The sequence below is a fragment of the Podarcis liolepis genome (genome assembly GCF_965112155.1).
Source record: "Podarcis liolepis genome assembly, chromosome: 4".
NCBI lineage: Eukaryota > Metazoa > Chordata > Lepidosauria > Squamata > Lacertidae > Podarcis > Podarcis liolepis.
In genome coordinates this window covers 92,551,541-92,676,954 of record NC_139558.1, presented here as the reverse complement: position 1 = coordinate 92,676,954, position 125,414 = coordinate 92,551,541, and the positions used below count along the sequence as shown (strand labels likewise).

The 125,414-nt window shown below is 46.4% G+C and overlaps 2 protein-coding genes and 1 long non-coding RNA gene across 4 annotated transcripts; 1 reads left to right on the top strand and 2 right to left on the bottom strand.

Annotated features, from left to right (window-relative positions):
- Positions 1-5,111: 5,111 nt before the first annotated feature.
- Positions 5,112-22,563, top strand: PRSS23 (serine protease 23). Its single transcript, XM_083499849.1, has 2 exons — positions 5,112-5,551; positions 21,116-22,563. Exons 1-2 carry the CDS (start codon positions 5,544-5,546, stop codon positions 22,245-22,247), a joined length of 1,140 nt encoding a protein of 379 aa, XP_083355975.1. The 5' UTR covers positions 5,112-5,543; the 3' UTR covers positions 22,248-22,563.
- Positions 22,564-23,341: 778 nt separating this feature from the next.
- On the bottom strand, positions 23,342-30,880 carry LOC310705446. 2 transcript variants are annotated; one of them, XR_014525290.1, is made up of 2 exons: positions 24,893-30,880; positions 23,342-24,013 (listed from the first exon to the last, which is right to left on the bottom strand). It is a non-coding gene; the product is annotated as an uncharacterized lncRNA (long non-coding RNA). The 2 variants fall into 2 exon arrangements; XR_014525291.1 differs by having other exon boundaries at positions 24,898-30,880.
- Positions 30,881-52,059: 21,179 nt separating this feature from the next.
- Positions 52,060-110,579, bottom strand: LOC310705780 (uncharacterized protein; the record flags this gene model as incomplete). The annotated part of the gene is made up of 4 exons (XM_083500603.1): positions 52,060-55,004; positions 94,686-95,238; positions 99,101-99,159; positions 110,498-110,579. The coding sequence occupies 4 exons, from the start codon at positions 110,577-110,579 to the stop codon at positions 54,775-54,777; spliced, it is 924 nt and encodes a 307-aa protein (XP_083356729.1). The 3' UTR covers positions 52,060-54,774.
- Between the last annotated feature and the right edge of the window lie 14,835 nt (positions 110,580-125,414).

Here is a 125,414-nt window from a genome sequence, read left to right as displayed (position 1 = left end):
CATGACCCTTTCAACTCAGTTGTTGCAGGAACTCTGTGTCCATTAGTAGATCTGTTGCTGGGAGAAAGGAGAGAATACTATTTTCTTAGTACAGTGGTACCTCGGGTTACATATGCTTCAGGTTACAGACTCTGCTAACCCAGAAATAGTACCTCGGGTTAAGAACCTTGCTTCAGGATGAGAACAGAAATCGCGCGGCAGAGGCATGGAGGCCCCATTAGCTAAAGTGGTGCTTCAGGTTAAGAACAGTTTCAGGTTAAGAACGGACCTCCGGAACGAATTAAGTATGTAATCAGAGGTACCACTGTACTAAATTGCATTATATATATTATTATTATTTAAATTTTTGATGGAGCAAAGCAATTCTCACCTTTCTCTCAGCTAGCATATCCATTATAGTTTGGACCAGTAACACGCTGTAGTTGCACAGAAGTCAAGCACCTATTGGCCAGTGTCTGTGACAACATTGACAATGAATTCTGCATTTCTCCTTTTCCATGTTGAAACTATATTGAGAACATGTTCTGGGTGCCACATTTTAGGAAGGACATTAAAAACTGGGAAGTGTCCAGGATGGTGTGTTGTCTGGAAACCAAATCCTTTGAGGAACAATTAAAAGAGTTGGGTATGGTTAGCCTAGAGAAAGAAGATTAAAGGTTTTCAAATATCTGAAGGGCAGGCAAAGAGAAAATGGAGCAGGCTGTTTTTTTCATTGATTCACAGGACATGAAGCATAGAAATTGCAAAGAATCCTATTTTGATTAAACACCAGGAGAAACTCCCTAAGGAGCTGTTTGACTTCAGACCCCCTCCAGACAACCTGTTTATTGAGTGTTTGCTCTGGTTTGCTTGCACAAAGCTTACACGGAGGTTAGATTATATCCAGGACTTTATTGAGCATTTATTCTGATTTGCTTGAGGGGCAGTTATAAAGCTCTGAGCCTTTGTCCTGCTTCCCTCTTAATTTGCTTGCACATCTTCCTGTTAGTCATTCCTTCATCACACACTTTTCCATGCATTTCCCCAGCAATTTTTTAACTGCAAAAAAGTCTGATTCCTTTTCAAAGTGGATTTGTTGCACCTGGGCAACCAAGCCCTTTAATCCACTTAAACTGCACAAACCTAAAGTTCTGCTGCTGTGCTTGAATTCCTTATGCAAAATAGTGACAGCCTGCAGGCACCCTTTTCTGCAGGTTGGACTCGATAGCTGTCCATCAGAGATGTTGCCTCAAATTTGTTCCAATTCTGTCATTCATCTATCATATTTTCTGGAAAGTTGCTAATACAGAAGATAGAATGGTTGGATCTTAATGAGTGAATACTATATTTAGCGGCAGGACAGAGAACCAGAATTCTTTTTTAAAAAAATTTAAATCTTTATTCTTCTTCCTTCCTTCTTCCTTCTTTTTGCCTCTGTTCTTTTTTAAGATTAAGTAGTTATTTTATTTCAGTGTTTTATAAAAAGATACTTAGTAATGGGTATGAACTTTTTTGTATCTTTGAATAAGTATCAAAAAATACTTTTTAAAAAAAGTTCTTAGTTCACTATGCAGTTGGACACCTCTTAGGATACTGTAAAAAAAATTGCATAATAGTTTTTTTGTCCATCTCTGAACGCAAAATTGGGTGTCTTTTGTTACTAGTTGTCAAGCTGAACCTTTTAAAATGATACTGATTTTAACCAAATGTTACTGAGATAAGGAAGCTATTTTCCACCTATGTTTGGATGCTGTTTGGAATCAGAATGGAAGACAGAATCTTTCAGAACTGGGCTGACTTTAACCCCTTATTTCAAAACTGCAACAATTTTTGGGTTTCTTAGAATGGCTCCTAGTCATGCATGCCTAGTGTCAGATTTACGTATAAGCTAAACAAGCTATAGCTTAGGGCCCCACTCTCTTGGGGGCCCCCCAAAAATGTAAAGGGGGGGAACACTGGATGTACATTTCCAAAATATAAGATGAAAAACAAATAAAATAAAACCTACATACAGCAACAGTGTTTTGTGTTGTGTAGACTTCTATTTGTTATGCGCAAATAGCTTTAGATACATATTAGGTCCATAAACTACCATATAGCAGTGGTTCTCAAACTGTGGATCCCCAGATGTTGTTGGACTACAACTCCCATCATCCCTGAGCTCTGGCCTTGCTAGCTAGGGGTGATGCGAGTTGTAGTTCAACAACATCTGGAGTCCCACAGGTTGAGAAAGGCTGCCATATAGCATATATTCAACACAAAACACAGCGACAATTTGTTGTTGACAATGGACAGCTGGACATATCAAGGGCCCCATTGCCTTCAGTAGCTTAGGGCCTCATCAAACCTAAATCCGGTTCTGTACATGCCTACACATGATCCAAAGTTAAAATGCTTTCAGATCCTATTGATTTCCAAGCAAAGGAAATTTCTGTGAGTGTGTTCTGTTAGACTTTGCAATGATGAATTTTGCGTGTGTGCTCTCATTTTTAAAAAGACGCTGACAGCTTGCCACTGCTCCACTCCCAGCAGACCGATTACTGTGCCCCGAAAACACAAAACCTTGGTGAGCACCAGCAAAACTGTTCCCTTCCTCTTGAACTGGTGTCTGAATGCTGTTGAAGGAATGGCATCCTAACAGCACTCCCAGTGGAACCAGTGACGTCAGCCTTTGGCCCTGCAGCCAGCAGTATAACTTGCCCAGACAGCACAGCATTGAGAGCTCAAACTCCCCAGTAAGGAGGGAGGGAGGGAGTGGAAGCTACAGGCAGCCAAGAGCAATAGCTGCATTCGTAAGGACCAAAGCTACACCATTCTATGCAAACATGGGAAAGTGTGATGTCCTTGTGACTGAGAAAAGATAATTTTGGGTTAGGGTTAGGGTACTGCCCCACCCATCGGAGTGCCATGGATCACAGAGGAATGGTGGGAGGACCCAGCTAGGGCAGGGGTCAGCGACCTAAGGCCCATGGGCCACAAGCAGCCCATGGGGGTCGTTTAACCGGCCCAGGAGCCGCCCCCGAACTGAGCCGCCCGCTCGGCGAGTCCCCGCGTGCTGAGCTAAACCAGCATGGCACAGCGCAGGGACTTGTTTCCGTGGTGCCGGAAATTTTGTCTGCGCATGCTCAGATGCCGGGAATCATGTCTGTGCAGATGCACAAAGCTGGTGCTGACCTTTAAAGCCCTAAACGGCCTCGGTCCAGTATACCTGAAGGAGCGTCTCCACCTCCATCGTTCTGCCCGGACACTGAGGTCCAGCGCTGAGGGCCTTCTGGCAGTTCCCTCATTGCGAGAAGTGAGGTTACGGGGAACCAGGCAGAGGGCCTTCTCGGTAGTGGCGCCCACCCTGTGGAACGCCCTCCCACTGGGTGTCAAAGAGAAAAAGAACTACCAAACTTTTAGAAGATATCTGAAGGCAGCCCTGTTTAGGGAAGCTTTTAATGTTTAATAGGTTATTGTATTTTAGTGTTTTGTTGGAAGCCGCCCAGAGTGGCTGGGGAAACCCAGCCAGATGGGCGGGGTATAAATAATAAATTATTAGTATTATATGCTGGAAATTGTGGTCACTCAAGCTCATGTGTGATCCGGCCCACGGAGGGAACTCCACTGGAGTGAACCAGCCCAGGAGAGGTAATCTTTGCCGACCTCTGAGTTAGGGAACCTGCAAGGAAAGAAGACTCTGAGCCAGAGGATTGGTGGTGGGATGACGATGAGTGGTCAGAGGAAGACGAGGGAGAAGATCGGGAAGAGGAGGTGTCAGAAGCTGATGAAGTCACAGGGCTTAGTGAGCTGGGAGAGTCTGTGGCAGAGAGAAATCCAGAATCAGAGGCAGAAGCTGAAGGAGGCAGTGGGAGGGAGGTCAAGAGGCAGAGATGAGTCAGGCTGGTGAAGAGTCATGGGTGGACCAGCTCTCCTCCCCCTCATCTCCCAGAACCAGAAGAGACATGAAAAGGACAGAGGAGGTGACGTGCAGGCGCACCCTTAATAAGCTACAGTTCCCAGGATTCTTTCTGCAAAGGCATGACTGTTGGTGTCCCATGTCCTAGTCCAAAGCTTCCTGTTATAAAAGAAACATCCTGGAAGTTTCAAATATTCATCCCCAGCCCTGAGGGTCTTGTTACTGAATGGCTGCTTGGCTAACAGTGCAACGCTCTGCTGGTCTGCTCAGAACACAGCCCCATTGAGCTCCTAAGTAAGCCTCCCCTGGCCAGGCACCCTCCAGAAGTTCCAGACTACAACTCCCATCAACCCCAGTGAATACGCACAATGGTCATGGATGATGGGAGCTGTAGTCCAAAACATCTGGAGAATTATTATTATGCTTGTAACTCAGCACGTGAGGCGCTTAATCTCAGGGTGGCAGGTTCGAGTCCCACCATGGGCAAAAGAGTCCTGCGTTGCAGGGGGCTGGACTAGATGACCCTTGGGGTCCCTTCCAGTTCTATGATTCTGCCTGCCTACCTCTGGGTCCTCCAGCGTGAAGGGAGGCACTTCAGTGGCAGGGCGTCTAATATCCCAGGCTCATTCCCCGGCAGCTCCAGGCGGGGCTGGGAATGTCTGGAATGCTGGTGAGCAGCTGCCAGTCAGTGCCGACAGTATGGAGAGAGATGGGGGAATGGACCGCCTCGGTACATGGCGCAGAAGCCGAGCCATTCTTCCAAAGGCCATTCATTTTCTCCCGCGCGCGTCTGCCAACTCTCGCATCCTTCACTTGCAGCCAGTTTCTGCCTCCCTCTCTCTTTCTCTGGGCAAACTTTTGAGAAACTTGGGCGCGCTCTTTCGTCTGAACGCGTCTCTCTCTCCCCCTCGAGGGAACAAAAAACCCCATGGGGTGGGGGCGGACTATTTTTTTAAAGTCCCTTTTGGCATGGGAAAACGGGAGAGAGAGGGCTCCTTTCTTTCCTCCGCCCCTCTCCCCAATTCACTGCTTCTGAGGAAGGGGAAATGCCTTGCCCCCTTTTGCAAATCCTGCCCCCGCCCCGCGCGCGCTGGAGCTGCGCGGAGGCAGCCTCTGTTTGCGCAAGGAGGGGCGTGGGCACAGGGGGGCAGCGCAGGCGGAGGGGGGGGTGCGCGTCGTGGGGAGGGGCGGCTCCTCGGCTGCAGCCAGAAGGGGGTGGCTTGAGTCGCAGGGCGCCTGCGCCGAAGTACCGGCTTGCCTCCTCCTTGGGTAGGACTTTTTCCCCGCCTGCCCCCCTCGCCGCCAGCCCCATCGCGCCGAGGGGTGAGAGCAGCAGCTGGGCAGGAGGGGGCTCCGCGGTGACACCTGCAGGGAGCTCTCGGCTGCGCTCCTCTCCGGGTGCCAGGCTTTGCAAGAGAGAGGAGGGCAGGGTGGGGAGGACATCTATCTGCAAATCTCGTTTTGTGTGGGTGCGAGGAAGGGGTTGCATCGATTTGGGGGAGAAGGAAGGCAACGTCCGAGCTAGCAGGGAAGAAGTCTTCCTCCCCTGCGGCGCCGTGAACCTGGGAGTGATGGGACTTCAGTCTTCATCTGTCTGAGTTGTGTGTTAAAAAAACTTTGCTCCCAGGACCCTTGAGAACTCTTAAATCAGCGTGCTGGTACAGCCATGAAGAGGTAAGTTGATCAAGAGTTCTAGAGAACTGTAGAGATCTTAAGCAAGGAAGCAGCCCTGGTATCCACAAGTAAAGTCGATCTGGGACCCAACTTCCAAGTCGTTTTAGCCCAGAAGGGAGAGCATCAGCTAGAAGCCCGGCTGATCTGAAAGATGATTTGGCCACACACCTGATAGGTGATGTTGATTTGAACAATTCAATAAGATAGGGTCCTTTCCTCTTTAGTGGATTATTACAGGCGTTGGGATGGCTACTCTTCCAGGGAGCCATGTGAAATGTTTGGGACTTGGGCAAGTCGAAGAGATGAAACAAAAACCTATTGTTTTTTTAAATTTAAACTCTTTGGGGTGGTACCTGTCTCCTTTACCTTTTTCTTGTCTACCTGAGCTTTGATTCCGTATCCCTATTCTGATTCCCTATCTGTACTTAACATATTGTGGAGAGGGGCTGTAACTCAAGGGTAGAGCATCTGACTTGTATACGGAAGCTTCCAAGTTCAACACCTAATGCTAACCCTGGTCTTATCTTATTGGAGAAACCCTGGCTTAAAACTGCTGCCAGTCCGTGTAGACAATACTGAGCTAGATAGACCAATGGTATGACTCTTGTGTTTCCTCTATTCCTACATAACCATACAAAGCACAGACCAAGGACAAGTGATCTTGATTCTAACTAACTCTTCTTGGAAGATTTGAAAACTTTATCCTACTTGCTGTTTGTCTAATCTCTTTAGACCCTCCCAAATTCCCACGGACCAGCCGTCTCGTTAAATTGTTTTGCATCCACCGCTGTTGCAACACCACCCTAAGAGGCACACTCCGGGGCTTAGCAATTCCCCCCTCGGTCCCTGCATACCGAATTATTGAATTATGGGGTCTATCATGTTCTGTCCTCTCTACTAACACAGAATTGTAGAGTTGCAAGGGACCCCAAAGGATCATCTAGTCCAACCCCAAAGGAATCTCAGCTAAAGCATCCATGACCATCCAACCTCTGCTTAAAAGCCTCCGAGGAAGGAGAGTCCACCACGTCCCAAGGATGACTATTCCATATGTGCCAGATATCGCTGGACTGGGACTTCTGCCTTCCCTGACCATGGGCTATGCTTCTTGCAGGGGAAGCGTGTGGAAGTTGGATGACACTGCCTGGCGACAGTTATCCAGAGTTCCAGGCAAACGTCTTTTCCAGCCTTATTCGGAGATCCTGGGGATTGAGCCTGGAACCTTCTGGATGCTGAGCCCATGTGCTCTGCCGCTAAGCCACAGTCCCCCCCCCCCCATAGTTGTGGTTATCCTCCGGTGGTCTAGTTGTGGTTATTCTGCGGTGAGACCTAAGTGCTTCTTACGTACGGTTGCTAAGTCACATTGTGGATACTCCCCTTGTACTTTTTAATTTGGCAGTGAATTGGGAGTGGAGGCAGGAGCTACAGCTACTCCTCTCTCTCTCCCCCCCTGCCCCCCCCAATTGCCCATCCTTTCATCTGCAGTTCTTCCTTCTGTGCAAAATCCCTGTAGCCCTACTTGCTTAAGCGGTCTCATGTAATTCCACAACAGTCCTGCAAGGAAGGCTAGAAGAGGGACTGAGAAAACAAAAGAGGTTAGATAAGGCAGCAGCAAATTAAACCATGCCAACTTTGTGCTGTGGGCACAGCGTAGCTTCTCCAGGTTATTTTATATCGACCAACTTGGCACCTTTTGCAGTGCCTGCTGTAAATGTGGTTTTGGGGTGCTGTGTGCTGTGTGTTTTATGAGAAGTACATTTTTCTCCAGTTTAGAGATAAGGTCTGTTAAGAGAAAAATATGCAGGCCACGTGGGGAAGTTTTGCAAGGACCTCTTTCGACATGATTACACTGAGCCACTATAACTCAGCAAAAGAAGACATTTGTGCAAGTGTTACATGGGATGGTGTCCTTTCTCGACTTGGTGCTTTCCAGATGTTTTGTACGGCAGCCAACACGACTGGGACTGGTGGAAGTTGCACTCTGGAGGGCATCAGCTTGGGCAGAACAAATGTGCATGTTGTGTTCCTACTGCACAAAGGTGGCATTGGCATCCAACATTCCCTCCGCCTGTGCTTTTGCCCACCATGGGCATGTGGCTCTCATAAGGTTGCCTGGAGGGGAATGCGTCTCTCTGTAAAAGGTTCCACACCCCTCAGCTAGAGCCGCTCCCAAGTGTTCCATTTTGGAAAAGGCCAAGAGAGGCAAAGAAACAGAAAGCACCGGAGAGTTTGTGCTTCCTGTCCCCCTCTGTGTCATTGTCACTTCTGAAGCAGCTCTTAGGCCGGAGATTTCACTGGTGGCTGGTGGGGAAGTAAGTCCTTCGGAGTTCAGATTGCAGACACGGCCATTCTCCTAGAGACCAGGGAGAAGGGGTCTAGCTCAGCTGCCTTTGACAACTGGATTTCTATGTGCAGGGAATTCTATACCCCTCTCTCTTTTGCAGGAACATTCATGTGCAGTCCAGAAGCTGATCTAACACCTCATTTGCCGTTTGTGAGAACAAGACCAAAGGGTCCAACGTGTAAATAAATTTGGGTGGCGATGGGCATGTGTTTATTATGTGTGCCTGTGAAACTGAGCCAGTTTGCCCTTTTAGTATAATAAACACTAACATTCCCTGGCACGCAGTTATCAGAAAGAAACTTTGTGCGTGTGTGTGGTTTGAGGAATTCCAAGAACACGCATGGACTTCATTTTGCTCGCCCTTGCCTTGGTTTTATTTGGATACTTTCAAAGAGTATTCTATCAAGCTATGCCTTTGGAAAGCAATTAATGTTTAACTTCTTATCTACATGCATGCGAGCACACCCAATCTGGGCTGCCCCTGCATTTTCTCAATTCAGCCTGGCTGAAAACAGACGGCAAATAGACCGGCTTCTCTTTGTTCTTGGATTCTGATTGATGATTACAGAAGCAACACTGATTGGAAGCAAATGTCCAGCTATTGTAATCCATGCTTTAACGAGGTAATGAAAGTCATGCCCTAGTTGGACATTACAGTCAATGCATATTTTTGGAAACTCCAGCACAGAATGCCTATGTGCACACACACAGGCTCACGCGAAAACAGCTGATTAATATCATGCTTGCTTTCTTGGGTGACACCCAGGAGATACTCGCTTATTTCCACCAGCTGTAAAAAGTTTCCCTTTGTTGCGAAATAGTTGGGCTTCAGTATCCTGGAACGACTTCCAAAGTCTCTTGGAATCCATATAAATACAGTACAATGGTGGGGAAGGATTTCTCTAGCTTGCACATGCAACGTCATGAGATTGCAGTCTCAGCTGCATAAATCTGCTGTGTGAAAGCCTATAAAAACCCATGCTATTCCCAGAGTGGCTGGCACCCAGAGTCGTGTGGGCATTGTTTTGGCATGATGTGATCCTGGGCTATTGGCGAGTGTGTCTTGATGAAACAACCGCATGAGCCGTATCCCCCTTTTAGCTTACAGTTAGCGAAAGGCTGACATTTCAAGAAAGGAGAGTGAAGTTGTCCTGCAGACCTGACCAGTCCCACCCCTCTCGCCTCTGCATTTTTGGCACTCTGAAAGAGAGCTGGCTGCAGTCATAGGGTGCATGCATTTAAAGGACCCTTAAAGCACATTGCTTCCCCTGAAAGACTCCTGGGAAGGACAGTTTACCCCACACAGAGCCACCATTTCCAGCACCTTTGTTAAACTACAATTCCCAGACTCCTTTGCGCAACAGGGAGTCTTGCATGACCAGGGCTCCAAAGCAAATGTAGAAGCCTGTCTGAAAGCTCTTCATTCATCTCCTGCAGTGGTTCCCAACCTTTTCCAGGCCACTGACCCCTTGGTTCCATAAACTTACCCTTGGTGCCCCCTACCCTATAAAAAGTATTATTCGGAATAGTGGTTTGCACTATGAAGGATAATAGCACAATAAAATCATAGAATTATAGAGTCATAGAATAGTAGAGTTGGAAGGGACACAAGGGTCAACTAACCCAAATCTCTGCAATGTAGGAATCTTTTGCCCAATGTGGGGCTCAGACCCACAACTCTGGGATCAAGAGCATCTTGCTCTGTCAACTGAGTTGCCCCCCCCCCATGAATTCTGAATAAAAATTCAACAAATGAAATTTGCTTTGAAATTCAAAACAGTAACAATGAAGTGCACATGCACTCAAAATCCACTTAAAACTATTTAGTTTAATTCATTCCAGAAATGAATCTTCATCCAGTGATACCAGCTTTACAAAGTCTGATGGTCGTTTACTCCTCCAGCAACTTCACTCTTGCCTCTTAGCATCCACCTAGGTAATACCACCGCGCCCCCCCAGGGGGTAATACTATCCCCCTTGGGAACCACTGATCTAATGCACAGACATCAGATGGGTGTTGGCAAAGTGCTGGGAGGGACAGGAGAGGTGATCTCCCTGTGCCAGGTAGCAGAAGGGAGATCCCCAATGTCTTTGGGGACACATTTTTGAAAATCTAAGAAAACGTCGTAGGCAGCCCAAAGAGCCATTCCAGGCTTGCTTTGTATTGAACGTTCGTGATGATTTGTGCTCATGATGGGGCAGCTAGGTATAAAGCCTCTTTCTTTTCTTTTCTTCAATACTTTTATTTTGCTTTAAACATTTACAGATAAATATAAACAACCAAAATTACAAAAGAAAAATCCTTAATTATAATAATGGAAAAAGCTAAAAAAAACTACAAAAAAAATCAAAGTACATGGCATGGAACATAAGCCATTATGGGAAAGAAAAAGGAAAAAAGAAAGAAGGGGGGGGGAGAGAAAAAAGAAAAAGAGAGGAAAATGAGCCAAAGCACAAGAAGGCGCGTCTATTCTACGCTTCTGTCAAGGTCACAACAGATCACTATTCTTTTCAGTTCTCTCTATCTGCATTCCACAGAATCCCTCATCTTGGTATCAGGGACCATTTCCCTATGCGGTATCATTCTAAACGTAACCAGGTCTTTATTGATGAACCCTTATTATCCCCTAGATGATTATTTAAACATTCCCGCATGAAGCCTCTTTCAATACTGTTTGCCCCTCCCCGCTTCCCACAGTGCAGGGGAGCCACTAAGTTCTCTCCTGCCAGTCCAGCACTCGTTTCACTGTGCTTCGTTGGCTTTCTGCTACTGTTCTGCCGTTGGATAATGGTACCCATGTTGGGCAAAAGATCCCTGCATGGCCAGGGGGTTGGATTAGATGAGCCTCGTAGGTCCCTTCCAAAACCCACCATTCTGTGCTGCCACTGGTATATAGCTCCATCCCAGCAGGGAACTCTCCCTGCCGTAACTGGAGACGCTGGGGATTGAACCTGAGGACCTCCTGCATGCCGGCAGATGCTCTGCGGCTGCATTGGAACCTTTCCCCAAAAGGAATTTGGGAATGAGAGAACAGGGGCCGGGAGGACAGCTCCGTGGGCTGCATAGCATAGTCAAGAAATCCAAATTCCTTTTTTAAGTGTGTGTGTGTGTGTGTGTGTGTGTGTGCAGAGTGGGGATGTAGGCGTGCCAGACCCAGTAATTCTTAAACTAACTTTGCCAGCTGGTAACCCAGTCACACAATGATCCTATTACTTTGGCGCGGGGCTGCACTCCGGCCAGCTTGCCAGCGTACCTGCTGTGTCTACTGTATGCGTTGGCAGGTACCCTGGCGCTGGGCGCTCTGGCGACCTGGTTCAGATTTTCCAGCGTGTCTCCTCTCGTAACCCTCAAATTAGCAGGGATTTGGGAAGGAACAGGCTCAAGAAGCACAGCATCGCCAACAGGCTGTGTCTCAACATACATAGCTTGTGTGTGTGTGTTTGTGTGTGAAAATGTGCTTCTGTAATCCTTAAAGTGCCTTGCTTGTGTTTTTAACAACCTGCGCGGCCAAGAAAAGCTGTTTGAATGCTTTGCCAGGAGTGGGAACTGTTGCTGGATTCTCATTCTGTACAGTGGTACCTCGGGTTACAGATGCTTCAGGTTACAGACTCCGCTAACCCAGAAATAGTACCTTGGGTTAAGAACTTTGCTTCGGGATGAGAACAGAAATCACGGCGTGGCAGCAGCGGGAGGCCCCATTAGCTAAAGTGGTACCTCAGGTTAAGAACTTTGCTTCAGAATGAGAACAGAAATTGCACGGTGGCAGCGGGAGGCCCCATTAGATAAAGTGGTACCTCGGGTTAAAGAACAGTTTCAGGTTAAGAACAGACCTCCAGAACGAATTAAGTTCTTAACCCGAGGTACCACTGTATAATAATTTGTTTAAAGACACTCTTTGCTCTGCGTTCCCGCCTCCTCCCCCTGTACTGCCCCCCCCCTCCTTATTAATCATTCTGGCTCCTTGCCCTGTGGAAAAAACTATCTTCATTGCAAAATGTAATGGAGACTATTCTTCTCGCAGTTTCCCCCCCTCCTCTCCCCCCCCTCAAAACTGTACATTGCAGGAACAAATTCTAATTAGCAGGACTGAAGAAACACCTCCTAAATAGTGACCTTCATTAAAAAAACAAACCAAAACAAACCGTAGGCATTTAGAAAGGATGTCCTTACTGCAAAGGTGATTCATGCCATAGAGAGTTTGTAGGTATGGAAAAAAAGAGGCCATGCGCTTTCCATGCCATATTCCTGAGAGGTGAAAAAGGCTGCTTGTATCTCATCCAGATGTAAGTCAAGTATTCCATGTGGTCAAAGAACACCCAAATTGCCTGCCACAAGAAATAAAGTAAATTATCCAACTGAAGTCTCCCGTGAGCAGGAGAAAGAGCTTTCCACATACAGGAGGCCTTCTCTCTCCAGCTCTGTGGGATGGGAAGGCTGCCCTACTGTATCTGCTAGAAGGAAGACCCAGTTAACTCAACGGAATCGGCGTCTCTCAGCAGGCATGTTTAGGTTTGCACAGTAATTGCTACAGGTAGGATATCGGTGCATGTTTCAATTTCTTTTTTATTGGTTGCTGGTTTTAAATTTTTTCAACGTAGCTGTTTTTAGTGGTCATTTTATTGGGCTTTCTCTAAGCAGATGTGTTCAGGTTTGCACAATAATTGCTGTAGCTGGATCGGTAGAATGTTGGTGTGTGTCCCCCCCCCCTTTCTTTTTATAAAATTTATTTATTTGGTTTTTCAGATTAAAATTTTACAGTCACATATCCAACATACAACATAAAAATAAGATTCCAAGGAATCTCTTGGAATTCCCTCCTCCCCTTTGCGGGTCCTATTATTAATCGTTTCCTCCTGCATCTTTTATGATAATCTAAATCTTTTACCTCTCCATTATGTCCAAAATTCACCATTCAACTACAAGTGATATTCCAATCCTACTAAAGATTTTTTTGTAATTAATGTGGCTGCCTGTGCTTTCCTAAGGTTCCAGTACACCTGTGCCTTAATGACTTGACCCAAAGTTGATGGTTGTTGACCTCTCAATTGACCAAAGTATTTTTTGACCCATCTAAGGCCACCTCTGATCCAGCCTTCAGTAACACTAATGCACTAGAACTATAGCTATCTACGTTTCCCTTTTTAAAAGGGAAATTCCCTTATTCCGAATAGGATTCCTTGCAAGAAAAGGGAAAAGTTGACATAGTTTGATTTATGGCGGGAAGGTGGGTGGGATGGAGATGTGGCCATTAGACACCCTGCATAGGCTGTGTGCCTTTGTCTAAGCTTGCCGTCATGCTCAGGTGTGTAATTATAGGGATGACAAAAGACAGGCAACTCCCAGCTTTAAAAGCAGGAGAGAAGGAAACCTCCTGTATTTTGGAGTCCAGGGCCGTAGCTAAGTGGGGGGAGCCAGCTGGGGTCTCAGCCCTGGGTGAAGCCTTTATATGGGCACCACTGAGGCTCCCAACTTGCCAGCGGCTTCCTCCAACCGCAGCCCCTCCTTGGGCTCCAGAGTCTAAAAGGGTCCCTGATATAGGAGAAGCAGGAAAACCAGGAAAACGATCCTCCTTCCCCCCCCTGCCCCCCATCTGTTTATGGTATCAGAACATCACCTCCTGTCCTTTTTGGAAACAAGCACTATGGAGTATTGCTTGCTTATGTGTTCTCTCTCTGTGTGTGTGTTTGGATCTAAATGACAACATACATGTTTACACTATGTGAATATATAAAGAGGGCACTGCTGCATACAATCTGCTACAACCACTGAGTCCTCTTTATACTGAAAATAAAATACCTGCAATGAAAGAAATGTGATGCTGACATGCGGAGCACTTTGTATTTATCCCTTCCTGTAATTTGGAATGAAAATGTAGCCAATCCACTTTAAATTCCTTAATTGCAATGGTTCAGCAGCCAGCAATTTTTAAAGGAAACTTGTGGAGTATTTATTCTTTTACAGTGGTGCCCTGCAAGACGAATGCCTCGCAAGACGGAAAACTCGCTAGACGAAAGAGTTTTCCGTTTTGGAGGTGCTTCGCAAAACGAATCTCCTATGGGCTTGCTTCGCAAGACGAAAATGTCTTGCGAGTTCCTGCGGGTTTTTCCCCTCCCCCCCTTTTTCTAAGCCGCTAAGCCGCTTATCAGCTGATCCGATAAGCCGATAAGCCGCTAAATGCTGCTAAAAGCCGCTAATAGCGCTAATAGCGCTAATCCGCTAATCCGTCAATGGGCTTGCTTCACAAGACGAAAAAACCGCTAGTCGAAGAGAATCACAGAACGGATTCTTTTCATCTTGCGAGGCACCACTGTATTTTATTCTTTAGAGCATGGGTAGGCAAACTAAGGCCTGGGGGCCGGATCCGGCCCAATCGCCTTCTAAATTGGACCCATGGACGGTCTGGGAATCTGCATGTTTTTACATGAGTAGAATGTGTCCTTTTATTTAAAATGCATCTCTGGGTTATTTGTGGGGCATAGGAATTCGTTCTCCCCACCTCAATATAGTCTGGCCCCCCCACAAGGTCTGAGGGACAGTGGACTGATCCCCTGCTGAAAAGGTTTGCTGACTCTTGCTTTAGAGCCTTAAACTGCAAGTCTTTAGTGCTCAGAAGTAAGTACCATGAATGCAATGGAGCTTACTCCCAGATAACTGTAAAAATGCTGTAGTCTTATACTGCAATCTTAAGCATTTTTACTCAGTAGTAAGTCCCACTGAGGGACGTGGGTGGCGCTGTGGGTAAAACCTCAGCGCCTAGGACTTGCCGATTGCCGGTTCGAACCCCGCGACAGGGTGCGCTCCCATTGCTCTGTCCCAGCGCCTGCCAACCTAGCAGTTCGAAAGCACCCCCGGGTGCAAGTAGATAAATAGGGACTGCTTACTAGCGGGAAGGTAAACGGCGTTTCCGTGTGCTGCGCTGGCTCACCAGATGCAGCTTGTCACGCTGGCCACGTGACCCGGAAGTGTCTTAAGTGAGATGGGCGCACAACCCTAGAGTCTGTCAAGACTGGCCCGTACGGGCAGGGGTACCTTTACCTTTACGTCCCACTGAGTTCAATAGGGCTTACTCTCTGTATGTGCCTGATCATTAACACAGTTTCCGTTGTTGTTGTTCTTATATCATACAGTCATAATACTTCTTAAAAAGGTAAAGGGATCCCTGACCATTAGATCCAGTTGTGGTCGACTCTGGGGTTGTGGCGCTCACCTCGCTTTATTGGCCGAGGGAGCCGGCATACAGCTTCCGGGTCATGTGGCCAGCATGACTAAGTCGCTTCTGGCGAACCAGAGCAGCGCATGGAAACGCCGTTTACCTTCCTGCCGGAGCGGTACCTATTTATCTGCTTGCACTTTGACGTGCTTTCAAACTGCTAGGTTGGCAGGAGCTGGGACTGAGCAACGGGAGCTCACCCCATCACGGGGATTCGAACCACCGACCTTCTGATCAGCAAGTCCTAGGCTCTGTGGTTTAACCCACAGTGCCACCCGCGTCCATAATACTTCTTAGAATTCCTCAAATGATCTATTACTTTCTGATGAGATCTACTTAAGGTTGAATGAAAGCCAGATACACACAGAGACAATTTTACTCTTTGGAGAGACTTATCTCTTCTCCAGCCTCTTTCAAACTCCTTTTTAGGCCCTTTCTGAACAATTGTTTTGAGGTGTGTGTGTGTGTGTGTGTACACATGCAAACACACATGGGGTGTGTGTGACAAACTGGGTCTTTGCCCCAGGTGACAGAAACCCTGGCTTCGGCCCTGTGAAGCCTACTAAACATAAGCTCACCAAAAAGTGATGGAGGAGTTGAAGACAGCAATGTTGCCTTGCTGTTGGTGGCTATTAGCTATGATGGCAGTGCTTGGCCCCCATAGCTGGAGGAAGCAATGCTTTTGAATGGCGGCTGCTGGAAACCACGGGAGCTTAAAGTGCTCTTGTGCTCAATCCTGCTTGCAGGTTTTCCACGAGCATCAAGTTGGCTACTGTGAGAACAGGATTCTGCTCCCCTTGCAGGCTATTCTAATGGCCTTGCTGGATTCTACAGGACTCATGCAGTCAAAGGACTGTTTCTGATCCTTTTCCAAGGAATAAAATCAGGAGCGGTGGTTGTTTTAAATAAGAGTTTACCCAGTGCAATTTTAGGTTATTTTTTAGAGATCAAGATTTAATATATATTTTTAACTGCCGCTATATCTGAATTGTCTCTGTTATACCCAATTGCCATTCAATGTATTCCTGTTGTGTTTTATAATTTTCCTGATATTGTAAGTGACCATAATACAGTGGTTACGTACTTAATTTGTTCCGGAGGTCCGTTCTTAACCTGAAACTGTTCTTAACCTGAAGCACCACTTTAGCTAATGGGGCCTCCCGCTGCTGCCGTGCCACCGCTGTGCGATTTCTGTTCTCATCCTGAAGCAAAGTTCTTAACCCGAGGTACTATTTCTGGGTTAGCAGAGTCTGTAACCTGAAGCGGATGTAACCCAAGGTACCACTGTAATAAAATTTGTTTACCCAGTGCGTGCTTCAAAAAGAAAGTAAGATGGAACTTAATCATTAAGTAGAATGAGGTAATGGTACCAATAGAGAAATATGAAAAAGATGAGGAAATGAATTATTATTATTATTATTAATACATGCATATCCCATCTTCCAAAGAAGCCCAATGTGGAATATATGGGTCGTCGTTTCCCCCCCCCCCCATTGCCATCCTCACAACCATTCTGTGGGGTAGAAAAGGTTGAGGGAAGTGACTGACCCAAGGTCATCCAGGGAGCTTCTTGGCTGTAGTGGGAATTTGAACCCTGATCTCCCAGGTCCTAGTCCAGCCCTCTCATCACTGCACCACTCCTGCTGTTGCCCCACTGTTCATCCCAGCACCTGGAATGCAAAGACTCCCTGTTCCTGAACATCAGCGCTCCATGGATGCAGCAAATAGTCGTTGATAAGCAATCCTCCACGAATCTGTCTGTCCCATTTTAAGCACGCCATCCAAGTCAACATAGATAGGTGGGCTGTAAATTCCACATTCCAAATTCCATTATGGGACACCCAAAGAAGTGTGTTCCTATGCCTTGTCCTTAACTTATAGCACATCAGTTTGTTGGAAGCCACCCAGAGTGGCTGGGGAAACCCAGCCAGATGGGTGGGGTATAAATATTAAATTGTTGTTGTTGTCGTCATCGTCACCACCATCATCATCATGGAACCCTTATTGCTATGCGAGGAGGAGGAGACTGTCCAACGTGCCCATAATTTTTATGTAAGATGATGTTCCTCTATACACCTTCAATATACAGTATTCCTCCTTTTGGTTTCCCTAAACCCCCAAATCACCATTCATCTATCTCTGCAATAAGGCCTGTAGAGAAAAATATGCCAGATGTACCAGCTGATACAGAGCGTTCCCTAGTCAGTTCCCTTGATGCCGTCGTGTTTTCCAGCGACAGTGACATCTTCTGGACATGACAGTGCCTAGAGGCAAAAAAAGGGAAGATGAATATTCTTCGTTCCTCTCCCTTTCTTTTAATTCAGCTGAGCTAGCTAAGCCAGCAGGCAAGTTTGCAGCAAACTTAGCAAGCCAGGTAAAACAACAGTATTGGAGCACTTGAAAACGCACACCTACAAATCACTCCCATTGGTAGGCACAGTTCTTGAAGCACATTTTCTTGCAAGTTTCCGTTGTTTTTGATTTGACGGAGCAGCTGATGGAGAAAAGCAATTGCAGCTGTAATAGGCTCACCTAGTGATCTGCCCCGAATGACTGCTGCATAGTCAGTTGGATGCAATGTACCACGGGCATGCTTTGAGTGTTGCTTCTGTTTTTCGAAAGAGAGCTCCTTCACTGCCGTCCTGCCACCTGGATCAGGGAAAAGAAGCGCATGAACACACCAGCTGTTGCCTTCTGAAGTTTTGCTATTCATTAAAAAAATACCAGTGCGGCATTCAAGAATTTTATCTAAAGCCATACAGTACCAAACCACGTAGAAAGGTAAAATCAGAAATGGCTAACTGTTATGGAAAGATGTGTTAATTGCCTGCATAAGCCTGATGTTTTCAGCAGGCGTTTAAAAGTTGGCACAGAAGGCGCCCGCTTAATCTCTGCTGGCAGAGCCATTCCGCAAGAGGAGGCTGGTGGCGCTTAGGGCTCGGTTCCTTGTGGTTGTCAAACTAGCCTCGCCAACTCAGGAAACAACCAACGACCTAGAAACCAGGATATCGGGCTTCAGGCAGTCTCTGAGGTACCCTGGACTTAAGCTGCCCAGGGCTTTGTAAATTCCTCCAAGGACCTTGAACTTGGCTCAATAGTAGATAGGCAGCCAGTGCAGATGTTTTAACAATGGCATCACATGTTCTTGGCCACATGCCCCCGTCATCAATCTGGCTGCCGTCCTCTGCACCAGCTGGAGCATCTAAACCAGCTCTTGAGATATCTGAAGATGTCCATCATACCTCCTCTCAGTCTCCTCTTTTCCAGGCTAAGCATATCCAGCTCCTTCAACCACTATTCATAAGGCTTGGTTTCCAGGCCATTGATCATTTTGGTTGCCCTCCTCTGCACTTTCCAGCTTGTCAACATCCTTCTTAAACTGTGGTGCCCAGAACCGGAAATAGAATTCCAGATGTGGTATGATCAAGGCAGAATAAAGTGGTAGTATTACTACCCTTGATCTGGACACTAGGCTTTTGTTGATGGAGTCTAGAAGAACATAGGAGTGCCTGGCGTGCTCTGGTCCATGGGGTCACGAAGAGTCAGACACGACTAAACGACTAAACAACAACAAGAAGAACATTAGCTTTTTTGCTGCTGCATCACACTGTTGACTCATGTTAAGCTTGTAGTCCACCAGGATCCCTAGATCCTTTTCACATGTTCTACTGACAAGCCAGGTGTCCCCCATCTTATATTTGTGCACCTGCTTCTTCCTGTTTTTAAGTGCAGAACCTTACATTTGTCCCTGTTGAAATTCATTCTGTTAGCTTGAGCCCAGTTCTCCAATCTGTTAAGGTCTTTTTTGAATCCTGATTCTGTCTTCTGTGCCATTAGCTACACCTCCCATCCCTCCAGGTTGTTACCTGGATCAAATAATTTGTGTGGATTTGTGCTGCGCAGCATGCAAAACAGATCGATATTCCGCCAGGGCTCAAATAATAACACTTAGTGACCTCATCTCTTGACTTTAGTTAGTCATCACCTCTTGGTCCAGCCTTCCTCACAGGGTTGTTTTGAGGAATAATTGGAGGTGAATACTGAGCTCCTTGCAGCAGCAGGAGGAGGAGGAAATAAATGTGGTACAGAAAACAAACCAGAGAAGCGGGCATGCACCCACTCGGCCTCCATCTGGAGAAGTTTTGAGGACTGGCAGTAGCAGAGCTGTGGCCTAACTCTGGCCAGGTACAGCAGGTAACCTGATTATCCACAGACTGAAGGCAGCGTGGGGTGGAATTGTGGGTTGCAGCACACAGGGCTGCTTTGTGAATGCTAGGAGGGACCATTCCTCCCTCGCACAGCTGCGGACACCTTCTCTAAGAGCCGGTTGTATTCTGTTCCTTTGAGGCATTTCAAGAATGATGCTAAGCTGCTCCGGCCATTATTGGTTTAACCCCAGCCGGGTTTAAATATGCATAAGCTGCGTCTAATAGCTGTGATTTGTTTGAGTAATCCCTTATCGGGAATGGGCAGGCCTTCCCTCCTCCTCTCTCGCAAGGGAGCACTTGGGCTCCTGCAGAGATTCAGCTGCCTGGCTAATTTTCAAATAAGCCAAAGTCCTGCATATTTCCTCGCCACAGTTGTGGTACCTGCGGCTCTTCGCTACTGGAGACCTCACTTAATCTGCCTGTCATCTACAAATACACCATACAATGTGGGTTTTATCATTCGAGCCGAGGAAGAACGCTCCCCTGGGTTTCCTGGGGGATTTAATTTAACGTGGAAAACGGTGGCTTCTATTAGTCTACAATTCTCACCCACACACACTATCCAATTTAGCTGCACCAGTAGATCCACTCTGCTTCCCCCAATGCAAATCTGAAAGGGAGCGCCTACGCTATTTAATTGGACTTCTTCACTGCTTGCGACTGTGAAGGAAAGGAGCCCCTAGACCTCAAGAGCAGAATAAACAAGATCATGTATCTCTCGTCTCAGGTCTGTTTGTTTCAGCTGTGGGATGCTTCTTGCTAACAAGTTAGAACCAGTGTGGAATTGTGGACTGCAGAAGAGCCGTAGCTCAGTCACAGAACATCTGCTTTGCATGCAGAAGGTCACAGGTTCCATCCCTGCCATCTCCAGTTCTGTCAGTACTTACTGGCAACAGCTTTCCAGGCAGGGTTGACCTCTTCAGCCCTATCTGGAGATAGTGGGGATTTCAGTTATGAACTCCTTTGGGCTAGTCACTGGGAATGGAGTTTCATAGAATCGGGCCCACAATACTGCTGGAAATGAGTGGAACATCAGAGCCATGCGGGACCACAAAACAGTGACTCCCCTGAAGACCCCAGTGATCCGGCAGGGATTAGGTGAGCCTTGAGGTAGCCACACAAATCATTAAGGGCCTAGTAAATTAATTACAAGAACCATGAATCTGGCCTGGTAGTATCTGGACAGGCAGTGTAGACTTTTGAACACTGGAGTTATGTGTTGGAGGTAATTTGTTCCACTCAGGAATCTCGCCCCAGCGTTTTGCACCAGCTGGAGTCTCCACAGGAGGCCCAAGAGAAGCTCCATCTCAAGAACCATCTTGCAGTAACCCAAGTCTTGAGGTTCCCAATGCATGGATCTCGGTGGTTGAGGGAGCTGGGTATGTTTAGCCAGGAAAAGGGGAGACTAAGGGGAGGTATGATAATCACCTTCAAATATCTCAAGGGCTGTTACGTGGAACACGCTTGATTTCTCCTGCTCTGGAGGGCAGGACTCGAACCACTGGCTTCAAGTTACAAGAAAGGAGATTCCGACTTTCTGACAGTAAGAGCTATTCAACAGTAGAATGATCTCCCTTAGGAGATGGTGGACTCTCCTTCTCTGGAGGTTTTTAAGCAGAGATTGGGTGGCCATCTGTCTTGGATGTTTAGTTGAGAATCCTGCATTGCAAGGGATTGGACTTAGAAGACCCTCAGGGTCCCTTCCAGCTCTATAGTTCTATGATCTACTTTGATGTTCTGTAATAAATCGCAATATGATATATAAATGATAAATAAGTAACATCTTCCTTCCTTTTCACAGCTCAGGGTTCACCATGGCTAGCCTACCATGCCTTCTCTTACTCCTGTGGACCATCAACGGTGTTCTACCTTCCAGTTCCCATTGGAGGCCCACCTGGCCGGCCTACAGAGTCCCCGTCGTTCTGCCACAATCAACTACTTATTTGGACAAACCACAGTTTGATGCCGAAGCTAAGCTGGAAGTGGTCTCGTCTTGCAGCCCGTCTTGCCATAAGAGTTCCCCGCTACCTACTTACGAGGAGGTGAAGGATTACTTGTCCTACGAAACTTTGTACTCCAACGGCTCCCGAACCGAGACGGAAGTCGGCATCTACGTTCTGACCGGCGGGAGCGCCGGGACGCAGAGCAAATCTCGGGCCAAGAGGCAGATCTACGGATACGACACGAGGTTCAGCATTTTCGGCAAGGACTTCTTGCTCAACTACCCCTTTTCGACTTCTGTGAAGTTGTCCACAGGCTGCACCGGGACTTTGGTGGCCGAGAAGCATGTCCTGACGGCCGCCCACTGCATCCACGATGGCAAAAGCTACGTCAAAGGGGCCAGGAAACTGCGTGTGGGGTTTCTGCGGCCGAAGCTGAAAGATGGCAGCAAGGGGGCGAACATCAGTAGCTCCCCGGAGCCAGAAAGGATGAAATTCCAGTGGATCCGAGTGAAACGGACTCACGTCCCCAAAGGGTGGATCAAAGGGAATGCCAACGACATTGGCATGGATTACGACTATGCCCTCTTGGAGCTCAAGAAACCCCACAAACGGAAGTTCATGAAGATTGGCGTGAGCCCGGCCGCAAAGCAACTGCCTGGCGGGAGAATCCACTTCTCGGGGTATGACAACGACCGGCCAGGGAACCTGGTCTACCGCTTCTGCGACGTCAAAGACGAAACGTACGACCTCTTGTACCAGCAGTGTGACGCCCAGCCGGGCGCCAGCGGCTCGGGAGTTTACGTACGGATGTGGAAGAGGCAGAGCCGCAAGTGGGAGCGCAAGATCATTGGGATATTTTCCGGGCACCAGTGGGTGGACACAAACGGCTCCCCGCAGGATTTCAATGTGGCCGTTCGCATCACTCCCCTCAAATACGCGCAGATTTGCTACTGGATTACAGGCAACTATCAGCACTGCAGGGACGGCTAAAGACAATGGGCATCCTTTTTTTTAAAAAAAGAAAGAAAATAAACGGCCTCGGTTGCTGAATCGGGGGCAGGGTGGGAGGGGGAAAGGGGAAGCGAAACTCTTCTATATTGCCGGTGCTATGGGGTGAAGTTCTGTTTTTCTTTTTTATAAATACCTGGATGCAGGAATCAATAGGGAAGTCTGTCTTGTTTGTAAAGGTGCTTTGTGTTACATACTATGCACAGCCAAGCTGGCCTTAGATACTGGGGCATCCTGGGGCGCACATCTGGCCCTGCCCTTCTTCCCCAACTCCCCTTCCTGGTGCCCATGTCATGGCTGGGAGGCTCTGCAACTTGTGCGCTTTGCATTTGATTTTTGCAAACTGTTCCTCCTGGGACTCCTGGCCCTCAAGTCAAGTCAGAGAGCAAGGCATTGATAGGAGCTGAACCAGGGCTGGTGGCCAATTTAAAGTTGAAGTGAGACAGGGGTAGGCGTGAGTGTGGCTGTTTTGTTTTTTGTTGCACTGCCGTGGCTGCTTTCTCCAGGCAAGCAAGAGAAGGAAAACACTCAGCTTTGATGCTCCCATGCAGATAGATGATACACTTTGCATCAGTCAAGTTGTCCCTGAAAGTTGCCGATCAGAAGGTTGGCGGTTCGAATCCCCGCGACAGGGTGAGCTCCAGTTGCTCTGTCCCAGCTCCTGCCAACCTAGCAGTTTGAAAGCATGCCAGTGCAAGTAGATAAATAGGTACCACTGAGGTGGGAAGGTAAATGGCGTTTCCATGTGCTCCGGCATTCATCACAGTCCTCCGTGCGCCAGAAATGGTTTAGCCATGCTGGCCACATAACCCAGAAAACTGTCTGTGGACAAACGCCGGCTCCCTCAGCCTGAAAGCGAGATGAGCGCCGCAACCCCATAGTTGCCTTTGACTGGACTTAACCGTCCAGGGGTCCTTTACCTTGACCTTTACCCAGAGAACAGCTGAAGGAGAGGAGAGGCACCTCCCAATAGCATCAAATTTCAACTGCCCCGAGTCTGTTCAAGCCAGGAGCAAAGTTTCCTTCTAGCTAGAGGGACTGGCAAGGCTAAGTGGGCTTTGCAGCAGAAGCAGCTGCTTTCTTTCTTTCTTTCTTTCTTTCTTTCTTTCTTTCTTTCTTTCTTTCTTTCTTTCGCTAGGTAGCCCATGCCAATGCGGAGTTCAGAAGTAAATTTACTGAGTGCTTCTTGCTGTGTGGGATCTGTTACCTTTATTTATGCCTCGTCTTTCTTTTTTCTCCTGTGGTTTTAGCTTTCCTCTTGTTTCCCCCCAAATTCTCCAGCGATTCTCAGCAACTGGAGAGCAGGCAAGTTTTAGTGAGGTCCCCCTCCCACTTTTTTCCCTTTTAACTGCACTGCTATCCCTCAGCATAATGGATGCAAACTGAGAAGGGCATTCGAGCCTTCGCACACCAAGATTGCCAAACACAATCTCTCCAGGGTTCAGTTGTTTTTCCAGAGCACAGTGCAGTCTCGGAAGCCGGGCTGGTGCCTCGCAATTAGGGACAGGAGAAGATGTCCGTTTCAGTTTATCGCAATCTCTCGTTTTCCCCATCTTGAGTTCTGTTCTCCACATTTCCGCATCATTTTGCAATTTTCTTTTAACAGAATTCCTGTGAAAATTTGTCAGCCTTTTAATGCAAACTTCCTCCATGCACATTTTTGTAAGTTGGAGTTCTTGTTATTAAATATACCAAGAAAAAAGCACACCAAGAACTCAGGCCAATGTAGATTTCAATAGTGGGAGTTTCTAGTCCATACAGTGGTACCTCGCAAGACGAACGTCTCGCAAGACGGAAAACCCGCTAGACGAAAGGGTTTTCCGTTTTGGAGGCGCTTCGCAAGACGAATTTCCCTATGGGCTTGCTTCGCAAGACGACAGCCCATAGGGAAATATCCGGGACAGCGGGGAAGCGCAGCGCGTCTTCCCCACTGTCCTCGGACCTCCTCCGAAGCCGGGCGGTGGGGCGGGAACGCCTCCTCCCGCCGCCGCCGGGCTTCGGAACGATGCTCCGAAGCCGGGCGGCGGGGCGGGAACGCCTCCTCCCGCCGCCGCCGGGCTTCGGAATGATGCTCCGAAGCCGGGCGGCGGGGCGGGAACGCCTCCTCCCGCCGCCGCCGGGCTTCGGAACAATGCTCCGAAGCCGGGCGGCGGGGAGGGAACACCTGCCCCCGCCGCTGGGCTTCGGAACAATGCTCCGAAGCCGGGCGGCGGGGAGGGAACACCTTCTGAAGGCGGACGGGGGGCGAAAGTCTTTGTCCCCCCTGCTTGCCTTCCCAGGGGCTTTTAAATCGCCCCGGACAGCGGAGAAGTCCTCCGCTGTCCCGGGGCGATTTTAAAATGCCGCCCGCCAGCATTTTAAGATCGCCCCGGACAGCAGAGAAGTCCTCCGCTGTCCCGGGGTTTTTTAAAATGCTGGGGGTGGGAAGAAAAGCCCTTGTCGTCCCCCCCCCCAGCCTTCAGAAGAGGTCCGGGGACAGACTGTCCCCGGACCTGGTCTGAAGGCGGTTTCCCTAGGAACGCATTAATTGATTTTCAATGCATTCCTATGGGAAACCGTGCATCGCAAGACGAAAAACTCGCAAGACGAAGAGACTTGTGGAACGAATTAATTTCGTCTTGCGAGACACCACTGTAATTGACTTCTGACTTCTGCTCTAAAGACCTCCACATTGAATCTGACCGTGGACTAACATGAACTTATCTCTACTCATAAACTCTTATCTCTAATTCTGTAACGAATTTCTGTGTTATACATATCTTGATGAGTTTGAGTTGGTAATCTCTGTTAGAGTTTGTAATCTCTATCTGAGTTTGTAATCCTTGTCAGAATACATACTTTTGAATAGATTAGTTTTTGTTACTATTGACTATTGATTTGCGAGTAGGGACCACTCCCACTATTGAAACTTACATTGGCCGGAGTTCTTGCTGTGCACATTTTTGTATGCAGTCTTCCCTGTCAACCACATTTTTTGCAATGCAATTTCCATTAATATAATGCATTTTCCCGCAATTAAATGTCACCTGGCCAGAGAACCACACTTGCAAGATCCTTCAAAATGTGAATTTTGAAGGGCAGCTGTGTTTTGGTTCGCCCATTGATGCTGAAAATGCAAATTAGGAAAGTTCACATTTAAATGCAAACCGAATTGAGATTCTCCTCCATCCCATCTGGAATATAAAGGACTGAGCTGCTGTGGACTCACCGGCCTCAGTGCCCTCTTCAGGCCCAAAAGAGAACTGCAGCAAGCACCACTGCCCCCTGCAGTTGATAGGTAAGACTCTGGGTTGGTTGGTGTCAAAACGACAGAAAAGCTCTGAAACTGTCGGCTGTTCCAAGGTAGCATCTCATCAACTTATGATTCATTGCGTCTTCAGCTTTGTGCCTTTCCCCCAGGCCTTTACACACAGACAGTTGCTCAAACGGATTCTCCCCATTTAAGCAGCCCAGTTCAGACATTGCCCCCAAACCATGGTTAGCAGGAGCAGATTTCACTTCATTTCCCATCTGCTCAGTATTCCCATTTAGGTGGTGCAGCAACCTCCAGGGTGCAGGGATGGTTATAACAATGGTATGTCGGCGCAGTTATCACATCTAGCGATGTTTGGTACAAACCATGGTTTCGCAAACAATATATTTTCCTTTTTTTAAAAAAAACTTTTATCTAGATAAAAACACAAAAAAGGGAGGGGGGAGAGAGTTATAGAAAAAGAAAGACATAACAAGAGTAGGAAAGAGGTTAAAAGAGAAAGATAGAAAATCCAGAAAATAAAGTACTTCTAATTCCTCACCTGTCCACTATAAAAAAGCCTATCAAATGAGACCCATCCCTTTTGTTTATCAAATTTATTTATTGCTTCACAACAAATAGGGAGTCTCGAAGTGATATACAGGTAAAGTAAAATACAAAAGTACATAATAATACCATTTGGTAGGAGAGGGTCTCATGCAGATACCATCTCACCAGGATGTCTGTCCCATCTGTGTCTGAATCAGGCCATTGGTGTGGCAGCATCTGTGCTTTGAAACTCTTATTACATGTTAAGACAGGCATCTTCTCTATTGTCTTTTTTGGCACCTGTTGAAGACCTTCCATTTCCAAATCTTTTAAGCAGAGATCTGTATCCCAGTACACATCTGGATTGGACTTGGGAAATGTTCTTCGGTATGTTTTTATCATTAAATCAGTTGGGGATAGTTCAGGCTTTGTATGTGACAGAGACATTCAACCAAACAGACAGAGAAAAAACTCCCTCAGAAAGACACAGCCAATCAGAGCACATGCTACCTCAGTGAGGGTCATGTTGCTGTGATTAGTTGCCAAGGAAAACGTACACACACACACACTCACACACACACACACACACACACACACACACACTCGGTTAGCTGACTTACTGTTAAAGAATTAACTCTTTAGTCACACACAGAATGATCCCTGCTGTTCTGCCAAGCCATTCATTAATTAAACTATAGTTAGCACCAGGCAGGCATCTCCAGAAATATCAATCCTTTAACCTTGCATCAGACCTCCCTGCAAATGTCCACTTTGCAGATGTTCAGCAGAGACTGAGATCTGCTGATGAATGTTTACAAACCAGAGCAATCAAACTGAGCAGCACATTATCATCAGGGTAAAGCCTTTCAACAGGGAGCCTGCTAGCGCATTTGCAAAGCTAAGCAGGGTCCGGTGTGGTTTCAAACTGGATGGGAGACCGTGTGTTGAGATTCCTCCATTGCAGGGGGGTTGGACTAGATGACCCTCGGAGTCCCTTCCAACTCTACAATTCTCTGATTCTACAAATTAGAATGTGTCAGGTGAGAACTTCCCCCCATGTATGTATCTCCTTTTATTTCCACTCCACCCAACTGTTGTCAAGGGTGCAAATGGTGCTTAATTTTTTTCAGTTATTGTGGTCCCTCTTTGGAATGCCAAAATTGCTTCTCGACACGTTCACATACCAGGTGTAGCTTTCGCACATAATGCTAGGACTCTTCTTCTCTGGCACAGACAGTCGCGGATGTTTTAAAATGAAATCTGGCAGTGGGGTGGGGGGGGGAGAGAAGAGAACCTTTTTGCATTTGGCAAAACCTCACCCACCTCCTTTCTCTGTAGACACCTGACTCCTGTGACTGTTTTAATGCCAGTTCTTTTGATGAATGTATCGCAGAAAACCAAGAGGAAAGAGACAGAGGATTTTGTACCTATTTATATGTTATCTGCCAGAAATGAAAAGCGCTCATTGTAATTACACTTCATTTGTAAGGATGTTCAAATACAGCACAGTTTTTATCGACCTCTGCAGGAATAATATGCTTGTTCATTTTCTTGTCATTTTTTTTTAAATGCTTGCAGAAAACTGGATGTTGCTTTGCATGCTTCCTAGCCACATGAGATTGTGATGGGTGCAGCTCCAGAGCATAGCTGTCAACTTTTCCCTTTTCTTGAGAGGAATCCTATTCGGAATAAGGGAATTTCCCTTAAAAAAAGGGAAACGTTGACAGCTGTGCTCCAGAAAGTGGCAAGCCTGAGCTTCAAAACCATTGTATGGTCCACCACCCTAACCAGTGCTACTGTATTTTGTAAAACACTTTTGAAAACAACAGCAATAAAATGGTGTATAAATTTTAATAAATAAAATAGAAATAACATTGCTGCTTTGAGCAGAGAATCCAAGGAAATCAGCTGCACTTTAAGACAATTCCTTGCTTCCAGGCTGCCCTGTGCAAAAGGACCCGTCCTCACCCAAATCCTGATACCAGCAGTATTGCATCTTTTCCACCCAGGAGTACAACATCCCAGAAACAGCTCTTTTCTACAGGAAAAATGAATACTCAGAATACACATGAATACTCCCTGAAGCAAGGGCTAGGCAAGGGATTGTTGTTTTCCATTTCATTCCTACAATTCATATTTTTAAGGGGATTGGAATCTCAAAGTAGTTTGCAACCTATATTAAAACATCAAAGGAAGCAATTACAGAAGAAAGTCAGAGATATACATTCAAAGAAACGTAATTCACAGGAAACCATTATTATTATTATTATTATTATTATTATTATTATTATTATTATTATTATTAAAATGTACTTAGTTACATTTGTATACAGCCCTATACCCATAGGTCTCAGGGTGGTTCACAGCACAAAGTTACAGCATACAAAGCACAGAATACATAATGAAAATAATGAAAACGTAAAGACAGTAAAACGTGGCTTTTCACTCAGCGAGCTAACTCCTTCTCCAAAGCAAATAAAACACCACACTGGAGGTCAAATACAGAATGCACATTTAACACAGCAAAGTTAACAATTTTTTATCTTAAACATTTGAAATTAAAGCATAACCAAAGGCAGTCAAATATGAAATGCGTATTTAAAACAGCATAATTATCAAGAGAATAAAAAAGTATCTATCATAAAAACATAGAACATATCTTCTGCCGCTGCTGCCAATGGTGGTTCATGGTGGACGGCGAAAGCTCAGGCTCGATGACCTGGGTCTGCACTAAGAGGCCTGCAAAAGTCTCTGGCCTCTTCCTCAGTCTCACCTTTTGTAGCTGGAGTCAGTCTGGCAACATAATCTCTGGCCTCTTCCCCAGTCTCAGCTTTTGTAGCTGGAGTCAGTCCGGCAAAATAATCTCTGGCCTCTTCCTCAGTCTCAGCTTTTGTAGCTGTAGTCAGTCCTGGCCCTGCCCTCCCAGGTCAGGTGGGGAGAAGCCTGCAAGGCAGGGAGCGGGTCTATCAGGACCCACAGCCAAGATGGGGATCATTACCCTCTTTCTCTGATTGTCAGTTGGTCTCTCACTATGGAAGACTCTTCATGTTCTGTGAAGCAATGAGGACACATCCACACAATACAAAATACATTTACTGAATGTGGGTTTTCCCTAAAGAATTCTGGGAACTGCCATTTGTTAAGGGTGCTGGGAATTGTAGCTCTGTGGGTGGGTGGGCAAGACAACTGCACAGAATTGACTGTTAAACAAGCCCACGTTTCCTTATCAGCCTGTGCCGCCACATCGCCTTGACTCTCAAAGCAGCCTTGCAAAGCCCCAGCTGGAAGTTGCCTTGCACAAGCAAATACGACACATACTTGAGATTCTTCTCTGCATTGCCTCTTGTTAGGACCTCTTGTGGGGAGAGCCAACTTCAGGTACACATATCCTGTCCTTGATATGGAACCTGGTCCCTTTAGCTTCTGTTAGGCAGTACTAAGAGAAAATGTGACATTAGATCTTTATTCTCATTGAGAAGGGAAGCTCTCAAGAAACAGGGCAGTAGAAAAGAAAGGAGCTGGGGTTTTGTTTTGTTTTTTGCTTTTGGAACAGTTACTATTTCCCTTCTCTCTGTGTTTGTTTGGGGTTTTTTTGGGAGCGGTGCATTAATTTTAATGCATCTGTACTGCACCACTTTTCCTAAAACAAAAGCGCAACATCTTCCAACTGCACTGTGCAGAAATGCAACTTGTTCAAATGCATCAGACCAATCGCAACCCACAAATGAAACCCCATTGGCCAAATGCTAAGGCTGTTTGGGGGGAAGAAATGTGTACTAACCTCTTAGCGGGGGGGAGGGGCATTGCAAAGCATAGGGGCCACTACCGAGAAGGCCCCGCTTCTTGTGGCGGCTAATGCAACTCCTGTAACTTTCTAAGGCTGTCTAGAGGATGAGAGTTCAACAGGTGTAGCTGGCACAATTCCCTCGCAGGGTCATACCTGTCAACGTTTCCCTTTTTTAAAGGGAAATTTCCTTATTCCGAATAGGATTCCTCGCAAGAAAAGGGAAAAGTTGACAGCTATGTGCAGGGTACAGCTTGGATAACAGCTGTGTGGCTTGCATAACATGACCCTGAAATCTGAGCACGTTTTACATGTGCTCTTTTGCATCTGCAAAACTTATATCCATTTGCCAAGTGCAGAAATTCCTTCCATATTGAAGGCTTAGGAAGTTGCTTTATGTGGGATGTAATCCACTGAGAGTAGTCAAGTACAGTGGTACCTCAGGTTACAGACGCTTCAGGTTACAGACTCCGCTAACCCAGAAATAGTACCTCAGGTTAAGATCTTTGCTTCAGGATGAGAACAGAAATTGTGCTCTGGCAGCGTGGCGGCAGCAGGAGGCCCCATTAGCTAAAGTGGTGCTTCAGGTTAAGAACAGTTTCAGGTTAAGAGCAGACCTCCAGAACGAATTAATTTCTTAACCCGAGATACCACTGTAGAACATTCCTTGTTTTCCTAGAGTGGACATGCAAGGGAATGTTTGGTCCAGCCAGTCGAAACTTCCTCCTGGCCTGGAGCATCCTTCCTTGCATGTGACTAGTCGGTGGATGTGACCTTTCCAGACCTGGCAAAAGGACAAGGCATCCTGCTCCTCTCCTTTTTTTCCCCATCTCCTTTTCATCCTGCGAATTTCCTGGAATGAACTGCTGGCTGCCAGCCAAGCAGTCCCCCAGGCCATCTTCCTTATGGGATAAACCTGTTAGTATAAGTTTGTAGCTTTAAGCTCTAAGCCTGCCTTCAGTGATCACACTGTGCTCTGCCTGATCGTGAGTAAACTTTCTTTTTATTGCTTATGAATAAGACTGTGGTGTCTTTATTCTTTTAGGATGGATTCAAATTGTGTATTGTCTTAAGACCTAGCAGGGCAGCAGTTGAAGAAGGAGCAAAAAAGGTTTTCTTGTGTGTGTGTGTTTCTTTGTGGCTGATTAGCTGTTCTCCCTGTGCAAAGGTCAGAGGGGGCAGGGTTTCTGTTGAGGCAGGGGATTAGCTGTGGGAGGAGCTTATGAGACCTAGCAGGGCAGCGGCGCGCGCCTAGCGGCGCGCGCACTTTCATCCATCTTTTAGATTTAGGGGAGCTAGTCTCAAACGTTTGTTGGGGGAGACCTAGGTTTTTTTCTTGTGGGGGGAGTTATTTGTCCTGTCTTCACGCTTTTTATGATGGAGGACCGCTGTAGCCACCCCCAGCGACACGTTCTCAGGATGGAGGGGGAGGGAACAGCTGCAGTCGCCTGCAGTTCCTGCGCAATGTTTGCCATCTTGCCAAAGGTTGCAAGCAGCTTTACCTGCAGCAATTGCATGTTGATTGCCCTCTTAAAAGACAAAGTCCAGCAACTGGAGGAACGTGTAGCTACGCTCCAAAGAATTAGAGAGCTAGAGCTCTTCTTGGAAGCAACAGAGCACACCGTCTCCACCAAGGAGGAGACAGGGGACTCCCCTGAGAAGGAGGCTAATTCACCAACACAGGAGCCAGATATATGGAGAAACGTGACTCAAAGAAGTAGGAGGCCCAGGGTTCGCTCTGATTGTTTAGAAATACACAATCGCTTTGAGGTCCTCTCCCCTAGCATGGAAGACGAAGAGCAGACTCCATTTGAGAATCTCTCCCTCATTTCAGTTGATCAGGTATATGAAGACGAGCAGCAAAGTCAGTCCTCAGGGAATGTGCAGGCGACCTTGGAACGGACAGCTCACGGAAGAACCCCGACCAAACCTAAGAGGAGGCGTGTAGTGGTGATAGGGGATTCCCTACTGAGGGGAACAGAAGCAGTGATCTGTGGGCCTGACAAGATGTCTCGGGAAGTGTGCTGTCTCCCCGGGGCTAAGATCCAAGATGTAACTGAACGACTGCAAGGAATCATAAAACCCACTGACGAATACCCCTTCCTCTTGGTTCATGTGGGAACCAATGACACTGCAAGCAATAGCCTCCAGAAGATCAAAAGAGACTACGAGGCTCTCGGCAGGAAATTGAAGCAACTAAATGCACAAATTGTCATCTCATCTGTCCTCCCAGTTGAACGACATGGCCCAGGGAGAGAGGGAAAAATCGTGGAAGTGAACAGCTGGCTTCGCAAATGGTGTAAACAGGAACGGTTTGGATTCTTAGATCACGGACTGCAGTTTCTTGAAGATGGACTTCTGGCAAGCGATGGGCTGCACCTCACAACGGTTGGGAGAAATGTTTTTGCCAAAAATCTCAGAAACCTCATCAGGAGGGCTTTAAACTGACTAATGTGGGGGAGGGAGACAGTGCTCCTGAAGGTAGGAGTCTATCAGTAGATGAAGATGATCATCCAAATGTCATAGACCAAAGGGAGCAAACAGCACGCAGACCTAGTGATGGGAGGAAAAAATCCTTAAATAAGAGACACGGGGGAATGATTAATGGACTTCAATGTCTGTACACTAATGCGCAAAGCATGGGAAATAAACAAGATGAGCTTGAGCTCTTGGTACAGCAAACTAAATATGACATAATAGGCATCACTGAAACCTGGTGGGATAAGTCCCACGATTGGAATGTAATAATGGGGGGATACAATCTATTTCAGAGAAACAGACCAGACAAGAAAGGAGGAGGAGTGGCGTTATATGTCAGGGATGTGTATACCTGTGAAGAGATCCAAGATTTAGAACCTCAAAGCCAATGTGAGAGCATTTGGGTCAAAATTAAGGGAGAGAAGAATAACAGAGATCTTATTGTGGGAGTTTACTATAGATCCCCAAGCCAAACGGAGGACATAGATGATGCCTTCCTGGAACAGATGGCCAAGCATGCAAAAGGAAGGGAGATAGTAGTAATGGGGGACTTCAATTACCCGGATATATGTTGGATGTCAAACTCAGCCAAGAGCATAAGGTCAAACAGATTCCTCACTGGCCTTGCAGACAACTTCATTGTCCAGAAAGTGGGAGAAGCAACAAGAGGAACAGCCATTTTAGATCTGGTCCTAACCAATGTTGATGACCTGGTTAGTGGGGTAGAAGTGGAAGGATCATTAGGCGCGAGTGATCATGCTCTTCTGAAGTTTACTATACAGCGGAAAGGAGCAGCCAAGCATACTAGGACTCAATTTCTTGACTTTAAGAAAGCCAACTTCATAAAACTTAGGGAAGTGCTGGGTGAGATCCCATGGACAGTAATACTAAAAGGAAAGGGAGTTCATGATGGCTGGGAGTTTGTTAAGAGGGAGATAGTAAAAGCACAACGTCAGGCAATACCAATGAGACGGAAACATGGAAGGTGCTTAAAGAAGCCAGGGTGGCTATCTAAAGAACTTTTAACTGAGTTAAGATTAAAAAAGGATGTGTACAAAAAATGGAAAGGGGGGAAACCACCAAAGAGGAATTCAAACAAATAGCCAGCACGTGTAGACACAAAGTCAGAAAAGCTAAAGCACAGAATGAACTCAGGCTGGCTAGAGAGGTTAAAAGCAACAAAAAAGGCTTTTATGGGTATGTTCGTAGCAAAAGGAAGAACAAAGAAACAGTGGGGTTACTCAGAGGAGAAGATGGTGAAATGCAAACAGGGGACACAGAAAGGGCTGAACTCCTCAATGCCTTCTTTGCCTCAGTCTTCTCCGATAAAGAAAACAATGCCCGACCTGAAGAATTTGGAGCAAATGATTCAGCAAAGGAAACACAGCCCAGAATAACTAAGGAGATAGTACAAGAATACTTGGCTAGTTTAGATGTATTCAAGTCTCCAGGGCCAGATGAACTGCATCCAAGAGTATTAAAAGAACTGGCAGATGTGATCTCAGAACCACTGGCAGTCATCTTTGAGAATTCCTGGAGAACAGGCGAAGTCCCGGCAGACTGGAGGAGGGCAAATGTTGCCCCTATTTTCAAAAAGGGGAAAATAAAGGACCCAAATAATTACCGCCCAGTCAGTCTGACATCAATTACCAGGGAAGATTCTGGAGCAGATCATTAAGAAAACAGTCTGTGAGCACCTAGAAAGGAATGCTGTGATCACCAATAGTCAGCATGGATTTCTGAAAAATAAGTCATGTCAGACTAACCTGATCTCGTTTTTTGACAGAATTACAAGCCTGGTAGATGAAGGGAACGCAGTGGATGTAGCCTACCTTGATTTCAGTAAGGCATTTGACAAGGTGCCCCATGATATTCTTGTAAAGAAGCTGGTAAAATGCGGTCTTGACTATGCTACCACTCAGTGGATTTGTAACTGGCTGACTGACCGAACCCAAAGGGTGCTCATCAATGGTTCCTCTTCATCCTGGAGAAGAGTGACTAGTGGGGTGCCACAGGGTTCTGTCTTGGGCCCGGTCTTATTCAACATCTTTATCAACGACTTGGATGATGGACTCAAGGGCATCCTGATCAAATTTGCAGATGACACCAAACTGGGAGGGGTGGCTAACACCCCAGAGGACAGGATCACACTTCAAAACGACCTTGACAGATTAGAGAACTGGGCCAAAACAAACAAGATGAATTTTAACAGGGAGAAATGTAAAGTATTGCACTTGGGCAAAAAAAATGAGAGGCACAAATACAAGATGGGGGACATCTGGCTTGAGAGCAGTACATGTGAAAAGGATCTAGGAGTCTTGGTTGACCACAAACTTGACATGAGCCAACAGTGTGACGCGGCAGCTAAAAAAGCCAATGCAATTCTGGGCTGCATCAATAGGAGTATAGCATCTAGATCAAGGGAAGTAATAGTGCCACTGTATTCTGCTCTGGTCAGACCTCACCTGGAGTACTGCGTCCAGTTCTGGGCACCACAATTCAAGAAGGACACTGACAAACTGGAACGTGTCCAGAGGAGGGCAACCAAAATGGTCAAAGGCCTGGAAACGATGCCTTATGAGGAACGGCTAAGGGAGCTGGGCATGTTTAGCCTGGAGAAGAGGAGGTTACGGGGTGATATGATAGCCATGCTCAAATATATAAAAGGATGTCACATAGAGGAGGGAGAAAGGTTGTTTTCTGCTGCTCCAGAGAAGCGGACACGGAGCAATGGATCCAAACTACAAGAAAGAAGATTCCACCTAAACATTAGGAAGAACTTCCTGACAGTAAGAGCTGTTTGACAGTGGAATTTGCTGCCAAGGAGTGTGGTGGAGTCTCCTTCTCTGGAGGTCTTTAAGCAGAGGCATTACAACCATATGTCAGGAGTGCTCTGATGGTGTTTCCTGCTTGGCAGGGGGTTGGACTCGATGGCCCTTGTGGTCTCTTCCAACTCTATGATTCTATGATTCTATGATTCTATGATTCCACGATTCTATGAAACTCACACGAGTTTGCAACTAGTTTTCTGCTGTGTAAACAGGAATGCACTCTGCCAAGTAAAGAAATTTGCTAATGCAAGTTAGGAAGGATATTAATAAACAATATATCCTCTCCTGCCACCCTGAACATTCCCACACCTTATACTGAGTCAGACCACTGGTCCACCCAGTTTAGTATTGCTGACACTGGCTGGCAGCAACCCTCCAGGGTTTCAGGCAATGGGGACATTTCCAGCCTTACCTGGAGATACCGGGAATCAAACCGGGAACCTTCTGTTATGCAACGCAGCCCTTCCCCCACTAAGGCTGAGCTGCAAGCATGGAGCCTTTCATGTGAGCGGAGGGAGAGAACTGGCTGCTCACCAGGAATGATCAAAATCTGGCTCAACACTGTTCTTTTCAGACGAATTAGCAAAAAACAAAGGACCCTTTTGCCTGGCTTGTGCACACACAGCAGACATTTCCATCAGCGAGAAAATGGGGGTGGCAGAGAGAAAATGTCAAAGGTGGGCCTCGTCTGGCACCTTCAGCTCCGGGCCACATGCATGAGATCAAGAAGTCACGTGACCTGCAGAATGTCACCGCCAAAGGGTCATGTGGGATTGTGTTTCTCCTTGCCGGTGTCTGTCCTTTCTGTATATAAGCTATACTAGCCATTGAAGCAAAGAATATACTAGCTGATGAGGTCACACATTGTGTGTGTGTGTGTGTGTGTGTGTGTGTGTGTGTGTGTGTGTGTGTGTGTGTTGTGTGGCTACTCTGATAACCAAAGAGGAGAGGGGTCCCTGTGCCTTTAATAATTATGTAGAAGAATGAATTTTGGAAGGTCAATTTAAGATTTTTCATCACATTTTGGAGAGTTGATTCATTGCCTTATCAAAACAACAAGCCTGCAAGGCAGATCAGGATCATGGCCCCTCTATATCTGCAACAAAACAGGAGTTGGGTGGAGGCTGAAGGAGACAGTGAATTCTCTGAAGCTACCCAGTGAGAGGTGAGATTTGAACCCAGTGCTTTTCGATTCATAGCCGAGGCTGCCATCCAAATTCCTCCGCTTGCTTCTGATTCAGCTGGCCTCCCACGGAAGTGTCATTCCACCAGCCCAGATCTCTTCCTTCCTCCTGCTGAATGTACGGGCAGGTGGAAGTCTCACCAGCAGGAATTCCACCAGCAGAAAGTGCTGAAATGAGATACCCTAAGGGGAAGGGCTGAGCCATGGATCCTGAGCTGCTCTCACAGCTGGCACCAGCCACAATTGGGCCTGATTGCTGTGCCACCCTGAAGCTGACCCACCTTCTGTTGCCGCCACCATGATTAGTCGTGCTGTGGAAGCAGTGGCTGTGTAGTGGTTAAGAGCGGTGGCCTCGTAATCTGGGGAACCGGGTTCGCTTCCCCGCTCCTCCACATGCAGCTGCTGGGTGATCTTGGGCTAGTCGTACTTCCTTGAAGTCTCTCAGCCTCACTCACCTCACAGAGTGTTTGTTGTGGGGGAGGAAGGGAAAGGAGAATGTTAGCCGCTTTGAGACTCCTTCGGGTAGTGATAAAGCAGGATATCAAATCCAAACTACTACTACTACTACTACTACTACTACTACTCTTCTTCTTCTTCTTCTTCTTCTTCTTCTTCTTCTTCTTCTTCTTCTTCTTCTTCTTCTTCTTCTTCTTCTTCTTCTTCTTCTTCTTCACAGCCATCACAGCCAAAATCTGCAGCAGTAGCAGCAGACAATGCACTCCTTGGAGGGCAGATCTGTTGCCCCAGTGCAGTGGCAGACATTGGGCTCTCAAATTTCGGCGGTGCTTAGCGTGACACTAAAATTAAGGCCCCCCTGCCTCTAGTGCTCCTTTCTGACAGCATTGTTTTGCCACCCCCTGCAACACAGCACCTAGTGCAGCCAAACCGCTCACGCTATCCTAAAACCGCCTCTGCCCGGTGGGTCCTGCCACCCGAGGCAGCTGCCTCACCTTGCCTCATGATTGGGCCGGCCCTGCAGGCATGCAATACAGGTGCAGAGGCAGGGTGGGTGGGGAGCAGTGTGCCCCACAGAAAAACTTAGTTTGGGGCTGCTGGGAATCACAGTCCAAAACATTTGGAGGGCACCAGATGCGTGTGGAAATATACCATATTTTTCGCTCTGTAAGACGCACCAGACCACAAGACGCACCTAGTTTTTGGAGGAGGAAAACAAGAAAAAAAATATTCTGAATCTCAGAAGCCAGAACAGCAAGAGGGATCGCTATGCAGTGAAAGCAGCAATCCCTCTTGCTGTTCTGGCTTCTGGGATAGCAGCGCAGCCTGCATTCGCTCCATAAGACGCACACACATTTCCCCTTACTTTTTAGGAGGGAAAAAGTGAGTCTTATAGAGCAAAAAATACGGTATGTAGAAAAATGGCAAGGACAATGCAGGTGCCAGAGACGGCAGCAGTATTTCGGAGACCAATGCTCCGCTGGCTGAATTCTGGCAAAGGAATCCTTTGTGATACCATCAGAGGACTCCCATTCAGTCTCTAAGTGCACGGGACTTTCTTTTGGAGATCGTGGGACAGTTCCGGTTGCAAGTGTGAAAGAACAGCATGTGCCGATCTTTGTCGGCGGGACATTAAAGAGCTTCTCACCTCCAAGGTCCATGGGGCTTGCTTGTTTTAACAGGAAGAATAGGAACAAAAAACAGGGGTTTTTTATTTTTATTTAATCATCCGGAATCCTGCCCTTGGCAATAGATGGAAAAGGAATGAATGGTTTTTGGAGAAAACCTAACCTTTAACAATTCAGGAGAGGCCCCAGCAGCTAAGGGGGCAGGAAGTTTGAATAAGGATGGATTCACCAGCCCGGTTCAGTTTTTCTGAATTTTTCGTTACTCCAGTCTTGAGCTCAGCTTGCCACAATTCCAGAGTTTGCAACCACCACCACCTTCTGGGGAAATCTGCCAGCATTTTGGTGTGCTGTTCTCCTAACATACAATTTTTGCATGTGATTTCATAGAATCATAGAATCATAGAGTTGGAAGAGACCACAAGGGCCATCGAGTCCAACCCCCTGCCAAGCAGGAAACACCATCAGAGCACTCCTGACATATGGTTGTCAAGCCTCTGCTTAAAGACCTCCAAAGAAGGAGACTCCACCACACTCCTTGATTTGAACCCTCCCTGGCAAGGCTTAACAGAGCACTAGGACCACCCGCTCAGACCGGAAGCAGCAGCAGCAGCGCCACATGGAGGGTCTGGCTAGAGCGCGCAATACTTGCCTTAGGAGCACAACACTTTCCTTGTCCTGGGTGCCGGCATCCCAAGCTAGTGGTGATGACACAACACCACGGCTTCACGTTGCACAATCAGTGTTTTACATCACTTCAGTGTTCAAATAAATGGGCAGCAATCTTTCGCAGAGCAGCTTATTGACATCTAAGCAGACAGCAGCTCTGCCAATATGCCAATATGGTCCGAGGCCACCATCTGATTGCAGCCCATCTTGTCCGGAATGGCAAGGAAAGTGGTCGATTCAACATCCTCTTTATTGTCTGCCACACTCTCTCAGTGGGATTCAGCTGGAACTTCTCCAAACTGATAGAGCAATCGTAGACTGCAGAGTTAACTGCAGAGTTAGAACGGACCCTGGGAGTCATGTAAACAGCTATATAACTTTTTGTAGACATCTGAAGGGAGCCCTGTTTTGGGAAGCTTTTAATGCTTGGGTCCCCCCTTCTCCCCCTTTCCCCCTCTGTATTTTTGTTGGAAGCTGCCCAAAGTGGCTGGGGCATAAGAAATTATTGTTATCACATACCCTCCAGCAGTTCTCCGATGAAAATAGGGAAGGAAAAGTGAGACATTCTGGGATCAAATCAGAAACCGGGACGGTAAATCTGGGACTGTCCCTGGAAAATAGGGACACTTGGAGGGTCAGATCATCATCATCATCATGTAGTCCAACCCCCTGCAATGCAGGAATCCCAGCTAAGGAAGAGGGATTATGTCTCTGTAGGTAATCACTACCTGACGGAGTCTCAAAGCAGCTAACATTCTCCTTTCCCTTCCTCCCCCACAAGAAACACTCTGTGAGGTGAGTGAGGCTGAGAGACTTCAAAGAAGTGTGAGTAGCCCAAGGTCACCCAGCAGCTGCATGTGGAGGAGCAGGGAAGCGAACCAGGTTCACCAGATTATGAGTCTACCACTCTTAACCACTACACCACGTTGGCTCTCAATAAATCCTTGGCGGAAGGAAGAACTGGTGTCTCGTCCAATGCCAGTGAGTGCTCCTGTTCTAGAAAGCCTGAGGGATACATGTGGCCCTCGGCCTCATTTCATGTACCCTCAGTCTAATTTTAGGTAGGGGGAAGGATGGGAGAAAATGGAATGGCAGGGGAAGGGGAAGGGGATGGCAGAAAGAGTGGTCCCACCCACCACTGGCTGTGGCCCCTCCCACTGTTGGCTTGTGGTTGGGGAAGCTCAGCTCCAGGAGCCAAATCTGGCCCTCTCCATCTGGCCCTTTCCCTGCAGGCAGCACACCTTTCCGAGCCACACACCACACCCTGTTTTGCATTTTCCTGCAGCGTTTTTCCCGGGCAGGAATGCAAACTTGTACTCTGATAACACAGAGAGGTGTGTTTTGAGTGTGTAGCCTAGTAAATCTTTCGATATCTCCAGTTTCGCCTCTGGCCCCCTGGAGATCACCCAGAATGGATTGTGGCCCTCGGATGGAAAGAGGCATTGCAGCCTATACTTCTTACTTCAGATATTGCTGCTCTATATTCCTATTACCAGGCATGATAAACCGAGATGAGTATTTCAGGAGGCGGCAAATTCGACCTCACATTTTCCTCTTGATCTTTTGGATATTGCTCTGCAATTAATAGGTATCTTAGGTTTAGGGCAGCACCCCCCCCCCACCTCTACTAATATATACCTTTGATTTTTGTCCCTTCAAGTTATTTCAGCTCATTACGGTGGCTGGAACTTCATGGCTTATAAAAGGTGAAATCAGTGCCTCATCAAATTGTCTAGTTAAGAGAAACGACAAAGGGTATGTCTGATTTATTTTTATTTTTATTTTTTTTAAAAAAAAGCTCTTTGAAGTTCTGGCATTTTGTGATCTTTGAAAGCTTTAGGGAAACAGTAGCTTTGTGCGGGAGAAGAGAAGGAACGAAAAATGATCATTATTATCAGAAAGTCGAAAAATTCTCAGGAAAAAACAGCAACGAACAGTATCAAGCCACTTAACCAGGGATGTTTTTAAGGGGTAGCCCAGTGTAGAAATATGTGTGTGTAAAACCTCAGATCATTTGCACCGGGGGGGGGGGGATCTGCAGTCCCTTCCCCCTTTTTTGTTTAACCCCCGTCACTTGCAGAGCAGCTTAATCCTTTGAAAGCCAGTCTAAATTTGCCCCGTGCGTATAATTTAGCACATGCAAAGTGTATACAAATTCATGTCCTCGGTCTGTGGCCTGAGATTTTTAAGGATCTAGCGGTATCCTTGCATTGAAGCCTATTTAAGCGAAGAAAGGTCAGGCACTGCATTGATTTAGCACGGAAACAGTGGCGGCACAAGATTTTTGCTGCCTGATGCGGAGGTCAAACGTTGACATACACACACCCAGTGCTTCTGATGCAAACACTTTGAAGAGTCTTGTTGACACCAGTTTCTGCCTTTTATCTATTTCTGTTCCTGATCCACAAGATTAAAGACCAATGCTGGAGGAGACAATAGACTATGATTTCTTTTCTTACATTCCCGGCAGAGGATGTAGCCTCCCACACCCCACATTTCCTCTGAGAAGTCTAAGCTAGCCTGCTGCCCCCAGGTAGAGGACACTCCTTGCCCCCTGACCAGCGATGAAGTAAGACTCCACTGCCACTCCCTTTGGTTTCTGCATGGGGAATGGGCAGGGATGTCCTTTTGTCCTTGGCCTCAGGCATCAGAAAATATTGGGCTGCCTCTTCCTCCTCGCTCGCCTCCTCATGGGGCAGACGTTGGAGCCCTGTTTGCTCCAGTCAATTGAGTCTTAGGCAAGAGACTTGGAGGGTGAACAATGCACATTTTTAAATCATAATTGTTATAAACACTGATTTATAATCCCATGGCCATGTCGTTTTGAAAAGCAGATTCAAGATGCAATTTAGCAGCGTTACCCATGTGCTGATGGAATTAAAGTTCACATTTATTCTTAAGATAACCTTTTCTAAGAAAACAGAACCTTTTCTTTTGGGAATAATAGGATTTAAGATACCCAAACAACATAAAACTTATTGATTGATTGATTGAGAAGCAAAGCCTGATCTTTATTTTTTAAATATATATTTTTATTGAAGATTTCTTGGTTTACAAAAGTATCTGCAATGTCTCTTTTTTCAAATTACGTTTTCTACAGGTCAGTTTCATTTGCTGAGACATTAGTGTTACATTAGGGACACGGGTGGCACTGTGGGTAAAACCTCAGCGCCTAGGACTTACCAATCGTCAGGTCGGCGGTTCGAATCCCCGCGACGGGGTGCGCTCCTGTTGCTTGGTCCCAGCGCCTGCCAACCTAGCAGTTCGAAAGCACCCTTAAGTGCAAGTAGATAAATAGGGACCGCTTAATAGTGGGAAGGTAAACGGCATTTCCGTGTGCTGCGCTGGCTTGCCAGATGCAGCTTGTCACGCTGGCCACGTGACCTGGAAGTGTCTTCGGACAGCGCTGGCCCCCGGCCTCTTAAGCGAGATGGGCGCGCAACCCCAGAGTCGGACACGACTGGCCCGTACGGGCAGGGGTACCTTTACCTTTACCTAACTGCAGAAAGGGAGGGAGGTTGAAATGGGGTATTGAAATTCAGTGCAAAATTAGTTTGTTTGGTGTGAAATGTAAAATAAAAAATAAATTATAACAAGAAACAGAAAATAAGTTGGTATTTCTTTATGCAGTACCAGACATAGCCCACAGTTTCTCCAACTTCCAGGTTTTTTTTGCTTTAGGTTTTGTTTGTACTATTGCCTCGTTTGCATCTCAGCGATATTATTTTCTAATTCAGACAGACTTCCTCACCCACCCAATTTCTTAACTGTGATCTTCTGTTGGTTCGATAAGGGGATGTGGAATGTTTTAAAAGAACGAAACAGGAAAACCCCACTTGGCTCTCTCATCATTTCCCTCTTTACCCTTATCTCTGCCAGTTTCCATCCCTCTGCATTCTACCTCCTCTTACTCTGAGCACTTCAGCATTTAATAGCTCTTGATAAAGATGTCAGCCTTGAATGTATTTATATAACGGTTCAGACTCAATCACCTTAAATGGTCATTAGTATTCTATCAGCCTCCATTTCCTGTTGATGCGTCTCTTTGTCTTCAGTTAACAATTATTTCTTTGGCAGGATATAAGAGGATGTTTCCAGCATCAACCCAGACGCTATTAAAACACTTATAAAAGTCAAGTGGGGCTGCCTCTCCCCCCCCCCTTGCGAGGTTCCTTTGTTTTTTTATGCCTGCAAGGCAGGCAAAATCCAGCAGTTTTCTTCTGACATGGAGAAAGGGAAATGCACTGCCTGCTGGATTTCTGCTTTTTCGGGAGAAAAGGGAAACACGTGTAAGGTAATAATAATAATTTATTATTTATACCCCGCCCATCTAGCTGGGTTTCCCCAGACACTCTGGGCGGCTTCCAACCAAACACTAAAATACAAAACCTATTAAATATTAAAAGCTTCCCTAAACAGGGCTGCCTTCAGATGTCTTCTAAAAGTTTGGTAGTTACTTTTCTCTTTGACATCTGATGGGAGGGTGTTCCACAGGGTGGGTGCCACCACTGAGAAGGCCCTCCGCCTGGTTCCCTGTAACTTGACTTCTCGTAATGAGGGAACCACCAGAAGGCCCTTGGCACTGGACCTCAGTGTCCGGGCAGAACGATGGAGGTGGAGACGCTCCTTCGTAACTGCAGAAAGGGACGGAGGTTGGATCACGCAGGCAGAAGATAACCATGTTCTCCTTATACAGGCAAGTACAGGGGTTGGTCTTTCCCAGACTTGTCTAGAGATGCCAAACATTGAACCTTGAACTTTTTGTGGGCAAAGCACCTGCCCTACCATTGAACTATGTTCCCACCCTCGAAGGTTAACCATAGGCGCCTGCAGAAGACCTATTGCAATAATTAATAATAATAATTTATTATTTATGCCCCGCCCATCTGGCTGGGTTTCCCCAGCCACTCTGGGCGGCTTCCAACAAAATATTAAAAATACATTAAGCTTTGCTTCAACAAAGCTTACGCAGAAGTCAAATTGTATCTGGTCTTTATTGAGCATTTGTTCCATCTGCCGAGCAGTTAAATGGCAAGGGGAATTCATCCTGGTGGGGTCTTTCCATTGGTGATTTGTTCACCCCATGCATTTCCTCGTCACATTTCAGAAAGCCAAAACAGGCACGGGTTTGTTCGGTCTGTTGTTTTTGTTCATAGAGTCAGAGTTGGGTGCTAGGGTCATCTAGTCCAACCCCCTGCAATGCAGGAAGGTCAGCTAAAGCATCCATGACAGAGGGCCACCCAACCTCTGTTGTGCTAGGTTGCCAGAGAACTGCAATTCACTTCAGCTGCACAAACTTAAATCTTCCTTCCTGCAAAATAGTGGCAGTCTGGAAGTGCCCTATAACTACAGTGGTACCTCGGGTTAAGTACTTAATTCGTTCCGGAGGTCCGTTCTTAACCTGAAACTGTTCTTAACCTGAGGTACCACTTTAGCTAATGGGGCCTCCTGCTGCTGCTGCGCCACCGGAGCACAATTTCTGTTCTCATCCTGAAGCAAAGTTCTTAACCTGAAGCACTATTTCTGGGTTAGCGGAGTCTGTAACCTGAAGCGTATGTAACCTGAGGAACCACTGTATTAGAAATAAAGGCTCCATCTTCAGGTGTGATATGCAGAACAGTCGAAGCTCATCCCCATATGAACTGACCTGGAGCCTGCGGTCATCATCTGAGGCCCTTCTTCAGGTGCCTCCTTCCACAGGAAGTCCCAAAGGTGGCAACACAAGAACGGGCCTTCTCCGCGGTTGCTCAACATTTGCAGAATGCTCTTCCCAGAGAAGCTTGTCTGGTGCCCTCACTATGTAGCTTTGCACACCAGGCGAATAACATTCTATGGCCTTTTAAATGTGTTTCTGGGAGGGGTTTGTTGTCTTGTTTTTGTCTTCGTGTTATTACACATTTTGTGTTTTCATTTTGTATTTTTATGTTGCGAACCGCCCTGCGATCTTTGATTGGAAGGTGGGATACAAATTTAAATGATACAAATTTATATTTTAACAACAATCTCCCAGCCCTAGGGGGATTGAACCTGCAACCTTTTGCATGACGAGCACATTCTCTTCCAGAGTTATAGCCTTTCCCAAGTTTCCTTGCATTAAAAAAAAAACCTGTCTTCTTTCATAGTGTGGAATTTTGAAACCACCGTTCAGGGGTTGTTTGGGGTGGTTTTTGTTTGGTTGCATTTTGTTCATAATCACAGACTAAGGCTGTGTGCAGTGCTGGATTTACATATAAGCTAAACAAGCTATTGCTTAGGGCCCCACTCTCTGGGGGGCCCCCAAAAAATGTAAAGGGGGAAAACCTGGATGTACAGTTCCAAATTATAAGATAGAAAACAAATAAAATAAAACCTACATAGAGCAACAGTGTTTTGTTTTGTGTAGGATCCTATGATGTAAGTAATGAGCCCCGCCTGCTAGCCTGCTCCCTAAAATATATTGCTCATTTCTATATCAGTTACTTTGATAAAATACATATTTTGTTATGTGCAAATGGCTTTAGATACCTATTAGGCCCATAAATTACCACATAGCATATATTCAATACAAAAAACAGTGACAATTGGTTGTTGACAAAGGACAGCTGGACATATAAAGGGCCCCATTCCCTTCAGTAGCTTAGGGCCTCATCAAACCTAGATCCGGCCCTGGCTGTGTGCACTCAACATTATATTCTACATGCAATGCACATCGAGGTCTTGTTTCTCCTGCCTAGTCCACACACAACCCAGACCCATGGCGTATTTTATGAAGAGCGTTTTCTCCAACCCGTTTCCTTCGAAAAATAAAAGCTCAGTGCAGACTGATCCTGCGTTACCACACAGTGTGTTCATCTGAAAATGGATGGAGGTGGACTCAGCACTGTGGGGTGTATCCACACCTGCCCAGTTGTGGGAAAATGATTGCTTGTACATGAGAGCATGAGCAAAGTTTTTATTGTTACAGGGTGATCTCATAGCTAGAAGCATCCTTGGAGCATGAATAGCGCGTGAACAGCTCGTGCTGTCCCATATGATTGGCTAACGTAGCATGGCCTGATCGCTCGCATGGTCTAGTACCAAGGTCTTTATCTGCTGGCTAGAACAAATTGCTTGACTTGTATTTTTTGTATCTTTCTATTTCACACAATAAAAGCTGTGCTGCATTAGCCCTAGGAGCAGCCATATTTCGGAACCTATCATGGTGTGAGACTGATTTTTCTTTGGATGCCGAGCTGTAACTCGACAATTGGTGCCCCGTGTGAGGCCTTCGGACTTCACGTTGTTTTTCATTATTCAGCACTCACCTACACGTCGTTCATCCACGTAGTGGATCCCTGGTGAGTGCTCCCGTGTGACTGCCTGTTTTTCATTATTCAGCACTCACCAACACGTCGTTCATCCACGTAGTGGATCCCTGGTGAGTGCTCCCGTGTGTACAACGTTCAGCTCTCACCTCGCCCCGCAAGGGCTGCAGACGCGTCGTTCATCCACGTAGTGGATCCCCGGTGAGAGCTCCCGTGTGAATGTGATTCTGGACTACGTTACGGACTTATCAGCACTTATCTCCGCCCGGACAGGGCAAAAAGGCGCCTCTCTCTCATCCTCCTACGGATCCCTCCGGTAAGTGCTCCCTGCTCTTTTTGCAACTCTTGCAATCAAAGAAAAATCAGTCTCACACCACCTCCTCCGCCCAAGGCCTCTGGCACCGCTCCTACTACTCCTCTCCAAGAATCTCTCCGTGCCGCCGCTCCGTTGTTGCCTTTTGATTCTGATACTCCAAATCACTTTCCTGTGATTGCTCCTGCACCCCCAGCCCCCGTCATGCTGACCCAAACTGATGTTCTTGATGGGCTGACGGGAGGAGGCAATTTTCTTACTATTGCCCAACAGCTAACTCTCGATCCTCAATATTGGGAGGCCACCACGGCTGCTGCCCAAGAGGCTTTGGCCTCTGTCCCTGATGACAAGACTGAGCGCAATGGCCGGTGGGGGAGCATCAGACAGGGTCCTGCAAAGCCCTATGGACTATTTGTTGATCGCTTGTACAATACCTTCAAGCGGCAAGTTCAGGACCTGGCAGCACAAGAACTGATTGTACGCCAGCTTGCAAATGAGGACCGTAAGCAAGCGCTGCGCCTTCTAATGGCAACATCAAATATAGCCATTGCTGATATGCTTAAAGCCTGCCAGTCAGTGGGCACTGCTAGCCACGGCCTGCTAGCCACGGCCTGGTCCTCCTCCGTGTCCCAAAATCCTGCAAAGGCTACAACCTGTTGGATTGACAGTGGCTAAAGAAAAATCCAGCGGACCTTACCTATTACGTGCCTGGGACACAAGCTGACAGCATCTGCAGCCATTCCAGTCACGCCTCAACTACAGTTTCCTGATTTTAAACTGGTGGATTTACAACAAATTCTTGGACAGCTGAATTGGATAAAGAGTTATTTGGACCTGCCCACCTCCACTCTGTCTCCACTGTTTTCTGCCCTTAAAGGACATAAGGATCCAGCAGACAAGATCACAGTCACCTCTGCAATGGAAGAGGCTCTTCCACAGCTGTTCCAGTGTTTCCTGGCATGCTGAAAGGCCATCTTCATCCCTACTGCATTGGCCCCCCTTTTCCCTGGGAAGCCACTTCAACCACCAAACATCATTACAGTTTTGCTGCCTCCCAATAGCGACCATCCCATCTGTGTCACCACGTTTCGTTGGGTTTGGATTTTTGGCTCAGCAGTACAAGGAGCAATACATCAGACTTATTTACAGCAAATGGGCTCCTGTATCTGCAGAAATGGCTGTGTGACTTCTTCTGGATTGTGGTTTTTACATGCCAATAATCGAGCCACGAAATATCACACAGGTTGCTCGGAAGTAGCCATTGGACTAATTTACCATTCTCATCCTTATTGACATCACTTGGATTTTACCCCCCCATATTTTTTTTTTCTCCTCCCTCAGGAGTCCTGCCTTATGATGTGTTCCTCTGAGCATGTACAGAGGGCTGTCTTGGAACTATTGTGGACTCTTGGCAAGGGAGGGGGTGAGGGATTTCAGTGTGTTCCAGTTGTTTCATTTTTGTGCTTTGGCATGGTTCCCGGACAGAAAGAAGGTTGCAATATGGTTCTTTAGCAAGGCCCGCGAATACAATGGCCTCTGTTCTCGACCTTGTTGCAATCTTTTTAGTTACAGCAAGTGGAATATGCTTGAAGCGAAATATGCTTGGCTAGTGCCTTTTTAGCTGCTGAGAAAAATGATTTTAAAAAGTTTTGAGAAGTTTTGAGCTTTTTTTGGTGATGGTATTCTAGTATTCCAGTAAATGCTTCATTTAAGATTAGCAATAATATGAAGGACAATCGTATAAGTTTATCACCTGTGTTTTGTTGCTTGCAGAAATAGTGTCTTATTGTTTTCGTTTTAATCATAATAGCAGTATATTTTTAGGTCATTATCCATATTGTAATTGGACATATGAATACATTAATGGATCTTCTTGTTTTCTTAATGTTATAACCATGAGTGGTAGGCCAAAGGTCTTAATTAATAATGTCACAACCTACATGACCTATGAACAACAAGCTGCGTGTAGAGACTTTTATGTTTGGTTCGACTGGATGAGAAAGAGCAGCAGAACTACATGTTTGCTTCAATCTGACTTATGGTTATTTTGTGGCACACATGCCTACAAAGAAATCCCCTCTGCTTTTTCTGGTACCTGCACGTTAGGTATAGTAGTACCCTTGGTGTATAAAATAGATAAGCTCCCAGCAGTCCGTTTGCGTAACAGAAGGGAAGTACAATCACCTATTTCTCAATATACAGGGACAGCCATTTCTAGGTCTCTTCTGCCTTCTTTAGGTGCAGCCATGAATTACCGTGATTTGCATAAATTGGCAAACTGGACAGAAAATTTGTTTAATTCCACCATTTTGGCTTTAAAAATGATTAACAAAGAAATATCAGAAATAAGAAATGTAGTTCTTCAACATCATTATGCTTTAGATGTGATCCTTGCTTCTAAAGGTGGAATTTGTGCCTTAATTCATTCTCATTGCTGCATGTATATAACTGATCAATCGACCAATATCTCTGCTACTATTGATCATATGGAACAAATGATAGCCCATAATCCTTTGAATCCACCTGAAGGTTTTGATCCATGGGAGTGGTTGTCTTCTTGGTTACCCAATGGAGTATGGTTAAGAAAAATATTATTGATTGTAATTGCATGTATTGTTGGTTTTATTATGGTGTGTTGTTGCATTCAATGCATACCCTCTTTGATTTCCCAATGCACTGCATGGTGGTACCGACCACGGCCCACCACAGGGGTTACAAGAGGAATTTATGTTGCAAAGTGTAGACGCTTAGGCAATGAAGTGTACGATTTGGACTAATGGTCCCTCTTTTCCTCTAAATAATATAAACAAGAAAAGGGGACATGTGGGAAAATGATTGCTTGTACATGAGAGCATGAGCAAAGTTTTTATTGTTACAGGGTGATCTCATAGCTAGAAGCATCCTTGGAGCATGAATAGCGCGTGAACAGCTCGTGCTGTCCCATATGATTGGCTAACGTAGCATGGCCTGATCGCTCGCATGGTCTAGTACCAAGGTCTTTATCTGCTGGCTAGAACAAATTGCTTGACTTGTATTTTTTGTATCTTTCTATTTCACACAATAAAAGCTGTGCTGCATTAGCCCTAGGAGCAGCCATATTTCGGAACCTATCATGGTGTGAGACTGATTTTTCTTTGGATGCCGAGCTGTAACTCGACACCCAGTGATGTTGTGGGTGGGCATACATCAAGATCACAATCACCACTCCCTTCCTTATTCACTGGGGCATGGGTGGTAAGCGAAAGGTATGGATAAGCTAATCAAGGGAAGGGTTTTCAAATATCTATCAGGTTATCATATCCATCTTGGCAGATGGCATGAACTGGAATTAAACTAGCTTGAAAGCAACAGGTGAGGGATGAGCATGAACAGTCCTGAGAAAAACTAATTATTTGCATTGTAAACTGACACAGCCCAGAGGCTACAATTCTGTACTTACCTACTTGAGAGCAATCCCCCCACTAAACTCCACGGGTCTTACTTCTGAGTAGACACGTCTAGGATTGTGCTGACAATATCTGGGCTGTGAGAAATTTTTTTGTTGGGGGTTAGTGGTGAAAAGGGACCTGCATATGTTGAGATCAGCCATGAAGGTCTTGGCTCCTGGTTGATTTTCCTACAGAGAACCAGCTGATTCCTCCAGGAACCATTATCCTTTTGAGACGTTCCTGGGGCTCCCTCTGGCGGCCACTTCAACTTGACTTTTGTGCAACCCGGCGAACTGTCCCATGAAGGGCGCACCCACCCATTTAAAGAAATAAACACTGCATTTATTTAACGGGGAATATATTGCTTCTCTGGCAGCTTCCCGTTGACATCTGGACCCAATTCAAAACGCTGGTTGTTGAGGACACGTGAAAGTTCACAGAGCAAAGAGTGCGGGGAGGGGAGCACACCCACCAAATCCCAATTCCACTGTCCATATCCTTTAAGAACATAAGAAGAGACCCGCTGGATCAGGCCAATGGCCTGCCTAGCTCAGCATCCTGTTCTCACAGGAGCCAACCAGATGCCCCAATGGGAAACCTGTAAGCAGAACCCCAACACAAGAGCCCTGCGATTCCCAGAAACTGGTATTCAGTGGAACGATCCCTCTGACGGTGGAGGCAGAACGCGGCCCAGCAGGTGAGAGAACCTTCTTGGTGAGACAGCTTTGCATTCCAGGATCCCTCATAGAATCGCAGAATTGGAAGGGACCGTGAGGGCCATCTTGAGAGTCCCATGGACAGCAAGAAGATGAAACCTCTCCATTCTGTAGGAAATCAGCCCTGAGTGCTCACTGGAAGGACAGATTCTGAAGCTGAGGCTCCAGTACTTTGGCCACCTCATGAGAAGAGAAGACTCCCTGGAAAAGACCCTGATGTTGGAAAAGATGGAGGGCAGAAGGAGAAGGGGACGACAGAGGACGAGATGGTTGGACAGTGTTCTCGAAGCTACCAGCATGAGTTTGACCAAACTGCGGGAGGCAGTGGAAGACAGAAGTGCCTGGCGTGCTCTGGTCCATGGGGTCATGAAGAGTCGGACATGACTAAACGACTAAACAACAACAACAATGAGGGCCATCTAGTCCAACCATCCTGCAGGTCAGGAATCTTTCGCCCAACGTGGGGCTCAAACCCACAACCCTGAGATGAAGAGTCTCATGCTATCCATCTCAGTTGGGATGGCCTCCCCAGGGTCTGTCCACCTGAGGGCTCCATGTGTTGGTAGAAGGGAAGCAAGGTGTTCCACAACACTGTTCACAGAAACCTGCTTTAGCAGTTTCTAAAGCTCTGAAGACCCAGCATATGCTTAGAGAGGGTTATCTCTTATTATTTATTAGTTCGGTGGTGTCTCATGATACAAGTGTGCAATTCTGTGCAAACCTACTCAAATATGGAACCATACTGAGTTCAGTGGCACTTACTCCTAGGTAAGGGTGTCGATTGAACTCTTAAGCCTTGTTTTTATCTACAATGTGCATTTTTAGTTCTTCACTTTGCTGCTTTCATCAAGAGTGTAGTGTTTTCATTATTTCGCTCCCAGATAACTGGTTTCATCTAAGGGTTTGGTTCTGAATTTGCTTATATTCTATTGGACTATTTTAAATCGCTCAGATATTTGGAGAAAATATCTAATGAATCCCACTGAAAAACATAGCACACCCCTTTTGATTGACCTGCCTTCCAAAATGTGATGAGCTGCGGTAATAAACAGATTCTGGGAATTTTATTTATTCATTTGTTCACAACCTTTCATCAGTTTTGATCCCAGGGCAACTTATAACTCAAGCATTTAATTACAGTGGTGCCTCGCAAGACGAACGCCTCGCAAAACGAAAAACTCGCAAGACGAAAGAGTTTTCCGTTTTTGAGTCGTTCCGCAAGACGAATTTCCCTATGGGCTTGCTTCGCAAGAAGAAAGCCCATAGGGAAATCTCCGGGGACCTCTTTTAAAATGCTGGCGGTCGGGAGCAAAGACTTTCGCCCACAGCCGGCCTTCAGAAGAGGTCCTGGACCTCTTCTGAAGGCTGGCGGGGGGCAAAAGTCTTTGCTCCCCCCCGCCTGCCTTCCCGGGACAGCGGAGACTTCTCTGCTGTCCCGGGCGATCTTAAGAAGAAGAAGAAGAAGAGTTTGGATTTGATATCCCGCCTTTCACTCCCCTTCAGGAGTCTCAAAGCGGCTAACAATCTCCTTTCCCTTCCTCCCCCACAACAAACACTCTGTGAGGTGAGTGGGGCTGAGAGACTTCACAGAAGTGTGACTGGCCCAAGGTCACCCAGCAGCTGCATGTGGAGGAGCGGAGACGCGAACCCGGTTACCCAGATTACGTGACTACCGCTCTTAACCACTACACCACACTGGCTCTCGAAGCCTTCGCTGCCGCCCGCCAGCATTTTTAAATCGCCCCAGGACAGCGGAGGCTTCGCTGCCGCCCGCCAGCATTTTAAAATCGCCCCGGCACAGCGGAGGCTTCGCTGCCGCCTGCCAGCATTTTAAAATCGCCCCGGGACAGCGGGGGCTTTTAAAATGCTGGCGGTCGGCAGCAAAGCCCTCCTGTCCCTGGAGCTTGCGGGGCAGGAGGTGGGGAGAAGGGCTTTTCTTCCCACCGCCAGCCTTCAGAACAGCCTTCTGAAGGCTGGTGGTGGGAAGAAAAGCCCTTCTCCCCCCCCCAGCTTTCAGAAGAGGTCGGGGGACAGACTGTCCCCGGACCTGGTCTGAAGGCGGTTTCCATAGGAACGCATTGATTGATTTTCAATGCATTCCTATGGGAAACGTGCTTCGCAAGACGAAAAACTCGCAAGAAGAAAAAACTTGCGGAACGAATTAATTTCATCTTGCGAGGCACCACTGTAAATGAAAATTAGGCCACTGATTTTAAACAAGCTTAAAACAAACCCATTTAACCAGAGCAGCAGACAGCACCTATCCATTTACTTCTGCTTTTGTCAAATCAACTTTCTTCTAATGGGTGAAGAGATAAGATTTTCAACAGGTGCTAAAAAACCCACCATCACACAACTTGCACCTCTGGGGGGAGCAATAGGCTTACCTCCTGTTGAAAAAAAATAGCAGACGGACATCTTACATTTATTTATTTATTTATTTATTTATTACATTTATATACAGTGCCACCTGTTCCACCAAGGAGTTCAAGTGCAGGATTCTTCCCTCCCCATTTTATCTGCACAACAACCCTCCGAGGTAGCTTATGCTGAGAGACAGTGACCTTATGCATGCTTCCTCAAAGTCCAGTCAAACCCAATAATGGGTTGCAGCCTCAGAAATCCTGGAAAATCATAGAGTTGTAGAGTTTCAAGGTACTCCAAGGATCATCTAATCCAACCCCCTGCAATGCAAGAATCATCCCTGGGTGGGCTTCTTGAACCACCAACCTTCTGGCTGACAGCCAGACACACTGACCCACTGCACCACAGAAATAAGAACAATTGAATTTAGTGGGATTCACTTCTGAGTTAGACATAATACAGTGATACCTCGGGTTACAAACTTAATTCATTCTGGAGGTCCGTTCTTAACCCGAAACCATTCTTAACCCGAGGCGCACTTTCGCTAATGGGGCCTCCCGCTGCCGCCACACCACAATTTCCGTTCTCATCCTGGGGCAAAGTCTGCAACCCGAGGTACTACTTCTGGGATAGCAGAGTTTGTAACCTGAAGCATTTGTAACCCGAGGTACCACTGTATAGGATTGCATTGTAAGCCAGCAAGGTTTTTTACAGCATGTGTAGCAGTTTGTGTAACTGATTTCCTGTTTGAAGGGAGGGAAGGCTCTGATAACACAGAAATAGCAAAGGCCAATTGCACACAAGTATGCTTAAATAGACGGGATGCGGGTGGCGCTGTGGGTTAAACCACAGAGCCTAGGGCTTGCTGATCAGAAGGTCAGCCGTTCAAATCCCTGTGACAGGGTGAGCTCCCGTTGCTCGGTCCCTGCTCCTGCCAACCTAGCAGTTCGAAAGCACATCAAAGTGCAAGTAGATAAATAGGTACCGCTCCGGCGGGAAGGTAAATGGCGTTTCCGTGCGCTGCTCTGGTTCACCAGAAGCGGCTTAGCCATGCTGGCCACATGACCCAGAAGCTGTACGCCGGCTCCCTCGGCCAATAAAGCGAGATGAGCACCGCAACCCCAGAGTCAGCCACGACTGGACCTAATGGTCAGGGGTCCCTTTACATTTTATGCTTAAATAAGTGGCACTGACGGATGCAGATAAGAGTAGGAGAAAATACAGTCGGAGAAGATACAGAGCAACCTCTTTAGAGGCAAACTGACTCTTTTCAACACAGGAGGAGTGGGCTGCTTGTCTTAGAAGCATCCAAAGTTCAAAAGAGCAAGTCCTTGATGGACCAACTTTTCCATCAGGCGAATTGGACCATGATGACTTTAGCATTAAAGACCTAGGAATGGCCCAGTGAGGTTGCTAGGTGCTTACAATACTTTGGGGCACAGGCCCTTGACACAATTTGCCAATGCACTAATTTATATAGCTGCCTCTGGACAAATTAAGGTGGCGGGTTCCTGGGATCTTCACCAGCACTGCAATTTGTAGGCGAAGTAAAAACAGGAACAAAGTCATTCTAAGAAGGGAGGGAGAGGTACAGGAAATCAAGGGCTCAGCCCCAGAGACCTGATCCACCCCATAACCACGTCGGACCCATTCTTCTCACAGCAGGTGTTGCAAAGGGAGACCCCCCCTAGTGACAGGCAGTGGAGGGGTATTTCAAATCTTGTATGTGGGACAGGAAGAAGCAATGCCCAAATATTCCATCTCCTACCCACAAGAATGGAATTCGGCTTCCAGGGAGTGGAACCAGGCATTTGACTCAGAGTAGCCCTGCAGGCTGTGACTTGCTGGACTTTGGCCCGTCCACGTCAATCAGTTATCCAGTGGAGATAAACCATATGTAGATAACCAGATTTTAAGCCACAAAGTTTCACAAGTGTTTTCTGGTTGACCAAATTCCCTGGGCAGGCTATCTTCTCCTTTTAGACATCTCCCAACATTTATTTGCACCATCAGGAACAGGCTGGTCTTTTCGTTCTCATTCACAGGTAGACATGAGTTCTTCTTGGCTGAGCCATCAACAGCTGACTGAGAACCAAGACTTACACTTGCTCTTCCGATCTGCTGGGGTCCAGTCTCCTCACAGGCACCACCTGTGTGGATTTGCAGCACCCGGCGCAGATGTATTTCAAGAAACACAGGTAAGCACTCCCGGAGATGATGACTGTGACGATGATGATAACGGTGGCACTGAACGCGGGCGACACCGAGTCCTCCAGTACAGAGTGGAGCCCCGCAGTGGCAGAGAAGGTCGGCAGTTCTGTGTTCTCCCCTAAGAACGGAAGAGAAACGCGAGACAGGGTTCGGTCATTCTCTTTAGAATACACTAGGAGTAGAAAACACTCTGGCAAAATTGAATGCAAAGAAGCGGACGCTCAGGTTGCGAACATGATCTGTGCGGGATGCACATTTGCAACCCGCAGTGTTCGCAACCCGCATCTGCACACACACGGGTTGCGATTCAGCGCTTCTGCGCATGCGCGACTGCCGAAACCTGGAAGTAACCCGTTCCAGTACTTCGGGGTTTCGGCAGTCCGCAACCCGAAATAACACAATCTGAAGTGTCTGTAACTCGAGGTATGACTGTATTCCCAACCCTTTGTGGACAACAGGACAGGCAGGTGAGGATCAGGATGGTCCCAAGTCCTTAATGCAAGATTGGGGAACCTCCACATCTTTCTGGACTACAACTCCCATCATCCCTGGTCACTGGCCATGCTGGCTGGGGTTGGTGATGCTGTAACTTCTGGCCACAGGTTCCCCATCCCTGTGCTAAGGCTTAACAAGAGGATGAGGAACCAGAAGTTGTTTGACAGCCAGCATGTGGATGATGGGAGTTGTAGTCCAACAACATCGGGGTGGGGGCACAGGTTTCAAGTCCTTTCCTTAACAGGGTTGCTTAATAAGCAGCCTGTGTTGGGAGGAAATTAAAGCAGAAGTCAGAACAGAATTCCTCTATTGAGATAGCAGAGCCAGCTGCTCCCAGGATTGTAATAAAGTTCAGGAAGGTGTGGCATTGACACCTACTGCTCATTTCTAATATATTGGGTGAGACGAATTTAATACACTAGGCGAGAAGAATCACGGGCTCGCTGATATTTGCCAGCGATGGATGAGCTAGAGAGTCGGCAGCTTTCAGAGTGACCTTAAGAGGTTTCTAATTATCGGTATGCAAACAGAAAAACAGAAACAAGAGGCAGAGAACATAGGTACAGAAGCAGAGCAGGTGAAATTAATCAGTAAACAGGGTCATAATGAGCTCACTGTAGATAAAACATGCCATCCTCTAAACTCCCCTCCGAATACTGTGGTGAACCTCTAAGGTGTTTGCTCTATGTGAGCCTGCTGCCTGGAAAGTAATATTATTATTCATTCAATTTCCAACTCATCCTTCCTCCGAGACGAGCCCAGGGTGGCAGAGTATTAAAATATTGCAGTTAAGTCTCTCCAAGCCCTGCCGTGGAGATCTCTGGGATTGAACCTGGGACCTTGCACATGCATGCAAAGCAGACTCCCTATGACTCAGCTACGGCGCTTCTCCTAAATGCACATAAAGGAAATGGACATGTTCTGTAGCCCCACACTAATTTATGGCCTCAAAATGTCACCTTCAGAGGGGCACGCTCAGCCTGCTTTCCCTTGCAGATGAAGAATTAAATGCTAGTGGGTCTGCTCTCCCCTCCATCTCTCTCCTGACCTGTATTCACACATCATTGCTCAAGCACAACTTCACCTTGAAAGTTCTGTTCCTAACTTGGTGTTATTGAAAATGAAAACGTCGAAGTGACGAACGCAAACTCCAAGCAGAAGTGGGATTAGGAGAACCAGCAGATGAAGGAGAGTCACCGCACAATGGAAATCAGCAAGCGTTATAATTTATATCCCAGCCACTCTGGGCAGCTCCCAACAGAATTAAAAGCACAATAAAACATCAACCATTAAAAACCTCCCTAAACAGGGTTGCCTTCAGATGTCTTCTAAAAGTCAGGTAGTTGTTTATTTCCTTGACATCTGATGGGAGGGTGTCACTACCGAGAAGGCCCTCTGTCTGGTTCCCTGTAACCTCACTTGTCGCAGTGAGGGAACCGCCAGAAGGCCCTCGGAGCTGGAACGATGGGGGTGGAGACGCTCCTTCAGGTATACAGGACCGAGGCCTTTCAAGGTCAGCACCAACACTTTGAATTGTGCTCGGAAACGTACTGGGAGCCAATTTAGGTCTTTTAGGACTGCTCTTATATGGTCTCGGCGGCCGCTCCCAGTCACCAGTCTAGCTGCCGCATTCTGGATTAGCTGCGGTTTCTGGAAATGGAGCATGTGGATCAGAGATGGGGACCTTTCGGGTTCAAAGGCCATATGTCCCCATCCCGGGCTTCTTTATCTGGCCCCTGGGACCTTCAGCAGGCTACACCCCTTACCAGTTCTGTTTCATACCCTCCTTGAACAAAGGTGCCTTTGAACTCTGATCATGTTGGGTGGAAGATAGAGAGAGGAGGTGTGTTAGCACAAAGAAACAAGCCTATGATACAAAGGTGAAGTTGCTTTGCCCCTTTTTGCCTCTGGTTCCGCCTGCTTTAGCCTCTGTCCCTGCCTGCCACTGGCAGGTGGCCCCTGGAAGACTTCCCAGAATGGAATGTGGCCCTTGGGCTGAAGAATCGTGGAACTGGAAGGGACCACAAGGGTCATCTAGTCCAACCCCCTGCAATTCAGGAATCTTTTGCCCAATGTGGGCTCAAACCCACGACCCTGAGATGAAGAGTCTCATGCTCTGCCAACGGAGCTGTGGTTCCCTGCCCACAGCAAAGGGGGCTGCTATGCAAGGTGTTGAGGGTCCTGACCTGGAGCAAAAAAATGGCAGGCAGCATGAGGATGCAAGGGGCTTAATGCGGCCATGCACGGTTCTCCTCTTCCCCCATTTTATCCTCACAACAACTCTGTGAGGTAGGTGAGGTTGAGAGACTGTGACTGACCCCAGGTCACCCAGTAAGCAGGGATTTGAACTCTGGTGTCCTAGGTCCTAATCCAATGCTTTAACCGCACGGCCTCTGAAAGCCAACTCAGAGAACAAACATGGGCACATTCTGCAACACGCCATTGTGCAATAGTAGCGTGTTAGTGGCAGATTTGTAATGGACCTTCTCACACACCTCTTTCCGCTTTATGGGCTGTTCTTGCATTCCTCCCCCCCCCCTGGTTTCACTGCATTACTGCCACCTTGAGGGGCCTGTTCTTGCATTACAATGCAACAAAAGCGCAACCAAAAATAAGGCAGAATGTCTGTGGTACAGTGGTACCTCTGGATGCAAACGGGATCCATTCCGGAGCCCCATTCACATCCAGAAGCGAATGCAACCCACGTCCGTGGGTCACAATTTGCCACTTCTGTGCATGCGTGTGACGTCATTTTGACCGTCTGCGCATGTGTGAGCGGCGAAACCTGGAAGTAACGTGCTCCATTACTTCCGGGTCGCCGCAGTGCGCAACCCAAAAATACTTATCCCGAAGCTACTTCAACCTGAGGTATGACTGTATATAAAAAGTTACAGGATTTCAGAAGGGAGTTGTAGGGCATCAACTGACTGAAGACAATGCAGTATGCGCTGCCCCCCAAAATATCTGCTGGTTTGTGTAGAGTTGGAAGGGACCCCCGAGAAGAGTCCAACCCTGAAAGCAAAAGTCTCATGCTCTGCCAACTGAGAACTACTGTTGCATTTTTTTAGTCCCAGTTCCTGTTGTATATACACTATTCTGTTCTGCACTCCACTGACCCAAACTCTCAACTCCCAAGGCTGATGAGCAGTCAGTGCACGAGCACCCCTAAAAGGCCAGCCTTTCAAACCATTTTTCCCCCTCACCTCTGCAGTTCACTCACAGCTTGGTCGCTACCACAGTTGAGCTATGCTCCTTTCCCTTCTAAATTTTTCAGTGCTGTGGGCTGAAACTGCCACTGTTTGCTTAAATTGCTGTGCTGGTGTCAGTTACCTGGATCCATCCCTGAGGACTATGTCATTACCCATGAGGTGGATGGAAGTAGTAGAAAAGCAAATGCCTCCAAACCAATGCTTACTGAATTTCTTTCCAGGAGCAATCCCTAAGGGTGCCAACTTGGGTTGAAGCAACAAACACACACACACACACACACACACACACACACAAACACACACTGTATTTTCCCCTCTATAAGACACCCCCATGTATAAGATGCCCCCTGTTTTTGGGGACTCCAGTTTAAGAAAATGCGGGGAGATGCTATCCGTGTATACGACGAGCCCAGATTTTGAACATTATTTTAGAGTAAAAAAACATAGTCATACATGGAAAAGTACAGTATATATATATATCCTGGTACCTATTAAACTTACAAAATCATTACAGTGGTACCTCAGGTTAAGTACTTAATTCGTTCCAGAGGTCCGTTCTTAACCTGAAACTGTTCTTAACCTGAAGCACCACTTTAGCTAATGGGGCCTCCTGCCGCTGCTGCCGTGCCGCCGGAGCCCGATTCTTGTTCTTATCCTGAAGCAAAGTTCTTAACCTGAAGCACTATTTCTGGGTTAGTGGAGTGTGCAAACTGAAGTGTATGTAACCTGAAGCGTATGTAACCCGAGGTACCACTGTAGTCCATCTGCCAGCAATTCTTTAGCTGCGATTCCTGCACTGGAGGGGCTTGGACTGTATGAACCTTTGAGTCCCTTCCAATTCTACAGTTCTGTTGACATCAGACAGGCACCTTAACTATACTGCCTACTGAAAACTTTTCAAGACCCACGGTGTAGTTACACTTCTTTTCAAATTTGTTTTAAAATGTTTTATGGGCTTTATGTCAATGTTTTTAAATGGCTGTTATGTTTTAGTCGTGCTTTATGTATCATCGAGCCCGTACAATGCTTGGAGGTTGTTGTTCTTTAAGTGATTAATAATTTTATTTTTAAAAAGATCAATCAATCTGCTTCATCACGCCTCCTCTCACCAGCTGACCAGAACTTACTCACCAGGGCAGGACTCGAACCAATGGCTTCAAGTTACGAGAAAGGAGATTCTGACTAAACATCAGGAAGAACTTTCTGACAGTAAGAGCTGTTCGACAGAGGAAAGGTTGTAGACCTCCTTGGAGGCTTCTAAGCAGAGGTTGGATGGCCATCTGTCAAGGATGCTTTAAGAGGGTCGCTCATTAAAGATTTCCCCTGACCTACTTCCAGTTATCGTAGGAGGATGAAATTGCACATGTACCGTATTTCCCCCCCTATAGGACGCACTTTTCCCCCTCCAAAAATGAAGGGGAAATCTGGGTGCGTCCTATGGGATGAATGCAGGCTTTTGCTGAAGCTTGGAGAGCGAGAGGGGTCGGTGCGCACCGACCCCTCTCACTCTCCAGGCTTCAGGAACACATCCGCAACCTAGGTAGCCCTGTGGGAGTTCCCGCAAGGCTGTCTAGGCTGCGGATAGCAGCTTGCTTCCCGGAGCGCCGGGCGCGCTGAAAGCAAAGCGCCCGGCGCTTCGGGAACACATCCGCAGCCTAGGCAGCCCTGCAGGAGTTCCTGCAGGGCTCCCTACGCTGCGGATAGCAGCCTGCTTCCCGGAGCGCCTGGCGCACTGAAAGTAGAACGCCCGGCGCTTCGGGAACACATCCGCAGCCTAGGCAGCCCTGCGGGAGTTCCCGCAGGGCTCCCTAGGCTGCGGATAGCAGCCTGCTGCCCGGCGCAAGGGGCGCGCTGAAGCAGAGCGCCCCGCATGCTGGACAGACATCCGTAGTGTGTTGGAGCCCTGCGGGAGTTCCCCGCAGGGCTCCCCACGCTGCTGGTAGCAGCCTGCCACCTGGCGCGAGGAGCGCCCTGAAGCAGAGCGCCCCGCCTGCCAGGCAGACATCCGCAGCATGTTGGAGCCCTGCGGGAGTTCCCCGCAGGGCTCCCCACGCTGCGGATAGCAGCCTGCCGCCCCGCGCGCCGGACAGACATCAGCCAGCCCCACAAGCTCGGGGGACAGCAAGGAGGCACAGCGCCGCCATCCCGCTGTTCCTCGACCTGGTTCGGTTTCCCCGACCTGGTTTTTTGGGGAAAAACTAGGTGCGTCCTATTGGACGGAGCGTCCTATGGGACGAGAAATACGGTATATACATCTCTCCATAGGTAACGTGGTAATTTGTAGCTCTGAACTCCTAACAGTTTCTCTGTTACGGGTGCTAACATTGAGCAACGTCTGATAATGGAACCAGTTGAATGCAGTGTTATTTTTGAAGGGCAAGCTTTTTCCAGACAATGAAATGCTGATTTCTAAGGTCAAGTTGTTTCTTCTGAGGCAACCTGCCGACTTCTACAGATGAGGTCTTGCTGGTAGCTATGTAGAGAATTGAGGCTTTTGAATTATGGTGCTGGAGGAGACTCTTGAGAGTCCCATGGACTGCAAGAAGATCAAACCTATCCATTCTTAAGGAAATCAGCCCTGAGTGCTCACTGGAAGGGCAGATCCTGAAGCTGAGGCTCCACTATTTTGGCCACCTCATGAGAAGAGAAGAATCCCTGGAAAAGACCCTGATGTTGGGAAAGATGGAGGGCACAAGGAGAAGGGGACGACAGAGGGAGAGATGGCTGGACAGTGTTCTCGAAGCTACCAGCATGAGTTTGACCAAACTGCGGGAGGCAGTGGAAGACAGGAGTGCCTGGCGTGCTCTGGTCCATGGGGTCACGGACACTACTAAATGACTAAACAACAACAACATGTAGAGAAGGACTAATAACTGTGCCCAGTTTCGTTTGTCTCCGTCCACGGAAAGTATGTCAGGGGAAATCTTTAATGAATGCTGAGATTCCTGAATTGCAGGGGGTTGGACTAGATGACCCTTGGCCCCCTTCCAACACTACAATCATATGATTCTCTGATTCTGACCATAGTTACAAATCCAGAAGCTGAGCAGCTGGGCTTGGAGATGAGATGAGCATCAGGTCCCCATTGCACAGATCTTGCTTTCCAGATGTGTCTCTGCCCGGGAGAAACTTCTTTCTTCCCCGTAAGACAAAGTGACAACCAGCAACTAGTAAAATAAATTATTGCCATCTTACTGATGAATAATGCAATGCTGATTTTTAAAGGCCTTTATTTTGACTGGAGGGGAAAGGGAAACTGCTTCAAATACATGTTTTTGAAGAGGACCCATCTATGCCAGACTGACACCTCCTGAATGGAATCAAAGAACATTGTTTCGTGGCTTGCTCTTAAAATAAATGTTTTCTTTGGAACACATCTTTGTTTAAGAGTCAACAGGGAAAAGAATAAAAGGGAGGAACCTGTGCACATCAGCGGTTCAGACACCTAGATAAAATAATAATAATTCTCTGCTACAGGCAGTTTTCTATGTTCAATATTAAAAGCAGAATAAAATTAAAATGTCAGGAAAGAAGGGAGGGGGAATGTAACCAGTGAAGTATTTTTGCCAGCCAGCCAGCAAGGTTTTGTTTTGTTTTTAAATTTCATTTTTTCTTTTTACAATTATTTTAATGAAAAGGAAAGAAAAAACCTTTATACAATGGCTCTACAATGCCAAATCCTCCTCAACGCCCCGACCCCACTTTCCGCAGTGACTTATTTTGTATTTTTTACCTATTTACTAATTTCCCTTTCGTATCCCCTTTAAAGCCAGCAAGGGGTGGTTTTTTTGTGTGTTGTTGTTTTTAAATGGCATTCAGCCAGCCAGCAAGGTTTCGAATGCCATTTTTAAAAAGCCTTTTTAAAAAACCCGTCAACCATGAAACCTAACAAACCAAAGCGATTAGAAGCTTTCATTCCCGTTATGTGCTTCTACCCTAAAAGCTATCTAATGGCTTGCTTATTGAGGTGTGCTACGTGAATTTTATTTATTTAGTTAGTTTTTAATTTAATCAGGGTGTGCTACATGCATTTAATTTGGGGTTGTATATATATATTGTTGATGTTTCTCCATTTGGAGCTTGCTTAAGCTACTCTCCCCATACATTGCAGCTCTCCGAAGCTTTTCAATTGTGTCATCTGGCTGCTGGGTGGAGATTCAGGATAAGCAGCATATCATCATCAGGTGTACCCCGCCCCCTGCATTACTGCAATTGGGTTCTATCCCAGCTAATGCTAGAATGATAACACTGCAATTCCATACAACTTACGCTAATGCCTGCCCAAATCTGCCATGCTAAATTGCAGAATGGTGTCTTTATCCGAGCTGTTATAAGCGGTTTTGTCAGAATATATTATTTATATATACACGCAGCAGGCGACACCAGTCTTTTTTAGGACTGTGGGCACATGAGCCCGGCCTTGGCTGGGGAGGGTGGGGTATAAATAAATTATTATTATTATTATTATTATTATTATTATTATTATTATTATTATTATTATTATTATTATTTCTCTTCTCCACACCGCACCCACAAGGGACAGTGTGTGTGTGTGCATGCACTTCACTTTTCTGAGGGATATGGGCAAAAGTGAGATCCAACAGAATGAACCTGAGCCTTGAAGAAGAAGAGGAGTTTGGATTTGATATCCCGCTTTATCACTACCCTAAGGAGTCTCAAAGGGGCTAACATTCTCCTTTCCCTTCCTCCCCCACAACAAACACTCTGTGAGGTGAGTGGGGCTGAGAGATTTCAGAGAAGTGTGACTAGCCCAAGGTCACCCAGCAGCTGCATGTGGAGGGGCGGGGAAGCGAACCCGGTTCACCAGATTACGAGTCCCCCGCTCTTAACCACTACACCGCTCTGGCTCTCCTAACAAAACACCATAGAGCTGAAAGAGGAAGTGGGGAAGAGCGTCACTCTTCCAACTTCCTCCTTAAGCTCTTAAATCCATTTTAATGGAGAAAAAGGAAGCAAGCTCACCACTTCACAACCAAGGGGAAGCAGGAGGGTGAGGGGGCTCAGGGTTTTTGAGGGAACCACAGATAGACTTAATGATAATAATAATTTTATTATTTATACCCCGCTCATCCGGCTGGGTTGCCCCAGTCATTCTGGGTGGCTAAAATGTTTTGTGGCCTCTTTTAATGAAAACCAGATGGCTGTATTTCAGAGTGTGTCAGGAACGATGCAAACTAGTAACAACTGGAACTAACGCTGCAATGCAAACCTGCCCATGAACACAAACCATTTGGGTTTTGACATATATCCAGAATGGACCAATGGTGGGAGTTGGGAGCAGCCTCACCAATGCAAATATGCGTAAAGAGGGTTTTAGACTCACTGAACTGAAGGAACATGAATAACTCAGTGGTAGAGAATCTGTTTTGCAAACAGAAATTCCCAGGTTCAACCTCTAGCTGGGCTGGAAGAAACTCCATGGAAGAAACCATGGAGAGCCATTGCCAGTCAACCAAGGGTGTCGGAAGCCCAGCCAGATGGGTGGGGTATTATTATTATTATTATTATTATTATTATTATTATTATTACTACTACTACTACTACTACTACAATGGTACCTCGGGTTACATACGCTTCAGGTTACAGACGCTTCAGGTTACAGACTCCGCTAGCCCAGAAATAGTACCTCGGGTTAAGAACTTTGCTTCACGATGAGAACAGAAATCGTGCTCTGGCGGCGCGGTAGCAGCGAGAGGCCCCATTAGCTAAAGTGGTGTTTCAGGTTAAGAACAGTTTCAGGTTAAGAACGGACCTCCAGTACGAATTAAGTACTTAACCAGAGGTACCACTGTATTATTACTGCTGCTGCTACTCAGTTTAAGGTAGCCCTATGTTCTTATGAATTGAGACGGACTTCTGTGCAAATCAATACCATATTGCATGCCTGTCCACGTGGCTTCTCTGAAAGGTGTTATCTCATCCTAGCCCCACTACCACAAATACCCTGACCATAGGTGGGCTTAAAAAAACAACCCCAAAAAACATGAGACCAGGCCTTGGGCAACCTAGTCAGATGGGCAGGGTACAAATAATAACATTATTATTATTGCATTCAAGATTTTATATTATTGCACATCTCGGAGTAGTGCAAGATTCCAAGGGTTCCAAGCGCTAACTCTGGGTTCATGTTTCCTTTGCAATGAGAGGCAGCAAATACTGTGGGTGTGTTTATGATATACAGCTTATTTACACATATATACAACCTGAGCCTATGTAGGGCTTCACAGCATTAACACCCCAATGAGGATTTTTTTAAAAATAATTTTTATTAAGTTTCATATTACCAAATTAAACACATCAAATCAATTAGTCCAAATTATAACAATACATATCATGTAGTCCAATTATTTTCCAAATTATAAATTTTTGTGGGGGGTACCCATGCTTCTTGATCGGCAGGAGTCCAATCCTCAACTGTTTTCTGCTACTTTCATATTAAGAATGATATTTCCAGACCCCTCTTCTCAATGCTTGTCATTCCTCATTTTCCTTTCCCCTCCGAATTGCTCCGCAAGTGGGTTGAAAAAACCAGTCTTGTTTGTATTTCTTTGTGGACTTTGTACTGCTCTCTCTTAAATCCCAATAGTCCGAACAGTTCCGCTCGAGCAAGCCATCGCCATCTTGTCTTCCGATGAAATACAGTCCAAAAGCTCGCTCTTTAGCCTTCCCGACCTGTTGCATCGTAAATTAGTCTTTTTCCAGGATGGCTGCCCCTTCCAGATCGCAATCTCATCGAAAATAATAAATCTTCGGCTCGCCCTCCCCAAGACCAAACCTTCCTGCAACCCAGGTCTCGTATCAAGTCTCCATTTTAACTGCGTCACAGAGAGAGCCCTTCTTCTTTCCAAGCCCTTTACAGAGTAAAACCTTTATCTTATTATTCCCACACAGTTTGTTTTCAGTCCCATTTGCCAATTAGTTGCTGTGACGGATCTTCTAAGAGGGAGGGTTATTAATTAATCACATAGAGGGGAAAAAGATAAAAAGTCATCCCCCCCCTTTCAGTTCCGTTGCACTCCAATCCACATACCAGCTTGTCTGTAGTAACTGATGTAATCTTCTGTCTCAGTCTTCTTCATTTCGGCGGTACGATTGTTAGTAGATCAAAGCCTCTTGCCTCTCTTGCGTTATCTTTTACCAATTTTTTCCCCTTTTAAGTAACGCAACTAGTTTCGCTCCTGGAAGTAGCTTCAGAGGAGTTCCGAGATCCGCCAAGGGTTGTGTACCCAGTGCCTCTCACTCCCTCCTTCTTCCAAACTCGGGGGTGATTTATGGCAACCACGGGTGAAAACTACATCTCTCCCCCCTGGAAAGATGTTAGGGAGACTGATTTACTCCCCATAATCAGCCTCTAATTACCTCGTGCGGGCTGGATAGATGTTAATATCCGCCATCTTCCAAGGCGCCCCTAGCGGCCCCACCCCAAGGAGGATCTTGCTTCTCCCATAGCCACAGTCTTGGATTCCAACAGAAATCGGGCATGGCTCTGTCTCTGACTTCCCAGCCTGTTGCTCTGCCTCCAGCTTCTACTTCTAGATCCCCTAACTCAAAACTCCCAAATCTGGCCTTTATTTTTCTAAGTACGAGTGAGTCACTGTCTGGCACAGAGCCACTTCCTTAGTTACCTTAGCGGTCCATACTTAAAGAGCCATTAATATGGAAAAAGAGCCCTCAAATGATTCTTGCGTAAGGAGAATAAGATGCGAAGTGATGGAGAGGGAGAGGCGAATGCATCTCAGAGGATGATTACATGATTGTAATAAGTGCGAAGGAGGGAGGGGAGGCCACGCAATAGAAGATGACCGGGGCGACAGGGTCAGGCAGCCTTTTCTTCCGCCAATTACATAGGAGAGCACTGTATTTTAAAACCACCTACACAGAAGGGAGCCAGGGAAACAAGCCACCAGCCTGTGAATAAAGTGTCTGAAGGTCTGAAAAGTATATGTATGAATGCATCGGGAAGGAAGGAGAGAAAAAAGAAAGAAAAATAGCAGCTATTTCAAACTTATTCCTGCTTTAAAAACAAGGTGTATAAAGCAAAACTGAAGTTGAAAGTAGACCGGAAAAGTAATCGTATATCATTCTGACACAAAGCCAAAAGAAGAATGCATTAAGCACAGTAGGAGAACGGACTCGCTGAATCCAGCAAAATGGTCTAATTCTGCACAGCTGCTCACCAGCAGCCAGCTAAAGCAGTCACTGCTGGAGACTCAGATGTCTGGAGGCAGAAATCCAGAATTTATGTGCCCACCAATACGCGGCATTGCCGTCATTTAAAAAACAAATTACAGTGGTACCTCAGGTTACATACGCTTCAGGTTAAATATGCTTCAGGTTACAGCCTCCGCTAACTCAGAAATAGTGCTTCAGGTTAAAAACTTTGCTTCAGGATGAGAACAGAAATCGTGCTCTGGCAGCGCGGCAGCAGCAGGATGCCCCATTAGCTAAAGTGGTGCTTCAGGTTAAGAACAGCTTCAGGTTAAGTACAGACCTCCGGAACGAATTAAGTACTTAACCTGAGGTACTACTGTAATGAAATTGTTGTTGTTCCCAACCTAAAAAAATATATAACAAAACCTAATGCTGTTTGTTACAGTCTCACAGATTAACAAAATACTATCTCTGGTGCAAATTCAGAGCGACGAATGGGGAAAAGAGTGAAGAGCCAGCTAATCAAAGCTTTTCCTTAGATTATCAAGTAACAGCTGACATAGTACATGTTTATGCAGAATTTTCAAATCCAAAAATGTTATAAAAATGACCCCTGACTCCATATATTAGTTCTCTGGCTGACTAGATTTCATTAAGGGCACGACACCCATGATCAGAAAATGACCAGTTTGGCAGTAAACAATCCATTATTAGTGGAACATTCTTTTTCTAGGCGTAAGTTGTAGAAGTTCTCACGGCAGCGAGAAGGTGCATTTAAAAAAAAAATTCCTTTCCTAATCTGTTAACAGAACTATTGTGACTCAGATGGTGAAGTCAACATGGTGCTAACACACAGGTGTAGCCAAACCACCACTACTACTAGTAGTAGTACTGGCAGGTTTGTGCCTTGGAGATTGCCCTGTTGCCTCAACTTTGCCCTTCCTGGTATGCAGCAATGACTCAGCTTTCAGGAGGTCAGGTGAACCCACCACCCAATGTGCTTTTGGAAGCCACTCATTATCTAGTTCAGTGGTGGCCAAATTCAGCCCTTCAGCTGTTTTGGGACTACATTTCCCATCATCCCTGACCACTGGTCCTGTTAGCTAGGGATGATGGGAGTTGTAGTCCCAAAACAGCTGGAGGGCTGAGTTTGGCCACCACTGATCTAGTTGATGGCTAGTCTATTGATGGCTACCAGCAATGATGGTTATGCTTTGACTCCACAGTTGGAGCTAGCAAGGCTTCTGAGACCACAGGAGGGGAGTGCGTTATTTTGCTGGGGGTCCAGGAGTGCTGGACTATAGATGGGTCATTGGTCTGATCTAGCAGGCTCTTCTTATGTTCTTAGCCTAGGAACACAAAGGTTTAAGAGGCAGACAAGAGATTTTTGACGGAAGGAATATGCAGAGCAGGCCGTGCCAGAGGATTGAGTCAGGCAAGGCAGGTTGAGAGGACCTGGTTGTAGAGTCAGGAAAAAGGGGTTCGGCTACCGTTCTACCAGGCTACAACAGACAGAAAGGTCCACTTCACCAGCTTATGGGATATGGAAGCCACCATTTGGAACCTCCCCTCCCAGAACCATCTGCAGCTGGTCACAATGAATGCATTTTACCTCTTCACTCCTTGTTCCTTTTCCTTCTCCATTCCGTCTCCTAGCTCGCAAGCAATTCATGAAAAATGCAAGTTGTCTCGAGTGCTTTTGCAGAGCAATGTGAACAATCAGAGTAGGAGATATTGATTGGTGCTGGAGTGATCGGGTGGGTGAGTGTTTGCAAGTACTGTTGGAAGAACTGGGTGAGTGACATTGAAATAACAAGTGTTGTGTGATCTCTGCAGAACTGGGTAAGGCAGAACTGGGAGTGTGATGTGTATGTCTTAGTGGGGTGATTGTTGTATTTAGTGAATCAGGATGTGCCTTCGCAGGAGAGAAACTGAAGAGGGAGGGTTCTCTGGCTCTAAAGATGTTTCACAAATATGCTGCTGTGCTTTTGTTGTGGTAGTTTTATTGCATTGCATTGTGTCATGCTGTACTCAGTTTCATTGTTTGTTATATATACCAAGAATCATAGAATTGTAGAGTTGGAAGTTGAGAGTCCCATGGACTGCAAGAAGATCAAACCTCTCCATTCTTAAGGAAATCAGCCCTGAGTGCTCACTGGAAGGACAGATCGTGAAGCTGAGGCTCCAATACTTTGGCCACCTCATGAGAAGAGAAGACTCCCTGGAAAAGACCCTGATGCTGGGAAAGATGGAGGGCAGAAGGAGAAGGGGACGACAGAGAACGAGATGGTTGGACAGTGTTCTCGAAGCTACCAGCATGAGTTTGACCAAACTGCGGGAGGCAGTGGAAGATAGAAGTGCCTGGCGTGCTTTGGTCCATGGGGTCACAAAGAGTCGGACACGACTAAACGACTAAATAACAACAACAAAAGAGTTGGAAGGGACCTCGGGGGTCATCTAGTCCAACCCCCTCAATGCACGAATCTTAACTAAAGCATCCATGACAGATGGCCTTCCAACCTCTGCTTAAAAACTTCCAAGGAAGGAGAGCCCACAACCTCCCAAGGGAGTCCATTCCACTGTTGAACAGCTGTTACTCTCAGAAAGCTTTCCCCAGTGCTTAGTCAGAATCTACTTTCTTGTAACTTGAAGCTGTTGGTTTGAGTTCTACCCGCAGAGCAGGAGAAAACAAGCTTGTTCCATCTTCCATGTGACAGTCCTTGAGATATTGGAAGGTGGCTATCATAGCTCTTCTCAGTCTAACATACATACAATTTGTGTTCATTATCCTTCAAACCGCTTAGAGACTGTATATAAATATATGAAATAAAAATATCAATCTCTGAATGAGGTAAGTAAAGAAGTATTGCAAGCTTCCTTCTTTGACTTCCAGACAGGTTGACAGTGAAGTGAGGACAGGCTACATGCACTGTTTTCAGCTTGGCTGCAACAAGACTAGGCGTGGTCTAAACCACTGAGCCTCTTGGGCTTGCCAATCAGAAGGTTGGCGGTTCGAAACCTCATGATGGGGTGAGCTCCTGTTGCTCGGTCCCAGCTCCTGCCAACCGAGTAGTTCAAAAGCATCATCAATGAGAGCCAGTCTGGAGTAGTGGTTAAGAGCGGTGGACTCGTAATCTGGTGAACCGGGTTCGCTTCCCCGCTCCTCCACATGCAGCTGCTGGGTGACCTTGGGCCAGTCACACTTCTTTGAAGGCTCTCAGCCCCATTCACCTCAAAGAGTGTTTGTTGTGGGGGAGGAAGGGAAAAGGAGATTGTTAGCCGCTTTGAGACTCCTTTGGGTAGTGATAAAGCAGGAGATCAAAGCCAAACTACTACTACTACTACTACTACTACTACTACTCCTCCTCCTCTTCTTCTTCTTCTTCTTCTTCTTCTGTGCTCTGAAGAAGCACAAAGCATCTCAATGCACGATAATGCAGAGGGTTTCGGCTTTGACTTTCCCGCTTTGTTTTGTTTTGTTTTGTTTTTGCAGAGGCAGGTTACACCCAGGGTTTTCTGATCTTTCATGTTGCGCTACAAATTGGGCTTATTGGTGGGTGGAATACCCAGGGCGGTGGTTTGAATCTGACTTTAGTGGATTTTGCACTGTGAACCGCTGACAGGCTTTCTGCCTACTAATTACTGATTGCTTTTGAGCTCCTTAAGTCTGGGCAGTATTGGGGATTCCTTTTGCTGGTTTATCAGGATGATTTCTGTGGGTGGGGGTGGCCTAATTCTTTTTTTGGCTTTCATTTATCTTAGGTCTTTTGGGGGGGCAGACCTTTGGGGTTGTCTGTTGTTCCAAGTAGCATTTGCTACTCATGCCTGCTGGCTTAGAAAAATGATAAACAAATAATAAATATAAATAGAACCAAATCAAATAAATTGTTTACATGAATAGCTTAATTTCCAGGCATTGGGGATTTCATTGACGTATACAACTGAAAGCCCTCATTTCATACATAAGAATGTACTACATTGGTGGCAATTAAAGTTTTCATTTCGTTCTTCCGGGGATTGCCTCAGTTGAGTTCACTTGGAAATAATTAAATTTGTATTTCGTCCAATTTGATGGATCAGTTGGGTTGCTGATTATTGGGTATATTGGGGAAATAAATGAATGAATTCATAATTATAAAATTTCTTTCATAACTTTTGAATTATCTAATGGATTGGGGAAATAAATGAATTTATATTTAACACCTTTTGGAATTAATTACTTGGGTCATCGATTATTTATACATAAGTAAATTAAATTTTGCTGCCTTCTTTGATTTTGGCACATTTGCAAATTCATTTAAACACTTCTATTTTCTTGATTAGCAGAGCCTATAATTACAACCATTAGCATGTATTTTTTTAAAAAATGAAGTTTAAAAGAGGCTCATCGCACTTGTAAAGGTTGGGAACCACCGATTAAGTCTATTTATTATTATTTCTTACCTGCTCCTCTACCGTAATGTTCCAGGGTGGGTTACAACAAGTATAAGCATACAACTGAAAGCAATTAAAACATCTCCCAGGCCCAGGGGCTGGATGTGGCCCAATCGCCTTCTCAATCCAGCCCGTGGACAGTCCAGGAATCAGCGTGTTTTTACATGAGTACTTTTATTTAAAATGCATCTCTGGGTTATTTGTGGGGCCTGCCTGGTGTTTTTACATGAGTAGAATGTGTGCTTTTATTTAAAATGCATCTCTGGGTTATTTGTGGGGCATAGGAATTCGTTCATTTCCCCGCCGCCCCCCCAAAATAGTTTGACCCACCACATGGTCTGAGGGACAGTGGACCGGCCCATGGCTGAAAAAGGTTGCTGACCCCTGGGTTAAACAAAGGAGAAGAGGAGGGTCCCACACAAAAAATAACCAGCCAGCATCTTTTTTTAAATTTTGGCACTTTTGGTCCCTGTACTAATGAATCTTTTTTGTTTCTCAGAATGCATGTCCTCCTTCCAATTTTGTAACCTCAGTGCTCCTTAGCTTTTCTGAAACAACACAGAATTTTACAAACAGCAGCCCTTTTGCTTGCCAATGAATTTGACTCAGAATGTTGAACTACGAGAAGGAAATGCGGCTACATTAAGCCTCAAGAATCAGCATGGATTCCTGGCCAAAGGATTTATTCAGCAGAACAAATTAGCAAGATGCATGGGGTGAATGGGCGCACAGGTACAATAGAACAAAATAAGCACCAAAAATAATGAGTGGTGATGATTGCAGAGGTGGGGGCACAACGTCTGTGAAAGGCAACATGTTGACTTTCATTTCGGTTGGCTGCTGGAAGGTTTGCAGTGTGTCTCTTCAGCGACGTCACAAGCTTTTGTTCAACCCACACCCAAAGAGGGAAGACACTGAGGGGCAAAACGCATGCCCAACTTCAGCCCCAACCCTGCACTCAGCTCTTACAAGTGGTTGCTAGACTTGGGTTGCCAGATGTCCCTGTTTCCCGGGGACAGTCCCCAGATTTGTGAATAAGTCCCCGGACAAATTCCATCTCCGGAATGTCCCCGGATTTCATCTAATGTCCCTGGGAAACGCAGCAGCGACTGTCTCAGCAGCCCGGAGCAGTTGGCTCTGGCTGGCTGCTCAGAAGTCCCCATATGATGGTGGTGCAGGGGCTCAAAGATGCACCTTATGGGCTGCCTCTACCTTCCCTGACCCCAGCAACTAAGCTGTGAAGGGAGGCTTCATGCTGCCTATCCCAGCAGCCTCCCAACTCCTACTTGCGTGCAAGTGGAGTGGGGGGAGGGATCTCTCAGTTAGGCAACGGGAAGCCTCCCTCCCCAGCTGAGGGATCCCCGCCCCCTCCTCCTTGCACGCAGGTTGGAAAAGGTTTGGGGCTGCTCCGATAAGAAGGGAGGCATTGTGCTGCCCAAACCTCGCTGCTGCTCTTGGCCCTCCTTCTCTGTCTTCCATGCCTGACCACACACTGCTTCCCCACCACCACCACCACCACCACCACCACCACCACCGAAGAACCAACAATTCAGGTGCTGCCCAGGCTCATGGAGAAAGGAGATAGAAGCCTCGGAAGAAGGGGAAATGTGGCGGTTGAGGTCAAGGCAGCAGCCGCCCCTCTGCCACCGCCATCACTGCAGCACCAACATCCCGAACGTACTTTTATTTATTTATAGTGTCCCCGGATTCACTGGGAAAAAAATCTGGTAACCTTATGCTAGATGCTGTCAGCGCATGACAGTGCCCACACCCCAGGTAAGGCTTAGACTGGCTGCCTAAACCAGGTAAGGGTAGTCGATGGTTCTCAAACCCTCAGTGAGTTAGGGACATCACCTGCGTGCGAAGACAGGCTCTGGCAGACTGAGTGGACAGGATGAAGAATGGATCCAAAGGTCAAGAAGGCGGTTTCTTCACGTGTTGTAGAGGGAAGTGAGAGGCAGATGCGGCTCGTTGCATCTAGGAAGGTAGCTCATCTAGGAGAAGGAAAACTCTGGTCCACCTTCTTCAAGAGAAGAAGGAGGCTAAAGAGTAAGACTAAACCCTACACAAATGTGGAGTGGATTCCCAAGACGGTTGGATGGTACTTTGTATGCCTCCTTCTGGCAACTCCTGGACCTAAGCTGATGCCAAACATATTGCTTTGCTTTGCTTTGCTTTGAACCACATCAGCAAGGCCAAGAATAACAAATGGTACCAAATAGTATGGGAAACAGCCTTACTAGAAAAAATTAACCAATAAACTAAAACTGACAAGGGGACAAATAGAAGACGACGCCCCAGTATGGCTCCCCTTTATCACATACACAGTCCAACAAGACAATGACAAGAATCCATCAACAGCATACGAATCAATATGGCTAACCAAGGGGGCACAGTACATTTTATACTACACAACCCCTCCATTCTCTAACCCAGTGTTTTTCAACCTTTTTTGGGCAAAGGCACACTTGTTTCATGAAAAAAATCACGAGGCACACCACCATTAGAAAATGTTAAAAAATTTAACTCTGTGCCTATATTGACTATATATAAAGTAATTCTCTTGAATAGGAATCAAATAAACACAAAGAAGCATGGTTTAACACTCAAGCATGGTTTAATATTTTTTTCTTTAATGGCAAACAAAAACATTGCGGACCGTTCTCTGCTCAGTGGGGATCGATCCGCTGATCCCCGCTGAGCTGGCGGATGACAGCTCCGTCTCTGCACTGTGTGCGGAGAGGGAGATGTCAGAGCCCCGCTGCTCTCTATAGGGAATCAGATGAGAGAGGACCGCCTGTCTGCTCTCATCCGATCCCATCCGATCTGATCCCCACCCAGGACGGATGGAAAATAGGGTGGACACAATCCGGCGCCCGCCTAGTGGGCAAAAATTTGACTTTTTTAAAAAAACATCTTTTGAATTTTTCAATTTTTCCCACGGCACACCAGGCAACATCTCGCAGCACACTAGTGTGCCACGGAACAGTGGTTGAAAAACACTGCTCTAACCCCTTCCCATAAGAGGAATGCACAGCTCACTAAAAAGAAATTCGTATCTACCACACTCATGGAAAGCCTGCAGTTTCAACAACGTCTTAAGAAATTGTGGCTGTTTAAATATAACTTCTCCATTCCCAGTCTCCGGGCCCCTATTTTAGTTATAGCATCGATAAGAATTTCTTGTTTTAAGGCATATACTTTCGCCCGCCTTAGGAGCGTTCTTTGTGACGGATAGGTTTACTGAGGTTATCTGCAATGTTCAGATAAGCAATCTTTGAAGCTCATCTTTGGAACACAAACTTCTGAAAAGATATGCTTTAAGAAGGACAAGAAAGAAAAAAGAGAGAACTGCCAGTGGACTTTCTAGAGGGGAAAACTTCAGCCAATGTAGCTCCTCATTCCTGCTGTAGCAGCTTCTAGAAAAGGGCCAGCAACAACGCTTGAGCTTGCATAGGCACCGATTAACAGATTCCCTCTAAACTCACGAAAACTTAGTTCTCAAAGGACTTTGAGTCTCATCAGAAATCCCACTGCCTTGGTTGAGAATGTCAGGTTTGTTCCTTGGGTCACCACAAATGTCAAGCTCTTGGCAGAGTTCAATGGAATTATGGCTATGATGATGCCCACAAAAATCACATTAATAAAGGAAAAGTCGGGGGGGGAACACTATGCAAACTCCCTTACTCCTCAGCACAATTAGATAGCTCATGGCTATGGCCAGCCAGAAAGCCTGTAATTGCCCATTAATACACAATTCTCCCTCCTCCTCCCCCCTTTGGGTCCTTCTTTTTAATATTGGAGGAATTATTATTTTTTAATAATGTGTTAGGCATAGCAAAGGCTTCTCTGACAGTCAGCTTTATTTTCTGACAGCACATTTCATATTTAAGAAGGCATGTGGCAGGCTTAAGTTTTAAAATTTTAATCTCACTGCAGATGGCAAGAAAATGAATGGTGGAATTTCAGTCATGCTTTGGACGAAAAGGGGGGGGGGAGAGAAACCCCACCTCCAAGATGCTCCAGATTTTGTTGGTCTTTTACTTCACACCCTGTATCTCCCCTTCTAATTATAAGGATCTAGCAGCACACAGTTTGTTTGTTTTTGGGTAGTGTTGTGTTATCATTTATTATGGTCATCGTACCCGCCTTTAATTGCTCAGGAATGGCTTACAACAACATAAAAATGCAAAATCAATTACAGCAATTTACAGTTAGAAGAAAAGGTTGGATCTATAAAAGGGACAATGTGGTTTCTCCAAGCTTTGTTTGTGTGACATTTGAGAAGAATACTCCAAAAATATAAACAGCAAGTTCAGCGGTGCAAGAGGAATGGGAGAGAAAGAAACATGATCTAGGTTTCTGGACAGCTTATCCCACTGTGCTGATAGATATCTGAAACAGTACTGATTTTCTATGGTTTTGCATGATTTTAAACTCTCTTGTAAGCTTATGAATTAGCTGAATGAATTACGAGGAGCTTGTAGCTTGGGACAGATAGGGACAGCCCAGGACCTCCAAACACACATGCCAGTCTTGTGCCTCAGTGCTGCAAATGCAGCAAACTTTGGGCTCACAGGTTCATCTGGCATTGGCACTGACGCATGGCAGGGCCTTCTCGGTGGAGGCTCCCTTTTTGTGGAATGTTCTCCCTGGTGAGGCACAACTGTTGATTACACCCCACCTGGGGGGGGGAGCATGTCTATGGGTTTCTTTGTCATAATTTTTTAAAGATAAATATGGATGGTCATTTCTGATACAAGAGGAGGAGCCTTGAAAAGTTTGATTAATAAGGATGGAATAAACTATATTACTTAGCTATTGATTTTGCCTACATCTCCAATGCATACTAAAAAAAAAAAACCTTTCTGGTGGTGAGGAAACATATTGGATTTTGTTCCTCACAGGAGCAGAAGATTTAGTCTATTCCTGGCTCCTACAGTACAAACAGAAGTTTGCTGTATTGTTTGAGCTTTTGGGAACACAGGGAGCATAAATATGAATAGGAGTTACCTTGGCATTTCTGTAAGGCAGAATATAAACACAATGTAGTCTATATATTGCCTCATCAGATCACTGTTTGCCAGTTCTTATTGCTCATTTCTGAGCAAGAATTTGAACACAAGGGCTTCTCCCTCCATGACATCAAAGCCATGACAGACTGGGTGTCTGTCTCATCCAGCAGCAAGCACAATGCAACACATGCATAAATGACAACAAATCCTCAGCAACCCAGAATTGTAGACCCTGACGGTCATCTAGCCCAACAACTTGCAATGCAGGAATCTCAGCTAAAGCTTCCATGACTGATGGCCACCCAACCTCTGCTTAGAAACCTCCAAGGAAGGAGAGACCACCACCTTCGAAGGGAGTCTGTTTCACTTTTAAGCTGGAAAGGGAAGCACTCTGCTGAACTCACAAACGTGATTATGGAAGGATAATTAACACTGTGCCTCTGAAGAATACAGTAGTACCTCAGGTTACAGACGCTTCAGGTTACAGACACTTCAGGTTACAGATTCCGCTAACCCAGAAATAGTACCTCGGGTTAAGAACTTTGCTTCAGGATGAGAACAGAAATCGCGCAGCAGGAGGCACCATTAGCTAAAGTGGTACCTCAAGTTAAGAACAGTTTCAGACCCCCAGAATGAATTCAGTTCTTAACCCGAGGTACCACTGTACACGTTGACACCCAAACTGCCAGAGAACAAGCACATCTCCAGGCCAGAAAACCGAACGCCCCAACAAATTTCTTCACGGTGAACAAAGCAAAGCCCTTTGCACCTCATGTAGAAGGCAGAACAATTGTTTATCAATAGAAGCAGAGGCATCTCAGAATACACAAGATGAAAAATAGGGGCAAAGAGTTATCTTTGCATACATTTTCTTCCAATACAGAAAGGCAATTTCCTCTAACAAAACACATCCATTCAGCGTGAGCGAAGTTGCTAAAAATCCAAACAAAGAGGAGGGCAGACCCTGGCATTTATGTTCGCAAGATTTTTATTTAGCTCTACGCATTTCTGAGTACAATGCTTCTTCAGGGCCATGAAGAGCCAGCAAGTTGTTTGGTTTCAGGAAAAAAAAAAAAACACAACACAGCAGAGAGGAGAAAATTTTGCTACATCAAGGATAGATTTCAGCGCCTGTGGAGCAGAACAGGGCTTGCATTGACAAGAGCATGAACTTCCGAGGCTTTTGAACAGATCTTGGATGTTCCCACCAATTATTTCCTTCTGCCACGGAGAAGCGCAAGCACCTTGCAATTGAGGAAGATGGTTGCTAATATATTTTAACACATTTGACTGTTATTTCTTACAGAGAAAGGCACATGAAAAGAAATCATCAAGCACCCTCCCTCCCCAAAGTGCAAAACCAGCCATAAAAGAAAGAGAATAGGAAATGGCAGTATTTGAAAGTTGCTTGTCCCATTTGCCTCCCATGCTTGGGAAGTTGTGGGGAGGTAGGTTCCTGAAACAGGGCTTGGATGCAGCAGGGGCCTTGAATCAGCAATGTACTCGGGGGGGTGCCTAGGGGGAAGGCTGTGTGGTGCAGTGGTTAGAGTGCTGGACTAGGACCCAGAAGACCAGGGTTCAAATCCCCACTAAGCCATGCAGCACACTGGGTGAACATGGGTCAGTCAGCTCACAAATGGCTGTTTTATTAGAATAATATTAAAGGGGGGTGTTCGTTAAGAAAAATTATTTTATTTGCTGCTATACTGGATAATGATTTCTGCTCCCATTTTAATATATTCAGGGTCCTGTATTAGACTGAAAGTGACATTTTCTAACGTTAGCATCTATGGATTAATTTGGCTGTTAAATGAGCCTCCGAGGAAGAACAGGGGGAATAAATGTTAAAACAAACAAATTGACTGATTCCGCTGACCAGGCAGCAGTGGCGTACAGTGGTACCTCGGGTTACAGACACTTCAGGTTACAGACTCCGCTAACCCAGAAATAGTACCTTGGGTTAACTTTGCTTCAGGATGAGAACAGAAATTGCGCTGTAGCAGCAGGAGGCCCCATTAGCTAAAGTGGTGCTTCAGGTTAAAAACAGTTTCAGGTTAAGAATGGACCTCCAGAACAAATTAAATTCTTAACCCGAGGTACCACAGTAATTGCAAATGTGTGGAGCCCTGCTTCCCAGAATCCTTTGCAGCGCACAAGATGGAACCAATTCTCAGGAACAGTAAACTAACCAAAGCCCCTCTTCATCCCTCCCCAAAGCAGTCTCTAGCATTTACTCTGCAAGATACAGAACAGTTTATTATCCTGCGCCTTCCCAAGTCGTGCTCCTGCGTACGTTTTCTGTTCCACCCGGCAGATACACCTCTTTCAGGAGTGCGTGGTTAATGATAGGCATTAAACTGTACTCCATATGGGGAGAAAAGAAAAGCGAAGTTATGGTTTTGATACACAAAAAGAAAACACTCGCCTGCAGTTTTTACGTTTAAAATAAATACCCTGCAATTTGACGCAGGATCTGAATCAGCCGGAAATGTTGAAGGAGTAATGAGCAAAGGCTTAAGAAAAAAACAGCCAAGTGCAGCTGGAAGTTTATTATGGTTCCCATAATAGCCGCAGCATCTAAACTGTCCTGGAGGTTGGGTCTTTAAGCAACAGAAAGGCTGGCATCATAGATGCAAGATAACCGATCATATGCTGTGAGAAACCCAACTGGAGTGTATAGAACAGAAGTCAACGGGCACATAGAGATGAAGAAATATTATTTGGAAAGGCGTGCGTATATGAATGTGCGTGCAATTTATCTATTTTTATCTCTCTGCTTTGTTGCAAATCGCCCTACGGCTTGCACAAAGGGTGGTACGTAAATAATCTAAAGAGCTAAGAGCAATCAGTATCACATTAAAGGAACTCAATTCCAAATCCAAATCCCAGGGCTTGATGGAGAGGTGTAGCCATCACCACCTCCACAGCTGGCACTGGCTAAGGTGCAAGAGAGAGGAAAGGACCCCTTGGCTGCACCAGCTAGCATGCTGGTGCTTCAAAGAGACCCAAATTTGTGCCCATTGCTGTTGTGTGACGGCAGAAGGGTTGGCAGTATCAGTGCTCCAACCCCTGCCCTTAAAAACCCTGTGTAAGGGGTGTCGGGTGGTTGCTCGAGAGCAATCAGGCACGATGCCTCACTAGTCTGTGCTAAAGCTTTCTTATTGGTGCTAAAAAAAAAAGCCATTGCAAAGCAGAGTGCCTCTATTCCATGCCTTGCTCATTCACTGGCAGAATCTGAGATTGGGCGGTGCTTAAATCTCTCCCAGCAGAGTAGTTTCTTGACCCCCAGTCTGCGCCTCTCGTCTCTGCGCGGAAGCCTACTGCACAGGGACGGCTTGGGTAAAGGGGGACCTCCCTCCTCCCCACTTTGCTCAGGCAAGGTGTCCTGGCACTGCCTTGCATCCTCCGAGCCCTGCATCTCCTCTCCACTAGAGGCAGGGCTTCCTTCCTCCGGTGAGGAAGTGCTGCTTCCCACAATCTTTGGGGGCTCTCTGTAATCCACCCGGCTTTTCCCCTCTTGCCCCTGCGTCGATGGCAGTTCCCTGACACCCTGCTTTTGGGGTTACTGCTGTCGATAGTCCCCACCCACCTGGTGGATTCACTGGGGTGTTTCTTGCAGGCAGCGTTCAAAATTATTTTGCACCTGGCTCCCTACCACTTGTGACAAAGTGAAGGTGTCTGGGTGCCAGGATGCTGCCTGACGTCTCCACCACCTGGGGATCATTGGATCGGGACTATTTTCACACACTAATGCCCCATGCTGTAGAAATCTATCGGTTATATTTTATCTGCACAATCGGAATGAATTTCTGGAACCAAAATGCTTTTTTCTGTGCAGCCTGAGCAGGAGCAGTAGTCACCATTAGGAAAAAAAGGTCAGAATAGGCCAGTCTATATAGGTGGACCGTCTCTGGATCAAATGGCTTTTCTTCTTCAAGTTCTCAAAGTTCTTTTTTTAAAATAATTTTTATTAAACACTTTCAACATACCAAATTGTCATTCCAAATAATCAATTGCATCATTTTCCCCCCTTTCCCTCTCCCCCCCCCCCAAGGACTTCCCTCAGCTCCCCTCTCTGATTTCTTTGCACATAATTGTTTTCTGCATGTTATAAAATTGCACATATCCTTGCCTTATCTGTCATCTGTTCAACTAATAAATTTGTGGGTGCTTATTCAAAACCTGCCCAAGTCATTTTGTTGTCTTCCTTGAAGTCACGATTGTCCTTGCCACACAGTTTATACGTCAATTTAGCCAGTTCCACATAGCACATCAGGTTTTCTTGCCACTGTTCTTTCGAAGTTCTCAAAGTTCCTAACCTAGCTCTAGGTTATCATCTGAACCAGCCAAATGTTTCACCGAGAATCAATCACAGTCAGTCCATCATTTGAGAAAACCAAGACTTTTGAGCCGTCTTGCCCCAAAATGGCAACTACACATTCTGTTTTGGCGACTGCAATTTTGATTTAAGGAGCCATTTGATGCCCAGCTTATACATCTGAATTTCTAACGCCACTTACAGTTGGGGCTTCCCCACCAATGGCAGAGACTGACAGAGTTGAGAGGCATTGGGCACAGGGACTCATCTGACCCCATCCAAAGATCCTCTGGCAGCACAGCGTATCAGTGGCTAGAAGTGCCTTTTACCAACTGCAAATGGTTTGACAGCTACGGCCATTCCTGGGTTGGATTGTGTGGCCACAGCAGTTCATGCACTGGTTACCTTCAAGACTGGATTACTGCAATGTGTGGGGCTTCCCTCACGCTTGATCAGGAAGCTGCAGTTAGGGCAGAATGCTGCAGCACCATTGCTGACACCACATGTGAAAGAACTTTGGAACTCCCTGCCTATTGATATGAGGCAAGTGCCTTCACTGCGTTCTTTTTGGTGCCTGTTGAAGACATTCTTATTTAGACAAGCTCGCCGAAGCTGTTTAGAAAGTTTGTGTGCGTTTTGGTCTACTCTGTTGTGGCTTTCGCTTACTGTGTGTGTTCAGTCACGGTTGTAAATTTATTAGCGGTCATTTTTATTGTTTTGTCTCTTCCGTAAACCGCTTTGAGGGTTTTCTCTACAATCAAGCTGTATGAAAATTTTATGAAATAAAATAATTAACAAGATTCTAGCGAAAAACCCAAAACAAATCCCTGTCTGGGTGGTTCACACAAAACAATACAACATATTCAAAAGAAAGCTGCTCTGTAAGTCAGGAGATTCTCAGCTGAGACAGAGAGGGAGTGATTGTTTGCAGATGGTGCGTAAGATATGGCATCGGAAATTGGCTCTTAAGGGAGAGAGAGAGAGAGAGAGAGAGAGAGAGAGAGTCTGTCCTTTAGCTGTTTAGCAGACTTGAGCAACATCTAAAAATCAGAACAGCACCCAATAGCAACGGGCCTTGCATCCAGTCTAGAATATTCAGGCTCTGCCATCTGGCATAGGAAGGAGGCAAAACAACCCCCAACCCTCACCCCCCCCCGCTTCAAAAAAAGCTGCACAATATTCAGAAAGAGAAAACATCCCCCTACAACCATTGGTCCCCAACCGGCAAATCACAACCCACATTTGGTCACACGAGAACCACCACTATTTGACAAACTATTGTGTGTAAGATGGCAAAATAAAGTGAAGACAAAACACATACAGGTGGGAGATCAGACACAAACCAAGGCAGAACTCTGATTTTTAAAGAGAATTTTTAGGAGAGATATCCAAATTTTGCACCTAGTTCTTGGGTCACCCAGAGGCAAGTGTCCCAGAATAGCACAGCCTCTGGCTAACTTGGAAAAATCAAGGACACCTGGGAAGGGATTAAAATATGCACTGAACTAGCAGGAAAAGAGCCATATTTTAGTAATACACCCAGAATCATGCACACCACAGGGCAATTAAAGAATGTTACAATGGGTCTCTGTTGACTGTACACATGACCCTGTAAAGATAATCTTATCTATCCATCCATCCATTGGATGGTGTTTGCATACTGCTTAACTCTAATTACAGATAGGTAGCCGTGTTGGTCTGCCATAGTCAAAATAAAAATATTCCTTCCAGTAGCACCTTAAAGACCAACTAAGTTAGTTCTTGGTATGAGCTTTCGTGTGCATGCACACTTCTTCAGATAACTCTAAAGTTGCTTAACTCTAAAGTTGTTTCCCTAGTGTTTATTTTTAAACAGTAAGCCCCCTGGGGTAGGGAGCTGTCCCCTCATTCTTTGCAGAACGCCTCATATATATATTTTCTTTGTTCAAATATTTATAACCTGCACTTTTATAAAGTATTTGGAGGTAGCTCAAGGCATGTAAAATATAATAAAACCAGTTCATAAATACCCACAAAATGTGATTGAAAAACATCCACAAAGCATCAGATGCTGGTCTGTTAAGGAGAGCAATTCGTTCTGTGAAAAGCTGCCTAAACAAGTGCAGTTTTCAAGAGACGTCCGAAAGGAAGGGACAGTCCCTGACAAACCTCTAGCAGCAGGGAGTTCCAGAGAGCAGAGCCTACCACACTAAAGTCCAACCAAACCCCAGTGAATGCCAGTTCTTGGCCTATCTTTCTGCCTCTCTGTGTATCACTGCAGGTAAAGGTAAAGGTAAAGGGACCCCTGACCATTAGGTCCAGTCGTGACCAACTCTGGGGTTGCAGCGCTCATCTCGCTTTATTGGCCGAGGGAGCCAGCGTACAGCTTCCGGGTCATGTGGCCAGCAGGACTAAGCCGCTTCTGGCGAACCAGAGCAGTGCATGGAAACGCCGTTTACCTTCCCGCTGCAGCGGTACCTATTTATCTACTTGCACTTTGAGGTGCTTTCGAACTGCTAGGTTGGCAGGAGCAGGGACCGAGCAATGGGAGCTCACCCCGTCGTGGGGATTCAAACCACCGACCTTCTAATCGGAAAGCCCTAGGCTCTGTGGTTTAACCCACAGCGCCACCCGCGTCCCATCACTGCAAGTACATATGCTCAAATGCTGATGTCCAAATATAGTACCTCACTTCTGCTATGTATTCCTTTAGATATGACAGGGACCCAACTATCTGCGCTTTCCAGAAACAGCTGGAAGACATTTTGTTCCAGCAGGCTTTCCCAAACGTATCTTTGCCACGAGTGTCTGGTTGTTAGGCTTTCAGCCTTTTTAAAAATGTGTTTGCTGGTTTTGTGGGGTTTTTAATCGTTTTTAATTCTCTTATGTGTCAATCACCCTTGTAAATATATGACAAAAACTTATTCGGGCAAATACAATGGAGATTTGCGATCGGACAGGATTAGGCAGAGGAGGACAGGAAGCTCCTGCCAGCCACACAACAAAATCTTCTGGTGTTTAGGAGAATGTCTGGCTCAAACATGTGCATGCGCTCGAGATCAATGCCTGAATGTGGAGTACCCTGTCTCTATGCACTTTCTAAATAGAATATTTCCCCTTCCGTTTAACACATGAGGAAAGGCACGATGAAGCAGCTAACAGAACCACGGACAGCTTAATTGAAAAGCCAGAGAAGCTCCTTCCTCTTTAGCTTTCATTAATCAATTTTTCTCTAGGTAGTTACTGTAGTTTGATTGAATGCTACATACCTCATGCTGGTGACTTCACACTTAGCAAAAGACCTGTGCCTGCAAGTCAGGCGGAATAACTCTGCTATAGAGGTTTTATTTTTCCTTCGGTGAAGGCTGAAACCAACCTCTTTCCTAATAGTTTTATACCACTTAGTCAGCCTTCCCTTCACCCAACACCATTTTCTCAATTGCCTCCCCTGACGCTGCTGAGGATAACATACAGGTACAGTGGTACCTCAGGTTAAGTACTTAATTCGTTCCAGAGGTCTGTACTTAACCTGAAACTGTTCTTAACCTGAAGCACCACTTTAGCTAATGGGGCCTCCTGCTGTTGCCGCTCCACAGGAGCACAATTTTTTGTTCTCATCCTGAAGCAAAGCTCTTAACCTGAAGTACTGTTTCTGGGTTAGTGGATGTAACCTGAAGCGTACGTAACCCGAGGTACCACTGTACTTGCGTTGGAGGGCTAACAACAGCTTTTTTGGGGATGGGGGATAATTTAGGTCAGGGGATGCCACTCAGGAGCAGAGAGATTTAAATAATAATAATAATAATAATAATAATAATAATAATAATTAATAGTAATAATGCTGCTTCCCTAGGACCACTTCCTCAACCACTCAGGGGGCCTTGCAGCTGGTCTTCAGATGAAATCAAAATGTCAGGAAAGCCAATACAATTATACATTCCATCTTATTTTAGGCACCAACTTACAAAAGCCTTTATTAACCTGCCCGTCTATCCACAGGTTAATTATAAGCCTCCACAGCTGAAAAAAACCCCAGCTCATCCTTTAACAAATTTCCCTCCGTATGACTAAGAGTCATTATTTTAGCTTCCACATCTGCACAGGTAAGTGATTATTGAAAGACCTGGTTGAACTACGCCTGTGTGCTCAGAGAGAGAGAGGAGAGAGACACACAGGTGTAGATTCCTGTTTGCACTGAAGATTCTCATGGAACCATCAAAAGGTGGGTTGGAAGGGACCCCCAAGTGTCATCTAGTCCAACCCGCCGCAATGCGGTAATCACACCTAAAGAATCCCTGGCAGACAGCTTTTCAACAAGTTTAAAAACCTCCAGTGAAGGAGTGGGGAAGGAGGGAGAGAGTGTGGGGAAAGAGAGGAAAGATGGAGGGGGGGTGGAATTGGGGAGGGCGGAGTTAAGGGAGGTTGGGGGGGTAGGCAATGAGCCAAAGGGAGGGTTCTGATTCCTGCCCACCCCTGTTATTCTCAAAGACAGAGTCAATCATGTTTTAACAATAGTTTTCAATTTGTTGTTGCTGTTTGTCGTATCCGACTCTTCGTGACCCAATGGACCAGAGCACTCCAGGCACTCCTGTCTTCCACTACCTCCCGCAGTTTGGTCAAACTCATACTGGTAGCTTCGACAACACTGTCCAACCATCTCGTCCTCTGTCGTCCCCGTCTCATTGTGCCCTCCATCTTTCCCAACATTAGGGTCTTTTCCAGGGAGTCTTCTCTTCTCATGTGGTGGCCAAAGTATTGGAGCCTTAGCTTCAGGATCTGTCCTTCCAGTGAGCACTCTATTGTCCCCCTTACACAACACTTAAAAGCAAAACAAAGCAATCACTGAAGTAAGTTGCTACTCTAGAGGCATTTTAAACAACCAAACAGGGCTGTATTGTTACATTAATGTTGCCCTTTTTCTCTGAGGAGTGCTGGAAAGTGCACCTGGTTCCCCAGTCCTTTTCTTTGTCTTCACAACAACACCGTGAGGTAGTAGCTCAAGCTGAGAGTGTGTGTGATTAGCTCAGGGTGACTTTGTGTGCTTCTTGGCTGTGTGCAGATTTGAACCCAAGTTTTCCTGCTCTGGTCTTGCACTGCGCTGACTTCGGCATTTTCTATCCCAGCTTTCCCTCAGGTTAGAGCACAGGGCAGCTTAAATCGCAGGATATAATATACAAAGGAGAACGAAACATAACAAAATAAGAGTGTACATCCTTTACAAATGCAGCAACACGAACCCTGAACTCAAAGCAGCATCGACACCACCAGGTTGCAAAGGTCCTGAGCAAATTAGTATGTTTTCACCTGTCACCTAAATGTAGCTTGCGTGGACAACTGACACGTGTCACTCGGGAGGTAAAGGTAAAGGGACCCCTGACCGTTAGGTCCAGTCGTGGCCGACGCTGGGGTTGCAGCACTCATCTCGCTTTATTGGCTGAGGGAGCCGGCGTACAGCTTCCGGGTCATGTGGCCAGCAGGACTAAGCCGCTTCTGGTGAACCAGAGCAGCGCACGAAAACGCCGTTTACCTTCCCGCTGGAGCGGTACCTATTTATCTACTTGCACTTTGACGTGCTTTCGAACTGCTAGGTTGGCAGGAGCAGGGACCGAGCAACGGGAGCTCACCCCGTCGCGGGGATTCGAACCGCCAACCTTCTGATCGGCAAGTCCTAGGCTCTGTGGTTTAACCCACAGCGCCACCCGTGTCCTACATCACTCGGGAGAGAGTTCCATGAACAGGCATGGGGCAGCCGTCCAAATAAATGAATAAATAAATGTTGCTATCAAGACCAGTTTGGCAATAAACAATGAACTCGTTAAACAGCCTCCGGCAACTGACACTCTCTCAGCTTTGCTCTTCTCTCCCCATTACTGTGCGGTGAAGAGAATAAGGGCTGACTTTACTCACGGCACCCTTCGCAAGCCACAGTTCCTCTTCTCCACAACCGTTAATAACATAAGGGCAGCTCTGCTGGATTTGGCCCAAGGCCCATCATGTCCAGCATCCTTTTCTCACAGTGGCCAACTATGGGATGCCTGTAGGAAACTCGCGGTCAGGGCTTGAGCGCAACGGCACTCTCTCTTGGAGTAAGTTCATGCTTGCAGGGAGAAAAGCCAGGGCTTAGGGTTAATAGCTTGCACCTACAAGGTCAGGAGCTTATGGGGTAAGAGGCAGAGGCTGATGCCAATGATACAGCACAAAGTAGGGTATAAGTAGCCCTGCATTTGTAGCGTGGTTTTTTGGGGATGGTGGAATCCAGATAGGTCTATTTCTGCTGGGAGAACTTTTGCTGAGAACACCTTCTGCAAACTACCTGCCAGTAAATATACTGAGCTGCCTAGTGTCTGTCTTCTCCGACTGGCGATTGGCCTGGGTCCAATTTAATGCTTCCGGTGGCGCGCTGAATGCACTCTGCACATGCCCCAACACTCTCTCCCACATGTGATTCCCAGTGTCTGATACTAAGAAGCACACTGCCTCCAACAGTGTGAGAGAGCACACAGCCATCATCACCAGTAGTCTTAACCCTTCAGGAATTGTAGCTCTGTCGTAGCTACACCAGCTCTCAAGAAAAAAATGTTGGTATTTTATATTCCTCAGCACCACCACCCCAAATAACAGAGGGAGGGAGGAATCGGCATGGCTTGCAGAAGTTCCAAGTCAAAATATAACAAAATTTAAAATTTAAACATGGCAGATAGCATAGTTTAAGGTGGTTCCCAAGCAGTTGCAAAAAAACCTGAAAGCCTGTAGTGTAGATGTGCCTTAAAAAAACAAACCTGGTTTTTCTTTTTATCTACTTCCTACGTTTATCATTACTAAGGAGCAGCTTGGGTTGAACTGCGATCCTCTTTCAACAGGTGTGACAATCTCATTTGTGCAGGGAAGAAGAATTGCTTGTTTCCAGTAGCAGCAGCAACGTGATTTGAAAACCCCAGCAATGCAAGCACTTGCCAGACATGGGACAACATCATTGCTTCCTTGGTGTTGTTAGAGACAGTGTTAAACAGTTAAGGCTCTTCCTCCACATTCAGTTGCCGGCTAGTAATGCTGCATCACACATGCATAATATTATCAAAGGGAAGTATATGCCTAAGCTTACCTGCAGAGGCAGCTTAAAACATATCCCTGGCTGCAACTGCACATCTGTTTATCTCTTCGTTATAAAGAGTAAAGCTGCTCCATACAGATTCATCTCCATCGGGTTTAAAATGAAAAAATCTCTTGCCAACTTGCAAAAGTTAAGAAAGGAAATTGTGCATGTCCATTCTGCTTTAGTGAGCAGCACATCCAGCTCTTTCTGAAGTCCCGTTCATGTGGCCAAACAGGACAGAGTGAACGCACATGGGAGGCGCTTCTGCAATCCCCGTGTCTCCCCACCTCTACTTATTCACTGCTGGTCTTTAATAAACGCCATCTCCAACTCCTCGAAAGAACCCATCAACGGTGTCTCTGAAAATTTTTACACATCACTTGGGAAGACAGGCGAACTAATACCAGTATACTGGAAGAAGCGAAGATCACCAGTGTTGAAGCAATGATTCTTCAACATTGACTTCGTTGGACTGGTCATGTTGTGCAGATGCCTGGTTATCGTCTTCCAAAGCAACTACTCTACTCTGAACTTAAAAATGGAAAGTGTAATGCTGGTGGTCAACAAAAGAGGTTTAAAGACTGTCTCAAGGCAAATTTTTAAAAATGTAGTATAAACACCAACAATTGGGAAACACTGGCCTGCAAGCGCTCCAATTGGAGAACAGCCTTTACCAAAGGTGACATGGGCTTTGAAGACACTCAAACTCAGGACGCAAGGGGGAAACGTGCTAAGAGGAAGGCACGCTTGCAAATCCACACCGTGATCAACTCCCGCCCGGAAACCTATGTCCCCACTGTGAAAGGATGCGTAGATCCAGAACTGGCCTCCACAATCACTTACGGACTCATTGTTAAAACCCTGTTTATGAGAGACAATCTTACACGACTACAAGTGATCACCAGAGAAGAAGAAGAAGGTTGAGGGAACAGAGAGGTTCAGAAGGAAGGTGAGCAGGACGCAAAACGTCTTGGAATTTTCCACCTTCCAAGATGAAAACCCTTCTTTCTCCTTTATTACCCAATGCATGGTGATGGCAAAACATTGCTGCTCACTACAGAGACAAAGCCACTCTGCACATGCCCAGGGGGGCACAGCCTATTTTGTTGTTGTTTAGTCGTTTAGTCGTGTCCGACTCTTCGTGACCCCATGGACCAGAGCACACCAGGCACTCCTGTCTTCCACTGCCTCCCGCAGTTTGGTCAAACTCATGCTGGTAGCTTCGAGAACACTGTCCAACCATCTCGTCCTCTGTCATCCCCTTCTCCTTCTGCCCTCCATCTTTCCCAACATTAGGGTCTTTTCCAGGGAATCTTCTCTTCTCATGAGGTGGCCAAAGTAGTGGAGCCTCACCTTCAGGATCTGTCCTTCCAGTGAGCACTCAGGGCTGATTTCCTTCAGAATGGATAGGTTTGATCTTCTTGCAGTCCATAGGACTCTCATTTTAGTTCTTATATATATCCCTCCCTATTTATTATTCTAATTCATACACTCACTAAATTTAGCCCCTGCCTTTGCCCCAAGACAATCAGAAAAGCTGACATGGTTCTCTCGACAACCTTCATTTTATCTTCACAGGGTGGGCTGTGCTGAGAGATGGTGGCTGGCCCAAGGTTAAGCAGTCAGCTTCACAGCTGAGTGTGGATTTTAACCTGGGTCTCCCTGCCCTCCGTCCAGTGCTGCACAATTTTCACCTGCATTTCATGGAAGTTCGAAGGCAGCCTTGGCATGAATTAAGTACCTGCAAGTCGGCCTCATAAAGGCTTTCAGATTTGCTTTGGATGCTCTGCCAAATACACAGCAAACACAGATGGGAGATGCTGCTGGGACTTCCGTGGCCTTGGCAGTCAGCACCACAGAAGGAAACTAGCCAGTTTGGGGCTCCTTCCTATGGGCTCTGCAATATTGGTTCGCTAATGCAAAGTGCAACAGGGTAAAGGCTGATCAGGATTTTGTGCCTTCCTTACTTTAGCCAAGGGAGAAACTGCAGCTTCTCTCATCCTTGCCTGAAAGCTTCACCTGCCTGCTGTGACCCTCTTCCACTAAGCTATGAAAATTCACCGCTTGTTATGCCATTAAGGAAAATTATGGTATTTGACACCATGCAAGTGGGCTAAGATGTATAGAGCAGTCTCAGATAAGTGTTGGGAGTGTATGTAGGTGGAAGGTACCTTTTTCCATACCTGGTAGATGTGTGTAACAGAGAATTATTGTGAGATGATGTATAACGAACTAGAAAAGATGTTCAAAATAGATATACCCAAAAAGCCAGGAGTATTTCTTCTGGGAATACGTGGAAGAAGTAAAGGTAAAGGGATCCCTGACCATTAGGTCCAGTCATGGCTGACTCTGGGGTTGCGGTGCTCATCTCACTTTATTGGCCGAAGGAGCCGGCGTACAGCTTCTAGGTCATGTGGCCAGCATGACCAAGCTGCTTTCTGGCAAACCAGAGCAGTGCACGGAAACACCGTTTACCTTCCCGCTGGAGGGGTACCTATTTATCTACTTGCACTTTGACATGCTTTTGAACTGCTAGGTTGGCAGGAGCAGGGACCAAGCAATGGGAGCTCACCCTGTCGCGGGGATTCAAACCACTGACCTTCTGATCAGCAAGTCCTAGTCTCTGTGGTTTAACCCACAGCGCCACCCACATCCCTACGTGGAGGAGAGATCCCCCCAAAAGTTGGTAAGCACCAGAGTACTCTACCCACAGAAATGGGAAGCACTAGAAATCCCAATGAAATAGGAAAGGGTACTCAAGCTACGAGAGTACTTAGAAATGGCATGACCCACCGCTAAAATAAGGAATTAGAAAGACAAAATATATGTGGAAGAACCAAGAACCTTTTCAGTCTATATAAGAATGCAATACAGCCAAATGAAATTTCAAACCTATGAGCAATGGCAAGAAAAGATATAGGATTTAGATAAACAGATAAGGTTGGACAGGCAGCAGGGAGGAAAGAGAATTAGACCATCACAGATGTAAAAATGGGAAGTCGCCAGGATAAATAAATAGATTTTTATGTAAATGGTATATTATATGAGCTTAATGTGTAAAATAAACTTTTTTAAAAAAAGAAAAAGTACAGGAGTCCTGTATTATTCTGCATTCAGACACCCTGGGTATCAAAGGCTCAGCAAAACCTCCCTTGGAAAGAAGTTGGTTTTACTAATGAAGCTTCCTCCCACGACTTGCCAACCCAAAGCTCAGCATCTGCTGCAACCCTACAGCATTCCAAAAATCAAAGTTAAAAGTCTTGTAGGGCTGGCAGCTTCTTAAGCAGCTCCTGTAGCTGTGTCTTTAATGGATGTCTGATCCGCATTTGTCAGCAGGCGGAATATATTTATGCACACACACATGCACACACACAGTTTTCCCTGTTCATTTCTGCAGCTGTTAAAGGCGCAATAGCAGGTCAGGTCATTTTTGCCGAACAGCTGGCAACCTTATACAGCCCTTCTTTTGCCTATGCCTGCATCTCCTCTCCTCAAGATAACCAGATTAAAAAGGGAGGTTGGCTACTGAACCCTTGACAGTCGTGCAGAAGGTGAATTTTGGCAGTACATCTTGTCACATTGCAGCGGTGCAGAGATGAGAAAATTTGCAGTGGCTGAAATTCTCTTTGGCACAAAAACTATGAAATCGACAAGGAGGATGGATGTGTAGAGACAGGAATTTTGCAGGTTGGGAGTGCTCTTTTGTAGAGCTACAGACGCTTGCTCTGCTTTTGCTTCTAAAGCTGCAAACCTCTCCTCAATGACTTGCAAGCAAGTCCACTGATGGAAGAAAACACGCACAGTCACCAAAACACTAAATTCACCATGGCAGGTAAGAAAAGTACAGTTCCCCCAGGTGTGTGTGTTTAAAGCTATTAAGCTGAATTAATAACTGCGGAAAGCTATCATCCTGTGAACAGTTTGCTCCTGGGATTGGCTCCAGCCACAATTTATTTCCGAAGCTTATCAACAGAGTCCCAACAGTGGGACAGAAAAGGGAAAGTAAAAATCTCTTGGGCTGTCAGCCTAATGTACACTTAATACTAGGGAGTAAAGCTGCAGCCCTAATCGTACTTGCTTGGGAGCATGCCCCGCTGAATTAAACAGGACTTACTTCTGAGTAGGCATGGCTATCATCACACTGTATGGCTCACTTAGACAAAAGGAAACTTACTCCTAAGTAAACACTGCGGTGATGATTACAGTGATAATTTCTCATCCCTATTTTATTTTTATATTGTGCAATGCTACCCTAGGAGAAGGATTTCTTTTCTCTCTTTTTTTTTTACTATATACGGAAATAAAATAAGATTTAAAAATAACTATAACATATGGGTTTGTTTCCATGACTAACTAATGCCCTAAGCAGAGGTACTCTGAACATGGCTAAGGTTCACATTGCTGCCTTTGTGAGCAGTGAAGTTTGTTCTTCCCTTGCATTCTAGAGCTCTTTCCCTCCTACCCCCAGCTGCGTAATTAGAGGAGTGCGACTGATTTGGTTGCCCTGGGCACAGAGCTTTGGAGGCGCACAACCATGGCTTTGAATGGAAGGTGAGAGGGAGGGGGCATCCAATTTTGGTGTCACAGAGTTCCACTAAATTTGAGACCCCAAGGTCCATCACTGCCAGCTGCTTACATCAGCAGGGCATCATTAGTGTCATTCTGTTTGTTTCTACACCAGCAGGTGTTATGGGGGGGGGCAAAAGTACCTTTACTTTATGCAAAGATGTTCACACCTTGGCTAGCAACAAATTAGGGAATTAGAAACAGCTTAAAGACTCCCAATTGGTGGGAAGAAGCTGGTTATAGAACCAACCCATCCAAACCACAGTATACTTTGACATTGTCTATCTGTTTTTTCTCTACAGGTGTTCAGGTGCCTCTTGAGATCCTTGGCATGTGGTTTTCCAAAGGTGGTCTTCATCAGTGTTTGAATTCTAGCTGCCATTTTGAATCAAGATAGCAGACCGAAACAACACGTTGCTGTGATTTTGCTCGTTTCTTTCCGGAATAGGTTCGGCCACCTCTTGAGATCTTGTCACCAAACATGGCATAAGGGTTCCAGAGGTGTGGGGGGGTACATTGATAGTTGGGTGCCAGGAGGGTGGACTGAAACACAACTTTTTTTGGCATAGGTTTGGCCGCTTCTTGAGATTTCATTGCCAAACTTGGCACAAGGGGGTTGGGGGTGACAGTCTTTGTTGGCTGGGTGCTATTTTGGATCAAGACGCCACACTTAAACCGAGACTGTGGTGTGACTTCGTTTTTTTGTACATAGGTTTGACCGCCGCTCGTGATATCGCCGCCAGATGTGGTACCAGAGTTCCTGAGGTGGAGGTGGGAGCAAAATTTGGAGTGACTTCACCTGATTTTTAGTGTGTTGGTCCAAAAACACAAATTATGCTATCCCAGTCTGTGCTGGACAGTCCCCACTAGTGTGTTATAACAAAGTACAGGATACACATGCATTCTGGATAATGTCATGCAAACGCAGATTAAAAACCCAGCATTGGGAATGCAGTGAGTGCACAGTCAAAGGGTGCGTGAACACAGACAGGAATTGCAATCCTACAGATGTTTACTCACAAGTGAGCCTGGTGTAGAATTTCTTGCCCTGCAAACCTAACGCACATTTAATAGGGAGTAATGCTGCAATCTTAACCCCACTTGCCCACAGAATTCAGAGAACCATCAAATGGTGGAGTTGGATGGGACCCCTGAGGGTCATCTTGCAATGCAGGAATCACAAGTAAAGAATCCCTGACGGATGGATGGCCATTCATCCTCTGCTTTGAAACCTTCAAGGAAGGACAGCCCACCACCTTCCGAGTGAGTTCCTTCGACAGTAGAACAGCTGCCATCATAGAGTTCTTCCTGACATCAAGCCTGAATTTCCTTTCTTGTAACTTGGAAGTCATTGATTGGAGTCCTACCCTCTGGAGCAGGAGAAAACAAGCTTCTCCATCTTCCATGTGACGGCCCTCTAGATATCTGAAGACAGCTCTCATACCACCCTCTCAGTCTCCTCTTCTCCAGGCTAAACATACCCAGCTCCCTCAACTGCTCCTCATAAGGTTTGATTTCCAGACCGAAAACTGGTACTTACTTTGGAATAGGCATGGCTACACTTGCACCACAAGTATGGAACTGAGAGCTGGACCATAAAGAAGGCTGATCGCCAAAGAATTGATGCTTTTGAATTATGGTGCTGGAGGAGACTCTTGAGAGTCCCATGGACTGCAAGAAGATCAAACCTATCCATTCTGAAGGAAATCAGCCCTGAGTGCTCACTGGAAGGACAGATCCTGAAGCTCCAATACTTTGGCCACCTCATGAGAAGAGAAGACTCCCTGGAAAAGACCCTGATGTTGGGAAAGATGGAGGGCACAAGGAGAAGGGGACGACAGAGGATGAGATGGCTGGACAGTGTTCTCGAAGCTATGAACATGAGATTGACCAAACTGCAGGAGGCAGTGGAAGACAGGAGTGCCTGGCGTGCTCTGGTCCATGGGGTCACGAAGAGTCGGACACGACTAAACGACTAAACAACAACAACAACACTTGCACCACACATCCAGATCCAACCCAACAAACATTCTTTGCTGCAGACTGTGCAGAAACAAACCTAGACTGGCCCCCTGCCCCATGACTCCAGCCACAGCAAGTGACCTCGGACAAATAATGCCTTAGGCAAGGAAAACGCATCTCCCAGCAAACGAAGTGCCCTAGCCTAGTGGTTAGAGCATCCCTTTGGCATGCAGATTCAATCCCTGGCCGCTCCAGCAGCTTTTCTCAACCTGTGGGTCCCCAGATGTTGTTGGACTACAACTCCCATCACCCCTAGCTAGCAAGGCCAGAGCTCAGGGATGGAGGGAGTTGTAGTCCAACAACATCTGGGGACCCACAGGTTGAGAACCGCTGCAAGTGTGTTCACCCACCCACCCGCCTGAAACCCTGGAGAGCCGCTGCCAGTCAGTGCGGGCAATACTGAGCCAAATGGGACGGGGCGAGGCGGGGTGGGGTGGGGAGGGGTGTCCCGGCTTCCCCGCTTCCCAGATGCTCCCGAACCGGGCTGGCCACTCACCGTGCACGGCGGAGGAGGGAAAGAGGAGCAGCAGCCACGGCAGCCAGAGCCCCGGAGGCGTCTTTTCCTTGCCCGCCTCCCTCAGCATGGTCCTCCGGGCTCCGAGGGGCGGCTGCTGCGGCAAGGAACGGCGGCGGTAGCAGCGGCGACCAGAAGGGGGGCTGGCGAGAGAAGCCTCAGCCGACCCCGGGCGATGGTTGCATCTCTGGGAGAAAGGCAGAGAAAGTCCCCTCGCCGCCGCTGGAGACGACGCGGGTCTCAGCGCGCGCCTTCCTTCGGGCGCAAAGCGCGGGCTCCGCGGCGAGCGGCGGCGGGGCTGAGGCGCTTCCTGAGGAACTCCATACCTGAGGGGGGCGGAGAGAGACGGAGGGAGGGGTCCTTCCGCCCCCCGCCCACTTTCCAAGGGAGGGGGGAAGGGGAGAAGCCTCTTGGCGCCCTCAAGGGTCAGCGCGCGCCGCCGTGGCTCCGAAGTTGCAGCCCCTTTCTCTCCAGTGGTTCCGCCCGAGGAGTGGGATTCGGGATTCGGGTCAGGGGGTTGGCCCAAACCACTTTGCTGCAGCGGGGGGGGGGGGAGGGGGAGGCGGGCGACTCTTAAATTTCTCCTCCTCTCCCCGCCTCAACCACGTCAAGTTGCGTTGGGATTCAGAAACCTGGCCAAGTTCGGCTCGTTCCTTCCAATGGGTCTACTCGGAGTAGGGCCAGCACTGCAGGCAGCCCAATGTATGTCCAAGGCGATATATCCAAGTTATTTTGGTGACGACCTGAGGTAGGGGGAGGGGGTTGAATTTTTTAAGTCACACGAGCGCCTTCCTTCCTGAAGGGCGTCGAAGTGCGCAGAAGACAACAATGACCAATTAAGCAACCAACAATTTGCTGGCCTTTTCGTGACACTGCGAATCAGCTCTCTTCGCCTGGGTGGTAGGACAGGCTCTAATTATTGTTAAATCCATTCTCTTGCGTTTAAATTCTAGCCCACCTTTTCCTCCAATGAGCTCAAGGTGCCTGGTTCTCCCCCTCGTTATTTGAACTCCAACAACAACACTGAGAGGCTCAGCGTTTCCCAAACTTGGGTCGCCACCTGTTTTTTTGGACTACAATTCCCATCATCCATGACCACTGGTCCTGCTAGCTAGGGATGATGGGAGTTGTAGTCCAAAAAACAGCTGGAGACCTGAGTTTGGGAAACCCTGGTTTAGATGGTGCTGTCGCTGAAGACGACAAGCTTCATTGTGGCTTAGTGGGGATTTGAACCCTAGTCTGGCATCCTGAGTGCTACACCACACTAGTGAACTGGTGCAAATGGTAAGGTAAAGGTAAAGGGACCCCTGGCCATTAGGTCCAGTCGTGGCCGACTCGGGGGTTGCGGTGTTCATCTCGCTTTATTGGCCGAGGGAGCCAGCGTACAGCTTCCAGGTCATGTGGCCAGCATGACTAAGCCGCTTCTAGAGAACCAGAACAGCACATGGAGACACCGTTTACCTTCCCGCTGGAGCGATACCTATTTATCTACTTGTACTTTGACGTGCTTTCAAACTGCTAGGTTGGCAGGAGCTGGACCGAGCAACAGGAGCTCACCCCGTTGTGGGGATTCGAACCGCCGACCTTCTGATCGGCGAGTCCCAGGCTCTGTGGTTTAACCCACAGTGCCACCTGCGTCCCTGGTGCAAATGGAGAGAAGAGCAATAATAATAATAATAATAATAATAATGTCGTGGTTAGTTGCTATTGGCTTTGGAGAACATCAGGTGCAGCAGCTGCGAATGGAAGGTGCAGTCCGTGAAATATTTACATTATTTTTTTAACTTTGTCGTTATTGCTTCTTTTTGGTGCTTGTGTTTTATTATTGTGGCACTGTGTGGAATTCACTGAGTGGTTGCTGAACAACTCCAGGCATGCCTGGAAGAAGCGGACCATTTGGATCCCTTCCAATCGGGATTCAGGCCTCATCACGGGACTGAAACTGCCTTGGTCGCACTGGTTGATGATCTCTGGCGGGCTAGAGACAAAGGTGAGAGCTGTTTCCTAGTTCTGCTGGATCTCTCAGCGGCGTTTGATACCATCGACCATAACATTCTTCTGGACCGTCTTGAGGGGCTGGGAGCTGGGGGCACTGTCATACAGTGGTTCCGCTCCTTCCTCCTGGGCCGTGTTCAGAAAGTGGTGGTGGGGGATGAGTGTTCAGACCCCTGGGCTCTCACTTGTGGGGTGCCTCAGGGTTCCGTCCTCTCCCCCATGCTTTTCAACATTTACATGCAGCCGCTGGGAGAGATCATCAGGGGGTTTGGGCTGGGTGTTCATCAGTATATGGATGATACCCAGCTCTACCTCTCTTTCAAATCAGAACCAGTGAAGGCGGTGACGGTCTTGTGTGAGTGTCTGGAGGCAGTTGGAGGATGGATGGCAGCTAACAGATTGAGATTGAATCCTGACAAGACAGAAGTACTGTTTCTGGGGGACAGGAGGCGGGCAGGTGTGGAGGATTCCCTGGTCCTGAATGGGGTAACTGTGCCCCTGAAGGACCAGGTGCACAGCCTGGGAGTCATTTTGGACTCACAGCTGTCCATGGAGGCACAGGTTAAATCCGTTTCCAGGGCAGCTGTGTACCAGCGCTCCATTTGGTACGCAGGCTGAGACCCTATCTGCCTGCGGACTGCCTCGCCAGAGTGGTGCATGCTCTGGTTATCTCCCTCTTGGACTACTGCAATGCGCTCTACGTGGTGCTACCTTTGAAGGTGACCCAGAAACTACAACTAATCCAGAACGCAGCAGCCAGACTGGTAACTGGGAGCGGCCGCCGAGACCATATAACACCGGTCTTGAAAGACCTACATTGGCTCCCAGTACATTTCCGAGCACAATTCAAAGTGTTGGTGCTGACCTTTAAAGCCCTAAACGGCCTCGGTCCAGTATACCTGAAGCAGCGTCTCCACCTCCATCATTCTACCTGGACACTGAGGTCCAGCACCAAGGGCCTTCTGGCGGTTCCCTCATTGCAAGAAGCCAAGTTACAGAGAACCAGGCAGAGGGCCTTCTCGGTAGTGGCGCCCTCCCACCAGATGTCAAAGAGAACAACAACTGCCAGACTTTTAGAAGATATCTGAAGGCAGCCCTGTTTAGGGAAGCTTTTAATGTTTGATGTATCACAGTATTTTAATATTCTTTTGGAAACCGCCCAGAGTGGCTGGGGAAACCCAGCCAGATGGGCGGGGTATAAATAATAAATTATTATTACTATTACTATTATTATTATTATTATTATTATTATTATTATTATTATTATTATTATTACAATATAATAAAAGGCAACATGAAAAATAAGCAAAGCAATATCAATGTGATTAAGAGTCATATAGCAACTAGGGCAGCACGCTGCAATTGCTGCAAGAAGCAGAAGCGGTCCTCCAAGACTCTCTGCATTTTTAAAGTGGTCCGTGAGGCAGGGGAAAAGTTTGGGACAATCCTGAGCTGGATGGACGAATGGGCTGGCTCAGACTAAGGCAGCTTCCTATGTCCCTGTGAGATGGAGCAACAAATGGCACAACAGCAAGCACACAAACACATCTCCACAACAATTTCAATATCTGACACTTTGCAGCCCTTTTGTGACACCTCTTTAAAAGCCAATAACTAAAGAGGGGTGTTTTTCTGCAAGCAACACATTTAATATCTGGACTTAATATAACAAAGCATGATTTACTGACTTTGAACTCGTCCGCACTTCTGCTAGTCCCTGTGCTTTCTAGGCAGTTTTGCCTTTGCCCTGCCACTTCCCCCCAGAAAACCCACTCTTTAGTGATAAATTGGAACAAATAGCACTCTGGGAAGGAACCCAATTGCCATTTATTCCAATTCAGGGCTAAATATCAGGTTTCTGATAGAGGCAAACAGAGTTGTGGATAAGCTCTATATCTGATGCCACTTAGGAATATTAAATTGTGTCAGAGTTGGTCTTGCTCTCCATTGACACCCCAGCACAGTGACTATGGGACAAACAGAGTCCCTGGGGCAGCTGGTGCTTCAGAGCAATGTGACCAAGAACTGGATAAGGTGGGAGCAGGTCTTTGGACAGATTCCAATCTGCCCTTTTCCTGAATGTGTCTGGAGAAGACACCAGGGAGTTTTTCGGTATCTTTCAGTTCACTGATGAAGCTGAAAAGCAAAAGGTGTCTGTTGTTCCCGGCAAATTTGAGGCTTGCTCTGCTCCAAAATAAAGAAAAGAAAGAAAGAAAGAAAATAGTGTGACTTATGAGAGACACAAGAGGTTAGATGGATTTGGGTGGGGAAGCATTGGTCTCTGTGACAGAGATTTAATGGCGATTACACAAACTTGTGGTCTTGCAGACTGATGTGAATCCTGTTGTCTGTGGAGTAAACTCAGAAACTCACTGAGGGCTAGGTTGCTAAGATACCCTCACTTGACCCTTACTTGTGCTGTCAACATTTGCTGAGCTGAGGAAGCAGTGAGCACTTAGAGCTGCAGAGAGACAAATGTATGCAAGAGCTCAGGATAAACAGAAGCACACCCACCTCCGAAGTGCAAAAAGCCATGAAGTCCCCTGCTATGTCTGCTGCGCAAGGGAAATGCTGCACAAACTGGGTGAAGGCTCCACCAACAGTCCCAGGAGCTGTCCAAGTGTTCAGAAGCTTTTGCTTCGGCTGCTCCACAAAACATCGCTTTGCAAAGCCGTGCAGCAAGCTAACCCATTAAGGAGGAGAACCTTACTCCTTGGTGCATGGGCACTGCATTGGCAAGACAGAGAGCAGGGCAAAAAGCATTCAGGACTTCCTGGTGTACCACAGGGATTGTTACTGGCAAGCATATTTCTTTCGAAGTGGACAGGTGCATTTGAGGCAGTTCTCACCATTTTTTATCACTGCTAAAGGAGATCTGGCATTATTAGGCTCTGCAGCAGGTGAGGCTATGGATCTGGTCCAGGACGTGCATGAAGTCACATGACAATTGCCCGCTTCTAAAGATAATCTCCTTACAGCGTATTCTGGTGCTTTTGCTGGCCTGGGATGCTTTTTGGTGCATGTTATATTTATATGGACCTGGCTGTGGGCCCCTGCTGTCCATAAATGCAAGAAGATTTCCCCACACCATCATAGAATCATACAGTTATAAGGGACCATGAGGGTCATCCAGTCCAACCCCCTGCAATACAGGAATCTTTTGCCCAATGTGTGGCCTGAACACACGACCCAGAGATTAAGAGCCTCACCCTCTACCAACTGAGCTCATAGAGCAACTGAAGCCTCTCAAGTCTATGGAGGTCACTTCTATAGCGACTAACCTTCCAGCATGCATGAGTAGTTCCGTTATTATTACACAGAAGAATAATGAGTCGCTCGTGGTGTGTCTTGATCCCAAGGACCTTGGTAAGACTTTCAAGGGACAACACTTCTCTGTCCCCACAGTCAATGGCATTCAAAGGATCATGGCTGGGAAGAAACTCTCCACCATCCTTGATGAAAAAGATGGCAGAGAAGGGGAGGTCCCAAAGGAGATTGACTCAGTGGGTGAGATTTATTAGGGGGGGGGTGTATTTCAGCCCTCTGCCAGATCAGTTCTGTGCAAGCCAGCATCAGAACTGGTCCCTTTTATCCACTGCTAAATAAAGCACTCGTTCTTCTGATATCTTGGAGTGTGCTGTGCTGCACAGTTAATGGGAAGGCATGCAACTCACTTACAAATAGTATGACAGATATTCTCTCCCTCCCAAATGTCTCTCACCAGGCAATAAATTGGCCATAGATTTCTACAGTGGTGCCCCGCAAGACGAATGCCTCGCAAGACGGAAAACTCGCTAGACGAAAGAGTTTTCCGTTTTGGAGGTGCTTCGCAAAACAAATCTCCTATGGGCTTGCTTCGCAAGAAGAAAATGTCTTGCGAGTTCCTGCGGGGTTTTTTTCCTTCCCCCCTTTTTCTAAGCCACTAAGCCGCTTATCAGCTGATCCGATAAGTCTCTAAAAGCCGCTAATAGCGCTAATCCACTAATCCGTCAATGGGCTTGCTTCGCAAGACGAAAAAACCGCTAGACGAAGGGAATCACGGAACGGATTCTTTTCGTCTTGCGAGGCACCACTGTAATACGATGTTGCTGAGCTCTGTATTATGCCTTTGCACTCTTGTTATTTGCTGTTCTTAAAGCGTTTGGAATTGTCTGATGTCGAAGGCAGGCCAATGGGATGAAACCGTAGGTGTTGGCGAAGGCCAATGTATGAGCAATCTGGCTCTTGAATAACAGAATGCACTTGTGGCCTTTATTACGAGGAATGAGAACTTATTTGCAAAATCTCCAGCAGCAAAAAATGGCAGGGTTAACACACACACACGCACACACACACACACACACACACACACAAATTCTGCCCCTAGTCTTTGAAAGGAAGCCATCAATCCCCAATCTGGCGGCTTTTACAGGTTTCCATAGTAAAGTTCTCTTGTGATTCTGAATTGTTTTAACCAGCACTATATTTTGATCATAGTTTGTAATATGTGGGCTTTGATTGCACTTGTGAGTCACTGTTGTTTTTTATTATTCTTACACTGTGGAATCTGCTCAGTGATCTTCATGAAAAAGGTAAAGGTACCCCTGACCGTTAGGTCCAGTCGCGGATGACTCTGGAGTTGAGCATTCATCTTGCTCTATAGGCCGAGGGAGCCGGCGTATGTCCGCAGACAGCTTCCGGGTTATGTGGCCAGCATGACTAAGCCACTTCTGGCGAACCAGAGCAGCACACAGAAAGGCTGTTTACCTTCCTGCCGGAGCAGTACCTATTTATCTACTTGCACTTTGACATGCTTTCGAACTGCTAGGTGGGCAGGAGCTGGGAACCGAACCACCGACCTTCCGATCGGCAAGCCCTAGGCTCTGTGGTTTAGACCACAGCGCCACCCGCATCCCAATTTTCATGAAAGAAACAAGCAAATCCCACCAATAAGATACCGTCCGGCCACTGCTGTCAATGCAAAGACCAACCTTAAGCAGTGCAGATAGCTCCTTTCCAGTGTCCCAACTGGGAAGCTCTGTTCAGTTCCAGTACAGTCTGTTCCATTTCCACACCCCTTCCAAGTTACTCAAAACTCTGGGGCAACTGAGCATAACCAGCCTTCGCTGGGTTCCTCATTCTTGTTTCTCGTTGGCTCCATTTTGGCTACAATTCTATTGGCACTAACTTACTGAGTTCAAGATTAGGAGGAGGGGTGTTCTGTTTAGTTGTGCTTTCCTTCTGGCTTGGCTTGGAGGGAGGGCCCAATTCTTTGATTCGCAGTAGGGTCGCCTTCCACTTGGTTTTTTAATGGTCCGACTTTTTTATATTCAGACACTGTTGAATTAGCTCTCTACCCTTGAGCCAGGAATGTCTAACCTGGTCCAATTCTTTGAGGGCTGCATACCAATGTTGGGTGTGGTCACCCCTCCGCTCTCTCTTACATAAAGGCACACAGCCCCCTGCCCCATGTGATCTGTGTGGACCAATTGATGAAGGGGATTATCACCTCTTCATTGATCATCAAATGATCAATTGAAAGTCCAGGAAGGGGGTGATTTGCAAAAAAAAAAAAAAAAAGACCAAACAAACAAACCCTCCACAGAGTGTTTGACTGGATGGAGAGATTTAAACTTCTTTCCTCAGCCAAATGTGTATCTACAGGCAGCAACTGCTTTGTGGGGGGGGGGGGTTACATTCTGAGAGACCACAGGCTTGCATGAAATCATGTATAATTGGAACACTCATTGAAAAAGCCTGCAAACAGCCTGTAACACCTCTGTGATATTTTTTATTTATTTGGTCATTTCTCAGTTTGGTGCAATGCACATGTGTGCAGTCGTGCACATATCAGACTCTCCTTAAAAAGTCACTGCCTGTACTTACTGTATTTGCTGCTGCCGGAACCAGTTAGCCTTGGGGTGGGGCAGGGGGGAAAATTGCTTGGAGGCTGTGGATTAGATCACTTAAGCAGTGATGTGGGCTGGATGTTTTCTGCTAAGATAGTTTCAAAGGTCCGTTTAGTAAAAGCTATGGTTTTCCCAGTAGTGATGTATGGAAGTGAAAGCTGGACCATAAAGAAGGCTGATCGCCAAAGAATTGATGCTTTTGAATTATGGTGCTGGAGGAGACTCTTGAGAGTCCCATGGACTGCAAGAAGATTAAACCGATCCATTCTTAAGGAAATCAGCCCTGAGTGCTCACTGGAAGGACAGATCGTGAAGCTGAGGCTCCAATACTTTGGCCACCTCATGAGAAGAGAAGACTCCCTGGAAAAGACCCTGATGTTAGGAAAGATAGAGGGCACAAGAAGAAGGGGACAACAGAGGATGAGATGGCTGGACAGTGTTCTTGAAGCTATCAGCATGCGTTTGACCAAACTGCGGGAGGCAGTGGAAGACAGGAATGCCTGGCGTGCTCTGGTCCATGGGGTCACGAAGAGTCGGATATGACTAAACAACTAAACAACAACAACAAAGTTTCCAGGGGTGCGGGGAAGGGAATCCATTTCTCAAAATACATTGTCCATTAAAATTAGTCGGGAGCATAATGAATGGATGCAGCACCAGTGAAACATAATGAAGGCATCCAGCGCCATGGCTGTTTGGGTATGCTTAAATGAGTATGTTGCTGTTTTCAGTGCCTTCATTCCGCCTGCTCCTCTATCCCCCCACCAAAAAAGTATGCTATTCAATTTTCATGTCTTAAAATAACTACATGTGTTTCAGTGAAAAAGTACAGTCCAAGTAAAGCTGTGAATTCAGTTGATTATAGCCTTTCAACTTCATTAAGCATGCTTTAGTATTGGTTCTCCCATCAACTATTTTAATCCCAACACTTAGTTTTGCATAAAGCCCAACTTACAAAAAGGGGAAACTAGTGAGACTCTTATATGGCAGTGGGTGGGGGTGGTGGAGCAGAGAGGCAAAGTTAACAGCACCACATTTATATGCTACAGGTCAGAAAATAAAAGGAACGTTCCCCACCCTGGTTGGCCAAAGAGAGGCGGGGCTAGGAAATGCGGACCACTGTGACATCACAGCAAGCGCCATATTCTCCTAAGGCATTGTGGGTTGGAAGGGGTGGAGCTAGTAGTGTGTCTAAATTCTAAGTCACAGATTTTGCATCCGTCCTCAAAACTGATTCTAACAGGTCAGAAAATCCAAAGGGCTCTGGTAGAGCCGGTGTGTAAGTGCCTGAGAGCTAAATGCCCAGTCTAGGTGTTCAGAGTGATGAGGAGGAAAGAGAAAGAGGAGGTGTGGGGCTTTGCTGCTCCAGGTGGGTGCAGAGTTCTTGCCAAACGATGCTCTACTCCGACGTATACTCCACCCCCATGCTCTCAGAGCACCAGTCCCCGAAACCTCCTTCTTTCACGTGGTTTGTTCTCTCCATCGATCAGCTCAGTGCTGGTCTTGGGTTGTTCTTCCAGATTGAGGTCACACAAGGATGTGGCTGAGCGCTGCTCTTTGAATTTCAAAGGAGATGGGCATCTCAGGCTTGGCTGGTTTTGTTTTGCAGTATTGACTTGAAGTTACGTAATGGTTCCTGTTGAACAGGTGGTGAAAGTAATGCTGCCTGTTGCTCCTTTCTTGCAGCAGAGTGTTCATTTCTAAGCTAAGCACCCGTTCCTCACACACATTGTTTACAACTGAGCCACAGTACACTCACCTCACTGAAGGTGCTGGGGGAACTTAAGTTGCAATACTGCAGAAATGTAAAGCTTCTCCAGGTGAGAGCTGGGAAGATTCTCTTCTTTGCATGGGATTGAACACAATAATGCTCCTTATCTTTCTGTTTTCTCTCTTCTCTTTGTTATTTGTTCTTGTTCTTTTCTCCTCTTTCCTTTTTGTTTTCCCAATTCTATGTGTTCTAGGTATTATTTTTGTTCAGGGGCTTTTGCTGGGGAATGTATTTTTTTCTTAGTTTGTAATAACTAGAGTGAGAACTGGACCATAAAGAAGGCTGATCGCCAAAGAATTGATGCTTTTGAATTATGGTGCTGGAGGAGACTCTTGAGAGTCCCATGGACTGCAAGAAGATCAAACCTCTCCATTCTGAAGGAAATCAGCCCTGAGTGCTCACTGGAAGGACAGATCGTCAAGCTGAGGCTCCAATACTTTGGCCACCTCATGAGAAGACAAGACTCCCTGGAAAAGACCCTGATGTTGGGAAAGATGGAGGGCACAAGGAGAAGGGGACGACAGAGGACGAGATGGTTGGACAGTGTTCTCGAAGCTACCAGCATGAGTTTGACCAAACTGCGGGAGGCAGTGGAAGACAGGAGTGTCTGGTGTGCTCTGGTCCATGGGGTCACGAAGAGTCGGACACGACTAAACAACAAATAACTAGTATTGTTAACTTTTTGAATTATTCTTTTTATGCATTCTGTGTTTTTTATATTGTAACTTGATGTTGTGAACTGCCCTGAGACCTCATTGTATAGGACGGTATACAAAATTAATTTAATAACAATACTATTAATATTAATATTAATACCCTTTCTCAAAGCAAAAATTCCTGACTCAGTATCAGAGAGGGAGAAAACCTTATAAGAAGGAGAAAACCTCTCTATTTACTTACACCACACTGTCCATACATTCCTTATGTCCCTTCGTTCATTCTTTTTGAAACTAACCTCCTGCAACTTTATAATCGCTTTTCATAGGAGAGCTTATCTAGTTCCTTGATGATTTGGGCTCCCTTTTTCTCTGCATTCTGCGGCCGAACAATAGACATTTTGAGGTGTGGTGACCACAACTGTACACATTATTTGCAACATGGCTGTGCTATAAATTCACATCAGTGCCTTTTTCACAGCTACCACACACTGGGTCAATATATATATTTTAAAATCAAACAATCCCCAACATTAATTTGATCAATCTACTGCAATGCAAATCTCGCGCCCATAACCAGTAATAGTCCAAAAACTCCAGAAGCAATCAAAATGGCTTCCCTTTCTCTAGCAGTTCTGCTCCTCAGCCACGGCATGGCCAGCATGCAGAATTAATAAACTGAGGTGACAGGAGATGCTCAGCTGTCTCATACAACAGCAGCTAAATGACTTCACCTCAAGAAAGTTCTCATGCACCAAGGAAAGGAACTCACGTCTTAGCTGCTACTGTCAGTTTTCATTAAGAGCTCTCTTTGTCAGAGCTTGGCCAAAGCCCAGCCACGTTGCTTCAGGGAGACATCCTGCGACGAAGGAAAATGGAACTTCGCCAGCACACCAGCGTGCCAGAGGAAAGTTTATTTTCATCTAAGGCAGGTAGGTAAGATGGGAAATGCAAGACTGTCAGAATATGTGGTTAATAAAACAGAACACCCTACTGCGGAAGGGAAGATATTTCACAAGGCAACACCTGCTTATCTGAAACTTAAAAGTAGCAAGGCATGGCTCAAATCAAACAAGCATGTGACCATTCAGTTGCTTCTGCTTCTAAAACAAACAAAAATAGAATAACTTTTCCTGAGGGTGAACACATTCCATATACTCTGATGGTCACTGGTTACTAAGGTCAGTGCTTTTTCTGGTACCAGTCCCTGATAAATAATTGTCCCATAATATTTTGCAGTGGCAAGGGGAGAGTGCCAGATTAATAATAATAATAATAATAATAATAATAATAATAATAATAATAGGTGATGTATGTGGTTCTTCCGTGCAGGGCCAAGGGGGTGCAAAATTGAGAAGATCCCTAATTGAGAAGATTAATTTGGGGTGCCAAATGTTCTTCACAACTTCCACAAATTCCATGACTATGCCAGGTTCTGGTTGGGCTCCTATTATGACTAAAGCAAGGGGAGAAATTCGATTCAATTCACATCTTTAGGCAAACATAACCAGTTTGCACTTTCAGAGAAAAAGACACAAGTCATGGCAAAAACATCATTTAGAAATTCTCACTGCTCCAAATTTTACCACGCAGTTCCCAAGCCAAATAATTCTATTTATTTTCTTTACTTCGCAAGGTTAATATGGCACCAACCTTGAAGCAGTTTACAAAATGAATAAAACAATAAAACCAGTTAAAAACAACTATTTAAAACATTCAAAATATAATTAAAACCAATGATAAGCTAAAAACTAGATTAAAACATGTATCAACATATCAGGTGTCAGAAAGAGCAAAGCGATGTCAATAGGCAGGGATGTGCACACATATACAGCATCCAAAATTCATTATATAATGGGAAACATCTTTGCAAAAATGTGTATATTAAGCAAAAAATTCCCTTAAAATACTGGTGAATTTCCATGAGGAATTTTTAAAATAAATAAATCATGAGTTGGTATGGAAATGGAGAGAACCGAACTTAAGTGTGGAAAATGAGAGAACCTGAAACCGACAGATTCTGCCATCCCAAATTAAGCTGCAACCCTAACTACATGGTCTGTGGGCTGGTGGGTTTTACTTCCCAAATGGGCCACTTTTCGACATTGACGCAAACTCTCTCCTTGAAAATGGAAATGCTGCTTCGATTCCCAGCAGCGAAAGTAATTGGCAAAGTGCTCCTGACATCTGAAAAACACAATTCTTTCTGCATGAGCTCTCATCAGCATATATGCAGCCTTGTGTGTGGTGCGGCTCACCATGGGATGCTAAGGGTCATTCTGCAAGGGTTGCTATGAGCAGCAGTACCTATTTTTAAAAAGGATGTAGTTACAGCTTGCACCAGAATTCCCGCCCATGCCCCATTAGCAGATTTTCCACGGTTGCTGTTTCGCTTTTCTCTCCTCGTTCCACCCAGGTTTCACTGACTGCTCCCCACTTTCAATTTTCAGCTTAAAGCCTATAATTTTATTGGAGTGGAAAGCGCGATGGTGGTGAACCTCCAGCCTGCAAGCTTAATTAGAAGCACCAGGCTTCCCCATGTGGCTGCAATGTGATTCGGCCCAAACCACACTCACCTGTCCATCATCTGATTGACACAGAGATTCTCCCTTTTGAATTCAAGCCAGGACTGCAGAGAAGGAATGAAAAGTGCACGGGGACGGACAGACTATCATTTCTTCCTTGAAGTTTAAGCATGACATTGGGTGATTGACAAGTGGTGTGTCAAAGTGGCCCACAGAGGGATCTACTTCCTCACCCCCCAGGTTTCAGGGTTCAATTAAGAGACCAGGGGTCAAATCTGCACTCAGATATGAAACGTACCGGGTGCCCTTGAGGCAGTCTGAGGCTGTGTACACTATGTACCTGAAAAGCACATTCAAAACACATTTCCCCCCTAAAAGAATGCTGGGCGCTGTAGTTTACCCCTCACAGAGCTACAAGTCCCAGCAGCCCTTAACAAACTACACGACCCAGAATTCTTTGAGGGAAGGGGTGTGCTTTGAATGTGCTTTAAAGGTCTAGGGTTGACACAGCCTCAGCCTAACTAGCCTCACAGAGATGTGAAGAGAAAATGGAGAGGTGTTCACTACACCACCTTGACCTGCTTGGAGGAAAGATGGTAAACAAATGTCTAATTTGTAGAAAACACATTTTAAAAATAATAATTCCATTTGGCGCAATGGTTTCTCACAATGGCTGTTTCTCTCTCTCTCTCCCTCTCTCTCTACGGTGAGTCTACTCAGTGTGGGAGCAATCACACAATGAAGGGGTTAAGCCGCAATACTCTATAACCGATCAGTTTTGCCTAAGTGATAAGGTCTCTAATGGCCACTAATGACAGTGACAATAAGTGAGGGCCATTTAAACAGAAGTAAATGAACATGTCCGTGTGTGTGTGTGTGTGTGTGTGTGTGTGTGTGTGTGTAAACACACACACACAAACATTCAGTAAAAGAAAGAAGCATTTTCCAGCACTGCTAAAAAACGTTTGCTAAAAGCAGCGAATAATCTCGGCTCATTCCTGCTTCCATTATATTTTTGTGACAGTTTATCTTCCTCTATGTTGTGGTAAGCCGAGTCAAAAAAAGAAAGAAAAAGAAAGCAGAATATGCATTTGGGAGGGGTAGGAGGAGATACGGGTGCATCTAAAAGCAAAATGTACCTTTCACCAGAACGTCCGCCCACACAACCAACATATATGCTTGTGGCAAGAAACAGATCAATTGTTACACAAAGAGCAGTTCAGCAGAGTCCCTCCTGTCAAATTAACACTTAATACAGTTGCCTAAAATCCTAGATATGTGATGGCATATGCATACATGCATATGCTTGAATACATGCCAGTTTTTATTATAATTAATAGTCGCTTGACCTCTGCACAAATGTGGATAGGCACCAACTCCTGGCTTCCTCATGGGTTTCCAGCATCTCAGGTCTACAACTCGCTGATGACAATCCGTCACAACAGCAGCAGAGAACCTCAGGCTGGAGTGACCTCCAGACTTCGTTTCTCTGGTCGCCGGAACTCTCCCCTGGCCACGCCCCTCCAAGGCCACACCCTCTTTCCCCAGGCCACACCCCACACTGGCCTTGCTTCACCTAGGGCCTGGTTTGTCCCAATTGGCTTACACAATCACCTGATGTAATTCAAGCTTGAGCCTGGTCCCTTGAGGATTAGAGTGTTGGAGAAAATGCCATGGGCTTTGTAAACATATCATGCACAAATGGTAAATAGCGCTTGTGCAAAAATTAAGCAATAAAATAAATTTGGCACAAGGCTCGAAGCGCAAAGACTCTTCTGCAATTGAATGGCATTTACTGTGTACGTGGCTAAAATGGGAAACGGAGGACTCTCCTCATGTTATAAAACTTTGGAGTTGCCTTCTGTACAAACAGTAGTCTGTTGTATAGGGCCCAGCATAATTTACTTTATGTTGTTGTTATTTTGCATGCCTTGCCTAAACACCAGCTTCTGGGTGGGATATTTCAGTAGTTATCTGTATGATGTCATACAGTGCTACATCGGCTTACATATGCTTCAGGTTACATACGCTTCAGGTTACAGACTCTGCTAACCCAGAAATAGTACCTCGGGTTAAGAACTTTGCTTCAGGATGAGAACAGAAATCGTGCAGTGGCGCAGCAGGAGGTCCCATTAGCTAAAGTGGTGCTTCAGGTTAAGAACAGTTTCAGGTTAAGAACGGACCTCTGGAATGAATTAAGTACTTAACCCGAGGTACCACTGTATACTGAAAGGATTTAAGAACAAACAACTGGGTTTGTGGCAGCTTTGTGCTTTGGCTGTCTGTCTTCCTCCCCCCCCAACAAAATCCTGGCTTCGCCCATGAGATGGGAGGAGGAGGGCAGAAGCTATCAGATGAGGCAGAGGACCCGGAGATTGTGGACGGGGATAGCTCTAGCAGTGATATGGAAGGAGGTCCTGGATATGTGAGTTTAGGGTTTTCCCACCAAGTATTTTTGTCTATTACAAACATGGATGTTTTGATCTGTCTCAGGAGACCCACAAGGAAGTGGGAGCTGGGGCAGGAAGGAGAAGTTTGCCTCCACTAGGGATGTATGGGAATTCCCAGGAAAAGGGGAGCAGGAATTTCAAATGTTTGCTTAATTTGTACCATGTCTGGAATGGAACTTAATCCAGTGGATATCATACCTGTATCCTGTTAGATTTCTATTATGCCACTATGCAGTTTTTGGAGTCACAAGACTCTGTTTACATTCCAGACTGTTGGAAGTCTCATGGCAGACGGGAGACGGATGTTGATGTTACTGGTTTCCTGTTTCTTTGTTTCTAGTTGTTCACTGACTCTCACAGAGAGCAGATGGTTATTCTTTTCTGTCCTGAGTAGTTAGAAATAAACTTAGCGATGTAGCACATATTTCAGCTCCTTTTACTGCTGTTTGGATACTCTGCGTAATGGGAGAGTGCCTGAAGCCTCATCAAAGGCTTAGGTCGTAAATCACCGTCAGAGCAGAGCTTGATGGATTCCGAAGATACGACGTGGAGGAGAGCCATTTCAGCTCGGTCATACACAAGCTCCACCATATCCCACACTTCCTCTGGCAGGAGCTCAAGATGGCTAGCAAATTCATAGAATCATAGAATCATAGAGTTGGAAGAGACCACAAGGGCCATCGAGTCCAACCCCCTGCCAAGCAGGAAACACCATCAGAGCACTCCTGACATATGGTTGTCAAGCCTCTGCTTAAAGACCTCCAAAGTAGGAGACTCCACCACACTCCTTGGCAGCAAATTCCACTGTTGAACAGCTCTTACTGTCAGGAAGTTCTTCCTAATGTTTAGGTGGAATCTTCTTTCTTGTAGTTTGGATCCATTGCTCCGTGTCCGCTTCTCTGGAGCAGCAGAAAACAACCTTTCTCCCTCCTCTATGTGACATCCTTTTATATATTTGAACATGGCTATCATATCACCCCTTAACCTCCTCTTCTCCAGGCTAAACATGCCCAGCTCCCTTAGCCGTTCCTCATAAGGCATCGTTTCCAGGCCTTTGACCATTTTGGTTGCCCTCCTCTGGACACGTTCCAGTTTGTCAGTGTCCTTCTTGAATTGTGGTGCCCAGAACTGGACACAGTACTCCAGGTGTGGTCTGACCAGAGCAGAATACAGTGGCACTATTACTTCCCTTGATCTAGATGCTATACTCCTATTGATGCAGCCCAGAATTGCATTGGCTTTTTTAGCTGCCGCGTCACACTGTTGGCTCATGTCAAGTTTGTGGTCAACCAAGACTCCTAGATCCTTTTCACATGTACTGCTCTCAAGCCAGGTGTCACCCATCTTGTATTTGTGCCTCTCATTTTTTTTGCCCAAGTGTAATACTTTACATTTCTCCCTGTTAAAAGTCATCTTGTTTGTTTTTGCCCAGTTCTCTAATCTGTCAAGGTCGTTTTGAAGTGTGATCCTGTCCTCTGGGGTGTTAGCCACCCCTCCCAGTTTGGTGTCATCTGCAAATTTGATCAGGATGCCCTTGAGTCCATCATCCAAGTCGTTGATAAAGATGTTGAATAAGACCGGGCCCAAGACAGAACCCTGTGGCTTCATGGAAGGCTATCAATGGGTACTAGCTGCAATGGCTCGGCTCGGCCTCCGTGGTTTTAGGTGTCCATATTTCTGAATGCCAGTCGCTGGAAACCACAAGAGGGAGAAATGGTCTTGTGCTCAGCTCTTGCTTGTGGGTTTCTCACAGGCATCTGGGTGACTGCTGTGAATCACAGCACCACAGAATTATAGAGTTGGAAGGGATCCCGAGGGTCATCTAGTCCAACCCTCTGCAATACAGCAAAACAGGATGCTGGACATGGTGGGACACTGGCTCCTTTTGTTATTGGTATTCACTTTTGTTGCTGCTCTCAGTCTGCAAACGATGCGGAACTGATTATGTTCCCCTCCTCTCATTTGGCTTGTGTTTTCTTTGCACCGAAATGGTTTGGGGTGGAATAATGTAATGGCAACATAATTACCTAATTACCACAATTAATTGCATCAATTATTGGAGTTGCATAATTTTGCCACAACAAACAATGAGATGAATAATGCACTTTTTGGCAGAAAATGAACTGCAACAGAGTGGAAACAATGCGACAAGCACAGGGTGCGATGCAATACGGTACATGCTGACATTGTGAAGATTTCGGCTAATACCTGCCAAGAGAGAATACATAGAAACAAGCAAACAAACACTTTCTTCTGTGTGGGTTTCTAAGGCAGATTGCAGTCGTTATGGCTACATAATTTTTTTATTTTAAGAAAGGCAAATTTAAAAGAGAAAATGCACAAGATTAAGCACTGTGTATAGATTGGCCCCTAAACATGAATTCTAACATATAGAATGCATGGGTTCCATTGGTACGATGTATATGAGAAGATAAAGGAAAGGAAATAAAAATGAACTTTTAATAAGGTAGCTGTGTCTTTTCCATTAAGAACGTAGGCAGTACAAAATAATGTTTCTTCTCAGCGATACTCCCTAGAGTGAGCATCAGCGAGTCCATTATCCATCCTATTTGGCAAGAATGACACAGAAATTTAAGCCTTGCACGGCTAATCTCCCATCCAATTTAAGTTATCTTGAAGTATTGAGTGAACAGTACATCCTACCCAACAAGCCATTTGCGGCACACATGGTTCCCGCATTCCACAAATTACGATGGTGGTTCTTGTATCCCAGCCTTAAAACCGTCATCAAAACCAAGATAACCATTAAGAGTAATACAGAAGGTGGCAATCATTGGAATAATTATATTTTACTCCCCAAAGGCCCAAACAAGTATGTTTGAAGTTGGCACCTGAATGATAGCTTAGGGTGGGGCGAGGGTACAACTGGAATTGCTTCAGGAGGGCATTTCATAACTGCGACACTGTTGTTGAGAAGACCTTGTTTTGCATCATCATCCAGATGCAAAAGAGATCAGGGCTCCTGTGCCCAGAAGAGGGAATTTCAGCAGGTGTGGCTTGCAAGGCCTCCTGAAATCCTCATTCTCAGAAGTATGAAAGGAGCAGGAGCCCAGTCACCCAGTGGTGTAGCGTGGGTTGCCAGTGTTAGGATATTTCCGTTCCACCTTAAAAAGGGGAGCAGGTTGTTGTGTCACAGCCTGCGTATTTCCTGTTCACAGGATGTTTCTGTTTTGTATATAGCTATTGTCTCTCTCTCTCTGTGCCTCGACACGCAGGCAGGCAGCCATGATTTTTTCTTTGTTCTGACCAACGCTGAATAAAATTGTAAATAATGCTCTCCTGAGTGCATCTTTCATTGTGCGAACTCTGCTGAAAGGGCGTGCACGAGTGCTGGAATGTGGCAAGCTATTTCTGAGGCTCGTGTCGCTAATTGACTGATACTGTATCTACGGGAGATTGATGGATCGTCCCAAATCGACGTGGAGGCATGGTGGCCTTTGTCTGCCTGGCAGTATCCCAACAGCCAGTGCCCGGGCCATGGAGAGTGGGTGGTGGGTGGGAGGGAAAGGGACAGATATGCATGCTCATTCAACATCCTAACAGCATCTGCATCACCCAGGAGATTGCACGCCACTGAGAAAACGTTCCATTGCTTGGAGAGGTCACTTCCTGGTTTGCATGGAGAAGCTGTTTTCAATGCAGCCCAGCGACAGAAGCACGGAGCCATAGTGGGGTAGCACTGGGTGTTGAAAAATTGCACCTCTAACAATTTTACGCCTGGGGCAACCGCCCCTGTGCCCCCCACCAGCACGCTATGCCACCACAGTCAGCTTTTGCATCCGGCCACTTAACCAACAAACACATCTCCTGGCTTTCTTCTAAATGTTCAGCTTGTTCCATTCTTGCTTGTTCAATATTCTAGGAAGAGAACGCTCCAGAGAGGTCACATGTCTTCTCTGCAAGGTAATTTTCTTCTTTTCAAAGGATAGCCAGGCAGCAGCCTGCGGCTAGCCTTACTTCACAGCAACTTGATCTATCTCTGCACATTTTAATTAAAAGGTAAAAAGTGTCCATTCATCTCACAGTTTCACTTCTAAAGAAAAGGAACAATTAGTCTAGGGGCACATCCAGGTGCTGTTTTCATTGTGCATGATTTGTGCTCGTAGTGGTACCAGGGTGGTTGTAGACAATCCCATTTTCAATGCTCTTTGTGCCTGCAGTCATTTTGGGGCTGGTGTACAGCTTCGCTCCCAGTAGGTTCACGTCTCTTAGCTTCCTGGTGAAATCCTGTAGCTTTTCATATCACAAATGATCCAGGGTTTGTTTGTTTGTTGTCACACTTCTGTTGCCTCCAGATGGCAATAATGCAATAACTTTGGGGAAGCATCACAGAGCAACAGAATGATGTGTGAGTAGCTCATTGTTAAAACAATTGCGTAGCGCATAATGCATAGGTCTTCAACCAGCAGGTGGGTCGCAGCAAAGTTTTTGCTGCTGTGTTTGGCAGTGCGAGCCAGTGTGCAACAGGATTATTTATCCTGGCCTGTTTCCAATGCTGTACTCAGTAAGCCAGTGTGGTGTAGTGGTTAAGAGTGGTAGACTCATAATCTGGTGAACTGCGTTCGATTCCCTGCTCCTCCACATGCAGCTGCTGGGTGACCTTGGACCAGTCACACTTCTCTGAAGTCTCTCAGCCCCACTCACCTCACAGAGTGTTTGTTGTGGGGGAGGAAGGGAAAGGAGAATGTTAGCTGCTTTGAGACTCCTTCGGGTAGTGATAAAGCAGGATATCAAATCCAAACTCTTCTTTTTCTTCTTCTTCTTCATCTCAGACTTGACCGAAGCCCAAGGAGCACTGTGTATGCTGTCTGGGTGAGATCACGTTCTTCTGACAAGACACTCGTTCCATCAATTTTCACAAGTGCTGCAACATGGCAGGAGAAAGGCATACACCATTTTTAAAAATAAGATACATATTACTGGTCAACCACATGCCCCACTTTCCTATATCTCTGCCTTTAGTGAGAGAGCTTTTGATAGAGCCGGAGAACTCTGTTCACTTTCTAGTCTATTTCTATGGCTTCCTATCATAGAATTGGGAGAGAGTCTTGGGATCTCTCCCTGCAAGGCAGGAATATGCAGCTGTCCCATATGGGGATTGAACCTGCAACCTTGCCATTATCAGCATCATGCTCTAACCAACAGAGCTGACTTCCCCCAGAATGCAAAATCACTAGTTTCCAACAGCTTCCCAGCCTTTTGGCTGAGATTAAGTGTAAATATAACTACTTTTCATTTTATTTTATTTGTTGTTGTTGTTGTTGTTGTTATAATATTTATTATTATTATTATTATTATTATTATTATTATTATTATTATTATTCCATTAGCACAATGGTTTCTGCTTGTGCAACAGGACTTTCCCTCACCTTCCTTCCCCAGCGCACCCTGCAAAGTTGCTCTGGGTTTTCTCTCAACCCTCCAGAGCAGATCTGCGGAGGGCACAGGGCATACCTAGGGAGAGGAGGGCGGGGAAATCCCATTGTACAAGTGGAAATCCTTGTGCTGATGGGACAGTTAGAAGAAGAGGAGTTTGGATTTGATATCCCGCTTTATCACTACCCGAAGGAGTCTCAAAGCGGCTAACAATCTCCTTTCCCTTCCTCCCCCACAAAAAACACTCTGTGAGGTGAGTGGGGCTGAGAGACTTCAAAGAAGTGTGACTGGCCCAAGGTCACCCAGCAGCTGCATGTGGAGGAGCGGAGACACGAACCCGGTTCCCCAGATTACGAGTCTACCACTCTTAACCACTACACCACACTGGCTTACTGAGTACAGCATTAGAAACAGGCCAGGATAAATAATCCTGTTGCAGCTGAACTGAATGATGGGTTGGTCATTTGATTCATTGCATTTTAATGTGGTTTTATCTGATCGTATTTTAATCTCTTGTTTGTACACCTCTCCACCCCAGATGTCCTCGTGCCATCAGAGCGCTTGTCTAGCACTCTCTCTGCGGTCAGAATTCCTGGTGGTAGACGTGTCAGTGCTCTCGCTTCCTTTCCCCCCCTCTTGAACTGTCAGCAGGGAATCACGGTTTGCAAGCTGCCGTTTTGAACACGTCTCTGCTTTCTACACGGAGGTCTTACGTTCCAGTCTGATGAACTGGGTAGCGTCTTTCTATCCCCTGGCCTAATGAATGATGCAAGAAGGAAGCAGGTGTCTTCCATCGCATAAGGCTTAAACAGGCGCTGCAGAGCCAGAAACTGATCAACCATGTTGGGTTCCTTCCCTGCAATCTCTGAAGCAGGAAAAATGATGCTTCGGTTGTGTTACCATGCTTTTTCTGACACTTCCAGACTGGATTATTGTGCAGCTCAGTGACAGAGAATATGCTCTGCATGCAGAATGTCCTGGGTTCAGTCCCCAGCATCTCCAGGTAGGGCTGGGAGAAACCTCTGGCTGAAACCCTGGAGAACCACAGCCAGCCAGTGTAGACCAGGGTAGGGAACCTTCTGGCCTGTTGGCCAACTTTGACCCAGAATGCCATTTCCCCCAAGCCACACATGCCTCTCAATCAGCTGGTGACACCGGGTGATGGTAGCAGATGTGAGGGAGGGAGGGAGGGAGTTCAGTCCCACTTCACCAGTACATTCCCTATGGGGAACAAGTTGGTAAAGCATGTGGGAGATTGCAGTCAAACATAACTCTGCATGACTGCTAGTTAGTACATGATAGGGTTAAAGGCCATAGAGTTGTATTGCTAGATAAGACTCAGGTTGTGCCCCTCTCCTCTTCTTACAGAGAGGCTTTTTTCCTCTTCCTTTCTCTCTCTCTGCACCATGTAATAAGATGGGCATGTGTGGGCTTGCCCCCAAGCTTACAACACATGTTCGAAACTATATCCTGCACTTTCTACCCAAGAGAATTGTGCATTTATTATCCATGCCGCTGCATGGAACAATGCATGAACGAGTCCTTGAATCTGTAAGTAAAGCATTCTAAAATTTCTTAACAGTGTGTGCTCTGCTCACTGCAAGAGGAGTAGAAAGAGGTCAGCTGCTGTGTGGAGCTGAACAGGATAAGGGAAGTCTAACAGCCTATATGCCTAATGCTTTATTTATTGTGTTGCTCAACTTTTAATACTCTGCTGCTGGGGCTCTCTGTGTGCTAGCCCCTTGTTTTGAATCCAGGCACCCAGCCCATTCTTTTGTTGTTCACCCACACAGGTGGGTCCACAGCAATTCATAGATTTAATTCCCTACAAAGCAGACTCCTTCATCCCACACCACGGGTCAACTTTGACAGCTGGGCGGGACCACCCGCCAATCAGTCACCTGACATGATGACATCAGATGGCCCACAGGGTAAGAAGAGATGAAGATGAACCATCATGTTTCATGCACAAGCCTTGGGCTCATGTACTATCTTTTCCTCCTCTGGGAAAACCGTAAGATGATCAAAAGCGCTGTGTCTTGTTTCACCTAAATGAGTTTTTAATTCATAGCCAAATTGTGCTTTTGTGAAAGAAGCCAACTTGAAACCACGATCAATGGTCCTGGCTTGTTTCAATATGCCATAGTTAACCCAAACCACAGTTCCTGGTTTGGACATAACAAGAAACCATACAAGCAAAAGCTTCTGGTCCTCTCCTGGCAGCTGCACTGAGGCATGGGAGCATGAGAGCATGAGATTCCTGTATGAAATGCTAAACTATTGCTTTAGTGTTACATGCAAACATTTCCAATGCATGGGATGGCTATAGTCAAGATGGCCTTTAAAAAAAGGATTAGTGAACTGAATGGAGAACAGGTGTATTGTTGTCTAGTAAACAGATTGGCTAGCAATTAAGCCTCCATGGATACCTGTAATTCCTAGGCACAGAGGACAAATAACAGGATGGTCTTTTGTAAACCACCCAATTCATTAGCTGGAGAGAGAAAATAGGACAACATATGCCTTTGTTAAGATCTAGCAAGGCAATTCCTGTATATTTCTACTTCTCAATATGTGGGATGGGTTTTAATGGGTAGGAGAGGATATATTAGTTACAATTTATCCCTTCAGGCTCCTATGTGTGTGGGTTGTACAGAGTTCAAAATCCCATCCTAGGCAGCAAAACCCAAAGCATAGGAATTAGGTTGTGCATCTAGGAAGCAAGCTGGCTCCCCTTTCTTACCCCACGCAATAAAGAATCAGGCAACAACCTGGGAAGTAAGTTTAAAAATAAGATTGACTTACTTTATAATCATGCATTGGTTCACAGCAACAGTAGCAGTAAAAACTATGCAGGTAAAATACTTACATTTACAGTATAACCAGCTTCAGGCATGTACCTAAAGCTGGAGCAAGAGGAGGCATATCTATATCCATTGTTGGTCAAAGGAAGAGAGAGAGAGAGGAGCAGGAAGTTCTATATTCTCCTTCCTCTCCAGGAGAGGAGGGGAAATGACATCACACAAAGCCCTCTCTACCAACTGTATTTCTATGGTCTGAGCTATATTGCCTATCAGCAAAACAGCTCTGTGATATTAGCCTCTGCTCAGGCAAGAATGTGCAGTTGTTTGGCTGCTAATCTCCCACACAATAACGATGTACAGTGGTACCTCGGGTTAAGTACTTAATTCGTTCCGGAAGTCTGTTCTTAACCTGAAACTGTTCTTAACCTGAAGCACCACTTTAGCCAATGGGGCCTCCTGCTGCTGCCGCTCCGCCGGAGCACGATTTCTGTTCTCATCCTGAAGCAAAGTTCTTAACCTGAGGTACTATTTGTGGGTTAGCAGAGTCTGTAACCTGAAGCGTATGTAACCCGAGGTACCACTGTAATCTTCTTTCTTTCCCCTCCTCTCTCTTTGCCATGTGCGTGCGCTCCTCTGAATCATCACTCAATTTAGTGTGCTTTCCCCCTGTCACTGCAGAGGCGAAATGTAAACAATACACATAATTACAGTGACATTAATCACCATCGTTAATAATTAATATTTGGATTGAGCAATTGAAAAACAACAATGATGGTTGGCCTTCAGCTGCCTCCTGCGCTCTAAACCAAAAGGGGGTTGTTGGAGGAGCACTGTCAGCTATGTCATGTACTTCATCCAAGTTCCAGCTTCCATCCTCTCCTCTAATTGGTAGTTATAGAGCATGGGTAGGCAAACTAAGGCCCGGGGGCTGGATCCGGCCCAATCGCCTTCTAAATCCGGCTTGCGGACAGTCCGGGAAACAGCATGTTTTTACATGAGTAGAATGTGTCCTTTTATTTAAAATGCATCTCTGGGTTATTTGTGGGGCATAGGAATTCGTTCATTTCCCCCCTAAAAAATATAGTCTGGCCCCCCACAAGGTCTGAGATTCAGTGGACTGGCCCCCTGCTGAAAAAGTTTGCTGACCCCTGTATAAAGCCATCAGTCAAAAGCTCAGTCCCCAAGCCAACTGTTGTTCCAAAAAGGCACCAACAGGGACAGATCAGGCACCACAGGTAAGCCAGGTGAGTGCTATGTTTTTATTATATATCCCGGAAGCCACCCAGAGTGGCCGGGGCAACCCAGTCAGATGGTCAGGGCACAAATAATAAAATTATTATTGTTATTATTTGAGCAGCAGTGTTCACAATGTCATTTCTAAAGCTATGACGGGATTCCCCAGAAGCCCTTGCAACATCACAGAGGATGCTGGGATGTATTCGGCTGCACAGCACAGCTTGAAACAGCAAAATGCTTGCCTGGACATCAACATCACCATAATAATATGTACCGTATTTTTCGCCCCATAGGACGCACTTTTTCCCCTCCAAAAATGAAGGGGAAATGTGTGTGTGTCCTATGGGGCGAATGCAGGCTTTTGCTGAAGCCTGGAGAGGCTGAAGCCTGGTGCGCGCCGACCCCTCTCGCTCTCCAGGCTTCAGGAAGCTATCCGCAAGCCTTGCAAGCCAGGTGGGAGTTCCCGCGGGCTCACAAGGCTTGCGGGCAGCAGCCTGCAGCCCCGACGAGTGTCCGCAAGCCTTGCGCGCCCGGCAGGAGGTCCCGCCGGGTGCGCGAGGCTTGGGGCGGCAGCCTGTCGCCCCGAAGCACGGGGAGCCCTCCGGAGGGCTCCCCCTGCTTCGGGCAGGTGAGCACAAGGCTTGGGGTGGCAGCCAGGGCTGGGGGGGGGGAAATAATTTTTTTTAATTCATTTCCCCCCCAAAAAACGAGGTGCGTCCTATGGGCCGGTGCGCCCTATAGGACGAAAAATACGGTACTTACTGCTCTCTTTTGTGTGTGTTCAAAGTACTTGCCGAACATTAACATAGTAACTCTTGCTATTTACAACCAGTATTCTTTCCCCTATATTGAGAGACAGTGACAGGACTACCACCAGGACAGACTTAGCATAGGGAAGTCACAGTCCCACTCTGTTCAGCCTCGCTCTGACCACACCTGGAATAGTGTTTGGTTCTGGGTACCACAATTTAAGAAGGATGTTGACAAGCTGGAAGGTGTGCAGAGGAGGGCGACTCGGTTGATGAAAGCCTTATGATGAAGCTGGGTATTTTTAGGCTGGAGTAGATTAGACAGAGGAGATATGATTGCCACCTTCAAATATCTAAAGGGCTGTTGCATGGAAGATGGGGCAAGCTTGTTTTCTCCTACTCAGGACTCATGCCAATGGGTTCAAGTAGCAAGAAAGGAGATTCCAGGAAGAACTTTCTGAGCTTAAGAGCTGTTTGGCAGTGGAATGGTCTCCATCGGGAGGTTGTGAACTTTCCTTCCTTGGAGGTTTTGAAGCAGACTTTGGGTGGTCATCTATCATGGATGATATCGTTGAGATTCCTGCATTGCAGGGGGTTGGACTAGATGACTCTCTGGGTCCCTTCCAACTCTACAATTCTATGATTTGATTCTATGACTCGGGCACTGCTCCACCAATCTCACCCAGACCCCACCCACCCACCTGCCTTCATGTTTACCACCAGCCCTTGCTGGCAGCTTCCTCCCGCTTAGTCTCAGTGCTGCTCTTGTAGGAAGGTGAACTCCTCCATTGTCCTCCAAGACAGATGGATGCCAACAAGCTAGATGTGCGGAGTTTAAGGCAGCTTCCTGTCTTCCTTTGTTATGAGGCTGGTTCCTAATGCATTATACTATCTTCAGTCAAAACAAGGATCATTTCAAGGGAGCCTTTGTTGCTCAACGCTGTACAAGAGCCATTTGGTTTTTTTGCTTACACACTAAGACAACAAAGTGTTGTGCATGGCTTGGTTCCATGAATGTTCTCACAAGGTTGCCTTCTGGATATCCTCACGGGAATATCCTCATGGGATTTATCCACCATCTGCTTGTAGCGTTGATGGTGTGATTCATGGATTTTACAATCCTGGCAGCAGAAATACGGTCACACATTAAGGTTACACATATTGAAGAGGCTTAAGTGGAGACACATTTGCGCTGTTCAGAAATGACAGAGAAAGTTTCACATCAGAAGGGAACAAGCTGTTAAGGTTCTGTGGTGATTATGGCCTGTGTTTATAAGGTTTGGCCACCGACACACTTTAAACATTTTGGGATGATTCAAAGCAGGGGTTGGGAACCTAAGGCTCTCCAAACTGATGTTGCTGGACTGCAACTACCATCAGAGTGGTTCATGCTCTGGTTATCTCCCGCTTGTACTACTGCATTGCACTCTACGTGGGGCTACCTTTGAAAGTGACTCAGAAACTACAACTAATCCAGAATGCGGCAGCTAGACTGGTGACTGGGAGAGGCTGTTGGGGCCATATAACTCTGATCCTAAAGGATCCTCACTGGCTCCCAGGACATTTCTGAGCACAACTCCCAGCTGACATTTGAACCCCTAATGGCCTTGGCCTTATCTACAATACCTGAAGGAGCCTGGACACAGAAGTCCTCCTGCGAGGGCCTTCTAGCCAGGGCTGTCTTAAGCATATCTGGCGCCGTGGTGCAAAGATCCCTCCGGCGGTGCCCCCCCCCCAATTTCCCAGAGTTGTTGACCTTTTCCCAAGCCTCTGTGGGGCTTGGGAGGCAAGCTGTTGAGAACATTACTTGCTTGGGAGGGAAAAGGAGAAAAGTGAATTGGGAGGGTTAAGCAACGACAGTGGGTCTCTGATAAAATGGTCATGAAAGCAAAGCAAAAGGAAGGTGACAGCTGGCCAAGGATCCAGGAGTCCCTGAGCCCCCACCCTTTGGTGTGCCTAATTTTTTATGTTGCAAGCCTCCAGGCAGGACCTTGTGAGCTTCCTTTAAAAAAAAAAATTAATAGCCTTGAGAATTAAGCATCACTGAACTCAGTGGAACGTGCTTCCAAGTCAACGTGCATGGGGGGGGGGACCGGTAGCAGTAGGGTTCCAGTCCAATCCTCCCAGGCAGGTTGGCTCTGAATAGCATCATCATCATTATTATTATTATTATTATTATTATTATTATTATTATTATTAATGCCCTGCCCATCTGGCTGGGCTTCCCCAGCCACTTTGGGCAGCTTCCAACAAAATATTAAGAAACAGCAATGTATCAAACATTAAAAGCTTCCCTAAACAGGGCTGCCTTCAGATGTCTTCTAAAAGTCTGGCAGTTGTTCTCTTTGACATCTGATGGGAGGGCATTCCATAGGGAGGGTGCCACTACCGAGAAGGCCCTCTGCCTGGTTCCCTGTAACTTGGTTTCTCGCAGCGAGGGGACCGCCAGAAGGCCCTAGGAGCTGGACCTCAGTGTCCGGGCTGAATAATGGGGGTGGAGACGCTCCTTCAGGTATACTGGACTGAGGCCGTTTAGGGCTTTAAAGGTCAACACCAACACTTTGAATTGTGCTCGGAAATGTATTGGGAGCCAATGTAGGTGTTATGTGGTCTCGGCGACCGCTCCCAGTCACCAATCTAGCTGCCGCATTCTGGATTAGTTGTAGTCACCTTCAAAGGTAGCCCCACATAGAGTGCATTGCAGTAGTCCAAGCCAGACCCCACCAAGTTTAACAGGGCTTCAGCTCCTCAGGCATCCGATGGCTAATGAAACAAGGCGAACCCCACCCCACATAATCCATCACAGGACATGGCACACGCCCCCCCCCATTTGAATGGCAATGCCCACCAAGTGGGGGTGGGGCCACTTCCTCAGACTACAACAAGAGTGGCTTGGCGGGCGGCAGCTGAGGGGATTCCCAGCTGAGGGAGAGGAGGAGGCCCGTCTTCATCCTCGGCCGCCGCCTCAGAGTTGAGGAGCGTCTCCTCATCCGAAGCGGCCAGCTTGCGGCCCGCCCAGAAGGAGCAGCACAAGCAGCAGCAGCGCCAACTCACTCACCCACCCGCCTGCAGACGGGTGTGGGCCGAGGAGGGTAGGAAGAAGGAAAGAGACGCATGCCAATCAGGGCAGTAGGAGTGAGCCAGCCGCCCAATCGGGTTGGCGGGGCTTGCGCTGCTGCTCCTGACGGGACAGGAAAGTTTGTGTGGGGGGGTGTGAGGGTGCCTACACAATAATAACTGTTATAGACACATACAAAAACATACACCAAGTTTAGAACATTATAGTTGGCAGGCATGTAGGGAAAGGGGAGACTGCTAGCAAAGCCACGCAGCTCCCCCATTCACTGGGGCTCCCCTGAGAGGCCATCACCCTGGCGCAATGAGCCACTAAGCCCAAGCTCTGCTTCTAGCAGTTCCCTCACTGAGAGAAGTGAAGTTACAGGGAAGCAGGCAGAGGGCCTTCCTGCCTGTGGAACGCCCTCCCTTCAGATGTCAAGGGAATAAGTAATTATACAACTTTTAGAAGACATCTGAATGCCGCCCTGTATTGGGAGGTTGTTTAATGTTTTATTATGTTTTTAAATGTGTTGGTAGCCGCCCAGAGTGGCTGGGGGCAACGCAGTCAGATGGACGGGGTATAAATAATAAAATTGTCATCGTCATCATCATCATCCCTGACAGTTGGCCACGTTGCCAGGGGCTGAAGGGAGTCTGACAACATCCGCAAAGCCATGCGTTTCCCATTCCCGACCTGGCTGGGGGCGATTCACACATCCACATTATTTATAACTTGATGAGTGTGTCACGTGTGAAGCCATCTGTCCAACCTTTCCTTTCTGCCGTTGTCTGCTGCTGAGAATAATCTCTGCAGGCAATGCAGCAATTTAGGACAACATAAATGCTAATGAAAAATCTATTTTATTCCCAGGGCGGCATTTGTCTACACAAAGTTATCCAGTATATCCCCCCCACAAACACACACACAAAAGCAAGACAGTTAGGAAATATTGGGCTCTGAGTGGGCACCTGGCAAAGAGCATCAAAAGCAGTAGGACTGACTGCAGCACCTAGTTCTTAATTTGTGCATTGAAGTCCTTTTCGATAGCTGCTCGGCCATCTGATATTAGCGGAAGGGCTGGAACATTTGCCTTGCATGCAGAAAGCATCTCCGAGAAGGTCTGGGAATGTGCCCTGACAGTGTGTAGCTTGATGAACCTATGATCTGACTTAGGATAAGCCAGCTTCTTATATTTCAGCGCTAATTACTTCTCTCTGCTGTTCCTGGGCTGCCACCCTCGTTCCTCCTTTTGTTATTTTTGAGCCTTATACTTCCTAATTATGTCTCTCCTCTGCTCAAGTCTACAAGAGGAGGCTGTGGGTTGTGAGACGCAGTTGCTGATACATGCTAATAAACCCCTCAGGCTGCGTCACGCTTTGGGTGGAATATTACCTACATATTTTCCTTTTCAGCCAACCAATTAACAAGAGCCCACCCACCTCCTTGCCTTTGTACCTTTAAAACAAGCACAACAGAAGATCTGCAAAGTTAACTTTTAAAAATCCTCCTGTCGCTAGCTCATTATACAGTGTTGGGAACATTCCTCTTGTATCCTTTCAGTCAATGGAGTAGCCAACCAGCCATGGGTTGCAGCAGAAATGAAACAAATAGCATTTATCCCGATATGTTTAAAGCATGTTTAAATATCTTCCAGTTAGTAATTTGCACAGGGCACAGTTTTCAGTGATTTTCCCTGTCGTATTCCTAACTTCCAAAAGTTGGTTTCTTTTAAAAAGTGGATTTGTCGTGGTGGGCAACAGAGTCCTTAGGCAAAGGTAAAGTGACCCCCGACCATTAGGTCCAGTCGTGACCGACTCTGGGGTTGTGGTGCTCATCTCGCTTTACTGGCCGAGGGAGCCGGCGTTTGTCCCCAGACAGCTTCCGGGTCATGTGGCCAGCATGACCAAGCCACTTCTGGCAAACTAGAGCAGCGCACGGATATGCTGTTTACCTTTCCGCCGGAGCGGTACCTATTTATCTACTTGCACTTTGACGTGCTTTCAAACTGCTAGGTTGGCAGGAGCAGGGACCGAGCAACGGGAGCTCACTCCGTCGTGGGGATTCGAACCGCCGACCTTCTGATCGGCAAGTCCTAGGCTCTGTGGTTTAACCCACAGCGCCACCCGCGTCCCTAACAGAGTCCTTAATTCCTGTTAATTAGCTAGTATTCACCTGAATCCCT